The 144,179-nt window shown below is 45.6% G+C and overlaps 2 protein-coding genes across 2 annotated transcripts; one reads left to right on the top strand and one right to left on the bottom strand.

Annotated features, from left to right (window-relative positions):
• Positions 1-60,817: 60,817 nt before the first annotated feature.
• Positions 60,818-71,626, top strand: UPK1B (uroplakin 1B). Its single transcript, XM_065655271.1, has 9 exons — positions 60,818-60,837; positions 65,242-65,296; positions 66,300-66,387; positions 66,911-67,111; positions 68,605-68,679; positions 69,398-69,520; positions 69,808-69,987; positions 70,855-70,938; positions 71,576-71,626. Exons 3-9 carry the CDS (start codon positions 66,319-66,321, stop codon positions 71,624-71,626), a joined length of 783 nt encoding a protein of 260 aa, XP_065511343.1. The 5' UTR covers positions 60,818-60,837; positions 65,242-65,296; positions 66,300-66,318.
• A 6,467-nt stretch (positions 71,627-78,093) lies between these two features.
• Positions 78,094-142,999, bottom strand: ARHGAP31 (Rho GTPase activating protein 31). Its single transcript, XM_065638359.1, has 12 exons — positions 142,261-142,999; positions 106,305-106,407; positions 105,638-105,782; positions 97,592-97,674; positions 96,852-96,959; positions 94,976-95,121; positions 92,818-93,016; positions 90,932-91,056; positions 88,502-88,561; positions 87,210-87,833; positions 86,579-86,892; positions 78,094-85,667 (listed from the first exon to the last, which is right to left on the bottom strand). The coding sequence occupies exons 1-12, from the start codon at positions 142,358-142,360 to the stop codon at positions 83,220-83,222; spliced, it is 4,455 nt and encodes a 1,484-aa protein (XP_065494431.1). The 5' UTR covers positions 142,361-142,999; the 3' UTR covers positions 78,094-83,219.
• Positions 143,000-144,179: the final 1,180 nt, after the last annotated feature.

Raw genomic sequence — 144,179 nt, 5'->3', positions numbered from 1 at the left:
CAGACTGAGGCTATTCTGTCCCTCTGCCAAGTAGCCAAGGTCCTCTCAACCTCCCCAAGCCACTAGCTCCCAAAACACAGCCAGAAAGCCAAGCAGGCTCACAGCCTAGCAGCTCCACAACCAACATAGATGTTCAGACATCAGGCCCCATCAGACAGAGAAGCCCCAACACATGCTCAGTTATGGAAGCAGCCCAGAGGCCACACAAGCCCAGCAGCACCCTGCAGAAGCCCTCCAGCACCTCCTCTCACAGGTCTTCACTAAAACAGGGTCTGCCACACACTCCTCTCTCCTTCCGCAAGGGTCATGAGGGGCTTCAGGCCTCCCTTACTAGCTAGCACAAGTGGTGAGAGACAGAATCACAGAATAGTTTGGGTTGGAAGGGACCTTCAAAGGCCACCTAGTCCAACCCCCCTGCAATGAGCAGGGACATCTTCAGCTAGAGCAGGTTGCTCGGAGCCCCATCCAGCCTGGCCTTGAATGTCTCCAGGGGTGGGTCATCTACCACCTCTCTGGGCAACCTGTGCCAGTGTTTCACCGTCCTCACTGTAAAAAATTTCTTCCTCAGGTGTAGCCTGAATCCCCTCTCCTTTAATTTAAAACCATTACCCCTTGTCCTATCATGGATGCATAGGAGTCAGGGGCGACCCAGAGTATTCCCTGCAGGAGTACCCAGGGACCTTTTAACCAAGAAGCAGGACTGTATTTTCTGAGATATCACTTCAAAACCAAACATTTCATGGAGTGCAGCTGATGCTGATAGACCACACAGGAATACAAGTCAGAGCAGGTGGGTGTGAAACTGGAGCAAAAGGCTTCAAGGAACACTTGGGTTTTGATGCTGAGGCCTGCAGTGAACCATTCCCTGCAACATCATGTTATGATCATTTTATACAGTGCAGGAAAGGGATGCAATAGTCGTGTTAACTAAGAGTTAAAGTCTCCACATATCACATAGCCCATGGGCCCACAGCTGCAGAATTCATCACTGAGTAATGCCCTGTCTGGAAACCCAGTGTGGGCAAAAGGATAGAGACACCAAACTGCAAGATGAGTAATGCACAGACCCCATGTAGATAGCTGAGGCTGAAGAGGGAGAAATGATAACAAAAACCAAATCTCACTACAGCAACCTGGATTTACCAGTGGCCTCCTGATCAGGAAGGAGATATCTACTGCGCAGTGTGGAAGTAAAGGAACAAAAAAGTCAAAGAAAATGGCAAAAAATGGTGACTTCAGCAACCTCTGTGGGAATTAGCCAAGTGTCACAGCAGGCTACGATTTTGCAACATCTTAAAGAGCATAGGTAGGGCTTGGAACAGCCAGTCCCCAGGGTACTCAGAAGCTAAAAAACTGCAATTAATGCAAAGAGCAACCTGAGTCATAAAGTAACGGTGATTGCTACATACTCAAATTTAACATCACTGTGAGAAAAAACAGTACCAGAACTTTGCATCACACCTCTTAAACATTAAAAAAGATTATTACAAGAAAAATGGTCAAAACAGTCTAACTCCAAAAGCAGGAGAATTAAAGTTATTGCGCTCTCTATGGTGGTTCATTGAAGCAATCTCAGCATCCTCAATGAAAAGGTATTCGGTGTCCCTGAACAAAAAACCTGCTGAGAATCATGAAAACACATTGTAAGATCAAACAAAAAGAACAAGAAGTCATTCAGTCTCAGCAGCTGCTTCATAAGATGGTAGCTAGGAGGGCTGAGAACAAAATTGAAAGCCAAATTGCAAAAGTCAAAAACCAAACAATCATTTCAGTATATTCAAAGGACAAGTCCAGAACTGCTGAACAGTGGGAGAACGACATTTCTCAAGTGGCTGTGCTGCTAGCAAAGACATACAAGCTCTTGCTAAGTCAGGTGTTTCTTGAAGTTAGCAATGCTTTCCTTAAGCAAGGGCACAGGCTAACCTGGGAGCTGCAGCAGGGATTGGTTAAACCAAACTCTCTAAGCCACTAAAAGTACACATCAGGAGACAAAACAGCTTGATCTCTGCTCAAGGGAGCTTTTGCCACTTCAATCCACTCAAATTTTGGAAGGAAAAGGACAGGACTAAGTGACTAATTTTCAGTCACTTCAAAGCACGCCTGCTAAACTGTTCTCTGGGCAGGACACCAGTTCAGTGCCAGCCCCATCCCCTGTTTGCCTGGGATGGGAGATCCCCTTCCCCATGTCTCCCCCAATTGGGTTTCATGCCACATCCAGAACTACTACCCCACCATTCAGTGCCCAGACTCAGAGGCATGGGAGCCCCTTTCACCCTGCCCTTGCTCTGGCCCTGATTACAAGGGATTACCCCCAGGTTTCATACCAGCTCTAGGGTGGTTTAATCTATTCCTTAATATCTGGAAGAGAGACAGAGAGCTGGCAAAGTGATTTGGGCTGGCTGAGACAAAAGAAGATTGAGAGAGACTTCCAAGGGATCTGACAAAGCTCAGCAAGTGGGCAGCAAGCATAATGCAAGATGAAATTCCACGTTACCAAACAGTAATAAGAACTTGAGAGAATAATCTGAACTACTCATATACCATAGGGCTCTAATTCAAATGTAATCACTTGAAGAAAGTATCTTTGTATCACTGTGAACGGCTCAATGAAAACATCTGTTCAACATAAAACGATGGTCAAAAAAGCAAGCAAGCTGTTAGGATGTTTAAAGACGGAAGCTGAAAAGGATGCTGGAAGGATTAAAATGCCACGATGAACACCGACAGTGGCATCCTCAGCTGAAATTGCTGCGGTTACTTCTGGATGGCACACCTGAAAACACAGAAGGCATAGAAAGGTTTCATCATTCACTTGTCAATAACACTGGTCAAGCACAGCTAAAATTGGTATAATTTAATGTGGAGAAGAGCTAGATAGAAAGAAATTATCGAACGGGTATGAAGAAGTGAACCAGGTGCTCCTATGTACATTTTTTTAACAGAAAGACAAAAGGTTTTTGAGTACAACCGAAGAGCAGGAAATGTGACCAGACATAAGGCAACTACTGTGATTTTCCTTTCCTTTTCTATATTTACTTTTTCTTCTTATTCTAAACACAGCCTATAATTAACCATGAGGAATGATTAGTCCACATTATCGTAAAGTCAAGAGCTCAGCAGAAATCACAGAGGCCCATGCATTTTTAAGGATACTGGCAACATCCACAGATAGGTCAGGCAGAATGAAGAAAAAAAAAAAAAAAAAAAAAGAAAAGAAAAAACATAGCAGCACTATGCCCTCATGCTTCCGTGCATTAGCCAAAACTTCTAATTAACAGGGATTAGGAAGTAATCTCCCCAGTGGGCATGCAGAGAGGGTGAACAAACCCGCTTGCTCCTGATAGATGCTGCTTATACGCCAGGCAGGGGAAGAGCTGGGCCCTCCAGCCCAGCTGCAGCCCATGCTGTTTGGGAGGCTAAGGTCTGGGTCCCCAGTGGGACTCCACACCTGCCCTCCCTGATAACTGAAGAGGCTGCAAGAGGGGGCTTGGACACCTCAGCCCAACCTTGCTCCCGGCAAGCGGGGGGAAGTTTTGAGTCCATTGCTTTGCAAGCAGAGCAGCCTTCCCTGAGGAAAGTATTGGGGATGGACTATTTATTTGCTCTGCATTGGTAGGAGGAATACATAAGAGTTCATTTTATTGCGCAGACACGCCCTGAAATTAAAAGAAAATTGTCCTGAGTAGGCTTTGAAGTGCAGAGCAATACATACACTGACCTCCTCCTAGGGCAACCTGTAGCACTGGCATGGGACCAGCCTCGTCTTTGCTAAATGTTTGGTACCAATTGCTCACTGTGGGGTTTCAGCACCCCCGTTGAAGCATCCAGAGATGCCCACATCACCGCAGACCAGCAGTCTGACCTGACCTAGCGCTGCTTAGACAGGCGTCTGCAGAAATGCACCACGCATCATAAACAGTGTAGCGTGTCCGCCCAGAAATTATGTTCCCGGCTTTGCCATTTTTAGTAAAACCAAATCCCAGATGTAACCAAGTAGAGTTCATAATCTAGCTCATGTTCTCGTAGCTATGTTGACTTGTGAGGATGCAAGAAAAAAAAAATGCTCAAGTGTTTATCCTTAAGTAAGAGATCTGATTAACCTAATGTCAAAATAGCACTTGAAATTAACTTCATGCAGATATGCAAATGCACAAGTACTGCTGTGCTGCCAGGAGGAGAGATGTGGCTCTGCACATGCACAAGTAATAGGAGTCTGAGCTTGATCTGCTAGTCCTGTTCTGACTTCTCCAGTGACTGCTCCAGAAGGGTAAACAAAGATTAACAAGTGGGCTGTATTTCTTAAAAAGAAACTTGTCTTATTTCATATGCCATATTGTGTTTCTTTTGGTGTGAAGTGTTCTACAGCATGAACAACGAAAATACACAAGCAATGCCTTGTGCATGTACGTGGTGTTTGCATACTTGTGTCAAAGTGGTAAATATAATGCACAGAGACCGCACACAGATGTCACCAATTGCAGCAAGTTGGTTTTTATCAGTTGTTTTTAAACAACATAGAAATAAAAAACAGCAACCACTGAGGCCCACTAGACCAAACCTTGTCAAAAGTGGGATGTTTTGTAAAATCGTGTTTTAGAAGAAAAATGGGGGAAAATTGTCAGAAATACAGAAATATCCAACTTCAGCATCTTTAGGATGAAAAGTTTTTTTACTTTTGATATCAAAATATCTTTTTGTTTAGGGTAGTTTTTTGTATTATAATAATACAATTCCACAAAGGAACGCAATCTTGGTTGTCCTAAGAGGGAATTTCTCTCAAAAATTTCCTTTCAAAGTCATCAAAGCATTTAACTACTATTTCCATTCAGAATGAAGCCAAATTCCTCAGTTCTGATGAAAGAGATCATTTGTCCTTAGCCCAGCCCAAGCAATGAAAAAAAAGGCAGAAGCCCGAATGGACACAAGTGACCTCCAAAACCAAAGAGTTTAAAATGTATAAGGAAAACTAAACCCACAACAGTTCACTGTGCATAATTAATAGTAATGTGCTTTCTTCCCAATGCATAAGACATGAAACATTTGTGAGAAAAATGTGGGTTGGTATGTGACCAGAAGCCCTGTAATTGTGACTTCTCTAAAGAAGAGGCTGGGGACATGTCTAGCCTGACAGCAAGCAAATAATTCCATCCCTGTACACTTCAGTTTCCATGCTATAAATCAAAGGGACTGCCCTCACAAAGTAAGTTTGGAGACTCTCAATTAATGTTCCTAAATGACTGTGCAAACACAAGGTGGTATTAACCAGGGAACTGTCTTTGTTACGCTACTGTCTGTCAAACAACCAGGAGCTAAATTTCTCTCTGAACATTCACAAAAGGGAAGGCACCATTAATGCTCCACAAGGAGAAAACTACAAAGGACAGATTTTCAGTGCATGCACTTCTCCTTGAAATAAACTGTGTTAAAAGCACTTTACTTAAAAAGCACAATGATAGTAGCATCCTGCTAAATATAGATGACTCACCACAATTTAGTAGTGAACATCCCTAAAGAGTACCATTACAGTATTGCTTAACCTGCTGCATAAATTTAAGCATTTTCCTGTGGTTAGTTTGGAGCAAGACACTCAGGACCGCTATCAGCATCTACTGACCTTCAGTGGGTCACAAAGCCTCTCTGAGCGTCACTTTCTCCATCTGTACTCTTGGTATAATAATAAAAGCTCATCTCCCCAATAGGGACAGGAAAAATATTTTCTGAGTTCCTTAGTGAGTTGTTTGTACCATACTTTGTATATCCATATCACTACTGAGCAGCTAAAGATAGCTGTTCTGAAGGCACTTTGAGATCTTTTGGAGAAGGGAATCTTACAAAAGAAAATTGGGTTTTAGGCAAGATTGAAGAAACACAGATAAAGAATCAGTTTCCAAAATAAGGGAAGGATGCCCACTTCAGAGACACAAGCAGTTCATGCATCTGTGCCTACCACTGGGGACCAAGGTCAGGTCATGAGCAAAATGATTTATCTACATGTCACAAAACCACACAGCTTGACACAAATAGCAATCTGTTCCAAAACCAAATGCATAAGCATGGAAAAGCAAGGGACTGCCACAGTCCTCTCTTGCGAGGGCTGAGAACCTGGTATAGGGCTGGGAAGGAGGTGTGGGCTAGCACAAGGGTGCTGCAAGGCCAAAACATTCAGTTTCATCTGTGATAACATCAGACTGGCAGGAGGGTGAATTCAGGTGAGGACTATAAGACCGATCTGTGTTGGCTGGAAATTGCAGACCAGCTATTGCACTGATGCATTAATGCCAGGCACGCACACACATCACACACCCTCACCCCGATCTTGCAAGATCCAGCTGCAACAGACTGTAACATGCCAACATCTCACCTGTTGCTATACTCTGTCACAGGATTCAAACACCATGCAGTTAAAAAAAAAAAAAAAAAAGTTGGTTCTGCAGTTCAGCTGTACCCAATGTGCGATTTCTAACACATTTGACAATTTGCAGTATGCTATTTCTGCCTGGTAGCAGGACTGATTTGCAATCACAGGTTTGGTTTCAAAGCTCTAAACAGAATTCCCTCCTATCTTCCCCTAAAATTCTCTAGGGAGCCTGAAAAAATATTATTTCTGCAGAAGTTATTACTCTCATAATGCTTTAGAGGGAAAACGTAGATGCTGCCCCCTGCCCCAGGAGAATTAAACATGGGTATTATAGGCCCAAAGAAAGCAGTCAACTAGCTCTGGTTAAAAAGAATTATTGCTATCTTACAAATTGCAAAACAATGTAAGAATATGGGACTATAATACTTGATTGAAATTTCACTACAAAATCTGACTGTATTTTATACAGGCATGAACTGTGAGAATGACAAAATGACCTCCAGGATCCTTCTTTTTTCCCCATCACTTTTCATTTGTTTGGCATCAAGTATTTCTTCTGATTATATATTATTACAGTTTCTGATCCTCTAACTTTTAAATCTTTCACCTTTCATTTAGATATCACTTTGCACAGGACCCTGTCATTTTTCTTCTCTATCCTCTAAACCAACCTAAAGCCTCAAAAAGGAAAAACTCATTCTTCCTAACCAGACTTAACAACTCAGAGCAGAATTACTATTACTGATCTTTTGAAAACGTTGGTTAGAAAAAACCCTCCCAATTTTATTTCAGCTTTCGTGAGTATGTCTGTTCCTTATGCCTTATTAGGATTTTATTTTTGAATTCAAGAACCACCAGAAATATGACCATACTGTGTAACACAGAAGTAACTCTGTACCACAGTTATTTTCGTCTACCACCATCTCCTAAAGACTTTTCCTAAGACAAAAAAAAAAAAAAAAAAAAAAGTTTGAGACATAGGTGATTCATTCAGGTAAACTTTAAACTTAGAAGGAAAGTGTGAGAAAAAGCCTTACACTATTGCAGGTAAACATTTCATGGAAAGGTGTGTTTCTGTGCCTGGTTGTCTCCATTGTCATTGTCCCCACATGCCCTCAACCAAAAAAAGAAAATTAAATATTGAGTCAGTCTTTTTGCCTGAAGACATAATTAAACATCCCTTTAATTTTAACCTTAAATGTGGTTACTGATGGTTTTGCAGGGATATCACATCAACAGAAACGCTTTGTCACTTATATGCCTCTAACTGCAGTAGGCACAGTAACTTCCTAGACAGTTACACCTTTGCAATGTCTGCAGACAAAAAACTGTGGCATTGAGAACCTGAAAGTCATTGAACTCACTTTCCAAACAGGGAGAAGTACAAAAAGTAGACAAATAGTGTGATACTTGAAACAGATGAAGTTATTTCTTTCAAACAAATGCTAATGAACTCTATTTTTCCCCATAATTCATCTCTTTGAAGTCAGCAGGTGCAATTTCCAGTTAATGTATACAACTCAGACTCCCAAATGTTTCCTGAGGATGCAGCTCAGGGTGCTTTCGGGGCTAAGGCATTTGTGAAAAGTTCATCTTGTCCATCGTAAGACTTGTTTCTCAGAGGGCAGGGAAGACTGGCCTGCTGCACCTGGCAGGGCAGTGAGAGCCAGGCAGAGCTACTCAAGCAGCGGACTCCATCCAGACCCAGACTGCAAGGAAGTTTCCTCCAGACCTTGCTGAGATGTCTCTGGTATTCTTGTGGGAGAGTCCATCATTTCCTGCTGTCCTGCTCTCTCAGAGATCACTTGCAGCAGGTTTCCCAGATGCAAAGGTGATCAGCAGCAGCGCCCAGCTGGCTCAGCAGAGATATGCACTGCTCACTGTTGAGCAGACATCCACAAAACCACTCAGCGGACCTCTGCATAAACGAGCAGACTCTAAGAAAATTACCTTGCAGAGCTCAGTAAGACATAACTTAACAGGCCTGCTCTAAAGTTTGGCATTACTTGAAAGAAGGCATCATCACCTGATCAACAGATGAGTCTGAACATTTTGCACTTTGTAGTTTCTTCTGTTGCCCTTGTCACAGCATCTCCTGGTGCTCTCCAGCAACGCAATAAGTGATGTGAGTAGCATCTGTCACATACAACTCCTTTCCTCTCCACACAGAGGACTGGGGCACACACCTTATTTCGGAAGGGCTTCTGGGGGTGGAAGGTGATGGAGTCATTTATGTCTCTCCACATGCCCAGGGATAGGCACTTAGAGCTGAAGGAACCTGCCATGCATCTGGGAGGAGGAGGCCTGAGGAGGACCCCCGGGGGACACAGAGGACTCTGGGCAGCCTGTCACCATCTCTGCAGAAAGTTCCCTGCTACCTCAGGCCTGAAGGACAGACCAGAGTTTTCCACCCAGGTGAGCTCATCAATGGGCTAGGCCCAGACAACTAAGCATAACGTGAAGCCCAGTTTAACGCAAGTTTTACAGCACCGTAAGGAAAAAAATAATAAAAGAAAAGAAGGATGGTGCAGGGGAGGCAGCAAAAGGAGACGAGTGGAGCAGCGCTCCCTCTCCACGCCTGTCTGCAAAACCGCTCACCCGCCGCCGCATTTCCAAGCATCACCGGCGGGACCGCAACCAAAACTTCCGCACCGGCTCGGCGGACGGGGCATCGCCCTGGGGTCGGCGCCGGGGATGGGGCGGGCGGGGAACCCGCCCGCCCCATACCCGGCGCCGACCCCAGGGCGATGCCCCGTCCGTGGGTACCGCGTCCCGCTCCACCCGCGCAGCACTCACCTCGCAGGGCCAGGAGAACGGCCAGGGCTACCGGTACCCACCTCCCGCCGCCGCCGGGGCGCCGCCGCGTCATGCCGGGCCGGGCGAGGGGTGCAGAGCGGGCCACCGAGCCCTGCCTTTCCCCCGCAGCCGCAGGTGCCGCCGGTGTTGGTGCCGCCGCCGCCGTCCCGGGACCGCCCGCTCCCGGCGAGGCTCCGCCGTGCCCCAAGCCCCGGTAGCCCGGGGAGGGCGGCAGGCGCGGCGGCCGGCCCGAGAGCGCAGCCTGGCGGCCCCGAGCCGCCCCCGCAACCCGCCGGGCTGCGGTTGTCAGCCCCGCTCAGCCCCCCCACCGCACGGTACCGCGCGTCCCGTCCCAGCACACAGCGGCACATCCCACCACCTTCCTTCTCTGCGCGGGCCACCCACAAATTGGGGGTTCCCCGCCCCACTCCCTCCCGCCAACCCGGTGCCGCTGCATCCGTAGGGATGCTACACGGGCCAGGGTGAGGAGTCGCGGTCCGGCACAGGCTGCAGGTTGCACCCTCACAGCTTCTCGGTATCACCGCGGCAACGTGGGGGCTGCTTCTCTCCAGGACCTGCTTACAGTTACATGGAAGCAGAGGGTGGTAGCACACAGCAAATTATTTGGGACAGGCTGCGTAGGAGCAGGCACTCCTGCAGCACAGGGTATAAACATTTCTGGCTTGTTGTTCAAAGGTATGGGCCACCCTAACTAAGCTATTCAAGAAAGCGAGAGAAATGAGTGTGCAGTATCCCTAAAAATTAGACCAAGATACCTCAGAAGGGAGTAAGGCAGTTCTTGGAGTTGGGGCCCCACAACACTACATAACACAAAGATTCACCAAGAAGTTGTGTCATTTACGGTCATGACCTTAAGGAATTGCACTCCTTAAGGCTACACAGAAAAATCAATCAATCAAAATCCAGCACACTAGACATCAAATGTGCATGTAAATGGTGGGAATGGAGCAAAAGAGCCCTTTACAAACTGAGGGTGGTCATCCGGGGAAAGGATCAAAGCAGAGAGCTCACGCAAATCACTTCCTTCCACCTGCCCAGCTCCCTGCCCAAGTCTGACCACATTAGTTTTGCTTTGTGAAAATAAGTGGTTTGGTTAGGAAAAATCCTCTAACAATTCCGTAAAGTATACAATTTCTTCCTTGCCCTACCCAAAGTTCCCTCCCCACCAAAGCATAGCCATGCAACCTTGGCATTCTGCAGGAAGCCAATCCACTCTATGAAGCTTCTCCCTACCTTCTTCTCAGCCAGAGGCCCTGGGAGCATCCCCATGCCCAGCATCCATCAGGTTTCTGCCTCCTTGGTTGCCTCAAAAGCTGCATTGACCCTTTATGTGTCTGTACTCCACTGAAAAGAAGGGAGCAGCACCTGGGAGTGAGAAAGACAAGGAAAAGTGTCCAGGGTAGCAGAGCAGAAATGACTGAGCAACAGGAAAAAAGTTAAGTTGGTGCCTGTGGAAACAGTAAGTGGAAAACTGGCTACCATCTGACTAGTTTAGGTTAAGCTCTGTCTTGCCCAGCATCAAGCTTTGGCATCCTTCTAGCAAAGCACTAGGTAATAATGTCACCCCAGCAGTTCGGGTTTACTGATTTTCTTGGCTCTTGGGGAAAAAAAAAAAAAAAAGAAAAAAAAATTAAAAGAAAGAAAAAAAAGCAAGTACAACCACACACAACACTAACTCTATTTATGAGGAGCAATGGCTGACCTGAACTTATCAGGCAGCAAAACAGCAAAACTCCTGCTGACTCCCACGTGGGCTGGGATTTCATCCAGTGAGAGGCAGTACAATGGAGGGAAAGGCATCATGTGGGGATTCAGGGTTTGTAGCCCCAGTCTCTTTCCAGGCCTGTCAGGTGCCCGCCGCGTGTCCTTGGGCATCAAACCTGATACTGTGGACAGTCTCATAGGTCTGGTGCTCTTACAAAACACCCTTAACTGCAGTCCTGCCATGGGCAGGCAGACTAAGAGATAGTTCTGCTCCATTAAGGAGCCATCTCTTGGCAAAAGCTCAAGCAGCTGAAGCACGCCACTTCAGAAGAGCACTGAAGGGAGAGTCATAGCCCAGCTGTTTCCCTCATTCTCCAACAACGCGGGGACCAAAGTTTTCTCAGGCTCCCTCAGACTACTTCTCTTCAGCTGACCTGCTGTATTTTTCATCTGGACCAGGGTTGTCAAACTAATTTTTCGCTGGGGGCCACAGCAGCCTCGTGGTTGCCTTCCAAGGGCCGAATGTAATTTTAGGACTGTATGTTGAATTACATTCAGCCTTTTGAAGGCAACCATGAGGCTGATGTGGCTCCTGGCAAAAATGCATTTGACACCTCTGATCTAGGCAAAGGGTAGAGGAACATGATGTTCTTATTGATCAGCAGCAGCTCCAGGAGACCCTCATCCTTGTAGGTATATGTAGTAACCACCATGAGGAATAGAAGGGGTATGTCCATGCTCCTAACTATAATACAAAAAAAGCCCATGAATGTTTCTTGCAAAACATAACCTCCTTCACCAAAGTCAAGGGCAGACAGTAGAGACCACATTGGGCACAGTGGCCTCCCACTACCCTTACTCCTTCATATAACTTCCTGGGATTAAAAGATACAACGAAGAATCAAGTAAAAACAAGAAAAATTGCATATTCTCCCAAGGACTGCCGCACTGCTTTCCTGATCTGCCAAGACTTGGAAGCTCTCTTGACCTAATGGAAATGAGTGTGGTTTTTAGGATAAGGACATTTGGCAAATGCCATCCCAGCTCGCCTTGGACTGTTCCTTGCATCCTGCTGTGCATCAGCTGGCAGGTAAACAGCAAAGATCAGTTTGCCCTGTACAGTGGCTGAATTAATGTGCTTCCTAAAGAGTGCAGCGAGCATAAGGTGAATCAAGAGCCTGGTGGTCAGAGAAAGCATTTCTGCCCAGAATGACCCAAGCTGGTAGGGGCAGGGAGCATTTTAATCACCCTTAGGATCTGGTCACCACAGTGGATACTATGTCATATCTGCATAACACAGTGACACAGCAAGTGGCTTTAGCTGCTTCTTGCAGCAACTGCAAGAATAATCTGTGGCCCCGCTCCAGAAGGATGGAGCAGCCACAGGGAATAATAATCTTCAGATGTACCAGTCAGTCCTCTCACCCTGGCTCCCTCTCCACCTTACCACCACTTCCAAAAATAGCTTGCAGATTGTACAGAAAGGACATGGCCGAGGAGATATTGTTCCTGAAACTCTGAATTTCTACTTGAGTTGCCCTTGAGCCTTCTGCAAAATATTAGACTTTTGCCAACTTTTTCATTCAGTGAGTGCAACACACTCCAGCTGGTTGGATGCTAGAGCTATGAGCAGCCATATATTTGCTGTTCCAGTGGTCTGTTTTCCCACCAGCGAGTGTCTATACCCCTTCCTAGGCACTGATGGAATAGTGTGTCATGGACAGAGGAGATACGTTTGCAATATCCCAAGCATCAGATGCTGGCAGGTGACCACTGCAGGACTCAGTTGTGTTGCATTGCGCACAAGAACAGACATGGGATCCTTAAACTGAATGGCCAAGATATTTGCCAGGACTTTACATCCTAGGCTGGGCAAGGACAGAAAGAGAAAAATCAAACCACTCTCACCTGCTTTTTCTTTTGAAAGAATTATGATAAGTAATGCAATTCTCATGTCTCAGGGAAAAACATCTTTCTGAATCAAATTTGAAAAGGTGGCTTTTTTCCAGGATGCTTTTTTTTTTCCTTTTCCTTAACGTGGCTCTAAAAAAAGACAGTAGGGAGGTAGTTGGGTTCAAGACCTGCAATAAATGCCAAGTCTTACATCACCTTTGCTGTCTCCCAGCTTGTTACTGGGTTATCTATTGTCAGATAGGAATTTATTGAAGGTGACATTGCTTACAAATTGATCAAAATCAGCTTCAGTGAAGTGTCCTTCTAAAATATAAAGAGATGGATAAAATTTACTCAGTTGATCATTAGTAACTTCAGTCTGTGGAACTGGTTATCTCCTTTTGACAGAGGAAATAGGATGAAAACAGTTCAATCTGCAAACCCCATCTCAGAAGAAATATGACAGACCTTTGTAGATACATCCAATTAACTATCTCTGTACCTTTTCAATAAAAAACAAACAAACAAACAAAAAAACCCCTTAGATTTATTTTGCTGAACATCTGTGTATACAAAACAGATGTCACTAACCAGAAGAAGAAACAGCAATACTCCTGTCAACTCATCTATCCCAGATTTCTTTTTTCTCCTGGCCACAGGAATGGTTTTATGGGAATTCTGCCCCAAGTACGAAGGTTTGTGGTTTCAAAAGCCTGCGTACTGGAATTAGCAGAAGTCTCAGGTCTGGAAAAGGTGAGTATTTACTAGTTTACTCTCATCCGCCCTCTCTGTCTAGAGTCAGGTGCAATCCAACACAGGCACCATGACTCCAATGCACTGCCGACGTAGGCTTTCGGGCAAGCAGCCTGTTAAGGAATAGACTGCCTTAGCTTATTGAGAAACCTAGAGAAAATTCCCTAACATGCGCCCATGCACCAGCCAGACAACCTCATCCCTGCTACAGCAATGACCCATGCCTGCATGTCGGCCACACAGCGAGACCTCAGGAATATCTGAGCAAAACCAACCTTGAAACAACAGGCGAATTTCTGCACACCTTCAATGCCAGATGGCAGGAGCGGATGTGTCCATGGAACCCCGGGTGGATTAGGTGTACTTTCAAACTTCTCCGGGCTGAAGTAGGCCACAGTGCTGTTTCTTTCTCCAAGGTCACTTTGACTTACACCTTGAGCTGCCTCTCTCTGCCTGTCCCCGCTTCATGGGAAAGGAGCTGTGCAACCAAGCTGCACAAATGCCCGCATGCTGGGCCGTGACACTGCTTCGTCTAGACCTTTTGACCCTCGTGGACACGCTGGTTTGTCTGGTTTCTTCATCACAGACACCTACAACACAACAACTTTGCTTAGTGTAATGCAAGGTACTCTTTTCCTCAGTAGCATGGGGAATAAATGCATTTCTGTGCCCCCCATTCCTCCCATTTCTGACTGTCCAGGAGCATATCAGTGTCCTTTGAGCTAATCCACAATCTCATCAAGTCTTTCTATCTTTTTTAAGTCTTCTGAGTTTTCCCTGATGGCTCCCACAGTAAAAATAAACCTCCTCAGATACAAAAACCTCTCCTCTCTCCCTTCCTCCTGCCCAGAGACCCCCCTGTGTTTCAGTGTACATCTAAAAAATCAAAGGTTTTTAGCAAACATTTTGAAATCCTTCATCTCTTTCTCACTCCACTCCCCCAAACCCAGTCCACACAGAAATGTTTTTGAACAAATTTCCCCCCCAAGATTTCAACTAATTTTTTTCTTTGGACATGCTGTTCTTGCTGTGGTTAACAACTGTCCATTGTACTCTGTCAGACACATGCTGCAACCCCTGTTAGCAAACTGTGGATGCTGCATCCACATAAAAGCATTTCATAATACTGACATTTACATAATAACTTTCTAAATTGTACATCGACAGATTTCTCCAAATCATTACAGTAGGTGAATTAAATCTTCCACTAAACACCAGCAAATGGTGGTAATGACAAGTCTTCTAAGCAGCACACCCCATAAAGCTCAGAAAACGGAAATCAATCACTCTTCCATTTTTTTCCAGAACTGTTGAAAGAATATATTACACACAGCTGTGACAGAAAATAAATAGATGACAAAACCGAGAAGAAATACACTGAAGTTAGGACTCATGTGGACATACTACCACAGTTGTGATACAAAATGAGTCTTCAAGAATTGAGTTTAGTAGCGGTGTTGCTGTGGCTATGATGGTCTAAAGATATGTGAGGTGCAATAACTTCTACAGAGAAGCAATAACTTTTACTAGACCAGCTGATGCAAAATATCAACACACTTTTGGGCACATTGACCTGGAGAAGCACTTCCATGCCTGAAAACTAATCTATTTTTTCCTTATAACATCTGCTGGTCTAATAAGAGATATTGCAGCTTTCTGTATTTCTTAACTGTTTTATGTTCTTTGGCAACTAGTAACTACACATAATGTTTTTCAGACACTGACTTGCTTCTTCCTATTAGGAATAAAAACAAATAAAGAGGAAAACAAGAAGCTAAAATGCCTGTGCCAGTGGACATACAGCCACTTTTCTTAATCTTGGTATCGCTAATGGTGCCTGTGTCAGTAACTTACTGGATTAAAAGTTGTTTTTGCAAGTTATCTAGAAAGGCCAGAGATATCCCAGGTAATGACAAAAACCCCAGGGATACACAGGACAGTCTGGAGAGCACAGGGCAGAGACTTCCACGTTCAGCAAACACCAACTCTGCCAAGCCCACAGAACAATGCAGGTATCTCTGTAGCACCCTCATGGCTGCTCCCAATTCAGGAGGGTTGCTTGGCTCAGGAACTACAGTTGTCTACATTGTCTATATTACTCTGCAGCTGAGCAAAGCTTCTCTGTTGGACTAAGGCAGGAGAGAGCTCAGATCTTGGGTATCCACAGTGCAATGTATCATAGATGAGACAGGTGGCCCATGCAGTGATGGGGAGGGTTAAGTATTGCTGGCCTAAAGACCAATTTGGGCAAGGTTTCCCACCTATAAAGCATGATGCTACTTATTACCACCGCACCAAACTGACTGAATTTTAGAGACCATGCACCTCACCCATGTCTGTCACCGCTTTCATGGGACAAGTGCACAGCATCTTCTGGGTCTCACTTGATCATAGAATAGTTTGGGTTGGTAGGGACCTTCAGTGGTCATCTTGTCCAACCACCCTGCAATAAGCAGGGACATCTTCAACTAGGTCAGGTTGCTCAGAGCCCCATCCAGCCTGGCCTTGAGTGTGTCCAGGGATGTGGCATCTACCACCACCACCTGTTCCAGTATTTTACCACCCTCATTGTAAAAAATTTCTTCCTCATGTCTATCCTGGATCTCCCCTCCTTTAGTTTAAAACCATTACCCCTTGTCCTGTCACAGGGACAAGGGTGTTGAACCTCCAGTACAGGGAGCCAAGGGTGATTCCTCTAAAACCTAGGCAGCCATGTGGCAACAAATGAAGTCTTCTGTTTAGAAGCAACATAAGGATAAAATAATATAAGAAGAAAACATAAGCTTGCATTTTGGTGCAACCTGCTGGGTTAACATTTCTATGCCCATTATCTTCAGACTCAAACCACCTCTTGTAGCAGCATTTGTTGTGCTACTGGGAAGCTGCCCTGAGCCCATGCCAGCTGATCTTCCCTTCACCTGTTCTGGAAGGAGTCTAAACCTCCCTGTAAATCACTGTTGACAGGAATGCAAGTTTCTAAGCTATTATTGACAGTATTGCCTGCTGTTGCTTAGTGTCAGCCACAGGCCACATGGTATTTGCAAGAGCACATGGTGCCTGAGGAGTTAACAGTATCTTGGATGTGCACAAATTTAGCTCTGCTAAACATATTGCTTTGCCATAATATGCCATGGCTTTCAAGGCAAAGCAAGGTGTGCATAATTCACATTAGCCTGGGCCAGAAACAGTTTGCGTCACAGCAAAGAGAACAGAACTATTTTCTTTTTCTGGAGACCTTACCGTGCGCACTACATAACGAAACAGTCATCAGATGCATCCATCAGGGCCAGGATTTAAGCTAGAAGAAGTCATCAGGGCTGACATAGAGACAGCAGGAAGGATTAAACACTGCCCTCACCAGACTCCAGAGCCAGGAGGTTCCAAGAGCCTGAACCAGCAGCTACTGTGGTGGAAGAAAGCAATAGCTCCACATATAATACACGGCAGATTTGCATCTCCCACCACAGTCACACAGTGACAAAAGGTGTATTTTCAATACATTTTCTCAAATGGCATTTCAAATGCCTATTTAGGGAATTATAATTCCAGGATCCATGTCAATTAACAAACATGAGGCTTCTCTCCATTTTGCACTAGGATTTTTAAATAATTTGGCAAGTCAGATTTGTAAGCACCCTTTTGATACAGAGATAGCCCAGATACTAGTCCAAGCAAAGACAAAGATAACTGCCTAAGGTTTTGATGCCGAATCTACTCCCAACCAATTTTGGCTTCTCTTTATGTAAAAAGAAAATGTCTTTCTTCTCCCTCCATTGCACAAAAGTGCCATTATAGCTGGCAATTACTGCAGCAACACTAAAAACTCAACAGGCTCACAGAAGGTAGTGTCTTCTCAGTCCAAATCATGTTTTCTCCAGGTCACCACAGGAATGCAGCTATAGTCCCGCTATTTGCCTTTATCTATAAACATAAGACTTCGGTCTCCAGGGCAGAGTTGTCAGCCCTGTGCCTTCCCTCAGCCCTGCCTTCATTTAGTGCTGCTTAAAAAATTTATGCTTAAAAAGTAAAGTTGAGTTGTCTAAGTGCAAGGAAGGCCTCTTAATTAGCACTCAAATCAAAAGACGTGGGAAAATGAAGAAAAAGCGTAAAGTGATTTAACATTTTCAAGTTAGTTTCCTGGACCTTTCCCCTCTCTCTCCCTCCACTTCCCACCCTTTGGGCCAGTTGGACTGAAGAGCACTGTCTGTAAAGCACCACATTGGGACTGCCAGTTCATTTCACCCTGATGGCACTGATTTATACCAGTGCTTGGTCAAGGATTAAACCCTCCATCAAATTTTAACAGGCCCTTGTCCCTTTAACAGTCCGATTTCAAGCAGGAACCCTTCTTAGACCCTGAATGTCTCTATGGTAACACAACAAGATCGTTTTGTTCTCTCTCACAGCATTGTGTGCATATTGAAAAGCACAGTTAAGATATTTTGAAGTGGAGAGTCCAGATCAGCCAATTCTGAAGCCCTGCAAGAAAAATGATTATGCAAATTAAACTCCTAAAGGTGAATGGCAATGAATGCTTTGAACAACAATATGGTTACAGTATGAGAAATGAGAGCAGCAGTCTCAGCAAGGTGCCTTGCTCAGCAGTGCAAAACCCACCACACCAGTTGCCTTTTTGCTTATTTTAGCAAAATGGTCTGGGACAGAACAGGTCACATTGGCAAAAGCATTTCTGGGTTTTGTAGCTGTTGCTGCAGCACAGCCAAGAGCAAGCTTAGCCACTGCATGCAGAAGTCAGCTCTCCAGGAATCTTAACAGAGTCCCTCTAAGATTAAGAGAAAGGAAAAAGATGTAGCAAGTAGAGCCCTGCGTTCAGGACATGACTAGCAGAGGCAGTAATTTAAATGTCTCTTTCCCCAACCCTTAGAGGAAAACTGCATCTCACCCATTTCCCCAGTGCCATCGGACTTGCATTCGGCAGCAGCCTGTGCTCTCTCTCACTTGCTGGTTTGTTTCTCCAGAAAAGCTTGGTCTTGTGGAGTACCCCAGTTTGGGAGGGCAGGAGACCATCTCATGCCAGAGGGCACAAAGCTGAACCTGAGGAAGTTATTACCTCTTACGGTCATTGTTTCTTCATCTGTGGGGGGTGGTGGTTTTGGTTTTTTTTCCTCTCACTTGCTGAGAGCTGCTGTGGTACTCCAATTCTTGCTATAGACAATACAGAAACAGACCTTATATGCAAACCTAAGAATTTACTGTCAGTGTAACTGAAATCTTAACAGCCTAATCAAATAAACAGTATTTTCCTAGATTTAATTATTAGAGGAAAAAATACAGAAAGAATATTACGTGGAAAATGTCTGAGTGATAATAGAGTTGAAATTGTTTTTACACACTTCCCGGCAAACATCCCATCTTTCTCTTCACAGAGAGGAGCACAATGCTGATGTAGTCTTCCTCCTCCATCTAAGGTCCATATGGAGCGAAGTTTATTCATTTTCTGGGAACATCTTACTTCTCCTTCCTTGGTCTATAAGCCCACGCTGCTTCTAGATTTACTACATATGGAGAACTTTCACATATGTTGGATTTCGTTCCTCCCCCCCTTTAATACTAGTTTTGCCCAGCTCTCATATCCACACTTCTTTATCTGATCACAGGAGAGACGTTTGTAGACCCAGGATATACAGTGGTATCCTGCATCTCTTTTCTCATCATCCCATGCCCGTTCTCCTCTGCAGTGCATCCTCTGTTATCATACCGTGCCTGCTTTTCTCTGTACTGTATCAGGATGAGGAGCAGGGAGTTGTGTGACCTCCACTGAGGCTGTCCTTTTGAAAAAGAGGGGGCTCACAAAAAAGATATGAGGCAGTAGCAGCTGGGTGTTGGTCAGCCAGAGAGAGCATGTTCTGCTGGGGGAACATTTAGTCCTTTAAACCCAGCTGGAGAACTATGGAGGATCAGACTTTTAGGAAACCAACTGGAGCTTTCAGTTTGGTAGCATAGTTCCAACTCAATTTAGCTAAATTAAGCCTTTAATAATAAATTCACTTTTTTCTTCATCTGCATGTTCTTCAAAGGGATGTGCTAAACCAAGCTATGAGGGTGTTTCATTACCAGTGGGCTCTTGGGTGCAATTGGAATATGAAATAATTCTGAGAAGTGCTAGTTACCACCCTCAGTGTTATTCACTCTGTCTTGACACATCAAAAAGTGAGCATAGAACAGGTCCAAGTTTTTCAACTGAATTTTTATCAAAAGTGTTTTTCTTCACATTACATCTTTTTGTGGAGATATTCTGATCCTAGTGCTCCTCAAACACAGAAAGGGTTTGAAAGTTGTTTGGTTTGGTTTGGTTTTTTGTTAAAGCTTTAAATTAAAAATGTTGCATATGAGGCAAGTAAGTTGAGGGAAAAAATATTCAAACCCAAAAACTAGCAAATTAACAATTTCAGCAAGGTCAATATTTGATTCAGACTAGGTCGCTTGGGGCTTTGACCAGTCAATTCTTCAAAACCTTCAAGGACACAGACTCCACCACCTCTCTGAGCTACCTGTTCTGGTGATTAATTATCCTCAGTAAAGAGCCTGCCTCCATCTTCTTGATGACCTCCGTGTACATATTGGGAGACAGGTGTTTATTCCCCTGACCCCACTCTTCTCCAGGCTGAAGCAACCCAGCTCCCTCAACTTCTCCTTGTTTTCACATGTGGTAGTGAATCAAAGCCTCTACACCACCACAACAGTACTTAATCTCAATCCAGTTTGATCAGTAGAGAAATAATAGCAAGCTCATATTGATACAGGGCATGCTAACCAACTCAGTTTTTCTCAGAGTGGTATCACTCTGGTGTTACTCTGGTAACAATGTAAAATATACTTAGGACAGGTGAGGTCTACATGACTTCCCTGGACATACCACTATTTGAAAGATGATGCAGGTACCACAGAGTCTGGGACACCTTGCATGGACTCCTAATACTACCTTCAGCAGCTCAGAGTGGTTTTTTTCCTCAAGTTATCCTCCCCCACCCATTCAAGTCTCAGTTTGATATGGCACAGATTTCTTCTGAGTATCAAAATTTCAGCTCCAGTTACCAGGGATACTATGTTCTGTAATGGTTTCCAGGAGGTGTCATCTCCAAGGATGAATCCTTCTCTTGAAAGGGAAAAAAGCAGCTGGCTTTCTCTAGGTAGGCAAAGGCAAGCAGCTACAAACCAGATTTCTCAGACATGTCTCATAAAACGGATCTTGATATTGTGAAAAGACAAGAGCATGGTACTTATCTACACCAGAAGGAGCACAGATCTTGATCCTCCTCAGATGAACACTGGTGATTCTTTCGTCCTAGTCCCATTCCTCGTTACTCATATGTTGCTAGTAAGAAAACCAGAGGACTGTGCAATGATGCATTCATGTTGTTGGATTGAAAATTTAAAACCTTCCCTGTTGGATTGACTAAAAGCAGCATGTAACATGCAATCAAGGGCCAGAATATGCCTTGGCCTCCAGCCCAATAAATGAATCCTTAAGGAGCTGGCATCTCACTTCCACACAAATATAGCTATCTGCTCATTACCGATCCAGTCTGAAATACTGGGGAAGTCTACAGGAAAACAGACACATGGCAGAGATGCCAAGTTATTTCCCTGCATACTAATTTATGCAGCGACACTTCCTAAATCACTAGCAAGGGGAGCACAAGCTGTGCAAATAACAGTAGCCCCAAGGTGTGATGTGGAGGTGCACAGCAGAGCTCCTACAACAGCCTTGCAAGTCCTACAGGTAGTGGTGTAACAGCAAGGTCTTCAGTGCAGCAACAGCAAGGAGGGGTTTTGAACAACATCCACTTCACAATCATCTGGCAGGAGGTCCTTCCCCCAGTGTAAAGGGGCATTGGTTCAGTTTAAGCCTGCTTTCCCCAGGCTGCTTGATGTTCAGAGATGGGTCCACAGCAAGGGCAGCTAATGCCCTTACAGGAACCGGGAGCTCCAGCCTAGATAGCTTTCCTCATTGCCTCCTTGGTCATGCCCATAACGAGGCAGAGTGACCTGTTTCTGCCTGGGAGACACCACTTCTTTTAGGAGTAAACTCCCTTTCTTTACTATAGCCCTGTATTACAGTTTCAGCCCACCAGAAAGCAGGAACCCACACATCCCTCATGAGTAAAACTTCAACCTCTGGTGGCCCTGGCATCCAAAACCCACACCATCTACAGCATCACCAGACATCCACCTTTGCAATCCTTCTCCTGCCCCCTTAAATAGCCTTCCTCAGCTTATTTCTCCTTGGAACCAAACTTGACCTCCATGAGGGAGTACCTGCAAAGTCAGAAACTGGGACATATATGGAAATAATCAGTTCATTAAGCATGAAAGCTTCAATGGTCTCATACCTCACTAGTGAGCATCACTGTCTTCCAAAATAGTCTCAATATTTTTCAGGTGCACACGCTCTCTCTCACATTGTATCTTTATTTCTGTTTGTACAGCACCGAGCACACTACAGCTGACATTCTGGTATGGTATTCCTAGATTCTACAGCTGCAGAAATAAAGAATGTGATATGCCTAATTGGAGGTGTGATCCAGGCTATAAATTATACAGTCCTGTCAAAACTGAATTAATCACATACCTTTCACCAGCTCAGCTGTACTGTACCCATTAATCCATCTTCACCGAGATGTATTCTAGTGTTACAAATAGCTCAACAGTTTCAAAGGCATTTCTCCCCATACTATCCCCATTCAGGATAGACAAGATTCAGATTCGGCCTTCGGCAAGTGATGCTTTTCTAGGCATAAAAACCCTGTACAACAAAAACCCTCTCATCTTTAATGCCTAATGGTCATGAAGGGATAGAAATGAGAGCTTCATGCTATTAGGAAAGGGCAATTCCCAGCCACACAAAGAGGACACATGACCTGAAAAGAGTCAAGATTTTAATGCTATGACTTTTTGTGCATAGAAATGCACTTGAGTAATTTTTAAATGGTGGCACAGCTAATTCCCTTTGAGTTCTGCACAGTTGGATTCATTGAAGTGGAGGCAACTTTGTTCACAGTAGTAGTATTGTTGCAGTTGTGAAGGCTTTAGGCTGTAGCTGAGATGGTTTGTAGGGAAAGGATTTAATTTTTATTAGATCAGCCAAGAGATGGGGAAAAAAAATCAGACAAACTTTTAGGCACGCAAAGCCTTCAAGATTTGAAAAAAAAAGTCTCTGGATCTGAACACTAGGGAGTCAGGAGGAGAGAGTTCTTCCAATAAACATTTTAAACTCACTAAATTATTCCAGCGGGTTTTTTTGCAATAGCAGTTGGCATGCAAAGGGCTAAAAAGTTATCAGGGCTCCTTCAGGATGAGCTGTATAAAGGAGTTATACTTCAGGATACATGAAGAATAACTCCATCCCCAAATGATTCTGAAAGAGCTTATCTGGCACACAACTTGCTCTCATCCACACATCACACCAATGCAGGGACTTTCCCTCTCCAGCTGACAGCAGGCACCTGCAGGTCACTCTGAGCTGAGAAAACAAATGGTTATACCCAAAGAATACCTTTTCTGATGGACTCCAGTTAATTTGCTTGGTTGATTGGTTCTTGTTTGTTAGTGAAATGAAGGAATCATTACATACTGAATAAGTTCAAAAAGAAGCTCAAGTAGCAGAATGTCACAGCTTCGGCTGGGAGCAAGCCAGGATTTCCAGCCCTAACTGTTATAGCAGTCAGAAAGTACATAACATACACCATTTTATGTTTCTCTAAAACAGGGCAAGCTCAGCACTCTCTTAATTCTTTGCAAGAAGCAAAAAGGGTTGCTTCTTGGGGTCAGCAATGGCAGGAAGAGCAACACTTTTTTCAGAAATAATATGCCTTTAGGAGGAGAAGGCAAAAGCAGTTAACTTGGGAAGATCATGTATTAAATGTACCCACATATGACGTGAGCCAAAAGTTTTCTGGCCTCTTCCAAATGTAAGATTTTAGCAGTCTCTGCTAACTTTGCATCCCTTGGGCTCTATAGGCCTCTTACACCACAAAGAAGCGAGGAGAATCTCTCATTCAAGACCAGCTTTGAGCTGAATTAAACTCTAAGAGGCCTACTGGAGACAGACAAAGGTAGTGGCAAAAAGTCACCTCCCTCTGTGCTCCGGACACCACAAAACGTTTTCAGGCTGACTGGGAAAGCACAGCCCCAACTCAGGTCTCAGACAGGTTGGCAACAGGCTTGTTCAGACTGGTCACCAGTGAGTGTCAAATAGGTACAGTGAAATAAGGCAGAGCAGAGTCCCCACCAACTAATCCAAAGAAAAAAACACTTACCTACCCCTTCCAGAAGCAGGTGGTGCAATGAAGTTTATCAGAATAGAAAAACACCAAAACACCACCACAAGAGCCAAGCCTTTTTTGCTGCTATTTAAGCAGGTCCACTGACACCAGGGGATAGAATCATAGCATCATTTTGGATGGGATGACCCAACCCCCACAGTTGGGCCTGTTTATATAATAACAACCATCAGCAAGACTGCAAAGGAAGACTTTTGAGGCCCTGTTTCTTGCCTCTATTAACAGCACTTCCTCATTTAGCTCTCACAAGTTTCCTAGCAACATCCTTACATGCACATTAGCACATATTAGATCTTGCACAGGCACCTGTAGAACAGTCAGAGCTGAAAAACTTTGCTTTCATGTTGACTAAGAGGGGAAATCAATTTGCTTCAAGAAGCAAACCCCTTCAAGGCAGCAAAGGCTACCAACATGCTCACAACGCATTTGTGAAACCATGTAGCTCATAGTGAAGGGAAAACTGGCTGCATCCAATTTCATTATTGGCATTTTCCATGGAAGAAGGTAGTGGGTTACCCTCTCCCTGCAGCTTTCAAAGAAGGTAAACGTCAGTTCACAGAATAACACTCTGAATAACTCATAAAGAAGTTCAAGTAGCCAGACAGGCGGAGAGTGGACAAAGGGTCAAAAGGAGTAATAACTCACTTCTACACAACCTGTGTCCAACTCTCTGCGCCTCTAGTATCTGCCTGCTCTGGCAGCAGGATGCTACCTTTATTTCTCACTATCCGAGGCAGTGACTTTCTTGCCCAAAACAGCTACTGGGTGGGTTCACCTTCCCTAGTACCATCTCAGTGAATCTGTGATGGAGGAAGGACTTGTCCCAATCTGATAGGTGGGCTCAAACTTCACGCTTCATGCAGCAACAGTGTCTGCACACCAGGGAGACGAGGATTCACCAAGTGCCCAGAGCAAAATCTCAGTAACTAGCAACAATGAGAAACTCTTATTAGTTAAACCTCACTTGCTGCAGTGACACAGGGATAAATAACAGCCCAGGCTGGGCTGGAGCAGAAATTGCGCCAAGTTCCTCATACCATTAATGTGCACCATCACCTCCCCGGAGTAGCAGATCAGCAGCATTTACCTACCACTATTGCCATGTGAATAACATAGAGCTGCATAACTGGTTTGGGCCAAAATCACTTGGAGACTCTCAGAAAAAAAAGGAGCATTTGGGTCACCCTTCAAGGTGACTGAGACAATCTTGAGGGCCTGAAGGTCACAACATTCCCAGCCCTCCTCACCCTGTGCTCCATTTCCCTCCCCTGCAGGAGTAATTTGAACCGCAATTTTTCACTTGAGTGGAAAGTGATTCAGAGCATGCTTTGAAGCCCAGGCGTGCCCTGCATCTTGCCATGCTGAAGCTTCGTGCCGTAGAGATGTGTGTGGTGCAAGAAAATTGCCTTGAGCTGAAATGTACGCTTTAGGGAGAGTGCTTTGCTTTTGAGGCAAAGACAGCCTTGCCTTGTCTGTTGCCTAGAAAGGGGGGTCATGAGAAACATCCCCATTTGCTGCTGCCTTTCAAATGGGGTTTCCAGACCTGGGAAGGGCTAATGCTGGTGTTCAGAGCTCCTTCTGACTTTTTGGGAAGCCAGTGCCTTGCAGGGCTCTGCCCAGCGGCAGGGAACTGGAGCAAAGCCGCTGCTGGGAAGCATGCCTCTCTGATTAATGCACTCAGGCTGCCTGTTGACAAAAGCAGCAAGAGGATTTGTAATGCCTAAGCTTATCATCATCACGCTTCTAGAAAATCCCTCTCCAAGAAAGAGTGTAAATAAGTAAAGTTTTACAAGTTAGTGGACTCTCCCTAATCAGCTAACCCTTTTAAATTAATAACATTGAAGCAAATGTGCAAAGACTCTCCTGACTTTCTGGCATATGTCTAATATGTTTCAGGTTTACTAAAGTGCCCTGAGGAGCTGGTCCCCAAATATTATTGTAATTTGTTGAGACACTAATGATAGCTTACTTCTAGACGTTTGTTCAAGAGCATGGGTATAGGGACAGGAGAACCATCAGTAGGTCTTCCCTCCCTACCCAGTCAGGTGCTAGTCCTTCCATTCTTAGTACCTTGCAGTCCCATAGTGAACAAGGGGGTGGTTTCTCTCCTTCCTTTGAGGAGGTCCCGTGGTACAACAGCAAAAAAAAATCCTTGGAGTATCTTTCAGAGCCAATGTAGAAAGTCTCAGGGGTATCTCTGTGTGTTGCTGTTCCTGCCTGAGGGCTCCACATCCTCCCACCCTGGGCAAAGGCGTTTAATATTTTAGCACCAATAGGTGAAACATGGAAAAATGCTTGGGTTTTGTTGCCATTTTTGTTGCACCTTTTGCTTTGCCTTCCCCCGCTCCAGCCATTACCAGCTTGGTCTCCCCGAGGAGAAGCTGTGGTCGGGTGAATAATGCAAAGTGAATATACTTCTTTTTTCTTTGGATGAACTTTGTCTTTCTTTACTCATGGACAAAGTTCCTGCTATAGCATTCACTATTTGAATTTATTAGGCCCTCTGCACTGTATTTATTTTCACTTTAATGGCTGTGAATATCCTCATGCCTTCAGTCACGTTGCTCGGAGCCTGCCCACCCATAAAATTGTGCTGGTGTTGCATGCATTTAGTTGAAGGCTGTCTGCGTTCTTATTCTATAGGATTGGAAACAGCTTAAATCTATAAGGAAATTACGAATTAAAAAGCAGATGTAAGTCACTTTTATACTGACATGAGCGAGCTCAGGGAGGAAATTTTGCTGCTTTAACCAACCCAGGGCAGGGCCATGAGTGAGAAAGGCCTCAGGCGATGGACAGGTGCCTTCTCTCAGATTCAGCCATGCCAGTAAAAGAGCAGATAGTTCTCAGCTTTCTGTCGCTGCCTTTGCAAGGATAGAGAGCTTACATAGCACTGCTGGGAGACCAGTTCACAGGAGTCTTCCCAAATCTAAGTCATGGAAAAAACAAACAGATTAGTTGAATCCATCAAAATGATTGATGTGAACTAATCATGAGGAGTTTGCACAACCTGGATGAGGGAAAGAAACTCACACATCTTCCCGGCAAATTGGTCAGGGCTGGCAACTTCCAACAGGCAGCAGTGCCAGCAAGCTGGGGCAGATGCCTTTTCCATCCACCTCTGTTCACCATCCACCATCCATCCACCACTGTCTTTTCCAGCCACCTCCACTCACCTGTGGAAGCTTGGGGTAAATGCAATGGACATCACCCCCAGACCAAAACCTGTCTGGATGCCAACACAGCCCACACCACTTGTGGCAGTGACCTGCTGTGCCCAACCCAACAGCAGCAAAGGGAAGGAAGAGGGCTTCCATCAGGTGCAGCGCTCAGCTCTTGAGCCAAGTAGGGTAAAACAAGGGGTGCAAAGTATGGGACAATGACCCCACTGCCTGCTTCATCTAAGCCAAATCATTGAGCCAGGCTGGCTACTGCTGTGCTCAAGCAGGCAAAGGACTTGTAGGACATGGACTTGTGGACATGCAGGACAATCAGAAAAGGAATGCTTCCAATGGTCTTCCAATGGCAGCTCTTCCTGAAAGTCCTGGTCTAGCCTCATTCCTTCAGCCCTGAAACAGTCTATCTTGCTGACATGGCTGAGAAGCCCTGAGATAGGTCTGAGTGCACAGAAGGGCTCCAGAGCTCCCAGGATTTCTGCATCTCACTTGCCTGGATGGAAAATACTCTGACAAGTATACTCTCACAAGGCAGAGACCAATTCGAGAGTACCACAGGGCTCTGACTGCACTTGCATTAAAACATCTTAAACTAGCAGCTTTAGCACAGACCGTTTCTAAGTCACGGGCAGTTTTGGTCGGTGAAACACACCTGATTTGTGCAAAAAACCAGCAAAGCAGCCATGCTGAGTGGCAGCCCTAGTGCGTGCACCTCTCCCAGGTAAGGCAGCAGAAGGCAGTCCCAGCTCAGCTAGTGGCCTGATGTGTACAGAGAGACACCAGCAGAGTTGCATTCCCACCTTGGCACCACACAAACGCACGCACCCCTTCACACAGGACTATGCGACTGCTCCCCATAGTCACAGCTCTTGAAGCTCCCCCAGCAAGGAAATGAATGGAAGACAGGATCCAGGTAGCAGGGATGCCTATGAGGTCCAGGTCTCCTTCTATAAATTATTTGGAAGCTCGTCAGCCAGAGGACAGGCAGATCTGCTGTGATCACAGACAGCAAGTGTTTTGTGCAGCCAAATTACATTCAACTTAGTAGAGTAGCACCTCTGGAAGAGAGTAGAATTAAAGGGTAAATGAATGGATGTGGGATCAGGGACTGGTATCTCAGCCATGTTTCTCATGGCCCCCATATCCCATTCCCTTTGCTCTCTTACACCTTGGATGCATACAGTAAGGCTCAGATCAAGCCTGAACTGAGATAGGAGGGCTCGTCCCCACAAACTAGGTCTACAGCACAACAGAGCACCTCTCTTTTCCCTGACCACAAGACAGAAAAAATAAGCAATTCTGTGGTCTGTGGAGAAACATAGCCTGGGATGAGGATGAGCGACACAATGCACAAGACCATGGGAGTGCTCCAAGAGGGTGAGCTGAGCCTGAGGGATGAGGCTGACACAGAAACCATGGTGCACTGACTGCTGCAGATAAGAGGGGGCATCACCGGCCAGCAATAGCTCAGCATTCCTCTGCACTCATAAGCATAGTGGGCAAGAGACCGTGTATCTTTCTGCCTCCTATAACCTCCTGCCCTGGGTAACTGTGTGCCTAGACTGACTCCTGAGCAAGCCAGAGAGTCTGGAGCTGACTGGTGCAGTGCAAAGAGGCCTGGCATACAGAGCAGCTACTGCCATCACGGCTACCAAAACCAGTGTCTCTGCTGCAGACAGGCCTTTGTCCCCTGTGGACTGGCATGGCCCTCATAAAACCATCCTTTTTCCTTCTCTCTATGCTCCTCTCTGAGTGCCTGGTCTCTCCTCTGCTTCTTGGTACAAAACAGATCATGGTCCACTCCTTTGAGGCATCCTTGAGAAGGACTCCTGCACTGAGCCCAGCACAGACAGCAGGAGTGAGACCTCCAAGGCCTGCAGGAGAACATGCAGTCTGTGGGTTCAAAATGGAAGAAATATATTCCTTCTGCACTACTAGAAGGGAAACTTCTGAGCTTGGCAAGCCAGAGATACCATGCCACGGCAAGGTCTTGTTCTTAATATTTGAGTAACATCACTTTGGCAAGTAGGTGACTGACTGTGGCAGAACAAAGAGACTTTTTTGCCAATGCATCAAACAAACATGAAATTTTACTTGCTTGCATCCCCAAGACGCACAGCACAAAATACGCTCCTGAACTTTGGGCAATATTTAAGTGTCAAAGTCTGTTCTCCATAAGTGCAATTCTATTCCAAGCTTGTGGCATCTGCAGACTTACAAGCTACATGTCCCACAGGAGTGCACAGAGGAAGAGATGTTCATATAGGGGGAAATACGCATCTACAATGCATCTGCATTGTGCAGCTGCACTGTGTATTATTACACCATCTTCTCATTTTTTTAAATCAGATCACTGCAGAAAGGAAAGAGCTCAAATGCGACGGTCTAGTGGAACAAAAAAATATGAAGGTTGTTTGCTTTAAGAAAAATAAAGGCATGAAAACTACTGATAATTCCAGCAAAATTGATTAGTGTATGAAATCATCCAAGTCAATAGATAAAAAGGTGAAGGAAGTGGTGAGAAACAGCAGCTGAAGGTGCTCATAGACAGAATAAAAGAAAATAAAGAAGCAACTCAGCAGTGCTTCTCTCCTCCCCAAGGAGCTCAACTAAGTCGCAGAGCTCCTCACAGCCTTACGCTTCAGGGAACCGGGACTCGAAGCCAAGCTGAATCCCAGGGCTGTCCTGGCTCTCACGAAAGCCCAGCCACGCCAGTTGCTGCTGGCTAGATCTCCTGCTGGGCCTGTTTGGGGAAGTTCCTCACTGTTCCCTTGGTGGATCTCGGTGCAAGGGGACTGTGCCAAGAGCAGGTGACACAGGTCAGCTTCTTCTGCTCACAGCTGTCCAGTTCCCCGCTGTCTTCATCAGGAAAGCAAACCAAGCTTCTCCAGGAAAGTGAGGTACTGTGCAGTCCTGGCTTCCACGGTTTTCATGCTACCAGTTGGTCTAATTTCTCTTGACATTTCTTCCATAACAGCAACTGCAACATGTCAGGATTAATTAACCCAAACAGTGGGCAAGACTCAAAGAAGAATGCACATCTGCCATGATCTGCCCCCACCTAAAAGCCAAGGAACCTCTTCTGGCATGGGGAGGAGGAAAGGGAGATGGAAGCAGGAATGCTGAGGAATCTTCCAGTGGCAGGAACACAGTGAGCAGCCTTGAGCTGGCAGGGTTCAGATGAACACTAGCACGGCTACAGCACTCCAGTCTCACAGCAAGCACCTTGTGCCTTGTTATTTAGCCTTTCAGATAGACTACAGTAGTTTTTGCAAGGAGTGCATTAGATGTCTAGCAGGCAATTAAGGCCACTTTTCCCCAAATCTGAAAATGGGACAGAGTTCGTTGGAAAATTTGCCGTGAGAGGGTCAGAGACAGATGCATGTCTGTGCTCCAGAGACAGGGTTGACCCTTCATTCACAGCACAGTGTCTTAGTGCTGAGGAGCACAGCTATGCTCCCCAGTCTCCAGCTGGGAAGGAAAGAAGATCCCCAGTACAACTAAGAACTAATGCAGTTGGTGATGGCAACACAAGACATTAAGTGCATAGTAGCTGATTTTTGTGAAGTCACCTTTCCCCTTCCTGACTCTGGCCAGAAGAGGGGTTTGCACAAGAACATGTACAGCAGTAAATGATGCTCCTACCTCCTGATAACTGCAATAGCCAAACGGTGGCACAGTACCCAGCCATCTCCCTGGGGCCCCCTTCCCAACTAGAAGGTGAGACTTGGATCGCCCCCTCAGCTTAGCAGGTCTCAGTGGCACTCAGTGCAAAGGTACCTGCAGAAACGCAGGCTGAAACAGGAGAAAGGACAATCCGTGATCTCACAGTATTTGGTCACTAACACAAGAAGGTGACAATTAGAAATGCTTGGGATGTTCTCATTTCCCCTTCTTTTTAGTTGCTCCTCTCAATTCCAGCCCAGCAGCCAAAACTTTGACCCTTCCAGTAGTCAGACAAGAAGCCATGGCTAGTCTCATCTGTGCTTCCAGTTGAGCATTAATTCACACAAGCTGAGCCCTGTCACTTTCAGCAAATCACCATGTGGCTCAGTAATAAGAGAAATTCCCACAGTGGTCATAATGTTTAAAGGCAGGAAAGGTACATTTTAGTAATAAAAAGAAGCTGTTTTGGTAGGTGGTGATACATGTAGGATAGAAGTGCCATAGCATCCTGTACAGACATAATTACCTAAATAATAGTGTTGGTTGATTATCAAAAATCCTGATCCATGAATCAGCTTGACTCACTCTTTGTGATGTCGTTGTATGTCAGTATTTGGATAATCACGGAAATGCTAGGCTGTATGTCTTCTAATTTTAGCAAAAATTTACATTTGTCCAAAAGACTTCACCAACAGCACATTTATTATCACTCTCTTAAAATTAATTCTCTCATCAGAGATCAGAGAGATCACTGCATAACCAAGGAGGCCAACTGCAGACAGAAAAAATACCCAATGAATCCACTGCAAAATCTGCAACTTATTAGTCAAAACTGTTTATTAATAACTTTTGAGAAAATCTACTGAGAGAGAAACATGATTGAGACAATTCTTGTACAGACAAAAAGAGAGTTACATAAGCATTGAAAGATTGAGCCCATTTTACTAGGTAGTAATACCACAACAATAATTTCTAAGCTGCAGTGTACAGATGTTACAATGCAGGGTGTTAAAAGGTTTGACTTTCTTGGTCATACTATGCATTCTTCAAGTGCTATGGAAAATATGAGATACCCAGCCATATATCTGCTCTCTATCAAAATCAGAGTAGCTATTTGGTAGAAGGTACACCAACCAAACCAGCCTGCATATAGAAGAGAGTGCAGGTTGCTTACAGGTCTTTGTTTTTTTCTATACATGACATTCTTGCAAATACCCAGAGCTGTGGGTTTTCTCCCTGGCACAATCCTGATGTCTATTGGTCTATGTATTATGCATACAGATATTCTAATGGTGTACGCAACCGTTTACAGTAAATCTCTAGTGCTCAGACATCTCTAGATACACCTGGATCACAAAATTCAAGTCTGATTCCAAATCCAAGTCCTTCTTTGCCCCACCACTGATGAAGAGCTCCATGTCTGTCAGAGTCCATAATGAAGAGGCACTATCTCTCCAAAGACATGGCATACAATTCTCAAGGTCACTATATGTCCTTAGGCATACTCCATCTGCATCCACATCCCACAGCTTATTGCACTTTAAGCCTGTCCACATGGTAAGTGGTTTTCTAATACCAGACATAATTTTGCACCCACTTGGCATGTGGAAGGCTATATTAAGCCCAGACGATTAATGCTGTCTTTGCTGAGAAGCAAGAAAATAGTCTCTGCACTATTATACTCTGTCAGCTTTCCCAAACACTTCAGGCAACTAATTCTGAGGACTTTTTGACTGAATTGACATAAAATGCATCCTTCCCCTCTTGTTGCTTTTTAAGTGTTTTAGGTTATTTTTATACTGCAATCTCAGAGGTCATTGGCAAGACCAAGTTCTGCCTCCCACCAGGCACTCGAGGAAATTTATGAAGATAGTCAGGTCCCATTTGTTCTGGTCATCCTTGGTGGGTTTACATGTCAGTGTAATGTGAATGAGCATCAAATTGGTTTTTGTCATCAGAAGCCCCCTGGATCTGTTCATGGAGAGGTGTTTTGGAACCAATACAGTGGTTGCTGCTTTCAATAGGTAGAGGAAGAAAATGTGGTATCGGTAGATGTGAAACTGGAGAGCGGCCACCTGGAAAGGGTCAAGAGAGCTCTAGGAAATCCATCAGAGCAAAACCAGGAGAAGAAGTCATTTATAAGATAGGCAAGGTGGTTGAAAGGTTTGAAATACACATTTACATATTCTTGACTTCTGGGACTGAGTGTTTTGTGAACACACCATTCAGAAGACATTCCAGCTGAGGACTCCATTTCCAGATACTTTCTACATCCTCATGGCATGAAATGAAGTGAAAGGACTGGTCTTAAACACAAAGCTGATATTCCCCCAGAATCAGAGTTTATGCTTTGTTAACTACTTTTTACATGAGCTTGCTATTGTTATTGACTGACAATGCACACACCAAGGTGAGTTTTGCAGCTCAGGAGTGAGTTAAACTGGTGCACTTAGAGCCAGTGTGAGAGGTAGGTGTCTGGACTGTAGGTACCTACATGTGAACTAGGGGCCAAATGTCTGCTTACAGTCAACAAAAAATGAGTCAACGCAGGGTGCAGAGCCTGGAGAGCCATTCAGACGGTCAGCTGTGTCTACTTCAGCAAGAGCAGCTCTGCTGACTTCAACGTCATAGCCTTACACACACCCACATTTAAGCAATTGAGTTGGAGCTAAATCCTGCTGTCAGTAAGAAGTTTTGGAAATTCACTCACTGCCAGAGGCCAACATGAAACGTGCTTCAGCCACTGCATGTCCTGCTGGCCTTGCCTTACCATTGTGTCTTATTTTTCTTGTAGGTTGCTCTCACTAATATTAGGTATCTGACTTCAAAGTGTCAATTGAAAACACAATTGCATGCCCTATCAAATATGTAAGTTATACTTTTGCAGATTCAGGTTGCTTTATAACATCATAATCAGTCTTTAACTTATCTGGCTCATATCATCTAGGTAATGGGGCTTCAGCAATTTTGAACAAAAATCAGTCCGAGGGCAATCAATCAGACTACTGATTTGTATGCACAAAATGAGATGTTGCTCAACTGCAACATTTTAGCATCCACTAAACAGGAGATACAGTAGTACAGAAGTGAGAGCTGGATGCTTAAACTCCCCACTGTAGATAAATTGTCTCAGTAGCATTTATCCTGTCCACAGAGTTGTCATCTCTTAACCAATAAGCATATTCCATATGGATGCTGTATTTTGCCAGCTGTCTTCCCATGAGCTTTGTGAACAGGCAGTTCCAGTGGTGTGAGTTCCTCACTTGGAACAGAGAGGGTGTTGATGAAAGCTGCCTTCAAGTCAGTTCAGTCTCTCTTGGATCAAATGATGTTTGGGAGACAGAGAACCTCCTGTTGCAGCAGTTAGAAGAAAGTTACTTGTTTCATTGTGGTTTATGATGTCAGCCCAGTCAATGTGCAGAACACAGCTGACAAAAGGGCCTGTACCACTGCTGTTGTGCACCACCATTTCAGCAGGAACCCTGCAATCTGGGTTAGTTCCTTCGTGCCTGACCTTCAAAAATGCCAAATAATAGGAAGTTTAAATCTGATATCTCTGCATCTGTTCCTAAGATATTTTTTTCTCTTATTGAGAGTGCTAGCAGCATATTTTCTACAGCATCTAAGTAGCTAAATTTTCCAGTCTTGGACAACGCCATTTCTGATAAGGCTAAGTTGCCCATGCAGAAAACAAGAAAAGAGCAGTAAAGATACTATTCTGTTGACATCCAAGATGTCCTAATGTTGGAAGTAATCATGTACTCAGTCCTTTTCATTCCTGACAAATTCTGAATTGGCAAAGAAGTCTAGGGCCCTGTCTTGCACTCTTGCTGGATTGCAGGGCCACCTTGTCAGCTCAGGAGCTTATTGGTGGAAGATTCTGAGGGATCAGGTATTTTATGTCTGAAAACTATTGCCTTTACCTTTCTCTTAAATAACACAACAGAAACTTCAATATGATAGATTAAACCTTTTTTCCGGCAGAAAATCACACCCAGCCTCATGATTTATACAACTGCAGAGTAGCCATTTGCCTTGTAAGACAGATGAACATTATGGAGATCCTTTCTCTCATGTTTTTAGAAAGCTGAGCGGCAGTCTATTAGAAAATCAATACTAAGGCTTTGGCAAAGAGGGAGGAAATAATCTGTCCTCCATATTCAGGCTGGTTAGGACAATATACTGATAAAGTGGATAATGACAATGAAACACTGGAACAGTTGCTCAGTTTGAGGGGTGCAGAGCCTCTACTGCTTGGATGCTCAGAGCATGGGTTATACTGTTGGCAGGAAGAACACCAATGTAGCTGCTCCTGCCTTTTGGAGGGCGATTGATTAGGATAATGCCTCGAAGCCTGTTAAGCCTACAGTTCAGTAAGAACTACACGATCTGGTCAAGATCAAAGCCACGCAAGCAAGCATCGGTAACCTAGGCCAGACAGGATGATGGACACATTAGTATGAGACCTGCATCTTGTGCTACGCAGACTTCTGCATTCCAAAACTTCTGCTGGAGACAGCAGGAATTTGGATGTGCAGGAAAGCAGGACCAGACCTTGATATTCAAACAGCAAGAAGCTCCTACGATTTGGGCTGAAAAGAGCTCTCTGTCTCATGCAAAAAACATTGCAAAAGCCTTCACTTGAGTTACTTGATGCAAAATATGTCTGCTCATTGGTGCTGGAGCTGCTGAATTAAGTGTGTTACTTTCTATAAATCCTTCCTGTTGTCAGTGGGTTGCCTCTTACTTATGGCCATTGTCCCTTTTGTTGCTACCAAGGAAAGAAACATAGCAGAGAGCTTTTGTTTAATGAGCCATCACATTTAAACATCATTTGTCTCAGTTGTTTTCCTTTTCTCATCTACCTTTGCTCATTAAACTCCACCCTGCTTGGCTGTTAATAGCATAATCATGGAGAGCAATAGCATCACAAGATTCCTTGTACCAGCGTGGTGCTGCTACCCCTGCTGCTTTCGCCCTGTTCACCAGCTCTGATGGGTCTGTGCTTGCCTAGAATTAAAGCCAGGGTAGCAGCAGCTTCAGAGCCAGCTTACTCCGAAGGCCAAACAGCTGGAACTGCGCTTCCCCATATGGAGCTGAGTTTCAAGTGGATTTTCTTGGTGCTGCCTGTGACGTTCACCTTGTCCTTTTGCATGTCTGCCGCAGCCAGTTGCTCGCCCCTCACCTCCACAGGGGGTGTGGGGTGAGGTGAAGAGCTGTCAGCCTGTCCTGTACAGATGGCACATCAGCTGTGGCAACACTCAGTAGGGACAGGGGAGAAAACCAGAAGTGAGGTGTTTGAGCCTCTCTGCAGAGGTGCTGCAGGAGATGCCCCAGCATAAGGGTTCTTCTGGGCTTCCTTCCCTGGCCAGGAACTGCAGCAGTCCTAAACCAGGTAACTAGGGGAAGCAACAGCCTCCCTAACAGGACAAGGCTTTGGGATAAGGGAGCTGCTCGCTCCAGTCACTCTAAGTCTGCAGATGCTAGCCAGAGCTAGAGAGACTCAAAGGCAATTGTGATCTCCACAGTTCTCACCTTCATGTGCATGCTCAAATCCGAGTGAAAAAATTATCCTTGCATCCCTGAACCTCTTGCTGAGTTTTGGGGAGGAAGGGTACACCCATTGACTCTTACCATGACTCACTTTTAGCATGAAGAACTACAATCAAAATTCAGAGTCAGCGTCTGTTATCTACCTCCATGGCTTAGGCTTCCCATCCCTTCTCAGCTGTCCAGCATGGGGACATCCAGATCCTGATGGATGGCACTTTTCACCTGTGAGGGCAGTGCTAGGACCAGGGAGCTGCAGCAATACCCAGTAGAACCTCTTGCTTCCCATGTTGTCTGAGTGAAGGAACAAGTGGGATGTGTTTAGTCTGCAGTTCACAGCAGCTGAGTAAGTCAGGGCCCTAGTGGTGGGAGATGCCGACTGCGGATTTGTCACTTCTCTGGCTCATGGGCAAACAGCTGAGTCTGAGATAGCCATGAGTGGGCCAGTGACCCTGCAGTGCTAACAGGGGACCTTGTTAACCCTGCTAGAAAGGCAGGTCCTCAATGGAAGTGGCCATGTCCTCCCATCTGTACCACCGTTAGCTGGCTCTGTATGTTTCTTGCCTATACCAATCAGATTGAGTATTTGTGTGGCATCTCATCAGAGGATAAATCAAAGTCCCAAAGTTCAATAAAACAGGGAAGACTGGCCATGAGGAAGACATTTCTGAGAACACAACATAGCCTCAAATCCTTGTAGAAATGGTCAAATTTGAGGCTTCTTCACAGACCACTAGGAATACTCAGCAGACACCATCACCTCACACCAGTGAGGAGGTTAACATCAACTTCAAATAAAGTCCACCTGCCATTTCTCCAGTCATTAAACCTTCCTGGGAGCTGAAGGCAGCTAAGTCAGAAGATATGAACACCTTTGTCATGTGACTATACCCACTCTTTACCACTCCACTGTACAGCAACCCTGCCTCGACCCATGGGTAAGTCTGAGCATCTTTTCTTGGGCTTAATTTGCCATCACAACTGCAAGGCTCACAAGCAAAAGTATTCCTCTGGCAGAACGAGGAGCCAAGCAGCAGCACTTTTCTAACAGGTGGCAAGTGTGCTTCTTTGTGACTACCTATACCACCCCCCCCACACATGTGCACACAGCGCTGAGCCCATCTTCCCCAAGGCAGACAGGCTGTGGCTACTTATCTGCAGACAGCTCAGCCTCACAAGGTCAGAGCTGAACACCTACTTCTCCAAGGCTCTATGAGTGGAGCTCAACCCCTTCCACAGTGCAACCCTACTCCGGTCTTACAGAGGGGCAGAAGAGTTGCAGCTCGCCAATACTAACTTGATGTTCCTGATTTTCTTCTCATCTTTTTCCACACATCTAGGTTGCAAACTCTCTTCCAGCCTCGTTAATTATTCTGGGTACCTTTCCTTCCCAGGCAAAGAAGTACTTCCATAATATCATGTCCAACACTGGCACAGCAGAGCTGATTCCTCTTTTATGAAGAGCTTGATCCAGAGTTGGGGATGTCCCTCTTGCTCTTCTTTGTTTCTTGTTGTCCAGATTCAACTTGCTATTTTAAAGCCGCACTCTTTATTCAGCAATACCCTCTAAATTTTGTCTGTGTGGGGAAATTTTACCAGTGTAAAGTAGGTTATGAGACTGAAAACTAAATAGTTTTACTGGTGAAAATATATGGATAGAAATTCCTCTCCCTTTTTGTTTTAGTGATGTTTTGGAAGACGCTTAAATTAAACCAAAAAGTCATTTATTCTAAAAGAATCCCTGCAGGGGACATAAACCAATAGTGCCTTAATTATGCTTGTATGTTCATTTTGATTGCTTTAATGGTTCTAATTACAGTGGTAACACTTCTCCCTTTCAACAAGCCAGGAAGACAATTTGGCTCAACCAAGGAAGCTGGAGCATGGGTTATGGGAGATGTACATCACCTTCCAAAATGGCTTGTTCCTGCCAGCTTGGAAAGAAAGGATGCTCTCATTTGCATCCTGTTATTTCAGCCTGTTCTTCCTTTGGGGCACTGGTAGGGTAGCATTTCCAGTGACAATGCCGTGGCAATGAAAATGCTGCTGTTGCCACTTTTGGCCAGAAAACTTCGTGGGCATATGCAGAATCATAGAAAATAAAATTGCAAGAAACCACAAAGAATGATCTCTGCTTTCCTTCTGTGAGAAGACAAGATCATTTCAGCGCATTCATCCAAGCTCCTCTACAGGCAGAAGGCCCTGAGCCATTTGTTCCTGTGCTTTCCTTCTTTACCATTAGTAAAGGCCTCTTAATGTCTAACCAAATCTCCCTTCTATTTAAGCCAATTACATATTGTCCTATCCCCCAGGAGACACAGCACCGACTATTACTTCAAAGCATTTTAAGGCCAATACAAATCTAATAGTAAACACTGGACTGTGAGTGAGGTATCTAAAGACTGATACTTACGTACATCTGGACAGAAGCCACAGCCTGGAAAAATTTTAAGGGGTCTCCATAGACAGTTTAAAGAGCTAAAAAACTTCACTGTGAAAAATTTTAATCCAATTTGCTTGGAAGGAAGAGAATGCACATTTTTTTCTCTCTTACATCCAGAAGAATGTTAATTCAGATCCCTTAATAATACAGTCTGAACTATAATTTCATTGGTAAGCAATAGATTACATTTATCTTAGTAAATTTAATCCCAAGTATCTGACCCCATGTGAATGCAAGAAAGCTTTGAGTTCAGCGCTACCTAGCATCCTCCAGCGATATCCTGAGCAGCAGAATGACGTCTGTTGGTGTTCTTTTCCAGCACATCCGATGAAATGGCACCTCCAGTCTCCAAGGAAAAAGTCAGCGGGAAGAGGTTACTCCCAGCGGTAACAGCACACCAAGCTAAAATCTAATTCTAATTCAAGACTTGGGCTGGGGCTAACAAACTAGAGTGTACTACTATATGCCATTCACGGTGAAGCAGATGAGATCTTCCAAACAGTGACCCATTTCCAAAAGTCAGCCTCTGAAAAGACATCTCCCACAGCTGACAGTCCTATTTCTCCCTCTCTGTCCTCTATGCCACAGATACTGTTCCTGTGTATCTAAATTTGTGTATTTCATACATTCCACTCCCCCCCCCCCCACCACGCCACCCCATTCCTCCCCATTACAGTAATTCTACAGTGAGGACTGTAGAATTGTTCACATGTTTCAGGAACATGTATTTGGTGAAGAGTAGAATATGGCTGTACTTCCCTCCTATGCCCCCCAGCCTTCACCGATTTGTGAGAAACAGCTTGAACCAGAGCTAGCATCTTCATGTTTAAAAAGACCTCCATGAATTGTCTTCCAGGAATTGGATGTGGGAAGAGTCTCTAGTCTCTCAGCTCCAAGAGAGCAGTGTCCAAGATTTAGACACATGCCCATGGCCAGAGGAGGGTTTGGTCACCATGTCATTCACTGCTGAGCCACGACAGCCCATCTAAAACAGCAACAAGGGGAAGGGAAGGGAAGGGAAGGGAAGGGAAGGGAAGGGAAGGGAAGGGAAGGGAAGGGAAGGGAAGGGAAGGGAAGGGAAGGGAAGGGAAGGGAAGGGGAAAAAAAAAGACGACGGGAGTTAACTAGTGATGCTTCAGATAAGTGTATCACTCTCTTCGTAATCAGTTCAACCCCACTTTTAGTCTTAGACCCAGACTCTGTATGTGCTCAGATCCAAACACAGAAACTTCTTTATTTCCTTCTGAAAACACTGAGCACATGTCTTCAAAGGTCAGTGGGCATACTCCTCTGGAGTCAGTGCTTTCTGTAATGCTCTCTTTGATTATATCCTGCCCCCTTCCACCCACCATCTTAAAAGATGGGCCCTTCCTAGCCACCAGCTCACTCTGCTCCCAGAAAAGCACATCGGGTCTGATTTCTACAGCCACGAGACCTCTCCCGGTTCTGCAGAGAACAGCAGTTATTCAGAATCAGGTGGAACACATACTTGTCCAAGCCCTGCAGGTTCAGACATTCATGAAACTTAACATAAATTAACCAAATATGTGAAATTAATGCAAATTAATTAAAGCATATTAAGCCCTGCACGGACATTCGGGGATAAAACAACCTTGCTTTGCTTTTAATCATCACCATAGTGAACTAAGGCCATTTTCCTTCTGTATCAGAGCATTCACAAAGAGGTTTAATGCACTTCGACTTCTGTGCATTAACTCACACCTCACACTAATTTGTCTTAACTCCCCATGTAAACAAGCCCTCAGAGGACTGATTTTTTTCCTCTCTCATGTGACAGTTCACTTTATCACAAAGTGAAATGTGTTGGAGAAAACTATTTGCAGTGAATTTTCCCTCAGTTGTGCCTGCAGTGACATCTTTGTCGTGAATTGCTGCAGAACTTATCCCTCTGCCTAAGCTTCTCTGCTTTTTTCCCTCTTTAAAACAGCTTATAATTAGTAAAACAGCAATCTTCTACCAGACAGAAAGGGAACTGCTGGTCTGGTCTACAGGTGGGGTATGGAGGTGATCCAGGGAGATTAACTGCTGGGCTCTGGGTCACACGGAATATCTGCAGATGAGCACAGAAATTGTCTAAATCCAGGCCTCTCTGCCCCTGGAAATGTCTTTTCTCCTCCCCTCAGTGGATTTTTCCTCATTAGAAGTAGTTTATGAGCTTCTTTAAACCTCAGGATCATGCCAGTTGTGTGGGAAAGAAAAAGAGAAAAATTACTGCCATCTGCATGACTCCCATGCAGGGACAAACCTTTCCCTCGCCCCCTTTTCCTCCATCCCCCTTTTTACTTAAAAGCAGTAGGAGACCTTCACATTAAGATACTGAACCCATCACAGTTGGAACAGACAAAGCCAGAGTGAGGAGGGAGGTGATGGAGGCTGAGACAATGTATTTTTAGTCATTTCAATGAATTATGGAGACGTGAAGTTGATAATTTATTGAAGAAGAGAAACGGGGGACTCTATGTAAATGTTTTCAGATGAATAATTAATGTGGCTTTCTAGCATCAGGGGGTCTTTAATTAAAGCCTCTGTTAAACAAGGCAAGGCAGACGGGCCCGGCTCCATGCAGCAGCTAATTGCACCTTTCCCATGTACAGCTACGATTCAGAGATGAAGCATCATTTGCATCAATAACGAAGGACAAATCCTACATGGTAGGAGTGGTGGGAGGCTGTGGAGACCAGCTCATTGACCCCAGGGCTGAGGTGGTTTGCATCACATTTTAAATTAGTTTGGCACACGGGCCAAATGAGGGGGTGTGGGGAAGCGAGGACAGAGGGGTGCTCTGGCCACAAGGCTTTGAGGAAAGCAGAAAGCCACTCACCACTGCCCAGGGATTACTGCCTCTTCAAGAGGGACCTCCTGACAGGGTTACCCAGGGTCTTACTGTCACCGTGTGACACATTCGCCTTCCAAAAGCAATGTCCCATGCCATGCCTGCCTCCCCGTCCCACGGCAAGGGATGGGTCCATGGCAGAGAGGAGCGGAGCAATGAGGCAGTGTTCACAGGGTGGAGTGAAGAGGCAAACCTGTGCCTTCCCCTGAACCCAGCTACGACCCTCATCCCCAGTACCCTCCACAGGCACCGCACCCGCAGGTGAACATCACGCCTGGACTTTCCCTTCCTCCAGGGATTTCACAGCTGATGGGGAGAGGATGGGATGAAGGTTCACTGTGGATTTCAGCCAGAACAGAGCATTCCCTCCCTCTGCTGCCATGTGATGGTGAGACAAAATAGAAGCCTTCTCCCTTACAAGCGTTTGACCTCCCGGAAGGTCTATGATTACTTCCCAAGGGAAAGTATAAAACCATGATAGCTTCAGGAATTAGAGTGGGACAATTAAGGAATGATAGAAACTGCCCCAGTTAATATCACTGAGGGTCTTCCAGTATAATCCCAAATTTGCCTTCTTTAAACCTCTGAGGATGAGCAGGTAAGTTTCCAAATGGGGGATAAAACCTCATTTTCCTGGAGAATGTTCTCTAAATTAGACACAGATTAGTTTTGACACCTTGGCAAAGAAGCAGTGTCTCACACTTTCATTCATTTTTATCTCCAGTAACATTCATAATAACATTATAAAGCAGGCAGGGAACAAGAAAGAGACAGATAAAACTTTATTTTTAATAGAAAGGGTTAAATCTAAAGTAGGTTAAACAGGCTTCCAAAGCAAATGCAGAAGCTAATAACCTTTCTTTCCTGCACTGCCAAAGATGCACCTGAAGGAGACCTCAAGGGTTACCTAATCCACGCCAGTCATCTGTGAAAGAGGCTTGCTTAATCTGCTAGAGGTATCCCCCACTTTCTGAAGCCATACTCGAGGCACTACCTTCTAGCACTGAGCACAAAGACAACGTGGAGAGCATCCCTTCACGAAAGGTCTCTCCTTCTCCACGAACAATCTCTGTTTTCAGGAAAGCACTGAATGTTCGGGATTGCGAACACACGTTTTCTTTTTGCCCACACCAATGCTCTTGAGAAGTCTGACATGCGCCTGCGAGCCCAGTGAAGGTTTAGTGCTGTGTTTCGTGGAGGCAAGCGCTCCAAGAAGGTCTTGGAGGATGCACTCGGAGCCCCTGCGAGCAGCTACGAGTCTCTGCTGCTCTCTGCTGGGAAATGCGGGCAGAGTCCAGGCAAGAGGCTGTACTGGAGGGAAAGCTGGATTTGCCAGTATGCTCTGGCTTGGTCTCTACACTCCAAGAGCTGCCTGTAAAAAAGCAGAAACTTTGGTATAGGCTGAAAGCAGACACCTTGGTGCAGTCTGCTCCTCAGCGTCACTGTTGGAAGCAGACCTGCATCAAAGGCTGCTGGTGTAGGAGCTGTCTGGGTGCACATGTGCAGCCCCAGCCTGCCTCTCTTGCCCTTGCGTCCCAGCCCTCTCCACCTCATGCAGGAGCCGCCTTTCTCCACGTGGCTCTGTTGCACTTCCACCTGCTCTTCTCCCAGCCTGCAATGCTTTCTCAACAACCCTCTGGACGGACAGCAGCGCACTTACCCCACCATACAGGTAAGGAACCAAGGTGCGGAGCAACCACACGACCCACCCCGAGTCACAGGTCAACATGTGGATGCACAGAGGTCTCTCTCCAAGGACCCCAGCCACCTCCTCGCAGCCTGTTTTTGGGATTGTTGCTCCATGCCACAAAGCCGGTCTTTGCTTTCCAGACCTCAGGAGGGTTTTAACTGCATCTGGCTGCAACTGTGCAAAACCACAGGTCAGAGAACCTCAGAGACACAGCATATAGGGAACTGTGAGGCCACAGCCTTGGGTACCTGCTGGGCTGTGGCAGCCTTGTGAGCTCACTGCTCTGGCCAGCAACCTCGGTCTGGGAGAAAGCCCGAGCCCCACCAGCAGCTCTGGCACAAAGGAGGGGGACAAATTCCCCAGCCTGGTACTGACTGGGGCTCTCTGCCCCTTTAAGCAATGATGTTCAATTTTCCAATGTGTTTCATCTCATGCATCCCATTATTATTTTCAAGTACCGGATGAGGTGACAGGAGTTTCAGACGGGCATTTTTAGGATCTGTCTGTTTTATATATATATTTACAGCTCAATAAAGTAAAAAGAAATATTCAAAGTGAACAGACTGTGGAAAATTATTTCTTCCAATTCTTCACTGCAGACTTGCAAGAAACCAATCAAAGAGGCTCAGGAGTGGTTTGAGCGTAATTTATTAACCCAAGAGGGGCCGCATTGTTAACCAACATTATTTATAGTGAACAGTTCAACCATCTCTACTGAACAACTGTGTGATACTGCAGGGACAAATGCAATGAGTTACTACACAGATAGGACAAAACCAGCAGCAGATCTTTGTTACAGCTGTTAGAAAAAGTGTCCCCAGGAGACAGACACTGAATCTCTAATGGCTATCTTATTTCTCTGACAATTTATTTAAGTTTTAACTTAACAGCAGGAATGATAGCCACAGTTACACAGTGACTTCCAATAAAGGAGCGTATTTCTGATCTGCAGCTGGTGTTTTCTTATTTATTTCAAAATCTTCAAGTTCCAGACTTAGCATATGGTGCCATATAAATAATGATATAATAATATGTTTTTGCTTTCCATGTGCCTGGATAGAAAAAAAAAAAGCCATGTGATTTATGTTACATGAGCATTGTATTTAAGGCATTATTTTGCTCAGAATTTTTAATGCATTTAAAATGCATCTTCTGCTTTTTGTAATCTGTTCTTTTGAAAGAATAAACAGAGCAGTGATGTTTATTTAATAGAGTCATTCATCTTGCTTCCTTGTACAAAACCCTAGCTTTCCAGCCCCAGCAGCCAGATCCCTGCAGTAGGCAGTGGGGTTGGAAATGGAGAGATCTGCTGTTTACCGATGAGGCACAGATAAAAGGAATACATGGGGCTTGAGATTTACCCACAGCAGGATGCTATTTGAAGCCAGCAGGCAGCCGAGAACTGCTTAGTCCCGTCCAGTAAAGGATGGAGAGGAGAAACCCAGGGGAGATGTTCTGCAGGGACTCATGCTGTGGAGAAAACAGCCCTAGGATGGCTCAGCACACAACTACCCATACGCACACAACTGAATGCAGATGCCTACTTCAGTTAAAATGGTAACTGCAGTTACTAGAGCAAACACCATCACCCTGGAGTATGACAGGGATGTAACAGTTTACAGCTTTCCTTTCAGGCCCTCGATAAACTAGCTCTGTGAGCATTACAGCTGTGCAGAAATATCTAGCTGCAGGGCCGGGAAGATCTCCTAACTCACATGTCAACTGTTTCTGGATGTTGCTGTCTCGGTTTCCAGACTGACTGGCAGTAAGACCTCATCAAGCAAAAACTTCACAGCTACAAAGGTTGCAAATGTGAGTTTAAACATGTACAGATCACTGCAGAACAAACACAGTATTTCCAAGGGGTATACAAGACAAACCAGTGAATATTCTGCCTACAAACTTCAGCCTGCTCCACTGGTCCACAGCTCCTAGAGGAAATATGTCAAGGTCCACAAATCAAAGACTGACAATCCCAGGCACTAGGCAGTATAATGTACCCTCTCCCATCATGTGAGGATGGGTTAATCAGTGGAGTTTGAAGAATTCAGATCTTGAAATCTCCCTGAGAGTCCACCCAATCAACTGCCTAAGACACCTCGACAATTTTACAGATTTTACCCAGCATCTTTCGAGACCCCTCCAAGTCAATACAGACCAAAAAATCCCCACACTCAAAACCCCAGCAGTCCCATGCTGTCCAGAACCATCACAGTCACATGGGAAGGTGGGAGAGGCAAGATGGGTTCAGAGGAGTTGAGTAACAAGCTGGCATCCCATGACAGCAGTGCTCCAGTGCAAGATGATCTGAGTGGTCAGCATGGCTGAAGATACAGACAATGCTAACACGAGGCCAGTACCGGAGCAGTGGGGAAGCTGTTTCTCTTAAAAGGTCAACAACGTAATCTGAAAAACACACACAAACTGAGATGCTCTGAATGGAAGTAACATCTGTTAGTTTAGCACAAGTTTTGAAGTCCTGTATCTCCCCCCGTCTCACCCTCCATCAACCCCCATGGCAGCTTCAGCCACTCGTGTTTCAATCCCAGCTCCTGTCACACCGGAGCACGAACCAGAGTATTTCAGAAGATGGTTACTGTGGTAACCCAGCACAGCTTTTATCTTTATGCCTTTCATCTCCTCTTTGGGGGAAACTGGCAATCTGCTTATTTGCTTTTTCTGACAAAGTTCATCACGCAGCACACCGTCAGGATCTGTGTAAAACCAAGGAGAAACCACCTCTCACATGAACGTGCAATGATTTCTCTCAGCATTCTACTACCCTGCCTCTTCCTTCCCTGTTTCTTTTTACAAGCTATTTTACAGGCCCTTTTCCATCTGACCCTCCATGTACAGCTTGTCTCTGCCTTTCTCCTCCAGGCCTCCTCGCTACCCTGGTACATACTACCAGGGCCAGCAAGAGCAAACAGCTACCCTGGCTTTTCTTGCATTTCTTATAGGAGCACAGTGAGGACAAAAGGGACTGGAATTCAGTAAAATGACTCAGCTGCCTGCAAGACACAGGGCCGGTGGCAGGCTGGGCTACGGGCCACTCCCACACCCCTCCCTCTGCGGAGGGACCCCTCACTTCCCCCAGGCCACAGGCAGCCAGAGACCCCCGCAGGGAGCTCGCTGGCTGCTGACATGCACCTCCCTAACCGCCGCGGGGGGAAGAACAAAGCAGGCGAGGGGGCGGCCGCCCGGACCCGAACCAGGACCAGACCCAGCACCATGCACCACCGGAACCCTTCGCATCTCCTCATTCGGCACCCGGCACTTCCGCCCTAACCCATGATGGCCGCACGACACTCGCTGCCCACGTGACCCCGGCGGCACAGCCTACCCGGGACTCGGGGCGCGCGGTTTCCCCGGCAACCGCTCCGGCGTCTTCCGCCTCCTTTCCCGCCTACGGCGAGCGACGAGCGGCAGAAAAAGCCGGCGCCGGGGGAAGGCGAAGCGCAACCCGCTCCTGCCATGGAGAGCCGGGGGCTGGTGAGGGCGGGCGGTGGCGGCCCCCCCGGGTCCGGAGACCTCTTTCCCCGCGCACACCCAGCCCCGGGGGTCGCCCTCTCTGCGGCCACCTGCGCGCCCAGGCACCATAAGCCCCGCAGCCCCCAATGAAACGCCGCGCCCCTCACCCCCAGGTCCCCAGGCATAACACCCCTCTTCCTAATCACAGGGAAGGGCGGGGGTCATGCACCCCCTCCGGCCTCCCGCCCTGGCACTCTGTTTCAGGCGACACAGCTGCAGCCGGGAAGCTCAAAACCAGCGAGGGGCTGATGTGGCTCCTGCCTCCTGTGGCACGGGGAGCGCACAGTGTACGCTCACAGTCCCCCTAAGAAAACCAGTCAGTAAGCAAGGATCAGGCATGGGTGCACCCTCTGCATAGCTCAGACCAGGTCTGAAGGCTTGAGCCTAAGGGCAGCTCCCGGGCTCACAGTCAAGAGGGTGCGAGTGGGAACAGTCACAGAAATTAAAGCCTATTAGGGCTCTTTCTAAGAGGGGCTGCAACGTATTTGCAGAATGGTGAAGTAATGTGATGTACCTGGTCTGTGGGGCGTGTGTGGAACATGTTTTTTCTTTATTTGTTAAATATTTTAGCAAGATTCAGAATTTGAAGTGGAAGAATCTAGCATATCACCAGCTGCTGAATCCTCTCGGTACCAGACACCTATAGTTGAATTCCCACCATCACAGCATGACTTACCGGGGACTCAGTCATCAGCAGCTGTAGTCAAGCCAACAGAGACTATACGTGAAATATCGGAGCAGCCAATGGTGTACGAAGACCCCTTTGAAGTCTCTGTTAAGTACATGGAGAAACACAATATTCTGCAGATATTTCAGGTGAAGTTTCTCCTTCCCTTCTCCCTCCAGAGGCTTGCTTGAGAAGCCTGGCCTAAAGTTAGCTTGGACTAAATTAACCCCTCCCTGGGTCCCTCCTTGTCCTGTCCTTTCTTAAGTGTAAACTTAAGAAAAGCATTAGAAAAGGACCCTTAATCATCTTTGGGGATTGAAAGAAATGCTTGCTTTTTAAAATGCAGCTAGTGCTGGAGCAGGAAGTGCAGCCACCCGTCTGCCCAAGGATCAATACTTCTTTCCTTCTCTCTGTCTCAGGACATCACAGAAAAACTGGTGTACCAGAAGCCTGATGACCCCTTGCAGTTCATGTTGCTGCAGGTACAGTGTCTTGCTGGGGCTCAGCGGGGACAGTCTGCTAGGGCCACAGCAGAAAGCCAGCTTTGCCGAGCGCTCCAGAAACATGGTCAACCCATTTGCAATTTCTCTCACTGTGTGCCTGCTCACCTGGGAGGAGAAGCACAGGGCAGGAGCAGAGTGCCTGGGGTGGAAGGGACCACGAGTGCTCTAACAGGAGAGGGAACAGAGGTATGGGAAGGGTGGGTGTGTGGAAGAGCTGGGTGTGGGAGGAGAATGGGGTAGTTGTTCCCTGGAGGACAGTTATCTGAGAGGTGAGGGAAGCTTAGGGACAGAAATACGGCCTCTCTGTAACCTTGTGAGTCTTCTCCAGCTCCTTCTATTGCACACTGGGAGAAAACACTTTTCCTGCCCACACACTCCTGTTCAGGAGAGCTGTGTCTGCTGATCCTGCTGGGTATTAAAACACAGGAAATTCAGTGGCAGTGGAGTGAGGCAACAGTTTGGGATTGAAATTAGAAGTGTGGGGAGCTCCTTGGGGAAATGAGGAGGTTAGGGGAAAGAAAGCAGACAAAAGGAGAGAGTATTTTACTTCACTGTCCTCTGGTCAGCCAGGGGAAACACCACCTTTGTGCTTTGCTGCTGGCTTCTTGCCATACTGAATGCAGAGTCTGCAGAGGAATGGCAAGGTCGGTTCTGGGCACCAGTGGTAAGGAAACAGGCTACCAAATAACTCTTTTCTTTTTGCCCAGGTGCAGTCTATGATAAATGCCAGGCAGGCAGAAATGGAGGGAATGTTGGAGGAGAACGAAGATGAAGATGTGTTTCTGGAAGGGACCCTGAGCACTCCTTTTGTCCCCTAGTGACCTTGCTATTGTGGTATTGCATGGGGCTTTCACAGCATCATTCTTTTGTAGTCATTGACAGTAACATTGAACAGGTCTGTTTGTATCTCTGTTTCCTGATTTTCCTGTTTTGTATGCTTGTGCTTCCCCTTGGGTTTAAATCCTACAAACAAGTATTGGTTTGGATGCACAAACTCAAATCTTAAAGTGGGCATGGACCTGCATGCACATATAGCACATCTTCAAGGGGCAGGTCTGCTAAACTCCTATGTGGTCTGTGCATACAAATGCATAAATCCCACATTTAGGCCACCCCTAGACTCTGCTTTTCCATGAAAAGAAACCTCACAGCTCAGTCAATGCAAGCACAAAAGCAAGTAGCATTAAAAAGCTGCCCTGGATGACCCACAGTCTCTTTTTTCACGCTGCATTGATGGCTCACTGTCTGCAGCTATGCAGCAGCACCCATGCCCATCTAATACTTTGAGAGGCTGGGTCTGTGGGTTCTCCACTGCCCTCAGAGCTTCTCTGATGCAAGAAGCCATCTCTGCCTCCTCCACACACTGGGCGCAGCTGTCTCACTGTTAACCATCCTTGCTGGGTTCCGATCACTCTACTTTTTGGGGTTCTCCTGCTTGTATCATTGCAAGTACAGTGTATATTTTAATAAACAGAACAGGAAAGCAACAGTTGCATGCACCCTCTGTGGCTTCAGAAGACGTTGTCACTCAGGAATGTAGGAGGTGAATAAAACTAAACAAAGCAAAACCAAGCACTTGTAGCCCAGGAAATTCAGAGTCAAAGTACACTTTGAAAACACATCATTTGAACTGCTTTAGATTCTCAAAACACTTAAAATCCACATTTTCATACTATGCAAGTATCTGTTTCCACCCTGTAAAGAAACTTTATCTTTCTTTTACTTGTCTCTTGCCTGAAGATTATTGAAAATGTGCAACAGAGCATACTGTTATTTTTGCTTAATTTGATGTGTATGTGCAGTAGATGCCAGAAGGATTTTTGTCACTACAGACTTTTCTCTTTTTTAGGCAAGTGCTCTAATTTCGTGACAGATAGTAAAGTATTCCCAAGTGACTGTCTCTATGACTATGAAGAGAGCACCATAGAAACTTATCTTTCATCTATCTATTTTCAGCTAAATGTCTGATGATTAGGTTTAGTGATACTCCACAGCAGAGCTTGGGCCCCAAAAGTTTGGGAACAACAGAGGCAAGTATTTGTCATACAAATCCTGTGTCTCAGAAGAGTTGCCTTTCTATCTAAGGTTCTCAAAAAAGACCTGTTAACTCGTGTGTTTCCAGGTTAAAAGCAGGTAAGCACCCCTGTCATTCATAGAGCAGGAAGGTTTTTAAGTTTATTGTGAGCCTAAAGATGGCTCAAGATTCAGATAAAATCTTCATGGACTTCATAAGAGTTTTGATGTAGACTTGGGTATCTAGGTCCACTGAAGCAGTGAGATGCTGTTGAAAGACCTACTTATCTTCAGCAGCTAGAAGAATTGGACACTTATTGAAACAGAGAGACTGATTTTTTTCAGCCTGATATATTTTTCATCAAGAATTTATCAGCAGCCCTGTGCATATGTACTCTGTGAAAGTGAGAGAAGTTCTAATGCACCTCTGTGAAACAGGAAATGCATGGAAGCTGAAGATAGTGCCTGAAGCCTTTTCATCTGTGTAGTCACTCGTCAGCATGTTTTCCCAAGAGATGGAGAAGTTGGCATGCCTTTGAATTTTGTTGAAGAGGATTAGGATGCTTTTTGGTCCAGCCTTAGCTGGGAATCTCCTGCTTCTATCATTTGCACATTGCATTTTGTTGTTGTCTTGTGAAAAACTTGTGACTTGCAATATGTTCTTGGACTATAGGTATATGCCTTCAACTTCATATCGGAATTAAGGGAGTTATGCAAGGAAAGATCCTTAATTTCTCTTTCAGATACCTTGAAGTGAGCTGGAAAGTAGTCTTCTTACAGATGACAGAAGCTTTGCAAGAGAGGCTCTACTCAGTGTTCCTCAGGAAACTGGGGGCCGAAATTTTCCTTTGGTGGCCTGCCCACCTCATCTCATGCTAACAAAGTTGTGGCGTGGTAGCAAGAAGTCCTCCACAGTGCACGTAAGAGAGAACGGCTGTCTTTTCTGTTCCTCAGAACTGAGGTCTCTCTCCCTTGAGGAGCTGCAGTTGTATAGAAATGAATGAGGCTGTACTCGGCACAGCTGTGTGGGCCTGGAGTTGGCATGTGTAGATGGCAAGAGATGGTAGAAGGCAGAAGGCCAAGGACAACCCTTCAGCTTTCACAGACTTAGGTAGGAAGTTGACTAGGAGAAATGTCACTTCTTCTCCTCAAGCCTCTGAGATGATTGGATTGTATTTTGAACTGGATTTTTTCAAGAGAAAAAAGTCCAGGAACTTAGTTTTATGAAAACAAAAAAGCATAGTCCAGAAGGTGTGCGGATTATTGTGTTTATTCTATTGCCACATAGCTGTCCTTTTTTGATTTACTTCAGAGTTTTGCTGAAAAATACACCTTAGCTCCAGAAAAATTCTACTTCATATTATGGCACTAATGCACCATTGCTGTTTGTATGTATGAAGGTTCTTCTGTGGTGAAGAAAAGGAGAAAACTTAGATTTAAAATGGAAAGATTTATTGTAGTCTTAATTCCAGAGTGACTGTCCCTTTTCCATAATTTCTTTCCCAAACAATTGGATCCTTGTTTCTTCCTAAGTGGACATTTATCAACTTGACATTAAACTGTCATTAAATTTCTTGCTGTGGGTGCTCTGAACAAATTAACAGTTCATTGTTTGTAACCAAAACTATTCCATATAAGTCCTTATAGCACACTCGTCACAGTATATTTGAATGCCCTCCAGTAGCGTGCTAAGCAACGTGACTAACATCTGTTGTTTGTTCTTTCTCCTCTCCATGAGGGAGATGTCTGTGCACTGAAGTGCATTCTTTTTAAAAGGGTTTTTGTTTTTTTACCCACACCTGTATATTGCTATGTGCTTCAAATGGATAGGGATAGGTCGTAGAGTGGAAGGTGGGGAGGCTGGAGACAGCTTGTCGTTCCCAGGAGTGTTTCTTCTGTAGTTTGAGCTGGGCATTGAGAAAGTGCGGTATTTTCACAGACAAGATTTGCTGTTGATCCGTGGACTGGCACAGAAACATGACACCCAGTTCAACTGCCAAATAGCATAGTCTTACAGTGGGCAGACCATTTCTGTTGTGAACGTTGTAGTCCCCCAGAAGCAGGATGCAGATGGGCCAACCAGAAGGAGAGTGTTCTCACCATGAAATAGGTGTCTTGGATCAAAATACCAGATTCTTTTTCTGCCAAATCGGTACGGAACTTAAAATGACTCAGATGCCTCAAGCAATACTAAGGTTGCATGTCTGCTGCCTTTAGCCAATTTAAAAAGAAATAAATAATGTTGTAACTGCTGATTAAAGATCCTTTGAAAGGTTCACACAAACTCTGCCCTGCTTCTTAGCTAGGCACAAGCAGGATAGCTGTTCAACAGCCAGCCACTTATAGCATGAGACATTTCATTGTGACTCACTGGACGTGAATCACTGCTACATAACACCAATTTTAAGCTGCTTTAATGCCATTGATTTCAAAGTTTCACCATCATGTAAAACTCTAAGTAGGCAACAGCAACTATTCAGGGCTTGCATGTCTGAAATGGAAGAAATTAACCTCTGGGTAAAGCCCGACAAAGCTCTTAGCTCAAAAGGGAGCTCAAGCTAAAGATTGGGCAATGTAGGAGTGCTTTGAAAGGGAATAGGGAATATACTAGGAAATACACCAAGGAAAATTGATCAAACCCTGTCTGACATGCCTTCAAGGGAAAGCTTCTCTTTCAACCAGATGAAATGCAGAAGAAGAAACATTCCCTTAAGGTCAGGCATCAATATCCATGGCTGCATTCCTTTTTTGTGTCTGTCTTTATGGACAACATTGACGTAGCACCATCACCAAAAGTTCATGGCCATGCCTCAACACACACGAATGAAAAAGAGAAATTTGAATTGTTGACGTGATATGGGTTGGATGAACAGTCACTTACCGTCTTCTCCTGGAGGAAAGTGGTGAGCTGCAATGTCACTGCAGTACAACTGAAGTTAGGCAAAGCAATCCCAAGAGATTTCTGTACACATAATTCAAGACTGGAAACTGACTGCAGACACTTCAGTGCTAGGTCTGTATTAGAAATACCTGGTATGAATGAATGGAGTGGCTCTTCCTTTCTTCCTCAAGGCTATCATCTCAATTCCCTAGGCAACTCCTCTCTCATGTGGGAAGAGCTCACTCTTCTTTGTCACAGACCTCACTGTCTTCGGGCACTAGGAAGGCCATGTCCATAACATATTCATCCAGGAGCCTGGGGTAAACTTTCTATATTCTATTGCAGAAAACAGGAGAAACTGCTGGTGTCATTTCATAAGCTGCAGTGAAATAATACCAGGGAAGAAACAAACTATGAGATGGAGTTACTGCTTTTTTGTGATGCAACTCAGTTTGAGACCAAAATGGACTTCTTGTTCATTGTCACTCAATAAAGTGGCAAGAGATGGAGGAACATGGGGCTACATAGAGCCAGATTTATGAAGGTGCACAGCTATCTGGTACAGTTTGCAAAATAAAAAGGTAGGCAATGTAGCTCAGGGAGTGCAACACACAGCTTACCCTGGCTATGAAAACTTCACCATAAGCTTACAAGCCTTTAAGACAAATGTCTTACCTGGAATCACCTGGTCCAACACTTTAAAATTCTTCTTATCACCTAGGAGCGAGGATCCATATTAGGGTCAGGGAGTTCCTAAGAACAAGAGGTGATCTCTGTCCTCCCTCCTTCCTGTCCCTCAGCTTATCTGTTAGAATAAAACAGGAAACAGAGGTGAATAAAAACATGCAGAATAGCACAATTGTATCTTAATTGGAAAAATGCATGTCATACCAGCTCTTGAAGAAAAATAATGCCTACCTTGAGGAGCTGTTGGTATTTGGACAGATGAGTAGACATTAGGGAGAAGGCTATGTTAAAACCCAGGCAAGTGGTCAGAGACCCAGAGATTTTTAGCAGTGACTCCAAGTGCCATAAATACCATGAACATCACAGGTGTCCTTTTGAAGAGCAGAATGATGCTTGCTCTGTCCTACTATTGTTTAAGCATCCCCTTGTGTCTACCAGAATATCCTGCCTCTTTGCAAGGAGATTCAGGGAAGGGCAGTGTTGCCAGTTTGCTGAAACCTCACAGTACCAAAAGCAAGTGCTGCCCATTGGAGAACCCAGCCTTTGGCCCTGTTGTTTGAATCCTTGGTAGCGTAACAGAGCTATCTTGAGAAACCCCTTGACCGTAGTATGATGCCATGATGTTGATAGTATGTTTGGTATTATGGATGGGAGAGCATATGGGAGAAACTCAGCCTGTTCCCTGGAGCAACAGCTCACTACTTTTTGCCCCATTAAATTCCTAAATGTTTCCAAATGAAGAGCAAAGGTCTTTAGAAAGGTAAGAGCTGGGCGGAGTCCAGCACAACTATCGATAGGACATTTCATGGTTACCTTCCGTAGACCTCTTAGAAGTTGTTCATAAGCCTTCCTAGCTTTTCAGAAATCATGTGTTGAAAACTGGCGCTTGAGTAGTAGGTTAAAAAAAGCATTTTGAAGATAAAGGGTGAAACAACCTTTCCTCTGTGTGCCCATGAGAGGGCAGCACAGACCGGCTGAGCCTTCACTGAAGGCTATAAATAGGCAGGGAGACTAACTCAAAAGCTATGTCCAGCTGTGGAGTAGCTACAGCAGAGAAGAAAAGGTCCATGTTAAAGGGCTGGATAGCCCAAAGCCCAGCTCTGTCGTCCATCACCCACCTGAAACTAAAAGCCAGGTAGAGCTGGGTACAGGGTTGACTGAGTCAAACCTCAGGTGCATGACAGGGTCTGAGTCTCACAGACTTCTCAGGGAAGTTTCCAGTTAGTTACTGAAACCTTAAGAGAGTTTCAGAGGAAGAACATTGGACAGTGCCTGCAGTTCTGTCAAAGTAATCAGTCGGTATGAGACATCAACCACACCCTTGCCAAGGCAGAGGCTGTCATCCCAGGAGCACTATAAACTTGCCCGAGGCATGCATGCTATTTATTTCCATCCCAGTGCTCCTAAGCACCGCACCAGCCAACACCCCTCTGCTGTTGCCCTTTCCTCCTGCTGCCGAGACTCTTGCGATGAAGCTTTAACATGACGGTCCTTCCTCTTTCTCTTGGGTACTGCAGCCCTCTGGCAAGGTGGATGGTGGAGATGCTGAGATAAATCGAACATACGCTCGCAGCACTTGGCTTATAGTGTGTTGGAAACTGGACAGTGACAGGCAACCATATGTAGATGGCAGTGTTCCGCTGCCAGCCTCTTCCAGCCTCCCAGATCAGAAGCAGCTAATGCAGAGGACACAAGCTGGATGGATTTGGGAGACATGAGCTATCCCCTAACAGCCTTCAATAATGAGCTGGAACAATTCATGTGAACAAATTTGTTTGGCCCCTTGCAAACAAGCCATAAAGGTCCCCAAACAAGATCTCATCTTTCTACCGTGTTGTGGCTTGAGACTGACACACAGGATTTTGGAGAAGAGGGTTTTAAGGGCAATGCAGTAACTGGATCCAGACAGAACAGCTTGTTCCCAGTCTGTTACATGAAATTCAGCTGAACCACCAGCAACAAAGGACCACCACAGTGCCAAGGCCATTCAGGAGGTGGGACCACATCCTAATAGATATATTGACACTGTCATATACAGTCTTTCAGAGGCCAGAAAGCCCTCGAATTCACAACCAAGAGCAGTAAATATGGAGACACCTTCTAGCAGAACTTCTCTGGATATTGTCAGCCTTTTAAAGGAGCTGTCTAAAACACAAGCAGAAAATTTCCGTCTTCTCAAAAGTCTTTTCTGCTGCTGTGTATTTTGCAAGATCCCAGGCAATCCTTTGCTCAGGCACAGTGAGATTTGTAGCCTCTCTGCGGCCAGGCTCCTCTTCAAAGTGAGCTGGCCTGCCCCCATCTGAGGACGAGATTCAAGAGGAAGCCACATCCCCTTCATTGACCCTTTTACGCCATCAAGGGTGTTGGCTGGGGAGTGCCACTCTTGCAGGGCTTGGCTTCTCTTCCCCACCAGAGAAACTCTTGCTGTTGGGAGGGGAGACAGGGCAGGGCTTGACCTCAGGGCTCCCCCAGGCTCCGCCATACTTCTTTTATCTTCTGTTTTCTCCATGTACTAAATGTGACCTGTAGGTTGCTGAAAGACCTAGGTGAGATCAGCAGATCTAAGATGCAGATATTTTGTCCTGGGTATTCCATTGCAGAAATTAGCCTCAGGCCTGTAATGAGGCTCTCCTACGAGCTTTCTTTGTAGTCAGTAGAGTAAAAGAGAAATCCTCAGGGGGAGATTTATAGCCAAAATCTCTCTCAAGGTGTGCAAGAAGGCACCCTGAAGGGTCTTCTTTATGAACAATAGTGGCAGCCAAGGGAGATTAGCCTTTATAAACATCCATTATTTCTCTAAGCTTTTGGGTTGAGACCACTGAGGAAGGGAGCCACAGCAGATGGTCTAATTGTTAGCAGTAGGATACCAAGATTTAATTTGTTCCTGCCTTTAGCCACATGTGCAAATTTCACTATGAGCACTAGTCCAAAACTGCCTGGGGAAGGAGTTCTCAGCCTGAACCCAGTTCTTTCACCAGACAAAGCAGCTTCCTCCAAGTTGTTTGTCCTTTCTGCTTGCACATTTGTCAGAAAGAGAAGCAACAGTCTGTTCTGAAAGGCTGAAAGTACAGATTTTCATGCAATCACATGATTCTGGTAGCTTGAGCTATATGCAAACACCCAAAATCACAAGTATTAACATCACCAAAATAGTCATGACTATAAGCTCATGAACAAAATTAGAAAAATAAAGTGTATCCCCCTCCTTCCACAAAATATTAAGAAACTCCAAACCTTAAGAACATACTGTATACCACTCTTCTTTAGAATGAAGAGTGCAATGCCGTATTCATGAGTGGATTATGCATTGCCAAATGAAAAATACCAGGATTACTGGCATCACAAAGATGCCTGTATCTAGGTTTTCTGTAACGCTCTTCACCAAGGTATCTGAGGTTTAGAAAGAAGTTACTTACTACATTCCACAACATACTAAATATATACATACAGTTCTGCTTTTCAGTCTATATGTTTGCGGGCTTAGCTGGAGTGGCTAGCCCAGAGACCCAGTGGTTTATCCTAACCCACTATAATTAGCCCATGGTTGTTGCTAACGGTATGCCATTTGTCTCCTCACACTCAGCACTGTTTGGTAAACAATTTCAGGGGCAGACTTGCTCTCCCCTGATCTCCCTAGGTGGTGTTCACTTATTTGCTCTCCACACTCCACAGTTCTTCCTCTCCCTTAAGGTTGAGAGGTAAAGAAGTGGCCAAAAAGGGGCAAAAACATTACCGAAAGAGAGAGGCAGCTGTAGTAAAAGCCATGACCCGGCTGAGGAGGCAGGAGGCAAGGCTGGCATGAGGCCAGGCCAGCTGCAAACCAAAGGGGCACAGTGGACATCTGTCCCCTACAGCCCTCGTCCTTACCCCCCATGCGGATGAGAGAAGGCGGCCGTGAGGAATTCCGTTCTCCTCCGGGGAGGAGCTGGCTCCCGGCCACGGCAAATGGAGGGCTTGAGCATCAGGCGCAAGCCTCAACTCCAAATCTGGCTGAGGGAAGGAAGGTTGAACTGCGGACTGGGAAGCAGCTGTTCGCATCCCTCCCAGGAATGCAGGAGCAAAGCCGGGTGGCAGGGATGGAGGCTGAGGCCACTGGCAGCAGTGCCCTCAGAGAGATGTTGGTGACCCAGCCGGTGAGCTGGGGACTCTGCTGGGAAAGGAGCAGCCCCTCCATTCATGTGCAGAACCTTTGCAGCACGCTGCAGCAGGGATGCTCAGCATTGCTCCCAGCAGTGCTGCCGTGTGCTGGAGGGACAATGACCAAAAAAGCCCTCCTGGGGACAAATGGACAGTGTGTGTCAAGCTGAGTCTGTGCACAAGTGCACAGGCTTGGCCAACACTGCAGCCACGCTGCTAGGGATGTGGGATTTCCTGAGCTCTCTCCCTTTACCATGAGATCTGATCTTCCCATACAACATTTCAAATGCATTTAGGAGCCTTCTGCTCATGGATGGGAGTGGTTCCTTTGTGATTCTGGAATGAGGTGGTCACAGAAATGTCACTTGGGACCCTGCTGCTTTGGCCATAACGTCCTTTTCCTCCTTGTATGCTGTCTCCCTCTATTCCCTCCTCCCTCCCTAATTCCTTCCTCTCACACTCTCTGTCTTAAATCACTGTTTTCATGCTATGAAGAAAGGAAATTCAAAGAATGCAGAAATATGAAAGAGTGTTCTCAGAGGTTAGGAGCAAGGCCAGCCCACTGGAATTACCTACAGCATCTAATCAACCCTTTTCAGAATCTTTGTTCTCTCTTTGCGCATCCTCCAGAATTCCTCCTATGCCAATTTTGAAAAGGCATGGCACACTTAGTGACAGGCATGTTGTCACGTTGTCCTGTCACCTATAGAGCACATTGCCATAGTCAAGTGACAGATCTCCTGAGAAATTTCATTTTCCACCTCTATCTGAAAATGAGCCAGGCTGTGGCATCAGCATCTGACTGTCCCTCCAGATGAAACCCCAGATTTCAGTGTGTCTTCACTCCCAAGCCAGCACTTTGCCTTTAGCCCATACACAATGGAGGTATGCACGTATGTGGAGCTATGTCTACATACATGTGAGGAAAGTACATACCTGAGTGGATTTGCATATGTACATATACATGTGAGCATATGTGTGGCTCTATGAGGAGGTGTGTGCACTCATGAGACCGTATCATTCACAAGTGCAAGAGCTTGCACAAACACATGCATCTGGCTATAGAGAAGTGCTGGCACATTCTCATCTGAATATGCCAGTGCAGATACAGACCTAAAGCAGCTGTAGGCAACCCACTGGAAGTACCCATGGTGGCACCTGGGCTTCCTACTACGTGGTTTGTTAGCCCCACTGTACTTCATTGCTCAGGCAAGGCCACTCTCTGACCCTCTGCTCTGCACACAAATTCACGCAAACTCATAGTCTGCCATTAGTAACACACACACACACACACAAAAGTGCAAAACAAAAACCCCATCCCAATTTGTTCCTTCCCAATACCAAATTCCTCTCTGGATATCACTAAAAAATAGTCTTATCTACCAAATAACAAGCTGTTAGCAGCCAAATGGTGATGGCAGTTCAGGACTGAACACCACCTTCCCCAGCCTTATCCACTTGTCCAGCCCAAATGAGGACTCACCAACACCCTTGAGCAGCTTCCCGGGCAGGGCTATGGGGCAGCAAGGGCTCAGCTGCACCAGGGCTCTCTCCCAACAGCCACTCTCTGTGCTGGTGACTGGAAAGACCGTGGACTTCACTACCAGCTTCCCCTCCTCTCTCTCCTCTTTTCTTGTCTTCTTCCAAATTAGGATTTCTATGCTCGCTGCTGCTTCTCTCCTCCCGTCTGAGATGTGGCATAGCGTGCTACCATGGGCAGGGTTTGTGCCTAACCACAGACCCATGTCTTGTGAAGCTGTGACACTCAGAAGATGCCCTGCTTATCCTCCCGCTGGCTGATCTCAAGGTCTGGCAGTCATGCTGGGAACCTGCCTGCCTAGACCCCAGCACACCAGTCAGCATGAAACACACATTCCTCCCAGCACTGCCAAAAAATGGGGTGGTGACTGCACCCAGCCGGACTTCGTATGTTGTAGGGAGCACAAATAATGGGCAAGCAGGTCTGAGTTTAGTCTAGATAAATCTGCATCCCTGCCATTGAGCACTCAAGTGATAAATTCCTTATAGCTGTCTACTAGATCAGACTGGCTGCAAAGGCTGGGTCTCCTTTGGCTTATTGCTGTGATACCTCATGGAGATAGAAAATGCCAAAAGCATTGTCTTCTCCTCAGAGTGAGATCTCATGGGGATCTCATGGGAGAGCTGGATCTCTCTTCAGTTGTCTCCAAGTACCAAGGGGATCCATAAAACATTAAAGCCATAGCAGTTCTCACTAATTTCTGACAAGATATGTGCAAGGATGGCTACCAAGGAGCTATATATAAATATTCTTTTCATGTTTGCTTTTGCCTTGTGAAGGGCTCTAAAAACACGAAGCTCCCATCACCCTTCCCAAGCCCATTATTCATTTGACTGGTTTTTGCACCAGTAGATGAGGAACACCAAGCACAAGCACTTGTGCTTTGCCAGAGACTTGCTCAAGGCTCCAGTAATGGGAATCAAGACTTTTGGCAGACTTGTACAGGAATGAGTGAGGGAGAGAAAGGTGAGAGATGTTCCTTTTCTGCTGTGCCACTCAGCCTCAGCCCCTCTCAGTTCATCACAGGCCAATTAAGATATATGTCTGTGCTTGACTGTGCTCAGTCTTAATAAGACTGAATGTGTTAAAAATCCAGAGGGGCCAAGGAAATGCGATAGTCTTGCCACTTTTCATTTTATCCACAGTGTCTTACAGAGCAGCCAACACCTACGCTTCTGTTTCCAAAGAAAATCCCAAGCTAAATAAAATGAAAATGGATCCAACCCAAACCACTGGATTTTCCCCATGCAATATAATTAAATGAAAACATTAAAATTCATTTACTGTCTTTTTCTAGTCAGTACATTCTTCTTATACCCATGCTCAAACATCAGTCTAGCAAACCTAATATTTATAATTATATCCTTCCAACTCGCCCATCCTCTTTAAAGTTCAAGTATCTTGTATGAGTGAGTCATTTGTCCACCCTTTCGAGAGTATAATAATAGAAATTCTTTAAAGCTTTTTGTTTTCGTCACAACGGCATTCTGATACGATCTAAGAATCAGAGACACCCTCCGGTCCCACGAGGACTGGGGAACAGGTTTGGCTAGAAAAAAGTTTTCCTCATGTGATGGGCACCCTACCAATCACATAGCACTTTCCTCAAGCAACCTGGGCTCTTTAAAGCTCAGCGGAGGTGGGAGAAAGGAGCTTTTTCGGCTTTTCAGGTGGGTCGGAATTTCTGCTGGAAAGCATCACGAGAAGGGAGGGGTGAGTGCTTTGCTTTGGCCATCGTCTTCCTCTTAATGAGGCACGTGAGCGATAACTGTCTGTTAGGAGAAAATGAAGCTTTTATGTTTAATGGTTTATTTTAGTCCCTGGGCTGTGTTTAGTATGTGGGAGTCTGGTACCTGGATAAGGTTAACTGCAAAAGATTAAGTATTTCATTTTTCATACCTCAGGCTGTACCTTCTCTGTGGCTGTTTTAATTTGTTTCATAATTTTTCTTCTAAAGACTGGGGAGGAGGGAACAGGAAAATTAAATTTGTTGCAAATATATCTGAGGGTTAAAAAAAAAATTGTTGTAGAGAAAGATGAATCCTGTAATTTCCCCTCACTTGTGAAAATAGGAAAGGCCAAAAAAAAAAAAAATCTTCTTGTTTTGGTTGTGCTGAACTAATGAGGGAGAGAGGAAAAACTTACCTCCCAGCTCTATTTCCGAGGTAATTATGCCTGATGATGATTTACCAGCCACTCCACTGTTCACATAGGCTTCATTTCATAACAATCTCTTTCAAAAGGAAACTTAATTAGTCTCTGACCCTTGATGCTGAGTTTTGTTTTTGCTTTATTTTTCTCCCATGGTAGCACAAAATAACCGGCTGGCTCTTCCTTTTCTGAGCGTGGTTGACTCCTGGTGCACAAGCTGTTCTCTCTCAGATCCGGCTGCATTTCGGGTCAGGTGGAGGGATGGGGAAAGTCCAGCAGGGAGGGAGGAGTGTGTGGTTTTGTGTGTGCACTGGAGGCGTTTGCATTAAAATAAGTAAACAAAAGATGAATTGACACTTGCAAAGCTTTTGGCTTCTTATAGCAGAGTCCAAACAATTCATCAATAACATATTTAATTGCATCTTCTTAAAAACTCTATAACTCTGAAAGAGTCTCAAGAACTTGAAAAATACCTTTTTTTTTAAGGCCATGAGGGGCTAAATTTTCCACTAAAACAAATTAAAAAAAAAAAAAAGTAGGTTTATTGCTGTCTGGCCCATCAAGCCTTGATGCATCAGAACCTACAGCAGCTCAGAGTGTGGGCAGGTCTGTGGCTTTCAGAGGCTTCTCGTGGCACCAGCACTGGCACCGGTGCTGGCACAGCACCTCCAGCAGCTGTTCCACTCTGCTGGCTTCCCTCCGTCAGCACCCCAGCCCCAGCCCAGGCATCTCGCTCCTGCCTGTAGAGAGACGCTCTCAGTTTGGGGCCAGGTGAGGGCAAGGGGCGGGAGGTGTGGTGACCAGGCTTCTGCGCCAGAGGGGTGTACTGGCAAAATGCAGGTTTCTGCTCCGGAATGGCTGGGTTTGCTTAGTTGTGCTTGGGTGGCTTGGACACCATCAGCCAAGGCGTCTGAAGGCTGCAGAGACTGTGAGTAATAAAACAAATGAGTCCCTTGTCTTTGTCACCTTACACCAGGGGATGAGAATTCAACGCCCTGCGCAGGAACGCTGAAATAAAGCAGAATAGCAAGGGGTGAGGTGAAGCCCCTGCAAGTGCCACCACCATACTGAGAGACCTCCGGGAGCAGAGTGTAGAAACAAATGATGCTCACAGGAGTGTTTTTGGACAACCCTTGGTCACAGTGCCATGACCACACCATGACAACTGGCACAAAATGCAAGGCAATCAAAATATGACCCACTTCCACATGGGGCAATGCCAAACTAGTTCTTACCCATTGGATTTTTTGGCTAGGGATAGAGTAGGACTAGGCTAAGCAGGGGACTTTCATCTGTAAGGCTACTGAAATCTTGTCCCAAGGAGGGCGTGGAGGCTTCAGAAGATCAACCAGCCCAATGTGAGTGAGGGATGCACAATAGATACTGAATTCTGCTTGAATCCAGGAACTGCTGCAAGCAGGGCTTCTTTTGAAAGCCTGCATGGGGTTGTCACCTAAAATACAAGGGCAGAAGCCTTTCTCGTCTGCAGAAAGGAGCTTCTTTTTTGGCTCCCAGAGTCATGCTTCAGGTCTCACAGAGCTACTGTGAGTAGAGGAAGGGAGGAGAGGTCAAGAAAGCTACAAGGTCATGGAAACAATGGGTCTGTCTGCAACTTGTGGAGGAACAGGTAGAGGCAGGGCTACCACTGCCCCTGGGCTTTGACAGGCTCAGCTGTACGACCGTGAGTGTCAGGAGTGTTTTGGGAGTGTGAGGGGAGAGGTTGCAGTCTGGGTTGTGACCAGGGTGTAAGGAAGAGGAAGAAGGACACGCTGCAGGGGGATGTAGCTTTCTGTGGTACAATGTCTTTGTGGTACGAGGCAACAGATGCCTTTCCAAAGCTGCTTGGAGTGTGGAGCAAAGTCTGTGGTAGTAATAATTGAATTCCTAGATGGGTCATGGCTAAATTTCAAGGTGCCTGGCCACCTTGCTGAGGAACACCAGGTCCATGAAAGTTCAAGGCTGAAATCCCAGGACCTGGCCACCTTCTCGTATGGACATTTTGGAAAACCACAGCTGAAGCTCCAGTGTCCTAATGGGTTTCCCTGGAGTCCCAGGAAACTGTGGGTTGTAAAACTATTCTCAACCAGCCCCCGAAGAAGGCTCCTCTACCTCCAAACTGATTCATGTCTGCAGGCAGGAGCTGCTGGCACCTGTCTCTCTAGGAGCTGGGAGGAGGACCGCCTGCCAGTGTCACACCCCATGGGTGGCTGTGAGTCATACCTGCCTGTAGCTTGCCTCGGGCAAGCTGGCCAAGGTTTGCCTCATGCCTCTCTATTCATGCACCTGTGCCAACTGCTGTGCAAATTGCTCTTGCTTAACACAAATTACCTCTGAGGTGTGAGGAACAGGCAGCAGGTGGAGGGCCCCAGATCTCCCACAGCTTCTCCTCTGGGGCTTGTTGGAGGGTCAGCTCTCCAGCTGCCTAGATGTTTTCATGGCCTTGAAGCACCTCCTCAGTCTCTCATCCATGATGCCAATACTAGACCCTCCATGACAGAGAAGGAGCCAGACAAGGGGTTGCCATATGTGGCACAGGGAAACGAAGTAGACACTGAGAAATGGACTCCCTCAGTGCCAATCATTTGGAGGCAGAGGGAGAATTCATATAATATGGCAACATCATGACACTTCTTAATTTACAGGTCTATAGCAAAAGCTTTTTCTTCCCTTTTCCTCTTCCCAGTCTCTCCAATTCGCCCATTGGTCTTAGGTAAGGTACTGGAGAGTCTTAGGTAAGGTACTGGAGAGCCTTAGGTTCTCTAGAAGCTTGCCACTCTCCAGCTGATATCTGTGTGGTGGTGACTGTGTCCAGCTTTCTTACAGCTACAGTAGCCTAGGAGATGGGCTTGCCCCAGGAGAAGAGACTTGCATGCCTGCAGTAATACCTGTGCAAGTAAAGGCAAGACCAAGCCAGGCTCTGCCTCCCAGGGAGGAGAAGAAAGCCAGCTTGTGGGGAGGCAAGCACATGGGCTGGGTGGACAGCCTATGTACAAGGTGTGAGTTCTGTCATTTCACTGCAGGGGGGTCTGTAGGAGACAAAAAGAGGGAGGAAGAGATTCCTGCGATGTTAAGGAAAGGGTTGTGACTCCTTTAATCATGCTTGGTGTGACCCATCTTGCTAGCCACATGGCACACTCAGCCCTGCTATCTACATGACATCTGGAGCAGACCTGCTTTTCCATATAGTAGTCAGAGTTCACGTGCCTGCATTTGGGCAGGGGAGCTTTCCTTGCTTTTTGAACTGCTCCCTGACTTGTGATGTCTCTTAGCTGACAATAATGAAAGACTTTTCTAGAATCTCAGGAGTTTGCAGCATAAAGATCCATGAGCCAGGCAGTGGTCTCGACAACTTTCAGATGAGTAGAGGACCAGTGTCCATCTCAAGTTTGACAGACTCTGCAGTATTGAATTGCAGACCATATGTGGCCAAACATTGCTCAGACCCAGATCTGACCTGCGAGGCAGTTTTATGTGGCCCCTGGGCATGCTGGTTGGTCAACAAGTTTGGTAGGGACTGAGATTCACATTGACCTCATGAGCCTGCCATTTTCAAGTACAAAGCCATACAGCTTCAGGTGTACTGGGCTGGCCTCTGACCAAATGACTGAGAATAAAAATGTTTTCTTACCATGGAAATAATTGCCATCCGTACTCACACTAGCATGTATAAATGCTTAAGCACTCTGCTGCTGGTATAATAGTGAGACCACCAGATATCTCTCTCTGCCCAACCCTCACACCACTGCTGAAAGAGTAGTAAGAAATTCTGGTTTCCCCTCTGTCACTGTTGAAAGTCCTGCCTACCCTAAAAGGGCAGCTACTGAAGAGGCTGAAGGTGGCTTTTTTAGAGAGCTCACACAGTGATCTCTTCCTCAAGAAATTTCACTTCATTGACACCTATGTTTGTTCTTATTTTCCAACAGAATCTTTGAAGAATCCCAGAGTCAGTAACCCCAGAAAAAGAAGGCACTAGTGCAGGTACTCTGGCAGAAGAGGGATGTTCAAGCTGCTTTTCCTGTTGTCTGCTCAAACCGAGCCCACTTCAGCCTTTCTTTTGTGGCTTGTATTTCCTTAACCACCCAACAAATGCAGCTGTCCCGGGTTTGGGTATTTTTTCCCTCCCTCTCTCCATGCACACACGCACTCCATCCCTTTGAAAGAAGGAGCCCGTTGGTGCTGGCATCTGGACTTGTTCTCCAAGAGATCTCGCACCTCTGACTAGTGCCTTTATGCTGCTCCCTCTGGAAGGGGGTGAATTTGACACGGGGCACCTGGCCCCAGCCTGCAGGATATAGCGCTCTCAGGAATTTGGTGGGAATGCTACTTGGCCCGTCTCCCATGAGCCAGCTGCAGCCTGAGCTGCTCCCTCCCTCCCTTGCACCTGACTGGGAACGGGGGGCCCATCTCCAGTTCTCAGCATGGGTGGGAGATGGGACTCTCCTTAGCAAGGTGGTGCCAAGCCAGGCACCATAGGTATGTGTGTGGGATACAGCTAAAGCACCATAGTTACCAGTTTGGTCCCATGGTAGTGCTGGCCAAAATGAAACAGTCAGTGTGATGGATAACAGACCCTGGGGTGAAGCTGGCTCCTTTCGCAGAGGAACAAAGTGAGAGCACTGAACTTGTCCCCTGTCCATCTGGGTGTAGCTGGTGTTTCTAGCCAGGTGGGAATGCAACACCATGAGCTGAGGTTTGCATGGGTGCTGTTGTGATGATGGAAACCCCAGCCAAAAGGGAATCAAAGACACTGGCTGCCCCCAGAGTGCTCCCAATCTTCTGTAGTCCAAGCATCAGGAAGAGTTTGAGTTACAAGTTTCACACCTAAGGAAGTTTCTTCTCTGAAACTACTATGAAGCAAGGGGTGTGAGGTGTACAGACAGGCTGGCAGGTTCTGTCTGTCTGTCTCCTCAGCGATAATCTCTGTTTCTGAGTGAAGCCTACTGTAGTGATCTAACTGAAGACTGTCTTTGGTTTTTCCCAGGTTGCATGAAGAATTAAAGATGGCAAAAAGTGATGATGGCATACGTATCTTGCAGGGTCTATTAGTCTTTGGGAATGTGGTCATTGGGGTAAGTGAAGTGGGACAAGTGTGGATGGAGGCTTCCTTCCAGTATGACACTTCTTAAAACAGCAGGTCCCAGCCATGAAATCTCTCTTCATGTGTGAAGTCTACACATAAATAAAGTGTGAGAGGAGAGATAAAGGAGACCTGTGCTAGCTTGAGTGGGGAGAGGACAGCAAGGGCTGATCCACAAGACCAACACGAGTTCTAAAGGAACAGCCCTTGCTGCTGACCAATATATTGCCAGCTGCCTCCCTCCATATAGTGAAGGGAAAGGTTGTGTTAATTCTTCCTTAATATCGTCAGTTTCTAAGCCTGACTGAAATAGGTCTAGGCTGGGTGAGTTCTGCCTGCAATTTTGTGAAGATACAATACAAGAGATTGCAGAGCTGGGCAGAGGAGGAGTTGAGTAGTTCCTGTTTGGCAGTAAACTGAATTTAGTGAAATGAAAGCAATCTCCAACTTTTTCTGTCTCTGTTTTTTCTTTGTGGAATCTTGATCTAATGGGTTTCCCGAACTTGTCTTCTCAGATGTGCGGTATTGCCCTGACAGCAGAGTGCATCTTCTTTGTGTCTGATCCCCATGGTCTCTACCCTCTGCTGGAAGCCACAGAAAATGATGACATCTATGCTGCTGCCTGGATTGGCATCTTCGTTGGCTTTGCACTCTTTGCTCTGTCTATCCTTGGTATCGTTGGAGTCATTAAGTCCAATAGGACCTTGCTGCTGGTGGTAAGTGTAGCAAAGTCTGCCCACCTATTGCTGTCAAAATGAAAAAAAAAATGCTGCCTTAGCTTCCCTGCTCACCTTGACAGTCACCCCCTGAGCAAAGACAGCTTTTATTAGTGACAAGGAGCCAAAGGCTCTTCTTGATCATGGCTGTGGTGTCCCACAAGGTGAGAGAATTAATGGTGATAGCCACAATGGAGGTTTAAGCTGACTGGCTTGACTGTGACCTTGCCCTGAAGCAATGTAGAAGCACTTGTGCAATCAGATGTAACTGGGATGTGGTTTAGATCCGTGTTCCTCCCCATCCCTTACTGCCTTTCAGCTGTCATATACCATTCAGTTTAGGAGCTGATATGCAATGATTCCTGTACAAGGCATTAGCATATGTTAGTATACCAAATATGGGTGCAATCGAGAATATTAGACATCAGCAGGCAGGCAGAAATTACAGGGGTGGGGACAAAGAGCTTTGGATTAGCAAAGGACAATGTTAAGATGTGAACAAATCTCTGTACAATTTCTTACTCAGTCGTTTAGGTTGGCAGTGACAAAACTTAATTGGTGCTTGCATTAAAGAGGGTAGAGCTGAAAACTCTGGAATCGTCTCTCTCTTGGATTAATGTGGGAAGGCAGGGTATATTTTTAAACAAGAGACACTTAGAGGTCTGAGCTCTTGTGCCAGGGAATTTGCCAGCAAACAGATGAGGGAATAGAATTCCTTAACTCTGAATTTTGGTGTCTTGGCTGAGACCCAAGTCTGTAGTACAGGGGATAAGAGCGGGTATAAGGGGCAGAAGCTGGGGTAAGGAGGAAACAAGTGTCTTGAATCTGAGAAGAATATTACGAAATGTGGGAGGAGAAATAGAGACATGAGAACTCCGAAGGGAATATGGGAAAAGTTAAAGGGATTGTGCTGAGAAGGGAAGAGAAACAGTGAAATAGGCTATGAGAGGTGATCCTCAGGATCTCTTTTCATGAAGGATCTTTGCTTACAAAGTAGGAGTGCTGAGGAAATCTGATGATGCAAAATTCGGAGGATCTGAATGACATCCTAAATTGCACCTTCTGTTTCCCCAAAGTACAAGCTTTCCTGCTACGAATGAACAGTTTCTTGCTGAAATGCTCTTAGCTGGTAAATGGAAGAGGGAGACATGGCACAAGCGTAAGTTGCCAATGGGATGCAACAAAGAAAAGGACGGATGTTACTCTAGGACATACCAGGCAAAGTGTTTTCCATAGAGGCAGGGTGCTATCAATGCCATGAGGTTTTGATGAAGTCTTGTCTGTGAGAACAATTCCAGCCATATACCTTCAAGAAAGCAGATTGCAAACTGAAACAAGCACAGCAAAGGGCTACATGAATTTTCAGGGGCATGGAGAGCACTGAGGAGACTGGGATAGCCTGACCTCCTTTGGCTTAAGCGGGGTTTCAGGCTTAATCTTGAAAAAAACTGCCTGTTTCTCCAAGAGCTAACTCTGCTGTCTGTCACCCACAGTATATTATTCTGATGCTGATCACTTATGCATTTGAAATGGCTTCTTGCATCACAGCAGCAACTCACCGGGACTTTGTGAGTATTTCTTTCCTTGTGTATTCGTGCAACAGCGCTAGGAAACATTGCAGTTCTAGGGCACACGGCGGTCCTGTTCAGTGTAGTAAGTGGCCTGTGGGGTGGTACAGTATAAACTCAGACAAGTACTGCTGAGTTAGAATAAAACCCCACATGTTTTTTTTAACATAGTTTTTCTATTTTTAACATTTTAAAATGTTTACAGTCTTGTAGTCAAGCAAATAATAGAGTAGGTTAGCTGAGTCACCAATATAGTGCTTAGTCTTTCAGCTATAGACTGATTAATCTATCATGGATGTAGAAGACAAATCTTCAGCATTGCCCCAGGCAGTGTTACTAGTGAGGGAAAGATTACATGAGTTATTGGAGATATTGGTAGGATGGGAAATGACTTGTGGTGCCTTAGTTCCAAGCAGCATATCAAACATAACCCATAGCTTCTGCACACCTCCTGTGATCTGACATCTGGTAGATCCTGCTTAAGAGTCAGGCTCAAAATTTATATATTTTTTCTCCTGCTCCTCAAATCCTGCTCTTTATTCTCCTGTGTGTAAAACTGAGGGAGAGGCAGCATTCCTGTTCTCCTGCAGGACACTGAAACAAGCAAACAAACCCATACCAAGTAACCTTTTATTTGTTTTACATGGACGCTTATTCACATAGTTCCTGCATTCTTCTCTGGTTGTTGGGTTTTTTTGTTTTTTTTTTTTTTCTGTAGATCACTCCAAATCTCTTCCTAAAGCAAATGTTGGAGAGATATCAGAAGACAGAGACAGACAATAACAATGACATACGGATGACTGAAAGGGTTACAGACACATGGGATAAACTCATGCTTCAGGTAATAGTAACGCTGAAAACTCTCACTAATTACTAAATGCTCTGCAGCCCTGGAATTTCAAGTCCTCCTTGGTAATAAAGAGGAGAGCATCTGCCTTGAACCTTAGAGAAAGTCCTGCCACACTCCCCGTTTTGCTCATTTATCAGATGGCAGACTGTCAAAGGCAGGCACTTCAAAAATCTCTCCCATAAATCTGTGGTTAATGCCTAACCAGCCATGTGCAGGGTCCAGACGTGTAGGGCCATGACCTGCGCCCATAAAGACCGTTCCCTTCTCTCACCCCGCAGAACCAGTGCTGTGGGGTGCGGGGCCCCTCCGACTGGCAGGAGTACACGTCCGCCTTCCGCAGCACGCACAGCGACGCCGACTTCCCTTGGCCGCGCAATTGCTGTGTCCTGGATGCCCGAGGGTCTCCCGTCAACCTCGATGGCTGCAAGCTGGGAGTCCAAGGCTACTATAACAGCAATGTAAGATCCTCTCTGTTTTTTCTAGTTAACATATGTTGGTCAAAAGCACCTTGCTGGAAGGGAAGAAAACAGTGAATAGCCTTCATCCTCTGCTGTAAGCTACAGGTATTCAAAAACTTTCTGGAGGAGATGCGATCTCTGCAGAGTCCTGGTCATGTTGATGAACACAGGATAGGTTGTGATAAAGGTTTTCCTAACGGAGAGACCCCTGTTAAGAAAACTCTCCCAATGACACTAATAAGAAGTGGCATCTCCAACATGTAGATGGACAGAAGCTAAATCAAACTTAGCTCAAAGATGAGTGCATATAATATGAGTAAGCAAGTTGACAGTTTCCCTCCTCAAGGTAGAGTGCTTTGCAGGAGACCATTTTGTCCTATTCAAACAGATTTCTGGGTCGTGAGTATCAGCTGCCTCACTAGCAAGCATTTCTAGAAGGTGTTCAATCTTCCAAATTTGCCTGCAGCTTCTTGCTTCTGGAAGTCAACTCTGTGTTGGCTGTGTTTGGTTATATATATACACTTGGCAAGTGGATGGCATAGGAACTTGTCCTTGAAGTGTCTTAGATGGGTCCACTTTGTATTTGGAGCTAGAAACAGAAATATTTGGCAAGTAGATGGCACAAGAAATTATCCTTGAAGTGTCAGAAGTGGGTCTACTTTGTATTTGGAGCTAGAAACAGGTAGGCTATCTGCAAGTTGTCAATAAGCCGTGTAGCTCTGGCTTGTCTTCTTGAGACCCTCTGAAGTACCTAAACTGCAATAGGAGAGGATCATGCCACCTCAGCCTCTCTCCGAGATAGTTAAGCTTGTAGCCTAGGGGTAGAAGCTCAAAGCTAGTGTTGATTCACTCACGGTTGTCTTACAGGGTTGTTATGATGCTATTTCTGGGCCAATGAACACACATGCCTGGGGTGTTGCCTGGTTTGGTTTTGCCATCCTCTGCTGGACTGTGAGTACTTAATGTTTGCCTTTATTTCCTCTTCTCTTTTTTTGCCACTCCACACCCAGCTGGGTGGAGGTGGATGACAGGACTGACGCATTTCATTTAAAATGTCTGTACATTGTAGTTATTCATTCATCACCAATCTGCCTGTAGCCTGTTCCACTAACAGAACTGCATTTACAAGCTCACTTCCATTCTGGCCTCCACAGGTGAGGAGCTGGATGGCCTTCCAGCCTTCCATGGCCTGCTGCCATCTCAGCAACACAACACAGCAAACGCAGCTTGCAGATGGTTGTTTGTGAAGGGTGTTGGATCAAGTAAGCAGTAATCATGACATATAGCTCAGTTTCTAGTTTGAAGAATTTGTATGAGTGTTTTAAGTACTCAGGGTTCAGCAGCTTCATGACAGATAATCCCCAGCGAGCTGAGTGATCCAGTCAAATAGTTATGGCTGCACACATTTTCTTTATTCACTGTGAAGTTTCTATGCATATAAAAAGCTTTAAGCTTCCTCCGCCTGAATGGACTTCAATTATCACCAATTTTTGTTGCTCTTTCCTACCAGTAGGGCTAAATAGTGCTGGGGAAGAGGTGCAGAGGAGGAAATAGGGAGCAGAGAAACCTAATAGTCTTGTTGTTTCAGTTCTGCGTCCTCCTTGGTACCATGTTCTACTGGAGCAGAATTGAATACTGATGGCCCAGTGTCCTCAGCGCTGTCGTGAAGCACCATGTGAAGCTGCATTTGTTCATCTCCTGCTCCATTCTCCTTGTGCCATGGAGGATTTCAAGTTTTCCCACTACCTCTCCCATATATACTTTTGCCCCTCCAAAGACTTGAACACACAGCTGATGACCACAGGAAAGAATCTTCTTGACCCTTCTTTGCTCCTCGTTCTGAAGCCTTCATGCCTCCTGAGGCACAATCCTTCTATCGCTGTGCAAGAAATCCTTGGAGCATAAGATAAGAAGTGATCTGATTTGTTCTGTGATGACATCAGAAAGGAAAACGCCCATATATGTTTGCTTCAGAAAAATTTCTCTCTAAAACTAGGTTGAATGAAAATCCTAACACTAAAGGCTCTAGCAAGGGCTCTGTGAGCAAAACTGTAACCTCCTGTGACCCGAAAGACAGATGATGGAAGGGAGAAGACTACAGACCTCTCTAATATATGTTATTGTTCAATTCTGTTCCTGGTGTCTCTCATGCCTTAGAATAAGGCAGATTCTCTAAGAGTTTAAGTGTGTCAGCAGTAAAGATATGTCACAGATAAAAAGCCTTTTGCTAGTCAAGCCCAATAAAAGGCTAGCTCACTCCTGAGCAATATGCTACCTATATTCAAGCCTACCTCCTGTCGCTGATGAAATACTGCATTTGCTCCTACCTTCAGAAGTGCCAGTCCAGAAAAAACTCCTCTTGCTAACAAGCGACTCCTTCAAAAAGCTGTTACGTACTTCACACAAGATTTCACACATCTACGGGCTAGAATTTGTGCAGAATACGAGGGGTCCTATGCTGTAGTTGGCTTTGCAATAGTGGCTGCCCCACACCCCTAGATTACCATGCTTCTTGCTTCTGCTACCTGCATGTATATGGTCACGTCCCCTGTGTACTCCCCTTCTCAGTCACCACATCAGGTGGGTCGTGCAGCAAATAATGGCAACGAGTAACTCTTGCGAAAAATGCAAGCAAGGAGCTAACTGAACCAAATCCAGACCTTGCATCAGCAGTTACAGTACTTACTCAGTTCAATAGAGGCTATTTACTTTGGCCTAGACTGATCTGGTGTCTTTCCTAGTCAACGCTTCAGCAATTTCATGTGTCATGTGAAATATGCTCCTGTATAGAGTGTTTTAAGGCAAAGCCTCCCTCCTAAGGCATACTGGTTCAGGTCCCAACACTTGCCAGTTGCCCTGATTCTTTGTTTTTGTATATTCACCAAAATACTAATTAAAAAGAAGTGGAAGTGATTTTTTTTTGTGTGTGTGTGTGTGTGTTCAAATTGTGTATTTGGGAAGGGGAATTGATAAAGGTTTGTAGCTGGGCCATCTGTGTCAGTTCAAAGGCAGGCTTTAAAGCCCTGTAACCCTGTCCTGAAGATCAGAGTGCAAAGCACCGTGATGCACGGTGCTACAGAAAATCTGTAGCTGAATAGTGCCTTGCCAGGATGCTGGAGGACAGAAAGAGGCAGCTATGAGGGTGAATAGCTTGAGGAAGAAATGGGTCCCTGCAACACAGAAGGGCTTTTCTGCATGAGTGTGTCTTCAGAAAGGAAAATCCCCATAGATCAGCCACTCCTTTGGTTCAGTGGGATGGTGACTGTCTCGGAGACCCTGGACTCTCAGCAATTTTCATAACTAAATTAGTCTTCAGAATTTTTTTGTGAAACTCAAGGCATGGATAGACTATGCAGACCGTGTATGTCAGTGGTCTTGATTTGTTTTTGAAATGGAGGAGGGGGAGTTTGGTGGTAGGGGTTTTGTGTGTGTGTATGTTGCTCAAAGCTACAGTAATACCTGAATCTAAAGAAATCTAAAGAGAAACAGTGTCTGCCTAAGTTAGGCAGCAATAGCAAAGACTGGGTTCTCTGCTGCTTGCCATGGACTGCAAACCCCTGCCAACATTAACAGCAGACAGAAGAGAAATGGGGGAGGAAAGACAGTGCAGGCACACAGCCTCTGTCCTTGCCTGGCCAAACCCCTCCAAAAACTCCCCTGTCATGGCAGCCTTCATGGATAGCTGCACTCCTTCAGAAAGGTCTCTTGCTCGAGTCATTTCTGAAACAACTGGCTATGGGACTTTCCAGAGACTAGCAAGGCCTTCTGTATATGGATGTGGCTGGAGTTGTGGCCTGGAGAAAACTTTAGGACCACAGAAGTAAGTAATTTCAAATATTATTTTCTTCCTCTGGTCTTTTGCTTCAGACCCAGAGGTCTCTTCCTTCCTGCTGCATCTAAATGTGGTGTGATTGTAGCACTGTGCTCAATATAGGGAAAATGTTGCAGAATTTTGTGGGAGTAGAGGAACTGAGACTGCTTTGAAGAGACTATTGCAGTATTAACTGCTCCAACCAGTTGTAAATTATAACATTGACCTATTGTATAAATGGCAACTGAAACCAATTAAGCTTGGGTTTTTCAAATTTTCTTTCAGCTTCTTAAGCCTGTCCCTCACGTTGCAGTTTATGTTTTATGTTTTAAAAAAATAAAAGCTGTAATGAACGAGTGATCCAGGCAATGGTGGATCTATGCAGAAGTCCCAGGCATGTCACAATGCAACCAGAAAAGCCCAGCTTTATCCACCTGAACTAAAGAGAAAGAAGACTGGACTGAGGGCAGAATGATGTTGAGCAGGCTCATTAAAAATCCTGCACAGTTTTTTCTGGTTTTTCAGCTTCCGAAGGTTGATTCCAATCTCTGCAATTTCCCTACCTGGGATTCCAGAGGAGGGTGAGGAAGCGATGGAGTCCATGACAGGAATGGTGGTGAATGGGTTTATGTGTTGGATGAGGCTTTTAAAGAAATCCTGATCATTCTCAGCTGTTTGGATTGCTGGCTGAAAGGTATGGATGTATGTGGCATTCAGAGCAGGGTATATGCACAGATGCATGAAAACTGCTGGACTAAGAGGGGATGAAGAAAAAAATTATCCAGGTAGAAACTGTGTCGTTTGTTTGCAGATTTACTCTGTGTATTTCTTCTCTGGAGGTGTGAATATTCACAGCTCTCTCCTGGCAAAAAAATAATGTTTCAATTCTCCCACAGAGTTACCAACTACATTTTTAGATTATTAATTTATTTCAAAATTTCCAGCTCTGAGAAATCAGAGTCTTGCTGAGAAACATCCTCTGCTCATACTTGACAGAGCAGCATAGTCTCCAAGCCAACAAGAATCCCAAACCCTCAGCTGCTCCTCTCCCATATACACACAAACATAACCTGATGTCTTTCACATCATTGAATGTTTGTGGCTGACAGTACGGAAGATCTCTGTTCCTTCAGGCAATGGGGCAATGTGGGGCTGCGTTTGTGTATTTTGTGCCTTGCTCCCATTTTTCCAACAGACCTTCCTACCCCTTCCTCCTTTCCCCTCATTTGTTGTTGTTCTTCTTCATGAGATCTCTTTGCACAGACTCTCTCAGTCCCTATTTCTCCTTACCTTGCTGGTTCATCTACCACATACAATGCCCACTATGTGCCATGCTTGCATCTGACTACCCACCTCATTCTGAAAACCAGCACCAGGCTGTCGGTGGTGTTTGCTGTCCTCTGACTCAGAAGATTTATTCCCCATCTTGTTCACTGCCCTGGCATCTTAAGTTTTTCACATTCCTTACAATAGGGACTCGTGCCAATAAAATGTTCATTGAGACCAAGTATGACCTAAAACTAGCTCATAAATGAAGCCTCCTTTTTCCACCCTTTGGCAGCCCTGCCCTCTGTGGCAACTGGAGAAAGCCTCCGCAACGTGTGGTATGCTGGGAACCTCCTGCGAGGACTCTCCCTGTCATCTCAGGCATCTATCTTTAGGAGATCTGGCTGCGTGAGGAGTTGAGGATGACTGCTGAGGGTTTATCCTCAACATGAAAAAAAGGTGAGGGTGTTTCTGACTGTGTTAGCTTGCATGCAAGGTGAAATTCCAGCATAGGCAAGGTCATCTGCAGTTCTTGCACGTTCACTAATTCAGATAAACTGTGCAAGTGAGCCAAGTGATGAGCAGTGAGCTGCTCTGGATACCCAGGGCTGTTACTGACTGTGAGTCAATACAGGACTGAAAACCTTCACTGTCTCTATTTTTTCTCAAAGCAACGCTCACCTTTAGCAGGGTACTGTGGCTGGCACAGGGCTGGAGAAGTTAAAGCCGAGACACTTCAAATAATCCCTGCGAATAACCAGCTTAGTCTTTTTACATCTCTCTTCCGCCTCCACTGTCTGATTCTTGGTGTTTAAAGCAAACTAAAAGCAAATTATCTTACAATACAAAAAAAAACCCCAGTAAAATAGTTTGTGAGCACCTGTTTTTTTCTGATCTTTTTCTTGACTCTTATGAAGAAGGAGGGAAATAAGTTACTTGATATTTTTCAGATTGGTTATTATGGCTGGGTTTTGTTGTGTTTTGCTTGGTTTGGTGTTTGGTTTGGGGTTTTTTGTTTGTTTTTATTTGGTTTGGGGTTTTGTTTTGTTTTCATTTCTATTTTGTCTTTTTCCTTTTCAGGTTTTACTTACCTGGAAACTTTTCGTGTTTAATAATCATCATGTGTGTTATTCTCCTTTCTCGAGTGCTGGTTGTTCCCATGTTCTTGTTTCTTGTGGTTCATTCTTAAGCAGCTACTAAGTTTTCTTTGAAGTCATTTCCTCTCACTGAATTCAAATATTTCCTGGTCGTTTCAGATAAGGGATTTAAATGACAGATATGTGCTCCCTGTAGCAGGTGTGCTACAGAAGAAAACAAGTCCAGTTTTAAGATTGATCTGGACCCAAAGTGCATGACGTAATTCCTATGAATTTTCTGTTTGCAGTTCATCTCACACTGCAGTTTGCAAACAAGACATGAGAAAATAGCTACCTTTTTTATTATGGAGTGAACCAAATGGTCTTGTTTTAACACTCACGCTCTAGCTAACAGGGGCACCAGGACTTGGCCGGGTCTGAGCTTCGCAGCTCCACGTCGTTTCTAAACCTTAACTCTGAAACTGTTCGTCCTTTAGCCTTGCAGTAAGACATGTTCTTTGAAAAGTTTATTCTGCTCAGATGGAAAATGAACTCTGAGGTCTTACTGCCTTTCTCCATCTTGGCCATTATGATCCTGTTCTTTTTGCTCTTGTCAATGCCTTGTGCCAGTTTGGACTAAATATCCCCCACTGGGCTAAATTTCCTTCCATGCACTGCATGCCTTCCCTTTGCTGCCAATTGACCTTTAGCTCCATCCAGTGGGACACCAACTAGATGTGTCCTGTGTCCCACAGCTGCTGGACTTCTGTGTTACAAGGAGGATGCATGAGATACTGGTATCAACTGCTCTTTGGCGCTGGATTGAATGATTTCCTGGTTAACAGCTAGTTTGGGAACTTGCTTAATCCAGGTTTTGGCTTAGCCGAAAGTATCCAAGATGTCATAGCTGGTGCTTCCAATACAGCCTACACAGATCCATGTCCTCAGTCAGACTTTCAAACTCATGGTGATGGGAAAAGCAGGCAAAAGGAATTGGCTGAACTTGTCTTCAAGCACTTCCAAGTGTTTAGGCACCCTGATCTAGATCACAGTGCTGAGTGGAGCACAACCAGGTTTGCAGTGTGCCTTTTGCTTGATTTTCACAACCATGGGAATGCTGGGGGACTGTTTGAGATTTTCCTTTTGTCTTATGGCCAACTCATTGCCACACTCTGTGGCACAAGGAATACAAAAATACTTTTCTCATACTGCACTAATAATTGGCGATGACTAACAACAATTACAGAGGTCAACAGACACGGTTTTCTCTCCTACTTTGTGTGCCGGTTGCCATGGTTGTGCAGGAAGCACAACGCAGGCATTTTCCTAAAGGGAAATTGAAGTCATGAAGGAGGTAGGAAAGGGAGTAAAGCCCTGAATTCAGCTGCTGAGTAGGAAAAAAAAATCTGTTTCATTTAACCTAATGATTCATCTGTTTTTTAGGGAGAACAAAGAGCAGGCTGAACTGCAGGTATGCCCACTGAGGCTACAACCACAAGAACCCCCTCTCTTTTTTTCCCCCCAGTGTGGAATAACGAACAGATGCTAATAATATTCACTTCCACACTACAGCTCAGAGACTGGATCAGTGAGGGCACTGCAAGAATCTAGAGAACCAGGAAACTTAATTAATAATTTTTTAAGTTCTTACTTGTCCTTTACAAATCAACAGATGTGCATGCACAAAGCACCAAAGGCTTCATAATAAATTCTCTTGTTCCAGCTTGTCTTCCCCTCTACAAGCATTTGGATCCCAAAGTATTTCTGTACTCTGCTCTGCATTGCTCTACATCGACACAGGCAAGGCAGAGTTCTGCAGGAGACATGCTAAATGGGAGGATGTGGTCGTGCGTCACTGAAACTTCAGCCTGGAAGAATTAGAAATTGTAAGAAAAAAGAAGAACTTTACCCTTGGAAATTTTAAAGTATTTCAGATAATGGTAATTCTACAGAAGTCTTCAAGCCTCACTTTATTTTCAGAGCTGCAGAGTAGCTGCAGCCCTCAAAACCCGCAATCAGAAAAGTGTGTGATCGGGCCCTGAACTTCATCCCGATAGTCAAACCCCAGACAAACATTGCGTGGTGCCCTGTCTACCTACACAACAAAAGAAAGGCTCAAACTCCATGTCAGATGAACACAAATGCATTTTCAACATATTCATAAACCAAATCCAGGAAAAATAAAATGCTTTAAAACATCACTAGGGCACAGGTCTGTTTTTATAAAAACTCCAGTTTAATCTCATGGCTGAGACCTGGCAAAACTTTTTTTTTTTTTTTTTTTGGTGGCTGTTGGTTTTTTTGTTTGGTTTGGTTTGGTTTTCTTTTTTTCTTTTTTTTTTTTTTTAAGCAATAAGGCACAAAAGCAGGCAAGTCCACACAGAGAACAAAGCTTAACAAAAATACAATCCATCAGAGCTAGAGGGAGAAGTAATCACAAACCAGGGCCAGTGGGATGGGGACAGTCCTTTTCACAGTCTCTGACTTCCAGCCTTTCCCTTGACCTGGCAGCAAAAAGTATTTCAAAGGGGATCAGTGCCTGCAAGAACAAGATCTAAGGTCTGGGTTGCTGCATGGAGCCCTCAGGAAGCACTTGCCCCCTGCCATCCTTCCTTTCCTGGGCTGTTAATGTCCTGCTCCATCTCCAGTTGAACTCAGTGGCAAGCTTTCCATTCCTTGCTTGGAGCAGAATTAGTTATCACCAAGCCTTTACATTGATCAGGAGCAAGCAAAAGCTGAAACAAATTGGAATCAGCTACAGCTTCTCCCGCATTTCCTAGAGATTTAATTTTTTTCTAGAGATGGAGAGAATTAAAAGGGACAACAGCAAAACCTGGGCATGCCTGAAAGGTAATATATGTTCCAGTAGATTGTTTGCATTTTCAAAGATTTCAAAGGGGAGAAGCTTGTGGTGGAAAGCTAAATCAGTCCTTGCACTCTGGTCTCCCAGTGGACGTGTCCTCTCCCAGGACATGATCTGCCTCAGGAAGGCAGATTCAGGCCTTCTGGCCACCACAGATTAGCCAGAATTCAGTAGCTTCTCCTATGTGGGCAAAAAGCCAGTTGATCTCACATCCTTGGTGCTACAAACATTGCAGCAGAAAACAGTTCCATGCATCAGCCCAAGTTTCACAGACGTGCAGGATTCTATTTAGGCAATTCCTTCATTTTAATTACATTTCCTTTTTAATATATTTATATAGAAAGTTCTTATATATATATATATATAAAAATTTAACACATATTCACCACTACAGGCATTTCAGAATTCATAAAGAAAGAAAAAAGACTTTGATTGCACCATTTGGACTCTGGATGAGGGAAAAAGTTGCAGAGCTTAATCAATGCTCTCTAATACAGACCTAAGTTCCTCTGAAGTTCCAAAGGTTAAAAAAAGAAGTGCTTCAATCTTTCTGAAGTGATAGCATGGGATGGGCAGCCCAGAGGAATGTGGTTTATTAGGTAAAATACAATCCTAATTTCTGTTTACTTTCCCATCAATAAAGCAGCTCCCACATGAGCTAACATTATCTGTGTCCCTCCTTTCTGTCAGAGGATTCCCATCTTTGCCAGCCCAACCATTTCACTCTCAGCTACACTTAACAGAAGCTGCACAAACATCCTGACTACATGGGAAGCATAAGTGAAATTTAGTCACTTGTTTCCCATTTTTAAAAGTCCACAAGGAACACATGCTGGTGATACCACATCATGGTGGAGACTGGGGCAATCTGCAAACTTGGCAATGGCCTTTACAGTCTTCACAGTCTCAGGAGAACGGAAACGTAGTGCAGGGTCCCTGAGATGATCCTTGCAGAGCTGCAAATGATGTGACAGTCTATTTAGAAAGGTCTTTTCCATAATGCCAAGAACAACTGACTTATCTCTGCTGTACACGAAACTTCAAATTCTGGGCCAGACCGATCTCCCATTAATCTGATTTACTCCTCTCCATAACACATCACAGAAAAAAATCTGCTACTGCAGGGTGGCAGAGGACAACCTAATGGCTCTGAAGCAAAGATGACATCGGGTCTGACGCTGAAGCTCATCTCAGGAATGGCTTAGTAAAGTTGGATCTCATGAAGTTCCAACCACATAGCCAGCACCACTCGATGGGAGATGGCTTCTGTCTTCTGGCTCTGACCAACTATCAAGCTCTGGTCCTTGAGGAGGCTGCAACTGTCAGTATCAACATGGATCCATCATCAAGCATTACAGCTCTGCAGAAGTCTGAGTCTAGAGTTAGGAACGGTGACACCTGTGCAGTGGTGCACCGTGAAACTAAACAAGTACTCTCAACTCTGCAGAATCTGAGGCTTTGTGTCAGTGCTCTTCATCCAAGCCCACTTGTGACCATAGAGCTACAGTGATGTGACTGCATTAAGCCCACTTGGCGAGACTCTCAGAAGATGCTTCAGCTGAAGGCTGGAGATTAAATTGCAGATAGAGATGGGATTGAGCTGTGAAAGAGAGATGTCATTACAGAATCTCTGCTTAATTAAAATTCAGGACCTGGATCTGAATTCAAATTCTGAAACACCCTTGAAACGTACAGTCTGGATACAGATTTTAGTTGAGGCTGTTCTTTAATATTAAGTAAAGACTTCTAATAATTTTCTCTTGCAGGAGTTTCACCACTTATGCCAAAAGCGCTATTACTTACAGGACAGCTGTTAAAAGCTGAGACAGTGTATTATATACAAATTGCCAGACCTCATTTCTTGTTCATAGATCAGCTTATATGAGAATAAGGAGAGGGGAAAATGTAGTTTCAAGGTGCCCAGGTTTCATCACATTTTCTTTTTCTTCTGATACATTACTTCGTGAGCTTCGCTGGCTCCATTTCAGATGCTTTGGCAGTTTTAACTTCTAGGAACTGAGAGAATATAAATCCCTGTCCAAAATAAACTATTTTGTTGACACCAAAAAGGCCTGGGCATCATTTCCACAACTTTTACTTTCTCTAAAGCCTTACCATAATACCTCATATCGCACCTTCCCAAGTCATTCATCATTAACCAAGCCATGGTGGTTAAAAGCTTTCCCATGAGGCAGTAAAAAAAGCATTTGGGTGCCATGTAAATGCAGCACAGAGCTGCACTAACCATGAGGAGAATGGAGGACTGGCAACTCCCTTGTTTTAATGGGAGGCTGCACAGGCATCTCATGGTCTGGGAGGAGGATAATATAATTTTTATGAAGCTGAGTATTCTGGATCTGCCGTCCACGGCTTGCACAAGTAAAGCGTAGGCCAGCATCTGGGAGAGAACATGGACCCAAACAAGAATTCCAGACTCTCGTCTGGTTTAATATGACACTAATTAAGGGACACAGTCAGTACAGACTGGAAGCTCATGTGTTGAGTTTGCTAACAATTTGAAAATGCCAGTACTTCAGAAAAAAAAAGCCCTAAACATACATCAGTTGGGAAATTCTGATTGACCCTCATTGTGGTGGCTAGAGCACTTCCTACCAGATATGCAGTTACTGCCCATAATGGCCATTCGACGGTCTACAGACTCAGACATGTCCATGAATGATGGCCCCTGCAAGCACTATCACAGGGACAATCTCCGTTCTGGCAGCAACACCTGTGTTCCTGTCTCCTCCATAGTCACTAGTGACACAAATTGCAGAGACAGCATGGGCTCTACCTGACTTTGCGATTGCCCACGTTCAGATATCAGGCAATAGATGAGCCTGTGGTGAACACGGGGTTAGAGGCTTTATAAAGGAAGCTTTAATTCTATTCCTGTGGCAGCTGTTGCTTATATGAATGTGTATTTGCCTGTAACAACCACAGCCCTTCAGGAGAGAGCTGAATTCACTTCAAGTCCCCCTCTCAGGATACCATTCATGATCTCTTCTTCAGTCCCACAAATCATCCTCTTTACCATACTCTCAATCAACCTGAAAGCACTGAGGGCCAGAGAGGTGACAACCAGCCGTGCTCTCAAAGAAACAGTGTAAAATCACAAGGAGAGCGAGTTTAAACGAAGAGGAAGCACCTGGGGACATGCCACACAGTGGCAATGAAAGACCAAGGGTCAAAGATAAGTCAGTCAGGGTGCAAGGGGCAATAGCCCAAGGACATGCAGATCAGAAGCTCCTCTTGGTTTTCTTTGCTGTTGGCAGTGTGGAGGACAGCTGGAGATAGTTACAGAGGTGTCATCTGGCTTTAAGCAACAATGAAAATGGTTGATACCGGCCTTTGTTATGACCATATGTTTGCTTTCATTGGTACCAGCCTGAGAAGTCTCTACTGCTGGACACCCAGCTGCATACTCATCCCCCAGCCACACGGATCTTGTCTGCTCAAGGAAGGTGTGGCTGAGAGCAACAAAACTCATGAGCAGGACTTGGAAGATTGAAAGAACAACTGGGCGTTTCCTGTCCAGCTGCTTTCAGTCCAGCCCTTGCACATGCTGGAAAGAGCACATCTTCAATGCAAGGACAGAGCTGGAGGCAGCACCTTCAGGTTGTGTGTTTGTCACTGGAACATCCTCAGGTGTCTCACACCCTGTGTGATTTGCTCATGCCAGCTTCACATTTCTTTTGAGTTTTCACCAGCCTTTTGCACTGTTTATTTACACTGTCTAAACCAGATAACCATGGTCTTTCACTGGTGGCTGAGAAACAATGGAAGGAGGTCCCAAACATCTGGACTCCTCCTCAGCAGATGTTGTGCCCATGCACCCTGGGCTGCAACACTTTGGAACAGTGTTTCCTCCCAGCCCTGTTTTCTAATTATACTGAGAATTATTTTTGCTTTTTTTTCATAGGGAAGATGAGACTTTCACAGGGCTTGTTAGACAATAAGTATGAGGAAATGTAAGTTACCTGGGACTGACTTACCAAAAAAAGCAGACAGTGAGGGACTAGGCAGGGGTGAGAAGGGGAAGGAAAAGCAAAACAAAAAGACTATGACCCTCCATAGCAAAATGCTTTGCATGAAACCATGAAGGATTCAGGTCCACCTTGGACAAAATAGTTATAACAACAGCAAAATGGCAACAGAGTTGGTCTTGGACACTCCCATCCTATCCACCATGGAAAAGGAATACGAGAAGCAGGTGCTAGTCAATCTGTCTCCCACTTCGTCCATCCAGAATCACAGAGCGCCTCTGGGGCTGGTAAAAGCAGCTGGTAGAGGTCTCCAGTCTCTGGCCATTCTTGGGGATGGTCATTTTGTTCCGCAGCGTCACCCCCTCAGGCGTTGTCCGCGAAGTCTCAGACAGATCACCACAAATGGGGCTCAAAGGGGTGGTCTGAGTGGGGCTCCTAATGGGTGATAACAACACCCTGGAGTCTGCTGAAGAGGAGGGGTGGTCCATAATGGGGAAAGGGGGACTGAAGAGAATCAGACTCTGGGGCCTCCCAGGCCTAGATCTATAGGAAGGCTTGGAGAACCCTGATGGCCTCTCCATCTTTGAGGACTGTGGGTTATCTCCAGCTGTCTCCCCCTCAGAGGTGCGCTTTCGGCGCAGAACAGGGGCGTCCAGAGCAGGGTAATGACTGGACTGAGGTTGCTCCAGTGGAGAGCCAAGGCCGCTGTGCCAAGGACAGGCTGAGTCCTTTTGAGCTGGGTCACTGTTTTCTTTCTCTGCTTTGGCTTTTTTCTCTGTCAGCGGGCTCTTGGGGGCCTCCAGGTGACTCCATGCCCCCCTTTGAGTCTGCCTGATGGCCTGCTTAGCTTCTGCTTCCTTCTTCTCAGCTGGTGGAGCCGCATTCTGAGCCTGCAGGGGCTGGGGGATCTGGGTGTACTGAATCTTGGGTGGTATCACGGGCACTGCTCTTGCCTGGCACATCTTAATCATGAAGGAGGTCCTGACCGCTGACACACTGACAGGGGCAGAATTACGGCGGCCAGTGGTGGCATGGGCCACTGCCAGGTAATCCAAGTCTAGATCCACATGGGCATTGAAACGAGACCCCCAGGGGATGCCTTTACTGGCAGCAGGGCAAGCAGTTGGCAGGGATGGGACAGAATCGCTGCTTTTTACTTCCTTCTGCCCACACAGGAGGTTCCCAGGGGCAGAGGGTATGGACAGGCTCTCGAATGTGAAGAAATCTGGGGCTGGAAGGAGTGAATCCAAGTTGAGGGATGAAGGCCTAGTCTTCACTTTGCGAGGTGTTTCTTCACTTTTATTACTCAGTTGTGCCTCAGTGGCAGAGCGTGATGCTTTGGTAACAGTCTCTCCTCCCAGGGCAGTGTCCTGAGACATGGATAACTCCTCTTTTGTGTTCTTCACCTTTGAAGAGCTGCCTGGGCTATTTTGGTACAGTAAAGACAGCTCAAGCTTTGAGCTCCAAGGGTTTTCTTTGCTCACATCCACTTTCTTTTCCTCTGGAAAAGGGATTCTAGAGGGTCCTTCTTTTTCAGCAGGTGCTTCGTCCCTGCTGAGGGGGTACCTCAGCTCCTCAAGTTTTGAAGGTTCTTCTCGAGGATTTATGCCGTTATCATCTTGCTTAGCTTTGCCCAAACTAGAGGGGGAGATGGGTTGTGTTTTGGGCAGCTCACAAGTCACTGGCAGAATGTCATTGCATGGTTGCTGGTGGTCAGTGGCATCTATGAAAGGGAATGGGATAGTCCACAGGCTCATCACTTTGTCTTTACTGTCCAGGGACAGGCTGCGACTGAATCGTGGTCTAAGAGAAAGGCCTGTCTCTGCTCTCTGGTTCTGTGGCTGAAACTCCTGTATCATCTTCTCCTGTACGTCCTTAAAAGTAGGGGAGTGGAGTGGGCTTGTAACCCACTGGTGATCCTCCCATGGCTCCACAAGTTCTAAGCTCTGCACATTATCTGTCCAGGTATCCTCATCTTCCTGGTCACCAGCATCATGGGTTCTGCTAACAGCATTGCCCTCCTTTAGCTCCTGGATTCCAGCTCCACTCAGCACCTTGGAGGAGAATGTGTCCCTTTCATCAGCAGTCATTACCTCAGGCTTCCCCTTCTGAGTCTGGACTCTAGTGAGACCATCCTTTTCCTTCTGTGGCTGGAAAGTGCTATCTTTTTCTCTCCCTAACTCTGGACATGCTCCTTTGGAACATGAAAATTCATCACTTGGGGCAACCTCATTAAATTCTGATTGACTATGAAGCTTCCAGTTCAAGGGAGGAGTGAGACATTCACTCCTGCTGTCGACCACAGGGTGGTGGTTCTTCGGAGTGGCTGTGCCAGTCGGAAGAGTACCCAGTTTGGGTAGGGCTGAAGTACAGCTCTGCTGTGCAACCACATCAGACTGGCAACTGTGGAGGCTGTCTTGTTGTTCCATGCCAGTGGCACAAAATAAAGGCACCTGGGTTGTCATTTGTGGTGTTCTGCTTGTGGATTTCTGCTCAGACAGTGTTGGACTCTGCCCTCTGTCAGAGGAAGAACTATCTGTTTGTAGTGAAGAAGAGGATTCAGAAATTAGGCCCCTCTTGGGGAGCAAGAACTCCTCTTCAGGTTCGATAATTTTCAGTTCCTGCTGTATCTCTGGCCACAGCGGTTCTAGAAGGGTATTTGTAGGGTCCTCTTGAGTCTGAAAAACATAAGAAATGCCATGATCTGGCAGCTCACAACTTACCAGTAAATATCCCTCCATTTTCCTCAAATAGCCGTCTGAGAATAGACAGGCTCCTGGATGAGCACGCTCATGAGTACAGAAACACAGACACTGCTACAAGTTCAAGGAAGGAAATAACTCTATAAACAAGTGGGTTTATGGAGGAGAAGATCCAAGGTGCAGACAAAATGAGTCCTGGACAGATGTACTGAAAGAGTGAAGCGAATGAGTAGCTGGAATGTCTCAGCCTGTTTCTCAGCTCTTCCCATTCAGACTCACTTGGCCTTGCCAGAGGATCTGCATTCCCTAATTGCACACGAACTGGAATGAATAATCTACTCAATGAGCTATGCCAACAGATCTTTAAATAGCTGTCCAGAGATGAGCATCGCTGTAAGAAACTTGGTGAAAAAGCTCTGCTAGAGATACAGAGGATATAAAACTAATAATTAAAAAAAAAAAAAAAAAAGAAAAAGAAAAAAGAAAACAAGTGTGTAGAAAATGGAAGAAAAAAAGGACTGCTCAGGCTGTCCAGGACAAATTGGACAGCAAAAATAGAAGGGGAATTCAGAGGCCATGGGTCAAAATGCTCAGACATCCGGACAGTCTCACATCTGGGGAGTCTCAGAGCAGACAGATTGCACTGACTGCAATCGTATAGTTACAGGAAAAGAAGACCAGAAGGGGACGGTAGGTAGTCATGTAAAGATAAATCACCACATGTTGATGTGGACAGAAATTAAATTAGTCTATGGTCAATTCTTGACCCTGCTTAGCCTAGGTCATAGACTGAGTTTTTGTGACTATGGACACACAATGAAATTTTAAACAACCAGTCACCACCATTACATTGTCTCCCATCTTTTTTCTCATGCCTTCTTCCTTACCACATCTCTTAAGCGTGACCCTTCTTCTCTCCTAGTTGTCTTGATCTCCTGCTGGCCACAGCTGCTTTCTGAGGAGATATCCTTCATCTTGAGCTGTACTTTCTCTGCCTTGTCTGTAAGGATTGGTCCTGTATGAACCTCTGAGGCTGGTCTTTGTTCCAAGATGGGACTCTGCTCTGAGGACTGCCAGGGTCTACTGGTGCTGCTTGTGCAGCTACTTTGCCTGCATAACGCCTCCTGATTTTCCACTGCTGGTTGTGGAGTTTCTAAGGACTCAGATTTCCTGGCTGCCACCAGCTCCTCAGGGTGAGAGCCTGGATGAGAAACACAAATGAACGATGTAACTACTTATGACTGAAAATATGGTGCTGTTTCAATCCAATGCCAACTAACAAAGCTAAAGAGCTCCCTCCGGGCACAACAGGATGTTCCCAGGAGGCCACCCACCTCCCCAACCTCATTACTGAAATGAGCACCAACCTGACCTGCTACTGTCAACACCCACCCTGCTACAGCTTGGTCTCTTTCCTGCCACATGAACAGACTGGAACAACCTCCATGCCAACGAGCTGCAGGGCACCTCCATTAGCCTGACAGAGGCTCCATGTCCCCCTCCTTAACACAGTTTTACCTCTGGATGCTGCCGCTGGTGGGGTGGGCCCCGGCTGTTTCTCCTTCCTCTCTGGCGCCTGCTCTGTCCTTGTGTGGGTCCCGGCTTCCAGGGAAGAGGGGCTTGTGCTCTCAGACACCAGGGAAGAGAGCTCCTCGAGGCTGGAGAGGGAAAGCTTCTCCTTGGCGGGCACACGGCAGGGAGTGCTGTTGGTGCTGATGACTGCGGATACCCGCAGTGGGACAGAGACAGCGAAAGGCTCTGAGATGTTCAGGGCCTTCCTCTGGTGACGAGGGGAGGCCTCCAAGGGAAAGAGGCTGCTCGGAAAGCCTGACTTGGCTGTTTCGGAGGTGTAGAACATGCGGCCACCTTTGGAGGAAGTCTGCTCGTTTTCAGCATCCTCTCCTGGCCGGAAGACCTTCAGCTGCTCAGGGGGTGACTTTGCCTGTGGTGTCCTGGGAGGACCTTTCTCTCCACCCGGCTCTGAGCTTCCTTTGGACCCCGTGGCAGATCCTTCTCGCTCCCACTCGTTCTCCTTGCTGAGGTCGTATGAGCTGCCTGTGCCTCCTGTCCGTAGCTTCATCACCGGAACAAAAAATCCTCCAGTAGTCACTGCCCGTTTGAATCTGCTCTTCTCATCCTCCCCTAGAGATGGGAAGGTAGAAAGAAGTTAGTGAGAAGCAAAGAAGTAGCAAACAACCTTCCTCTGTGAAGAGCCTGTATCAATCCCTCCAGGGATGAGTCCTGCCCTGGTGAACACCCACTTTTCCCCAGAGAGATGGGGACAGCAGGCACTGAAGACCTTCCAGGCTCCAGCCCTGGTGCCTCCATCAAGCTGGGCAGGTAGGGCTGGATAGGATTCCTTCCAGTGGAAATTACCTAAGACTTTTATTAGAGACCCCTCTCAATCAGATGCAGCCAAGTCTGGGGCTAGAGTGCATTGCCAACAAAGATCGCAGCTCTGGGCTTTGCCAGCTTATTGCAAGGACTTTTCACTTATGAATGGGAATTTTGTACCCAGAATAACCAAAAATGAAATCAAAGCAATCCCACTGCTAATAAAGGTGCAGCTAGGCACAGTGGCAATTCTCAGGTGCATGCACCAACATAAAAGACACAGAAAAGGGTTAAAAAAGCATGTGCACAAAGGTAGGGGGGCACATGGCAGCAGCCAGGGCATAAGCATATAAAGAAACACAACACAGTGAGATAGGCAAAGAAACAGATCACTGCATCCATACAAACGCAGGGGAAAGCTGAGGATCCAGCGGTGCAGTCCTTCACTCTTACAGTATAGGCTACTGATGTCTCACCTTCTACTGGCAGGGAACACAGCGAGTCCATGCTCTTCGCAGGCCGAATAGTTGCTTTTTCTGTGGAAATGGAGGTTTCAGACCCTGTGGCTTTGCAGGTTTCAGCCCACAAACACCAAATGCTACATATAGATGGGTGTGCCAGGCAGACATCAAAGTTATTTTCTATTTCCAAGCATTCCCCCTCTGTAACCACACCACAGGACTTATTACCCACAACACTTGTCCACACAGCTGGGCATCTGCAAGTGCTAACAACAGCTTTGCACCTGCCAGACATGTGGAGAGCTATACTTAACCCAGCCAGTCAACATCATCTCTACTGTGAAGCAGTTAACCATCCCCAAAGCTATTATGTGCCACTGCCCTCCCCAGTCAAGTCACTCTATTGGTTGTGGGGACTTTTTAACTAAACTGACATAAATGCCTTCTCACCTCTCATTCCTGACAGCAAATGTTAGGTTATTTTCACATTGCACTCCCAGGCTCTCTTACCGGCATAAGCACCCCCTGACTCCAGCAAGTACGCCGGGAAATTTGTGAGGGCAATAGCAACCTATTTTCCTGGTCATCTTCTCTGGATTTGCTTGTCCAGAAACAAGCTGCCATTTGTCACCAGACACTCTACAGGTCTGTTCCTGAGAGGTTTTGGAAGCATGTAGCTGTTACAGCTCTGAAAAGGGGAGATGGGGGAATGTATCTGGCAAGGAAGACGAGTTAGTCTCTGGCAGCCCAAAAAGAGCCAGTGCAGCTCTGGAAAATGTCTGGGAGCAAAGTTTGCTGTTTACAACATTGCGCAAAGTAGGTAAGGCGGAAAGTGAGCAGGCTTGTTGAACTTCATTTGTTTTCATAATTAAGGCTTCTGGGACCGACTTTCACATGAGCATAGGAGAAACTCCAGCTACTTTTTTGCATTTATATGGAGTCTTGGCTACCTTTTACATTCATATGGCATGATGTCTTGACCACTGCCTCCTCTTTCCCAGAGGAACAGAATTCAAGCTGTGGAGCTCGCCTTTTATGTGACTTGCAGACTTGTGTGCATGGACACAAACTGTGTTAAAGCATGTGCTGAATTTCAACAGCAAGTTCATCTGTTTCCTCACATCAGGCTGTAATCAGATAGCACACAAAAATATAACATGGCAGCTTCTCAAAAGCACTACTTCAGTGCCTAAACCTCTGCACACAGCTGTGCATTTGTATGCTCTGCTGGTGAAAATGTCACTCAATGTTGTGCTTGGAACAAGGCTCGGCCCCCACAATCACCAGGCTCCAGCCATTCCTAGGCATCCTTGGACAAGCACTATTTTGGGACATAATATTCCTTGTCAAAGTGAGAAGGTGATCCCATGATCAAAATAGGATGGAGAGTTATTCTGTGGTCTGCCGTGGGCACCCTATGCAAGGCCCTCTGTACATGCAAAACATGGGGGAAGGCAGGAGTCCAAAAAGAGCTGGATCCAGCATTTGGCTTCACACTCACTTCTGATCCAAATATAGCCTCTCTTATATGTGGTGGTAGGTAATATTGCCAACATTAACTATTTTATTTTAAGTCTTGCAATGTTTGGTAGTGGTCCTCCAAACACCAGATCTTGGAGTCATGAGATTATCTAAAAAAAAATCTCACCTTCATAATCTTTTTAAAAAGTAAATTTATTGTCTTGGAGATGCTAAAAAAATCTAGGACATATGAAACCAAAACACTTCTTTATGAACTCAGGTAAAGAAAAAAAAGGATATGCTTTCTTTTGAAAATTGTAGTTACTTTAAAGTCAACTTCATGATTTTTAGAATTTGAGTCATCATTTCTGAACACCAGGAATTGGCACTGCCATGTGATTTTCTAAGAAGCAGAGTGTTTAGGAAATTGAAGCTCAGGAGGGGCTAGAACTTGGGATTACAGCCAGAAGAAAAGACAACTTCTCCCTTGTAAATTCTGCAGAAGTAATAGCTTCCCTTAGAGTGCTGAGAGCCAGGAGCCATAGGAACTCCTGGTGCCTTGTTTTTCACAAAGACATTGAACACAGTTGGTTCTTTAACACCCTTTAGTGGAAGAACAGCCATTCACCCAGTGCCGGACATTAGGAGCCAGAGGATGGCTGGGCTGGAAGAGTAGACTAATCCAAACCTACACAGCATTTCCTAGTCCCCAAGCTTGACAGCTGAGCAATGGGATGTTTGATATGTTTATGATGTACCAAAATGAAATATTTACTGTAGCTGTCTGGCATATCCTCCCAAACAGGTGCTTCTCGCCATCACGTGAAAATAAGATGTCCATAAAACCAGGCAACAAACATGACTCCATTAGACTTTCTCGAGTCTGAGGGTACTAGTGTCATGTGGACACAGGTTGCCCCATGCTATCAATATCACAGAAGAAAGCTGCAGAGAGAAATACCTAACTGAAAAATGTGTTCTTACCAGAAAGCTTCTGTGCCCTTACGAAGACACTCCCGTTTCTACTCAGTTTAGACTTCGATTCTGAGCCAGAACGGCCCAAGTTGAATATCGACTTCCATTTCTTGGACTTGGTAGATAATTTTCTCCTGGAAGGAAAAAAGGCTCAGGATGTTACAAATCCCTGAAGACTTTTGCCTTTTTAATATCCCACAAAAGCCTCTGAGCTTTCTCTCCTCAACACTGTCCTTCTTTTCTTTCTCCTGTTTAAATTAATTCTAAGGCATGCAAGGCATAGTTGCACAACCAGCTCTTGCTTTTCTGTAAGTGATGTATCTATATGGCTGACTTAACCATGTCATAGATGGAAGGACACCTAAGCTGACTCTTTAGACAGTTGGCTCTGGCATCATGCTACAGCAACTGTGATTGACTGAGCTATCAATCACACTTGTCTCCAGAAAGGAGAGGTTTCTGAGGCTAGAACTATCTTGCAATACAGTAAATAAAAATTGTCTTTTTAACAGGTTTTAATGACAGATAAATTCCAGAGAACCGATAGAACTGGTACTATCACTTGGTGCAAAAAGCTATCCTTTAAAGTCCACGTCTTATAGTTTTTATGAATTTGTGAAAATAAGAGGATCCCTTAAGACAAACTAGCTATTAATACTTCTCAGGCTAACAATTTAATCATAGGTGTTTCATGATCATATGCAAATATAGTGTATTATCCAAAAAGGAGGAGGCTTAAGGGAATTAAATCAGTTTCTTGTAACTGTCAGAGGGAGGGGGACACTAATTCTCTGTGTCTCTTTGGAAATCTCAGCTTTAAACAGAGAGAAGCTACTACTCCCAAAGCCAGTTTTTCGTATGTGTATTACTGCAAGAAGCTCTGTTTCGGTTCATTCACATACTCATTCTGACTCTTCCTTAAATCTCTCCTCTTCCGGAGTAAGAACCCTGTTATTTCCCTGTCTTACTCTCCATAATGGGCTTTATACCCCCGTAGTTCTGCTTTTCTTCCAGATCAGTATTCAGAAGAGCACAAATCAGTCCTACGAAGAGGATTCATATCTTGAGGATAGGACTGTTCTCTTCAAGTGAGAAAGGAAAAGGCACTCTAGAGGAGCAATACACCCTTTTGCCTTAAGATAGTTATCTTCTTGGCAGTATTCTGTTAGATGGCTCCTTTTTGCTTCAAGTGCAAAGAAATATATTTCCTCTGCTGCCTTATGGGTCAACAGATAAATTAGCTGCCTACTGCAGAGGCTATAATCTCTCAAACCAGGCAGTAGAGTAGCCATATATTAACAGATAGATAGACTAATAGATAAATACATATGTTGGGCAGCAGTGCCAACAACTGCAGCAACTCAGCTGAAATCAGACTCTTCTTTTGGCATAGGCATAAGTGGCACAAGTGCCACTATGTAAATATCTCTTCATGCTAGGAGTGAAAAATTGCCTTACTGTGTGGTTATCAGTGCAGAGGAACTTGAAGAACAATGAAGGTGAGCAGGTCAATGCCACCAGGTGTGCTGTGGACCAACCACCAGCAGGTGGAACTCACAGGAGACCTGTGTCCAGACATGCTCCACATTCAGCCCATGCTTAGCCAAATCCTTGGCTGACACAAGGATGTAAAGACAATTCCTCCTGCAGGAGGTCTGTGAGGTTCTGCCACGATGGAGGGATGAGGACAAATGAGAGCTATGAACCCAGGAACTGCAATGCTTCTCAGAAGCAGCTGTGCCTCTGTTGAGAAAGGCACAGAATTTTTTCTCGACGGTGCCTGTAGATTCACGCATGCAGGTGTAGGGGTATCATGCTAACGGAAGTCTCATTCCCAATCATACTGGGGAACCTGCACTTTTTTGTTTGCACTTTACATTCCTCTTGGCACTTACTTGCTGTCAGGGAGGTCAACAACCGTGTGGAAGAGGGACCCAGTAACAGGGACAATTTCAGGCAAGCTGTTCTCTCTCCTCTCCTTCCGAGCAGGGTGGGAGGCAGACAGACTCCGTGCCTGCGCTTCTTCCAGGCTTACCAGTTTCATTGGCAGGGAGGCCGAGGGGAGGGTCAGGCTTTTCAGAACCGATGCACTCTCTGAAAAGCAAGAAAATACATTCCAGCCTGGGGTGAGGAGAGATGAGAGCAAGAGCTTCATGTCTTTATTTGACTGGAACACCTCCTGCGGGGGGTGGAAAGGAGCGGCACGTGCAGGGAGAGAGACTTTTTGTCAGATATGTCTTCCATCTCCCCAGCAACCTCATCCCTCTGAGTGCACTCCCAGCAGGGGCCATGCTCATCAGCCAAAGGCTGTGTTGCACAGACTTGCTGCCTCTGCCATAGATGCTTTGGTGTGAAAGAGGAGTCTCTGAAAAACACCAGGATTCACACATTCTCCTTTCTCCTCTCTCCTTCCCTCTCTCCCCAGATTTTGGAGCAGTTCAGTCCCTGATCCAAACCTGGTACCTAATTCTTTCTCTCACTTCCACATCTCTCCCTTTGTCGTGTTCCAGGAAGGGGACCGTTATAAAAAACAGCATTTCTTTACTTCCCTAATTTATTTCAGGGCTATGGAAAGCAGTGTGACCAGTAGCCCCAGGAACACAAGGTCCCTGTTTACAAGAGCAGCGGCAAAGCCAGCTTCCCACATGTCACCCCAATAACAACCCTGTCCTAAACAGACCACCTCAAGGTGCATGAAGGAAGCACAGGCTCTGGACTCCCCTCAGTGCTTAGCCCTACTGCTGAAGCAGGGTGCAAGCTACTGCCTGTGCAGAGAGGCTGGGTGAAGGGGCACTTTCCCACCAAGAAATTGACTGAGACCATCGGTATGTTCCTCTCTTGACTCCATAAGGCTGTTAAAAGCCAGTGGTCTTCAACACTTACCGAAGTTGGACCAATTTGGGGCCAGTGACCTGCAGTACAACCAGAAGCCTTGGGATTTACTAACCAGTGTTTCACTACAATGCTTAAAGCAGTAGGGGAGCAGTTCCCCACTCCATGTCTTCCTCCATGCCCAGGGAAGTGGTTGAGTCCTGATCCCTGGGGGTGTTTTAAAGACGTATGGATGAGGTTCTTAGGGACATGGTTTAGAGTTGAACTTGACAGAGCTAGGTTAACAGTTGGACTCAATCTTAAAGGTCTTTTGCAACCAAAATGATTCTATGATTCTGCCAGGCAATAAATAAGGGCATAAGCATGGAACCTGCACCAGCAGAGCAAGGGTGTTACAGCTAGAGCAGGGCACCACACTGGAAATGTGGGTTCCAAGGACAGACTAACAGAGAATCCCACATGTTAAGGGAAAGGTAGACAGGATGAGCTGGCACAGGGCTGAAAAGCAGAAAGGTGGTTACTCTCTCACTTCTGAAGGTATTACTAGTCTTCTCAGTGTGTAAAAAAGAAAGAGGATTATTTCTGAAATTATGTGAGGTCACTATGGATCCAAGCCCTCTTACTTCCCAGGCTTAAAAGTGTTTTGACAACAAACCCATCACTAAATAACAAAACCAGCATCCCTGAAAACTGTTGAAATCCCACCAAAAAAAAAAAATCTCCTTTATAAAATGTCCCTAGGCATAAGACATAAGTTTTTGGAACACAAGCTTAAGTTTTATCTTCAGAGTGTAGCCTCTGACTTGGGTGGATATGGTGGCTGCAGAGCAGGTATCATCAGCATGAGGAATTATCTCTGGAGGATCCTGAGAGAAGAATTGAGACTGTGGCTAATGGTCTTAGAGAGAAAGCTTAGGCCAGGATTGAGAAGCAATCGGGTGGTCTTCCTTTTGTGGAAAGGGTTAAGCCAGGTGGGATCATGCAAAAGATGAGCCATAGGGCACTCTGGGAGCATGCAGAAGGACGCTAGTATTCAAGAAGAAAATGTTGGAGATAGGGATGAAGAGAAGAAGAATAATGAGGGATTAGGCTCAAGGTGTTTTTGAAGGAGTCTATGAGGATGGTAAGGGCTGATGTCCTTGAAATATTAGTTGAAGGGGATACAGTTAGAGCTGGAGTACATGACAAGTGACAAATGGAGTGATTTGGGGAGGTTGTTACCAATGTTCTCTGCAGAGCTGGCTTTTCTGTTGTTGTTGAAGATCTGATCCACGTGATTCAGGATGAACTCAATCACCAGCTGCTGCACTCGCACCTCCAGGAAAGCTGCATCGCCATTGCAGCCAACTGCCTCAATCTCCTTTGACCTGGATCAGGGAAGAAATAGACTAGTAGCCAGTATTGCCACACACAGCCCCCGGGAAGGAAAGATGAGCTTTCTTCCTGCAAGCCTTGGAATAGGGATGGTTTCCCAACTCTTGCTGCACCTCTTGCCTTCTTTCCCTCACAAGCCCTCATTCTCTCTCTGCCTTTTCAGTCTTTCTAAAATTATTTTCCCTGTTTTCTCTGCCACCTCTGTTATTTTCTTTCTTGCCTATGTTATTTTCCCTACTTAGCTTTTACATTCTTCAGCAGTACATAAAACTGTGACTCTCAAACTTCTCCCTATTTGCTGCTCTTTTAGCTATTTCAAAGTTTGGCCTGAAAGACAACATGGGAGCCTTCAAACATTGCTTCCAGATCCTTACTCAATCCTTCAGTCATCTGTCAGTGAAATCCCTTAGAACCCTGCACAGGTCTTCCTTGAGCCAATTTTTTCAATGCTTTGCCGTGTGCCCCAGTAGTATCTTCTCTACCCCGCTACACTCCCACATTCTCACTCTTGCTCTCAGCAAAGAAACATTCCTTATCTTGACATGCCAAAGTGTTGCTGAAGAAATTATCTCTGGGCAATGGATCCTTTGTAAAGTTAAAGACTGGTGTGTTAGATAATAGCTTGGGGCATTGCCAAGAGGATAACCCTGTAAGGAGAGTGCAGTTGAATTGCTTGCTCCATTATCTTCCTCCCTGGGTCTTGCACTTACAAAAGATTGCAAAAGGAAACAGACTTCAGGTTTTTTTGACAAGGACAGATGCTAGAATGAAAATGTCTCAGTAGTAAAGGTCCACTTTGTGATATTCAATAGAAGCGACATTTGGTTCACTCTCAGAACCTGCTCTGCCTATTTTGTGGTTTAAAAGGGTAAGATTACTCTTTAGAGTATGTTTTTCAGGCCTGTACCACTCTGGCCAATGTCCCTCCCTCCTGTCCTCTGCCAGCCCACTGTTCCCCCCACCATATCTGCAATCACTCCTCTCCTGCCCAGCTGCAGTCCTGGACTCTCACTACATAGTTCATTCTTCTCAGTACGTTGGTATGGAATGGACAGGGAAGGGAATTTCAACAAGATGTAAAATAGTTCATTTTTTTTTCACATAATATTTTTACTTGTTCTGCTTAGCTCTACAATGCATCAGCCAAACCTCTGCTTGCATTTTATCCAGGCCTCTTCCCAGCAGAGTGCCAGGCACAATAAACAAACCAAACTAACTGGTGGTCTTGCAATCTCTCACTATCTGCCATCCTAAACCCACCAAGCTCATCTCACTTTTACTCAAGCAGATCTGGGCACAGACTTGCAGTATTATTGCCTTGTTGCCCTCCCATCCAAGCCTTGCTGTCTCTCACCATCCCACTGCAGAAGCACTGGCACTGTCAGAAATGTCATTTCCGTACCACAGTGATGAGCTAACTCCTCATTTTTAAATCAGTGTGCTCAAATTGCAAATAACAGCTTGTTCTGTTTTGTTTTTTTAATAAGAAACACACAAAACCACAAGCTTCCTTGGATGCTGGTGATAAAACCTCAGATTATTCAACCTTGAAGAATTTTTTTCTCCTTTTAAAAGCTATTTGCTCTCCTCCACTGTTCTGTTTCATTGTTCTGCTTTTCCCTGTCTTTGCATTTCCCTCAGGCAATGGGTCTCCAGGCTCAGGTGCTGGCACTTCCCTTGGAGCTCAGCATGGTGCTCTGGATGAGAGAATTCTGTACTGTACCTGAGGAGATTGGGAGCCCACACCAAGGCCAGGTTTCTGGTGTGCATGTTGGTCATGTTGCTGAAGGAGGCCAGATGAGTCAAGTGCTTGATCAGGTATTCCAGCGTTCTGCAGTGGTTTCACATGAAGAAAGAAAAATGTGTCAATTGATTGATGCCTGCCCACTGGGACAGTAAGGCTCAGACCTAGCTGTGGCCTCTGAGTTGTCCCTCCTCAAGGAAGGCAATGTTTGCAATGGCACAACAGGCCCCATAGGACAGAGGATTTACAGCACCAGCATTTATACAGGATGGCAGTGAACACCTGAACGACTCTGCTCTGGGGTGGCCAAGGATGGGGCATGAACCAAACAATGCTTAACGTGATGGGTGTGAGGAAGATGGCAGATGGATGGGAGAGGAGTGGGATGCTGTGAAGACTGAGGGCTTAGCTCTTGCTCAAGCACCTCCAGCAGATCATCTTCCTCTCACCACAGGCAGGACACTGGCCAAGGGTGCCACAGGGTACATACCCAGGGAAGAAGGATGATAGATGGTGACAGGGAGAGCCTGTTCAATCTCTAACAAGAATTTGTTCAGTGATATTTAAATGCCAGATCAATTGTTGTCAGATTGGGAAATGGTGAGTCAGCTTTTGGGTACTGACTTCCAGAAATGAACTCCGGCACTGTTTCAGGCAGTATTCCCTGATAGTGAGGGTCACCAAACTGTTCCTCAGCACCTTGGTGGGCATGGTCTCACCTGTAATGTGATGGTGGGAGCTCCTGGATGACATTTTGAATTCGTGCCAGCTGCTCGTCCTCGGGGAAGCGTGATACTGCTTCCTGTGAAGATACAAGGAAACAGTGTGCCCTGGCAATGGGCTCAGGGGAAAAGGAAGAAGGATAAGGAGGGTCACAGGAGACAGCCTGTCTCAGAGGGAATGCTCTCTTGTTACCTTACACAGCTATTGGTAGAAGAAGTTGCTTTGTGTTCCCAGCACAGCAGAGATTTGCTGCGCTGTAATTTCGTGTCTCAGTACATCCTTCCTACATGCTGAGACATGGTGGTCACTGTTTTGGGGGCAGGGGCATTTAAGGACTGAGACCTTCAATTAGGAGCTATGTTTCTTTTCTTTTTTTTTTCCTGTTATTTTTCCCTTTTTTAACTTGGGCAATGATGGGTGGAATAGAAAGAGAGGGAAAGAGAGAAGTGAAAATAATGGAAAAATGAAAAATAGCAACACCCCCCACACCCCCTCCCCCCAAAAAAAAAAAGATTGTTAAAAATAAAGCAGGTCTTTCAAACCATGTGTTATGAAAATAGCTTGGATATACATGTTACACATTCTTCAAAATAAGCAATATGTGGGCTGTCATATGAAGATAGCTATAGAATCACAGAATCACAGAATGTTAGGGATTGGAAGGGACCTCAAAAGATCATCTAGTCCAATATCCCTGCCAGAGCAGGAACACCTAGATGAGGTTACACAGGAAGGCATCCAGGCGGGTTTTGAATCTCTCCAGAGAAGGAGACTCCACAACCTCCCTGGGCAGCCTGTTCCAGTGTTCCGTCACCCTCATTGAGAAGAAGTTTCTTCTCAAATTTAAGTGGAACCTCTTGTGTTCCAGCTTGAACCCATTACCCCTTGTCTTACTGCTGGTTGTCACCGAGAAGAGCCTGGCTCCATCCTCGTGACACTCACTCTTTACGTATTTATAAACATTAATGAGGTCACCCCTCAGTCTCCTCTTCTCCAAGCTAAAGAGACCCAGCTTCCTCAGCCTTTCCTCATAAGGAAGATGCTCCACTCCCTTAATCATCTTCGTGGCCCTGCGCTGGACTCTCTCCAGCAGTTCCCTGTCCTTCTTGAACTGAGGGGCCCAGAACTGGACACAATATTCCAGATGAGGTCTCACCAGGGCAGAGTAGAGGGGAAGGAGAACCTCTCTGGACCTACTAACCACCCCCCTTCTAATACACCCCAGGATGCCATTGGCCTTCTTGGCCACAAGGGCACAGTGCTGGCTCATGGTCATCCTGCTGTCCACCAGGACCCCCAGGTCCCTTTCCCCTACACTGCTCTCTAATAGGTCATTCCCCAACCTATACTGGAACCTGGGGTTGTTCCTGCCCAGATGCAAGACTCTACATTTTCCCTTGTTATATTTCATTAAATTTTTCCCCGCCCAACTCTCTAGCCTGTCCAGATCTCGCTGGATGGCAGCACAGCCCTCTGGCTTGTCAGCCACTCCTCCCAGCTTGGTGTCATCAGGAAACTTGCTGATAGTACACTCAATTCCCTCATCCAAGTCATTGATGAATATATTGAATAATACTGGTCCCAGAACTGACCTTTGAGGCACTCCACTAGATACAGACCTCCAACCAGACTCTGCCTCATTGACCATGACTCTCTGGCTTCTTTCCTTCAGCCAGTTTGCAGTCCACCTCACTAGCCAATCGTCCAGTCCACACTTCCTCAGTTTAGCCGTGAGGATGCTGTGGGAGACCGTGTCAAATGCTTTGCTGAAGTCAAGGTAGACCACATCCACTGCTCTGCCATCGTCAATCCACCTTGTTACGTCTTCATAAAAGGCTATGAGGTTGGTCAAACGCGACTTCCCCTTGGTGAAGCCATGTTGACTGTCCCTGATGACTCTCTTATCCTTGATATGTCTTAAGATGGCACCAAGGATAAGGTGTTCCATCACTTTCCCAGGGATGGAGGTGAGGCTGACCAGTCTATAGTTGCCTGGGTCCTGCTTCTTGCCCTTTTTGAAGACCGGAGTGACATTTGCTTTCCTCCAGTCCTCAGGCACCTCTCCCATTTCCCAAAACTTGGCAAAGATGATGGAGAGTGGTCCAGCAATGACTTCAGCCAGCTCCCTCAGCACCCGCGGGTGCATCCCATCTGGACCCATGGATTTATGGATGTCCAGATTGCTTAACTGGTCCCTAACCCAGTCCTCATCAACTGAGGCAGACTCCTCCATTGCCCTGCCTTCCTCTGGGGCCTCAGGGGTACGGGGCTCCTCAGGACAGCCTCCGGCAGAGTAGACAGAGACAAAGAAGGCATTCAGTAATTCTGCCTTCTCTGTATCTTCTGTCACCAGGGCACCCACCCCATTCATCAGTGGGCCTACATTGCCTCTGGTGTTAGTTTTATCTGCCATGTATTTGAAGAAGCTCTTTCTGTTGTCCTTGACCCCTCTCGCCAGGTTTAATTCTAAGGAGGCCTTAGCTTTCCTAGTTGCCTCTCTACATCCTCTGACAACAGCCTTATATTCTTCCCAAGTGGCCAGCCCCTCCTTCCATGATTTGTAAACCCTCCTCTTCCACTTGAGTTTGCCCAGCAGTTCCCTGTTTAACCACGCAGGTCTCCTGGCTCCCTTCCTTGACTTCCTGCACGTCGGGATGCACTGATCTTGAGCTTGGTAGAAGCAGTCCCTGAATGTTAACCAACTATCTTGGGCCCCTTTACCTTCAAGCAGCCTTGCCCACGGGATTTCCCCCAGCAGTTGTTTGAAAAGGCCAAAGTCGGCCCTGCTGAAGTCCAGGGTTGCAATTCTGCTTGGTATTCTGCTCCCGCCACACGAGATCCTGAACTCCACCATTTCATGGTCGCTGCAACCAAGGCAGCCCTCCACCTTTACTGCTTCAACCAGACCCTCCTTGTTAGCGAGGACGAGATCCAGCAGCGCTCCTCTCCTAGTCGGCTCCTCCACCATTTGCATCAGAAAGTTGTCATCAATGCACTGGAGGAACCTCCTGGACTGAGGCTGGCTGGCTGAGTAGTCCTTCCAGCAAACATCAGGGTAGTTAAAATCCCCCATAACAACCAGAGCCTGTGACTGTGAGGCCACGCTCAGCTGCCCGTAGAAGGCCTCATCAACTTCCTCACTCTGATCTGGTGGCCTGTAATAGACTCCCACAACAGTGTCACCCCTGCCAGCTGCCCCTTAATTCTCACCCACAGACTCTCCACTTGCTCCTCAACCGCACCTGGACAGTACTCTATACATTGTAGTTGCTCTCTCACGTAAAGAGCAACTCTACCACCACGTTTGGCTGGCCTGTCTTTCCTGAAAAGGACACAGACATCCATGACCACATTCCAGCCATGTGAGCTGTCCCACCAGGTCTCTGTAATTGCCACCAGATCGTAATATCCTGACTGAACGCAGGTTTCCAACTCCTCCTGCTTATTCCCCATGCTGCGCGCATTGGTGTACAGGCACTTCAGGGAGCGAGCCGAGTACACCGATTTCACCCTAGGGGCCTGGGGGGCCTCCTGGTCTTTATGGATTCTAGAGTGCTGCCCCACCAGTGCAAGCCCAGCTGCAACCCCATCCCCCTTTGAATCTAGTTTAAAGCCCTGCAAATGAGCCCTGCTAATTCCTGTCCCAGCATCTTTTTACCCCTGTGGGATAGACATTTCCCACGTATCACTGTCCGGACTGGTGTCTTATAAAACCAGCCATTATCAAAGAACCTAAAGCCCTGCCTGTAGCGCCAGTCTTGAAGCCAATCATTTACGGAGTTAATTTTTCTATTCCATCCCACATCATCACCCAAAAATGGAAAGAGGGAAGAGGAGATGACGTGAGCCCCAGACTCTTTCACCATTCATCCCAAGGCCCTGAAATCTCTCTTCATTTCCCTCAGACTACGGGATGCAGCTTCCTCCCCGTCTGTCTGGAAGATCAGTAGGGGGTAGGGATTGTTTGTGTGAGTTTGCATCTTTGATGATGGGAGAAGCTTTAGCAAAACCACTGTCCAGATAGTTTAATATATTCTTATACTCAGGGTTAGACTAGGTTAGACAGAATCAAGGCTATACATCTTGGTCTTGAACAAGTCTCTATGGACCAAGAGCTTAGACAACTACCATAAGTTTTGTCTGCATTCCTAGGAGCTTACTGCATTGGTATTCATCTGTTCAGCTATTCCTTTTCAATATTTGTGTTGAGAGAGGACAAACCACCAGCAAGTTCAAACAATGCATGACTGTCTGGGAACCTCCTGTCTACCCTGCTGCCACTGGAGTTTGGAGTGAGTTCAAAGAAAGATGCTGGGAACCACGCTGCCAGCAGAAGCTTTGCCTACAGACAGACGTCAGCACTGCTAGGAAAGGAAAGGAAAGGAAGGAAATAACCCATCCCAAACCACCCATCACTTAAGCATTATGAACCCAAAATTACCAGCCACAACTAGAGAAGCATCTTCTTGTAGCAGTCACTACAACATCCACACTGATGACACTGCCATCTCTTTTCTGGTCACTGTCCTTTTCCCAGCAGACCACTTTTCATGTACAACCACCAGCAAACCAAATATTGCCAGTTTCAGGGCCAGAGATGTATATGAATCATGTTTTATTCCCTAACACTGGGAACTGAGATCTATGCCCTCTGGTTTCAACTTCTTACTGGCGTGAGGGCAAAGAAAAACAAGTGAGCTTACTAGTTTGGTGTACATGAGATGTGGATGCACTTGTTTTGCCCAAATTTAAGCCTACTACCATCAGCCCAGAATCCTAAGTATAAGAACTCTTGTGATCTTTACATGAAGTTTCCGGTTGAATGACCTTGTCCAAGGATGGAGATGGAGAGAAACATAAACTTTAACTGGTGCATCTAAAACATTGGATTTCAACTAGATTGTACAAGGTATTTTCTCCCCCAGTGCTGATTTTCATTCCCATATTTAACTTCTAGTTCTCAAAGACCCAATGCTTAGACAGCAAGTGAATATCAGCTTTTCTGAGGTCATGACCCATTCAGACCTCTGAGCCACACTTCTGACCCATACATGTTGTGCTTTTGAAATCTAAGGGCCCCTCCAAAACCTAGGATTACAGCAGCAGAATACAGAAATCAAGGAAGAACTAATAACTCAATTTATTACATGTCTGTTAATCTTGTTATGAATTTATGTCATTTAGGATTTTTTTACTCCACTGGTGATTCTGTGAGTGAACAATCCATAAGCACCAGTTAACAAGTGGAACAGAGTCCAGAGAAGGTAGGCTTGGCCTCCTACAGCTCATGTGCTCTGAGGGCGTGTTCGGTCCCTCTGTGCCCAGTCTAGAACAAGCCAAGCAGTGTCAATTTATCTGTCCTGTGAAACAAGCATCTGTCATTAGAATACAAAATGGCAAGGTGGAGAGCGTGAGAGGGCATCATTTGTCAAAAGCTGATAGCCAGTGAGGTCATGACTGGGATGTTACATCTGTGAACTTGACATAATGATGACCAAAAGGCCAACCCCTCCCTAGTCATTAAGAATTTGACTTTCCTTAGCCGCAAATGTCTGAATCACTCTGGTGACTCAAAGTGGAGCCTATCCCATCTCAGAGACAGCTCCGACTGAGTCAGGCTGGGATTAGCATGCATCCTTTACTCCTACCAGCGCTCTTCTGCTGAGGCACAGCTGCCACCATTCCCTGTTCCGACGCCCCACGCATACACACGCTCCTAATGGGTTTTCTGCTCCTTGGGGAACTGGTCTTTTTTCTTTCTTTCCTCTTGGTATCTGACTGTGCTTCCTGTCAGCTGGGTTACCCATTATATATCCCTACTGAGTAGACTTAGGTGAATAATAGATTTTGTGGCTGAGGACAAACTAAAAAGCCGGAGATTAAAACAAATCCTTTTTAGGTCAATCCAAAGTGATAACATTTTGGGGAGCTGGCACAAGATTTTAAAAAACAATTGTTGAAGGCTGACCAAAGCATCATACTGGACCATAAGTGAAAGAAATTATCATTTGAATTTGGAGCCGTTTAACCCTTTTCCGAAAGGCATTTTATTTAAGAGTTAGATATGTTGATTTAATGTTGAAACGTTTCCTTTAGGAAGTATTTGTAAAAGAAACATTTAGACAGCTACAGAAATGTTTTCCCTTTTGTTTTTGAATAAAACTATTTATTGAATATATCTACCGAAAATCTGCAAGTCATCATTCCAAAAGTGCACTTTTCAGCAAACATTGTTTCCTAAAAAGAGTTTCCATCTTAATCTTCATGTTTCCTTCAGAGCATTTTTCTTTCATAAATCAGTGGTGATAGCCAAAAAGACACCAGCCAAATATCTTCAACAAGAATGAGACTCATCAGTTACTGTGAATGGTTGAATAACACCCTGTATTTTCAAGATCCTATTCATCCTGACTGTCTCTATTTTAGAGATCTTATCCTATATCCTCAGGATCCCCATATCCTGCAGATACAGGCCAGTTTTTCAAATCTGCTCAGAATTTTGACTGAAGTTTTGACTATACATCACCTGGAAACACACACCAATCTTACTTAAAATTTGGCATCACAACAGCAAGTCATCTAACACTGTTGCATGTTGTGTCATTCAGCACAGCAAGCCAATGCTCCCCGGCTCAGCTGTAGCCCCTCCCAGCTACCAGACTTCCTCTACCAGGTTGCTGCTTGGCTGGTCCCATCTGGCTTTGCCCTACAGCAAGCCCTCCTGCACAGATGTGCCTGTCTCCTCCCTCAGCAGGCAACAGGGACTTTTCTTCTTGTGTGCACCCCGTGGGTCTCCCTCAGTGCCTCCTGTGCCATAGCAACACAACTTGGAAGTGCTCGATTCAGAATAAAGGCAATGCAGACGGCAATACCTGCAGCTAAGGTTGCTTGTCGCTTCCCGTTTCATTCAGACATGATTTTGCAAAACTTCTCTGCAACATCTGGCATTTTTGGCGATGTCTGTCCCCTCCACCTCCCAGCAAATGGGAAAGAGTAGGATGACAGAAATTCTTAACAAAGGACGGATGTTTCTAGCACTGAGAAAATGTTTCCCGTCTCCCCATCCCAGTTGGTTTAAGAAGCTGATGAATTCTTTTAGCTGAAAATTCACATCTCTGGCACATAAGATTTCAGCCTGAATGACTGAATTTAAATTTGTTGGTGTCATAAACAACTGGAAGTGGATTTAGAGCTGTAAGATGCAGGCAACCTCAACAGCAAGTGTAGCTTGCTGTGCCGCCTTTTAATAAAATAGTATCTGTCATCGAAATTAGCCAACTCTCTTAAAAATTTAGGCTTTGTGGTCTTATTTTTCTGGTCTCCCACAGTCTGCTCCTAGGCTCCAGCTGTATCCATGTATAATCTATGGTTGTTTTGCAGAATCAAGCAACTACTCTTTGAATTATAATCTCTTTAAACAAAGTTAGAGATTTCTGCTTGGCCAGCTGCCACCTACCTCTGCCATTTTTATTGATGGCATGAGGATGATGGATCTGATATGCCATAGCTGGCATAACCTGTGTCATCATTTGCACTCTTACAAACTGTATGAAAAATGCTATAGATGCAGAAAAGTTGGTGCTTTACACATGGGCTGAGCAATCAGTTTGTGCAGGTGTCAGGGACTGCTGGAGAGACAGGGAGGAGGAAACTGCAGCCTTGTGATTATGATCACAAGCCCCAGGTGATCCAGAAGGCTCTCAGTGATGGACAGTAATGAGGAAAAGAAAGAGAATTAGTAATTCTGGGAGGAGGTACACAGTGGGGAGAAAGAGTAACAGCAAGGAAGCAATGTGTTGAAAAAATGAGCAAGATGAAGGGGAGGAAACAGCAGACAAACTGCGAAAAAAAGTTAAATGGGGGAAAGAAACAAGGACAGGGAGAGCCAGTGCAAGATGAGAAGGGAAGAGCACTGAGAAGTGTTTATACAGAGGGATGCACCAGAAGCCAGCATATTGGACCGAATCCCAAACAGCTGTCATGGAGGATCCTGCAGCACATCCACAGTGCTGGAGAGGAACGAGCAAAGCAAAGCGTCTCACCGTGAATTTCTTGTAGAGCTCATAAGTGAGGAGAGGGTTGGGCAGCTCCCTGAAGTACAGCTTGCAGAGCGACCCCACACAGTGGATGTCCTGGAGGTAAACTTCCCTCGTCAGATCCGGGCATTGGTCAGAAACAAACTCTTGTCTGGAACAATATGGAAAGATAACAATATAGGCGAATAAGAGCTGTGACAACCCAGTACTCCACTCTTTTTCCTTTTTTTTTTTTTTTTTTTCCATGTAGAAGAAAAGACAAACTGGAAAGCAGAGATGTCTCTGCAGCCTGGCTCAGACTGTCTTCTGGGAACAGGCCTCCAGGTTTCAACTAGTCCCTGGTTTTCCTAACATAGTCCCATGATTGGACCCCAAACTGATATAAAGAGATTACTTTGTCTTGAAGTGAGATAACTCAGCATCTGTGCTGAGACCCTCCAGGCCTTTGCCATTAATAAATGCAGAGGGAGATTATTTTTTTCTTTGTCGTGGACTAACCCTTGAAATGTTGTATTTCCCTGTTACCAGCTTCAGAGACAGTTTATCTTCTGCACCAGCGTAGAGCTCTGTTGGCCCCACTCTATGCCTGAGGGACTAACAACGAAACATAACAGCAAAAAGGTAGCAAGAAATGTGACCAAATCCCTCTGGCACTCAGACAGATTGCCCTTACCTCAGTTTTTGTATGTTGGATGTCACTCCTGAGAGACGGTAGATCCCATCCACAATGCCATGAGTCTCAATGAACTCTGCACAGCTCTTCAGCACGTAGGGGACTAGGAGAGGAAAGCAAGGCAAGATGCCCAATGAATATACACCAAGAACTTCCACAAATCACCACAGAGGAGCCAGTTTCATGAAACAACAGCAGAGGCTCTCTGCAGATGCAGGCAAGGGTACAGCAATGAGAGAAATACAGGGCAAATCAAAAATAAACCCCATAATGTGGCTGTAGCCAACTTGCAAAGTGCGGATATGCTGTGGCTGTACCATGCCATGCTCATTGACATATGACAATGACTGATCCTGAAGTCACAGAAACATTGTGGGAAGAAAGGTGGAGTTTTTTCTCTCCCTTTCTCTTTTCTTTTCAGAAAAAAAAAAATCCATTTCATTCTAATGGAAAGCATGAGGTATAGCATGATGTACTGGGAACCTCCCCCCTCCCCAGGATAGAGTTCTAGCCCCACTGAATCATGTCAAAAGGCCTAATTGGCTTGGATAAAAATCAGAGGAGCGTTCACACTTCCATATAAGCCTACATACCCACAGTTTAGTGCTCATAAATTCCCACAAAGAGGATTTGAAGTTCATATATTGACTAGATCTGCACACTGACAAAATCTGACATTGGCATCAAAAGGACTCCATCAACATAACCAGCCAAAGGCTCAACCAGCCTTAAAGCTGAGAGGAGCCTGAGGCACAACATTTACATCCAGACCTGGACCCAAAGTATATATTTATTTTTTCCCCATTATATAGATATAGGAAACCCTCATCCTCTTGGCCAGACTAAGACTCCCTGTGCCCAGAACTATAACAACCCTAGCTATAACAATAACAGTAAGAGAGTCCTTCCTTATTAGGTGCTAGAAACTACCGTGTATTTAACGCAATGCTTCACACAGCCATATGCACAAAAGTCAGTAAATGCAGAAGTTAAAGTTCCCTGCTGTAATGCTGATTCTGCTGCAATGTGCATTCAAAAAGCTGTATGAAAGAAAACAGACTAAGCCATACATTCAACTGGAAAACCAGGCATAGGAATTACTACATCTTTGCAACACCACACAGATAATGCCTCTGGCTGGACCTTCCCTGGGTTCTTCTGCCTGAAGTTCAGGACCGCAATGATATATTAACATGTTCTTCATCAGGCAGCATCCAAAGACAGCACTCCAAGGACAGCCTGAACAAAAACCAGCTGGTACCTTATTGTATTTCTCATGGGTGTCACTGAGGCCAGAGCCAGATCATGGGTGGTGGACTTGCCCCTATAAAGCGGCCCAGGGCACAGGCTGTGGTGAGGAGGGCTTCCAAGCTGGTACCCTCCTCAGTGACACACTATTAGTGAGCCCAGTTGGTCAGAGAAGTGCTAACGTTTTGCTTCCCAGCTATTATCAAGGGAGGTAAAGAGGTCCTTCTTGTGCGTCCCTTCTTTTCTCTTCTGGCCAACTCAAATGCGGGAATATACAAAGTGCCAGTGATTACTTGGAAGCCTGAATTATCCAAACAAACTAATTCTCCTCAGATAAAGGAGACTCTCCAAAACAACAGGGAAAATCTGACTTTATGGGGTTTTTTGAGCAGGGACTCATAATGCAGATACGTTAGTCATGCTGTGTCACACTCAAAGCCCTTGGGATGATTTTTACGACCTCTCCATGCGACCTGGAAAAAGAAGAATTAATCAAACAGAAAACCTATTTGATCAGGACAGACACATGACAAGGTTTGTTTAAAAATCAAACAGTCTCTCTTATAGACAAACCTCACATGATGGTGCCTAACTGCCACAAAAACAGGGTCCATGCCCACAGCGCTCTTTATTAGATACTTTTTAAAACCTTGGTGTTAAGAATAGGCTCACCAACTAAAAATGCATATACTGATGCTTGCTGTGGCTAATTTGACCTCTTGAAAGTAAAACCCATTAAATCACACTTTTTTTTTTGCTGAGTTTTAAGTTTCCTTGGGATAAATTAGGTCAAAAGGCCTCAGGCAGGAAAGTAAACCTCTTATACATAAACCAGAGAAAGGTAGATCCATCTGTTGAGGACTGGTAAGCAAAAAGAGGGGCCTCAGGGCAGTAAGCTGTAGCAAACGTATAAAATTCAACCCATTTTCAAGAGCGGGTGAAGACTCCACAGTAGGAGCAACCTACAGACTGCAGACAGACAATGTGAACCAAGCTCTGCAGCATCTCTTGCTCCAGCCCTGCAGTCTTCCCTGATTTTCCAGCCCTGGGCTTCTCACATATCTCTGACAGTGTCCTTCACTCATCATGTACATCTTTTCCTTCCATACCACATCTTTGGCTCTTATGAAGAGAAACAGTCAGTTATGCCCACATGTCTGGTGGTTTTGTGATGTCAAAAAAAAAAATCCCATATAGGACATATTTCACTTGCAAGCAAAAATTACAGACTTTGACCTCAGATCCCTGGAGATGAAGGGACATCAGCTTTCTGCAAATCAAGCCCCTAAACACAGCACTTTTATGAAGCTGGAGCACAATAAATGTTTTCTTTGAGTGGAACCTGCAGCTCTGAAATTCCTAAGCAGCTCTGATTTCCTATAAAGCTGAGTCTTTCAGGCACTTGGGAGACGTGAGGTTAGAGAGGCCGGGAGTAGCTCCCTCCCACTTCCAGGCGTTTCTGAGGTGGTTTGTTTATTTCAGATGTGGCTCCTGATGAGCCAAAATAAAGGCTCTGATCAACCCTGAATGCGAGGAGGTACAGACCCTAGCCTGTGCTTTACAACAGGACTCTACCGGTGTTACAGGGCACACGTATATCACAGAACTGGATCTCTCTTGGAGGAAGATGGGACGTGGATTGGGATTTGTAGAAGGGGCTGTGTGTATGCGTGCAGGCAAAAAAGGCGGGCGAGGGGTGTCCAATCCTGACACTTCTATAATTAAAACTATGCTGGAGGCTTAGAAGTTGGAAGAGGCAGCTGGTGTCACACAGACCCTGCTTGTTCTGCCAGACAGCCAAACTGTCCTCATTTAAAACTACAATAGAAACCAGATGGAGGAGGAGAAGAGAGCATGGAGCAAGGGCATCAGTCAGAAGGGAAATTGAGTTATAAACACACTGCATATAAAAAACAATACTTCTCTTCCCCTAGACAAAAGTAAACCAGAAGGGCAGTCACAGTAACTTGTTCCACTCTCACTGGGTATCACCTCTGAGCTCGGTGTACGCAGACATTCACCTTCACCAGGGTCTTTTCCATGACCGTAGCTCGTGCCACCTCCCTTACACGTGTGTGCTACTCCTGGCAGCTCAGGTATCACACCTCCCTCCCCTTCCAATCCCTCTGGCGGAAGCCAGCGATGGGTGCAGAGCATCTCATCTCCCACCCTTGCTGTGATGGGAGGGGTCTCTCTCTTCTTCTGTCCCTTCCCAGCGATGGTGCTACCACCCACCAAACCTCCCCATCCAGCGAGCAAGGTGCTCACTCTTTGCCTGCCTGACAAAAACTTCATCTGGCACAAGGCTGAGCATTTTGGACCGAAGCTAGGGAGACATTTAAGCATGTGCCTAACTAAATCACCAAACAGCCCGAGAAGGAGGGGACACTAGGAAGAGAGAGAGTCACCCCATCTAACAACTGGTGGGAGGATGTCTTCCTGGCTTCCCACCAAAGCCAGCAATGAGTGAGAAAGACCCTGGCCCAGCAGGAGATGCAAGCAATGCCCTGTGGCCTTCAGTGCCACCTTCTAGAAGAAGCTCTTAGTCTCCATGGGCTCCAGGAGGACTCTAGGGAGGAGGTTGCTAAGTCAGCCACCCTAACCAGTCATGGTGAATAATGTCCAGTAAGACTGTGCTTAAATTTAGCTAACCCGGATTGGGTCATGTGTTCACAGTACACTGTACTGAACTGGACTGAGTAGCAGCAGGCTTCATTTTTATCTTTATCCTACTGTTATTCTCTCAGAGGCCTCCTTGCAAGGATAAAAATTAGTGGCAGAGCTACTCGGGTCCTCCTTAGTGGCTGGTTTATGCCACATGGAGGAGGTTTCACGTCCTCTCTAATTTTATTTTAATTTTAGTTCAAGTAATGGGACGATAAATGCAGACTTTTCATTTCACCTGAAACACCAACTTTTTGATGTTTGACTTGTAAGAAATAGTTCGGTGTGGTTTTATTGTTGGTTTTTTTGGTTTTTTTTTAATTTCCCCTAGAAATGAATCCTGCACCATAAAAAAAAGTTGTAGCCATTTCTATTTCACCACTTTGGTTTTGTTGCATATTAGTATTTTTTTAATTGTCTTCCATTGCCCTCAATAGCAGTGCATGCTTCCTTTCATGCTATGTCAATAGCATGACAATAAAGGTCAAAATAGTCTCTTGTTTCAATTTAAATGACTAAATTAGGAAATATTTTCTCCTAGAAAATAAATGTTTCAGTCCATACTAAGCAAGAGTTGTTATTTTGTACAAAAATAACAAAACAGTACACATTCTAGAACATACTAATATATTAACTTGGCCTCCTAATCAGAGGAAAGGAGCAGCATTGCATAAATAGCAACATACTTGAGAGTCAGTATTTTTGGTGTGACATTTTTCTGCATTTCCTGATGCTTCCTACTTTAAATCACAAGTTTTAATGCTGATTCACCAGATTTTTTTTTTTTTTTTTTTGCTGATCATTTCTGATTTTTACTAGGCTTAAGGCTGGCTGAGAAACAAATTCCAGAGGAGATCAAACTGTTCTCTCCTCCCTGAAGCTCATGCGAGCCCTGGTCCAGCACAGCAGTCACAATTCCAGTTTGTCTCCCAACATATAACCCTGACCCATAGTAGATGAGGATGAATCCTGTCTTGCCCCCCGGTATCATCTCCTTTGCATTCACGGTCTCCTTTTCAGCAGCAGCCAGTGATGGAAGGGACCACAGGATCTGAAATCACTGGAAAGGATCTCTCCTGCTCTGAGATGAACTTGGAAGAGGTGGGGATGGAGAAGGTTTTCCCTGCCTGGTTGAAACTGCTGCAAGGACAAACAGAGGGCTCCAGTCTCCAGGATGTCTATGCATACTTTTCACCAGCACTAATTTAACTTTACAGAAGAAGAAAAAATAAACTGTCTCACCATCAGATTCCAGTGTTTAGTTTGGTTGTTAGAGCTGAGCTACCACAACGCCCCCATGCACACACGCACCTGTGTTTGAACAGCGTGAGATAGCTAAACAACACCAAATGAGCTTAAAAACAAATCACCTTATTAGAATCCTCCTCGCCTCTTCCCCCTTAGCTGCCATAAACACAGTTAAAAAAAGATGAATAGCTGGCGCCGAGGTGATCCTCTCTGCATGGACAGCACAACTGAATCATCATATAAGTCACACGCTTCATTTTTTTTCCCCTCTACTTCTGCAGGAAATGTCTCTGCAGTGTCGCAGAGGTTAGCACAACTGTGCTGTTCCCTGCGATAAACGCACCATCCTGAATGCAGTTGTGATTTGGGTGGGCAAAGATTTGGGAAAAACAGATCTTAAATCTAACAGATGATGCGAGCCATCACCCTCCATGGCCTGAGTGGGAAGTCAAGACACTGAGCACTGTTTGGCATGCTGATTTCAAGCAAATGCACTTCAGCACAGCCTGCAGGCCCCGTCTGAGTTTGAATGAAGTCAATGGCACCAGTATCAAGGGGGTTTTTTCTCATTGATATTATACCCAGTTTACATCTCGTATATCTAAATAAGATGTGTAGGAACATCTGATTTTCCAAAGCAGATATGATAATTGTGATGCTCCAGGCAGAAGTGAAAGAGCCTGTGGCAGACCTGGCCAGGTCATCAACAACACACATCAAAGAAAGACAAAGAGAAGGCACTGCACAAGCAGGATTGAATGCTGACTCTCAACAATCCCAGCGGTCACCATGCCCCCCTGAAACGTGACTAGTACCTTAACATAGCTGGCAAATTCTGTCATGCAGGCACTTTTGAAAAGAGGTTGTACTAAATACTAGAATAGTTTTGTTAGGAAAACATCCTGCTGTGAGTTTCCGGACAAAAAAAAACATCAAACCCAGGCCAGATAACTGAACAGGATATCTCCACTCCTAACTTTTATGACTCTGTGGTAAAGCCACCTCTAAAAACAGCATCTTAGGTTCTGCAGGGCACGTCAATGGCCTGTGCATACCCTCAGCAGATGAGGGTGGGTGTTGTACAGCATTTTGTTCATCACAGCACAAATAATCGGGGTAATTAATTCTGGAGGTAGGAGTAATGGGAGAATTTATGCTGTCTCAGAAAAGGGACTTGGGTATAAATATAGAAAAGATCAGAATAGTTTTGAAGCTGCATATAACAAATTGACCTCCATCTTAGTAAATACCTAGATACTACGAGGATAAGCAGGCTGTGAGACAGGAATTCTGCCATTAACCTTGTTTTTGAGAACACATACTAAAAGCATTACCAAACCCAAAGGCTGTGTCAGCGCTGATGGAGCGCAGGAGTGAGTGGGGCAATGATGACGCTGCAGCTCAAGGAAGCCATGAGAACCAACCTGCAAAGGAAGAGTGCAGGTAAGTGTTGAGCATGGGGATGGACAGCTGGTGAGGTAGGCTCCATTCAAAGTGTCTTGACTGCCAGCTGTCCTTCATCCAGATCAGTAAAGAAGCTTATGGACTGCGGGTGTCACAATGTGTGACGTTCTCCTTCCTTTCTCCGCTCCCCTGTTGAGCATGGACACCAATGTAAGCCATGCTAACCTACTTAGTTGCTGGCAACAAAGCAAGGAAAATATGTGGACTTCATTCATAAGTTGTTTCCTTCTCTCAGCAGATTTTGACCTATATGTTTTCACTTACAAGGGCTTCAGAAACAAGTTAGAAAACAAACAATGCACAGTCTCCATCTTTTACCTGAGCCTGCTAGCTGATGCAGACTTGCTCAGTTTCTTACAGTCCCAAAATTACTCTAGAAGTGACTTGTAAGATATTATACCCATTTCTTGACTGTAAAAAGAGTGTAGAAACTAACATCTCTCTTGACATGTGATTCTTAGGATCCCAGAATCTGGAGAAGGGTAATTCAAGGGGATCAACTCATACTCCCTACCTGGCTGTTAGTGTTAGTTTGTGCCTTATTCCTTTTTGATTTGGACTTTTGTGTGCCAGAAAATAGGAATTCTGGGTTTTTCTTTATAAGTCCTTGGGGCTGTTAGAAATTCTGATTGTTTAGATTTTGATGTGGACCTGAAAAATACCAGCTACTGGTTGAACAGTTTTGAAGTCCTTTGTGTTGTGCCTTTCACAAACACCACCTCCATACACTGAAATCTGTAGCAATCTCTATAGGATACAGAATTTGTCTGTAGCTTCTGTGCTGTTCTGTCATGCTCTCTCACTTACAGATCCTTAGTCCACTTTCATAGCGATGGCATGCTGGTGACAAAGCAACTAATTGCCAAATAGATACTCTCAGGAGGCTTCTGGAAAATGATGCTGTTGTTATCCTGCTAGTGAAGAGATAAAGTGAAGCAAGGAGACGGACCATTGTCTCATGAACTCTAATGCTGCAGCAAGATGAGCTTTTCTGCAGTTCCTTCTGTTTTTTTCCCAGGAAATTATTGTTGTCCTTTTGAATGTGCAAGGGTAGACTGAAGGTCTGTCAGCACTCATGAGTCTCCTTCCACACTCACTACATAGCAAGTCATTTACCAGCATTTATGACAGCCATTCCCCAGCTTTAATACACACATCCGACTATGCCAGCTAATGCAGAATGGCAGTGCCAATGAGCTCAGGTGTGTGAAAGGGGGGCAGCAGGGGCAAGTCACCCCATTGAGAGCCCAGGTTAATGCTTGGGAGCAAGGTACAAAGCAGCTGAGAAGCTAGTCCAGACCAAGCTGTCGTATGGATGAAAAACTCCATTGCTGAATCTCCCGGCACGTATTTGTATATTTTCATTCTGCCCTCTGTCAGACTGATGGACTGATGCAGACTGACACTAGATTATGCAGCAATGTTCTTTCACTCAGGCTTCTCACTGATCTTGCCTCTAGGGCTCTCCCAGTGAAGAGTGGATACAGCAATTCCCAGAGGTTATTCCAAACGGGCTGTTTCATGGATAGTCAACAACTTCAGGCAAACAGTGGAGAAAATTGCTGAGAATCATTATGTATCACAGACAGACAGATGAGGAGCCTAAATACAAACCCATAAAGCCTGCAAATGAGAAGCAAAAGGCAAATGAAAACAGACTTTTGAGAAAAAGTAAATAAGGCTTTATGATGTCAATCTGATTGAAAACAAACATGCAAAGGCACTAGCAATAATCAGTCATTATAGTTTGAAGCCAAGCAGCACAAAATCCATTCCATCTTTGCTCAGTTGCTGAGCATATATTTAGACTGTTTTCACTGCAAGGCTGTCTGGGCCTGGCCCAAAGAACTGCAGTCATACAAAAAAATCCCATTGAATTCAGCAATATTTTCCACAAGAAAAAAAAATCTGTTTGTTCTACTCTCTCTTACCTCTTACCATGGCATGCAAATACTAGCAAATGAGGTGTAGGAATGATAGAAGCATTTTCACCAGCTTTACAGGAGGATAAAATGGTGGTGTGAGGTTCAACACAGAGTGGAGAATTAAGACTGCTGTTGGCAGTGGAAGGTCACCTAGAAATGTTCCTCCCAGCCCTGCTCAGAGGAGGCTGAAAACAAGTCAGTCTTTATTTGAAGAGGATTAAGCTACGGGTGACTTGGATTGCTGATATTTGTCTGGTGAAACGAGGTGCTGTTCTACCCATCCTAAGTAATGTCCAGGGCATACGATTGCCACAGCCCATGGACTCACTTTCTGTGTCCAAGCAGCATGGAGAAAATTCTGACATAAGCAGCACCTGGTCAGACACATATACCTCTATACATAAATAAATGTATTTCTATGTATCAACATATATATGTATGTGCATACATATACATATATGCATGTATTTTTATATACATGTATTTTTATATTCATGTATGTATATATGGGTCTGAGAGAGGTTTCCAGTGCATTAAAAGGAAATTCTTCTTAGACAAACATCTTTTTTTTTAAGAAGGTGTCAATCAAAGCCTGATGCCTAAAGGTGGTATTTACAACAGTCAAAAACTGCAAAAGTCTTGCTAGGCTGATGTAATAGGTCTGGGGGACACATGACTACATGCTGGTGCGCTTGCTCAGCCAGCTGGAGAATACAGAATCACAGAATGGTTGAGGTTAGAAGGGACCTCTGGAGATCAACTAATCCAATCCACCTGCTAAAGCAGGTTCACCTAGAGTAGATTGCACAGGAATGGGTCCAGATGGGTCTTGAATGTCTCCAGAGAAGGAGACTCCACAACCTCTCTGGGCAGCCTGTTCCAGGGCTCTGGCACCCTCAAAGTAAAGAAGTTTCATGTTTAGATGGAACCTCCTGTGCTTCAGTCTGTGCCTGTTGCCCCTCACTCTGTTATTGGGCACCACTGAAAGGAGTCTGGTCCCATCCTCTTGACACTCACTCTTGAGATATTTATAAGCACTGATGAGATCCCCTCTCAGCCTTCTCTTCTCCAGGCTGAACAGACCCAACTCACTCAGTCTCTCCTCATAAGAAAGGTGCTCTAGACCCCTGATCATCTTCATAGCCCGCCACTGGACTCCCTCCAGTAATTCCTTGTCCTTCTTAAACTGGGGAGCCCAGAACTGGACACAGTACTGCAGATGCAGCCTCACCGGGGCAGAGTAGAGGGGGCTGTTGTCAAAGACATTTTCCATGCTCTCCTGTCTTAGGCAAAGTGCATATTGGTCGTGCATTGCTCTGCATGTTGCTACTGTGCTGAAGACCTTTCTGGTTGAAGTTCTTGCTCTCAGCTAAGGAAAGGTGTTGTTTTGGGGATGGATTCCTCAAGCATGTATGGATTTCTACATCAGCAAGTCCAGAACCAGTCTCAATGAATTGTTTTCACTCAGTAGCTTAGCCCATGGGATATGGGTCACTTGGCTACAACTTTTAATCTCCAGGAGCTGCAGTCCTCTAAAGCGTACCTTACAGCCTTAATCATAGGGATCATATGTTTCTTTCTGTACACCAGAGAGGGTAAAGAGCTCTAAAAGGAGCTGCTAAGCAGCCTGGCTTCAACATCTGGATGTGGCACTGCACCTTCAGGGCTTCTTTCAAAAACAGCAGGGAACAGAGCACTGCTCCATCTGCCAGCCTTGTGGCAGATCAGCACTTCCCATATGTTGCAAGTGGGCAGCTTCCTCCTTCTGCAAAGCCTGTGAGAATCATCAAGGACAGCAGAGGAGGCAGAACATCATTTGCAGATGGTGTCACACCGCCCTCCGGCCTTCTGGAGGCTGGGATTGTTTAGAAGAAAATATTTCCTGCCACGCTTTTTGTGTCTACCTCCACCCCACAATGTCGGCATATAACTATTGAGATGAGCCCAAAGTGTACAGCCTGGTTTCTCCAGGGCTGACCTGCAAGGACTGTACCTCTGCAGCTGCCCGGCAGAGGGGCAAGGGTACCAGAAACAGCAATTTGTGCTGTCAGGTCAGTAAAGAAAGGAGGCATGATATGGCTTTTACAGACCCCAATAAAAGGGGAAAAGAAACAGAGCTGAATAAAATATAACAGCATAATGCCATCTTCTTCTTCCTCAAAAAGGCTTCTACACCCTATGCTCTCACCTAGTAGGCACAAGTCAGGAGAGATATCTATCTATACGCTGCTCTTCTTGGTAGTCCCAAGGCTCTTTTGACCCAAGCAGGAGCAGTTGTCCCCATGACTTTTTCCCACACAGAAAATCCCCCCCAGTTCCACATGGGACACAAGCCTCCCCCTCCCTTCATCTCTCAATAAATATGTATGCTAGTGGTTATCAAGCTGAGGGTCATTCTCAGTGCTAACAATGGAAAAAAAAAGCAATATCCAGCTGTTACTAAAGTAGTAAATCTCATCACTTCGCAACTGTGCTCCTCAGTTTCCAAGCCCCCCAACAGATTCCTGATACATTCCATATTTTACTCTTTATTTTGTTTTCCATTTAGCAAAGGACAGGCTCCAAACCAGTGTGAAGAAAAACAACCTCTTTTTTTTTCCCATCCTTTTTTTTTTTTTTCACCATGCTATCTGTGCTCCAAGTCAGGCCAGGTAGCCCTTATCATTTCCTCTGCACTGCAAACACCAGCATGCCTGTGTTTCCTGCTGGCCGGTCCTAAACCTCCAGCCGACATTGTTTTCAAGGCCCCCCTCGCTCAGAGGCAGGAGCAGCTCCACCGCACAGCGCTTCCTGTTGATGTCAGGCCCCTTTTCCTCCCAAAGCAAATGGGCTTCCTGCCGGAATCCGTGTCCTTTTCCATGAGGACTAGCAGGAGCCATTTTCCTACACAGCAGCCAGAGGGAATAAAAAAAAAAAAAAGGTAGCGGAGACAGGGATATAATGGGGAGGAGCAGGCACGGATGAGCTTTTTCTTGGTAGTATTGAAGAACATCTGGGGCCTCTCTCAATGAGAGAAGAGATAAGAGGTCAAAACAATCGAGTTGTGTCTCAGGGATTATGGTATTTGCAAGTACCAGAGAAAACACTTATTAGCAGAGAACATCAGAGACTAATTACAGCTGCTGATTTCCCACTGCTAAGGAATGTAAGCTCACAAAAGAAAAGCTACAGCCACGGCCCACATGCTCCAGTGGCGTTGTCATAAGCTGTGGGAGATGCCAAGACCTTTACACTAGACCATTGCCTTCGTTTTTATTCCTTCAAACGGAGGAATCTCTACTGCTGCCAGCACTGTTTCTGCAACAGTGCAGAAACTGGATGACAATTTCAGAACATGGCTTACACCAAGCTGAAGCCCTTCAGCTCTGCAGACTGCCATTGCCTGAGCCACTGCCCCAGCAGAGCAGGGGAAACCCAACCAGATGCCATTCTGGACCTCCCCACAGCCCATGGCATTTGAGGTTTGCTTTTGTCCCATTAGAGAAGCTGATGAGCTTGTCCCAGCTCCCACCAGGAGGTTATCGGTGTGCTGTACAGCGTAAGGAACAGCCCGCGAACATGCAATTATGGTCTCCATTGCAGTGGGGACACACAACAGGAAAGAGCGTGAGCACAGCCAGCCATGGCAGCAACGTTGCCTGCCCTCCATAGCGCTTCAGCCACATGCCCCCCGTGTCCTCCTGTGCTGGCTGAGGAGCTGCCTTGTGTTAGGACTTGCTCCCTGCAAGCAGAGCTTTCCCCTGCTCAGGGAATGGCTGAGGAAATAGAGTCCCCCAGCATCTTTTATAGCATGCCTACAGCCAAAATGGGTGGAGTGGGGAAGGGCTTTACGAAGGGGCCTCTAGCAATAACCAAACAGGTTATTAGGTCACCTAGCAATAACCAGAACAGGACTTGTCCATTTGAGTCTCAACTACTGCTCCTAATGGTCCTCTGGGGATGAGTTTCACATGTATTTCAATGCTGTTACAATGTGATTTTCTCCTTCTTTTCCTATTTATTTCCTGGCCACCTTCCTGAGTCACTGTAGGAACTAAGCAAAGGGTTACACTTCCAAATTCGGGGTGAACATTGCCACAGAGGCCGACAAAATTACTCCAGCTTTATGCAACCATAGCCAGCAGCAGATATGGCCCCAAGCCTGGCAGAGCCAGCAGACTTGCATGACAGTGAACTGGGGCTTAGTTTTTCCCCACAAGCAGAAATTCTTACTCAAGGTGCAATTGCAAAATCTTGATGGCTGGTGAGGGTGTTAAGATGCAAAGGAAAAAATCCCACCCATGTTCACATGGCAGAACTTGGCCAGGGCCGCTGAAATTCACAGCGCTGACATTTAGGCAAGCATTCCTGACCATAGAAGACGCGCCCCGCGTGGCTAAACTCAGCTGGGGCTGCACCACTGCTGGCACACAGGAGTGGGATGGGGGACCAGGAAAGCAGATTTCCCTGCTTTTTTTAGGGAACTCCAGCCTACACGGTGCCAGCAGCTTTTCTGGAAGGTGCCTAGCAGCCGGTAGCGCCATCTAAAACCTGTGAGCGCTTTGCAGGATGTGACCCCATTTCTAAAGCTGCTCTCAGAGCAACGCCGCACTTTTTGACGGGATATGCAAGAGAGACAGGCTCCACGGAGCTCACATTTCCCCATCATGCTCTCACTCTCTTTTAGTATGGCTTGCTGTTCGTGAATGAATTACCTCAATCCCTCTTAAGCAACATCTTGACCAGGAAAAGGGTGTGGGGATTATTAATGGAAAAATCCTTGAATCTTTTAGCCCTGCAGCATGGCTACAGTTACAAGGAAAACAGGATACCATGCTGCATGTGGGGAGAAGGAAGAGAAAAGGAGCAGAAACTCTAATGATCTACAGGGATAGACTTGCAAGGAAGAACAAAGCGGGGGTAGTAAATAAGCACAGCTGGCCCACATTACCAGGAGAGAAACCAACGCGCACAATAGTGGTCTGCACGGGCTGCAAATACCACCAAGGGAAAGGGCTTGTTCTGGATGATCAAGGGATTGTAACGAGGACTGACTGAATGAAATGATGAGGGGAAGTTTAAGTTGAATGGTAGGAAAAAACCTCCTAAGAGTGAGACATAGCATCATGTTGTAGAATTGCCTTCTCAAGGGAGGGGATGGAAGCCACACTGCCTGGATGTTTAAAATTAGACAGGGGATTACTCTGAAGGGAATGGTCCTGCACAGGCCACTGTGACAAAGACAAAACAACTTTGCCAGCCTTCCTATTTTGTCATCAGGTGATGCCTTTTAAGCCACAGTGAGACCCCCTGGAAGAGTATTGCTGCATTAATTATAAAGAAGGGCATATAATTCTAGCACTCACTACAACAAGGGAGAACTGCAACCAGCAGCTGGAGTCTAAAGTGGATACTAAAGCATGCGGGAAGAAAGGCTACTTGAAAATCTTCCAGCCAAATCATTTTCCAGTGGGAAAGTGTGCATTTCACAGAATCAAAACATTTCACTGGAATGCAGGGATTCAGATGGATATTTCAGCCAAATAAGCAATCAAATATATTGTGTCTAGAGGGTGAAATATGTTCACTTCCATATCGTTATTTTGAATATAATATAACCTTTCGGAGAATTTTTATTTAGGGGAAGTTTCTACTTTTTTATTCTGATTCCAGATGAAAGGAAGCCTTGCAGTAGGGAAAGATAGAGCACAGTGCAAAACAGGAACCCGCTCTGATGGATATCAAGTGATATCATCAATGACTGGCTAGTGTTTGCTGCTCTCTATACACTTCTGAGGACAGCAGCACCATTCCTTGCAAGCTGAAGCCCAGGATGTTGTGTTTCTTGTCAATGAATGAGAGAAAAATGAGGCAAGTGTTCTAGGGTTGCTTTTCAACCCTCATGATACAAAAAACCCTCACTTGAAATCTTGCTTGTATCTCACGTCCCCCCTTATGAGGATGAAACCCCAGCTCAGTCTCACAGAATGTGCTTTGCTGCCATCAGCAAAAATCTAACCCCTTGGCAAGGAGTCGTGAATTAACAGGGAATAAGTATCGTTCTCATCCCAAAGGTGCAAAAAATGAGAAACAGAAATGAGTTGACAGCCCGAGGTCATGCAATGAGTTAGTGGAAGAGCTAAGGTTAGAGCCCACAGCTTTGATTCCCGTTCTGTAACTAAACTACACAGTTTTCTTGTATCTGAACTCCTGGTAAATAGAAACTAACCTTCAAAAGTTCGGAAGTTGTTAAGGCAGGCAGAGATTGCAACTGGCTTATCAGAATCACTGACCCAAGTTGAAAATCTCACACAGATGTGTTTTTCTGGGAGAGACTCAATTCTTCCCAGGCATCTACCAAAGCAGAAAGACCCTCCCTACCCAAACTTCTAACCAAAATCTGGACACACAGAGTAAAACCTCAGGAGGAAATTTACGTCAGAGAGCACTGATCAGACTCTTGGAGCAACCTTTTGGGTTGGTTGTCACAAAAGTCAGCCTGGTACTAAAATAATGGACTTCGGTACTCCTGTGCCTGGGAATGTCTGGAATTGGATCCATGCTTTGTGGCATCACTTCTAATTATTGTCTTTTTTTTCCTCTTGAATGGTTCTCTCATAACTAAATACCACAATAATGGCAAGAAGCTACCCAGAGGCCATCTGGGGAGAAACTGCATTATTTCTGATCATTTCAGGGAAGAGAGGTTGCTGGGGGATGGGAGAGAAGGCCTGAATTCACTGGAAAAGATGTCCTGTCTGTTCACAAATCAGTTATGCCAAACTTCTTGCCTTTCCTGTCTTCTGACTTCTTCCATCTCCTCAACTCTCCATTGGTTCCTTTCTTTACAGTTCATTTTCATTTCACAGGGCACTTGGTTTTCAGCATAACTTTCTTCCCGTGGAGAGCAAATTCAAGCCTCACCTTTGAGACTGGGACCAAGCTTTAAAATCCCTCTCCAGAAAAAAAGGTGCTTGGATCTGGCATTTACTATTCAGGCCCATATCTTCCAACTGCAGCTCTAAACTGGATCAAAGACTTTTGTCCCCAGCTTTTGTTCCCTTCTCTGTTCTCTTGAAATGTCAGCAAACATGATGGCTTTGTTGATGCCGTCAGGGTGGTCTGACCACTTCTCACGCTGGGCATGCAGATTGGGTAGCTGTGGAGCAGTCAGCAGTTCACTGGGTGTCTCCTCTAGGATGTTGTTGTTCTTCACACCAAGGCGGTGGCCTGAAGCAGCAACACTGCCATGAAATCAACAGAAAACAAATCCACCTCCAGCTGCCCTGGCTCGTACAGGGACACCCAGACTGTTTGTTCCAAACCAGCAGCTGCCGATGCTGCCAGGAGGACAGGAAACCACGCTGGGAACTCAGAGTTCTCCTTGGATATTAGGATGGATATCCACCCCTTCAGACATTGCCCACTTCGTATGGAGGAAGGCTCGAAATATACAAGTTACTGCTGCCTCCAGAGCTGACAGACTGCAGGGGTGTCAGAGCCCCTCACAGCGGTTCTAGTTCTCTGCTGTCTTCCAAGTGGAAATGGTTTCTCTCAAGCCCAAGCCCGGGGGACACAGGCACGTCCTTCCCCAGGCCCCTCCTGTCATCTCCCTAGACACACCTAGGGCTGCTCTCAGGTGGCCTGGGACCTCCCTGGCTACTGTTCCTTGCTCAGCGCTGGCTGCACTGCAGAGTGGGGGCAGACAGCACTGCTGGCCATCCTGACCCATGTTGTTCCCTGCAAGGTTATAGGAGAGCCTGTGCAGAGCCCACCAGGGGAGTACCCACAAAATGTGTCTGCCAGCTGTCACAGTGTCATAGGGCGGTTCACAGGAGGGATGGGGTAAAAGATAGGCTAGGAGTCAACTTCCAACGATAGGCCATATTTCTCTGCCCCGTCACAGGAACCACTTTCAGCCTGCACTGGCTGGTAAGTGTTGCCTTACATCACTCCTCCGCCCACCTGAACTGTTTGTACCAAGGGGAATCCTCAGGGTTTCTAGGATGTTTGTCCTGCTCTCTCTCTGCTTTGCCTGCCAGTACACTACAACATATCTGCCATGGCTTCTCAGCTGTTCTGAAATAACACATTTGGCTTCAGTCTGAAGAGCCCGAGTAGTGCTGGTCTACAGCACTTCCCTGATAGCCATCATGTTAAGGATGTGATCATATTTAGGAATGAGCTGAGGCTCTTTCTGCTCTCTGCTCTGCACCTCTCAGGTTCAGTCAACCTTTTCCTGCCACAATGCTTTCTTCCACTGTTTATTACTAATTCATTTTCTCCAATTACAGCAGCAAAGGGCCCTGGCCAAAGAGGAATTTTGCAGCATGTCTCAAAAAAGATCGTATTTGTCTGCAGCTTGCCTTCATTTAAGGAAGGTCATTCTGTGGTCAAGCATTCTCAAAACAGACAATGCCTTGTCTCCAGGTCTCCAGAACCTCCCATCTGGGCACTGTCCTTAAAGCTTTCAACTTGAGTGCTCCTCTGATACCTATCCAACCTCACCAATACTTTCTCAGCAGTCTGTCCTTCAAGACCAACACAATCTACTTCTGTTGGAGTTGATGCTACCACCATCTTCAATACCAACAGCAGTAAGTTACGACAAAGCTACTTGTTGACAAATCCACCTAAAATTTGGTTATTTTTTTCACTCTTGACACCAGTTGTGTCCTGGTGCATTCTTTGGACTATCCTGGAGCTAATTCATGGCTCACTCTGGTGGTAACACGGAAAGTGTGGATGTCGTGGAAGCACTGAGTCACAGGCGAGATACGCAAGTACCCACGTCATGTAGACGTTGCTTTTGTTCTGCTGTTCCACCAACCTAAATCATAAGGCCCTTCTACAGCTGGGAACACTCACGGTGTATGCAGATTTGAAGTACTTCCACACCAGTTGGCTGCAGTGTCCCAGATTTATACTAGTGTCACTGAGGTCAGAAGCTGGCCCGATGCCGTGCAGCCTGTGCTTCTGGAGGAGATCAGTGGTAAAAGGCAGTATGCTGAAATGGAGGCAAGGTGTCAAGAGGGCTGCAAGGTGCTGGAAAAACTTTTCAGAGCCACAGTAATAAAATGAAGATGCCCTTTCTCTGTCAGCACGTGAGTCCCTTTTACTTCTTGTGTCTTGCCATTAGAGATCCTCTGTGCTGGAGCCCTTGAAAGGACACATGGGGTGCCCAGAGCCACATCCTACGGAATCTCTTGGCTTGTACAGCCCTGGTCCATCCAACTTTGCCACACAGCCGTGTATGTTCCCTTCTATTCCACAGCTTCATACACCAGAGGACAGCTGGGTAGCGGACATTCAGTCAGGCCAGCTGTCCCTCTGGCCCACCTGAGAAGAGCAGGAAAGGGACTGCAGGGAGACACATCACTAGAAATGCATGAAGTGCAGAAGCAGCTGTCATGGAGCACAGACCAATGGCCTGCTCCCATGGGCACAGGTGGTCCCATGAGAGTTAAAGCCTGGTTTCACATGCAGCGTTTGGGCCGTCCTAGGTTTTAGGATGGCTCTGGGTAGAGATGGGAGTTCGTTATATGAATCCTGCACATAATGCACTAGCCTTGATCTGAACTAATGGGCATAACAGCATGGTTTAGCAGCATGGCCTGGTTCATAACCCCCTTGGTTTTGTGTTATGCAAGCAGACATTTGGGCGGACGATGTCTTGTTGGACTCAGGCTGGAAGGGGAGATGGCAAAGTGGGTGGGAGTCAGAGTCAGTTGTATGCCAGCAAGCTTGTCCTGCTCAGAAGAAACAAAGGAAACATTGCAAAAGATAGTGGCATTCCCAAGGAATCCACTCCTGACTCTGGCTTGCCTGGCTGCAACCTGAGACTCCTTTATAAATCGCATCAGGAAGGCAGCATTGGCCAACAGAACACAACAGCTAATCATGAAATCCAAAGAATATCCATTATGTGCTCAGCTAGTGACATTTTAAAGCCTATAATTTTTTGCATCTGTAGTCTCCTGGCCTGTAATATTTACTCTCCCTTCCCTCAGAGCCAAGCTGGAGACAGACTCAGATAAAAACCCTGCAGCTGAACAGCCTGGATTTCAGGGAAACTGGACTCAGGCATTTACACTGACCAGAGCAATCTGAGAAGAACCAGTTCAAAATGAGCTGGGCTCCAGATAGGCATGTCCATCTACCACTTTGGGCAGGAGACAGCAGAGGCCAGTGCCAGACCTCCAGAGCGTAACCCAAACAGACTTTTGAGATATGTAAAACTCAGGTGCAACTCAAGTCAGCTTTGTAGACAGCTTTGTAGACCTGTAGACCTTTGTAGACAACAGGCACAGGGTCTTTTTCTTCTGATTTCTGGTTTTGTTGGGGAAATTTCTTAACTTGGATTTGGTAGCACTTGGGTAACCTCAGTTGTCTTTTACACAACAGCCTGGGAACTCCAGACAGGAGTCTTTACAGAGGGTTCAAAAGAGAGAATTGGAAAAATAAGAATTCAGGAAACAGGTATGTTAGAACCTTGCTAGCAAAAAGGCAAAACCATTGTGTGCACACAAATTTAGAAGCACCAACAGCAATATCCTTTGAAGGAAAACAGCAGTGATTTTTATTATTGCCTTATATGAGTTCAGAATTTTGCAAAGTTAAACAAAGCAATTATAAAGCTGGATATTTAAAAATACTTAATATTTCACAGTCTCCTTTGAGATGAATCAGGTATTCAAACATCTGGGGACTGCAAAATCCATCAGGAAACACAGACAGATGAGACACATCAAGACAGGAAGGTTCAGGGCTGCCATCGGAGAGACAAGGAACAGCAGGAGATTCCCACAGCTTCTTTTGGGTAAGAACTGTTAGTACTACATGGATGTGTACACTAAACAAAAAGAGGAAGAAAAAGAGAGGGCTAAAAAAGGTTTTTGCAAGTCTCCTGCTGTTCTGTGTCTTTCTCACTTTGCTCTGATCTCTCTGTACATGTCACTGGCTGGCAGGATGACCGCTTCCTGATTTCATATTTAATTCTTTCTATATAAAAGGAATTTAAAGGAAATTATTACAAATGGTTTGGCCACACCGCATCAAGTCATTGGAAACTATTCCATTACCCCTGATTGGTTTTTTCCTCCTTTTTTTTTTTTTTTTTTTGGTCCTTTAACAGAAAAGTTAGACATTTTCCTAAATGCTTTCCAGACTTGAGCTATTCAAAGATCGCATGTGGAAGGCAAACACAGCCCAGGCCTGAAAGAAAGAGGCTCTCATACTGGACATCCCAGTAGCCTGGGGCATTGCAAGCAGCGTCCTCGGCAACGTTTCCTTTCAGAGAGCTGTTGCTGCATGAAACTGCTTTGGGTGTAGCAATCCTGTGCTCATCCCACAGGCACTTCATGAAAGAGGCAACTGTTCCATGTTGGGAACGCAGAGAAACCTCTGGGCAGCAGTGGCTGCTGGAGGCGCCCGGATTAAAGCCCCATTGTTTTGCCCACTCCAGCAGTCCTGCGAAACCGGTCCCTGATGAAGCCCCTGTCTGTCCAGTGGTTTAGCAAGAGGCAAAAAAAGGAAATACAGTCGTTCCTGGGAATAACAAAGATATGGGGAAGCAAAGAAAGAGGAAGCAAAAAAAAAAAATCCTTTAACACACTACGCTTCTTCAAATTCAAATGCCAAGGAGTTGGGTTTCTGGACTGTGGTTTTTTTGTTTTTCTGACTCCTAGATTTCACTGTCCTAAGGGCTTTGAGACACTAACAAACACATTGCAAACACACGAAGGGGTGTTGCAGGAAAAGGGCGTTGAGATCATACTTAATCAAACTTCCTCACATTTTGATAGCTGCAGTACTGCTGTATAAGTCAATCATTTCTTTGCCTTTGCAGTTCTCTGTAGCCAACACAGCTGAGCCACACACTTCAGGCCAAGACCTGTATCCTGATGTTAGTACATGGCTGATGGGTTTCAGAGGATAAAAAAACCCACCAGGCTAAGTTAATCTCCTTGCACAGGTCTGTCTCAAAGGGGGATGAACTGTACAATCTAAAAGCAGGAACTTGTTGGACACTGTAAAATCAGATAAGTTTTGATTCATAGCACAGGCTTCCAAAGCAAAGCAAGCTGAGGCATGGCATGCCCTCAGTGGGCAATGATGCTGAGCACATTTAAATGCTAAGTATTGCAAGCTTATCTAAGCGAGGCAAAGCTGCTCTTGCTCACGCCCATGGACTCTGGAACTGATCAGTGACCGAAGCTCATTCTAAAATCAGTTAGGCACCAAAGAGGGAATGAAAAAATGTAGTTAATTGATGAAAAAATGCGTCACTTGCAATGCAGTAACTCAACAGCATCTCTTTGCACTTTCCAAAACCAAGCTTGTTTCAAGGGCCAAAAGGAGCCAGAAATAATTCCCTCACCTCTTTCTCTGGCTCAGTTTTAGGTAAGAATCTGGAAAAGGAGTTTTGAATAACAAGAGTTGTTGTCACTGTGAGCATCTCCCTTTACTCTCCGTTGTTTCTGGTGTACACTATTCCTGTCTATCCTCTATCTCTCTGTACCCAAAAAAGCATCTCTTCGTCTGCTCTGTCCCTACTACCAAATCTGTCAGGATTTTGAATTTTCCTCCCACTTATAGCCCTCTCTCTTCTAACATTCATTGGCAGTCTCCAGTTGTTTTGATCTTAGACTAGTTTTTCCAACCTCTCCCTCCTCTATTTCAAACATATTGGGATTTACGCACATGCTTTCTCCACTCCACCTCTGCCCTTATTCCCCTGCCGTTATTCCCTTTCCCCATTCGTTCCCTCCGGTCTCCTTTTTCATTTCTCTGCCACACTTCTTCCCTTTCAGCTGTTTCTTTGGATGCATTATCATTAGCTTCTATCAATAACCTAAGGCTGGGCCTGCTCCCAAAACCAGAATCAATTGAAATTGCTGCCAGTGACTTGTAAGGGGCAGTCCTTTCCATGAGCCAGCAATGAACCATGCCACATGGTGTGCAAAGAGAAAGCTGTGCTATTGCATATTCTCCCTTCTAAATCAGAGACTACAAAATGAAGACTGCAGTCTTGCAGAAAGTCTTTGTAGCACTTTTTTTATTTTCTTCTTATAGTTCTTTTTTTTTTTTTTTTTTTTTGCAAGATTAGCAGAACTTAAAACAGCATCCTGGACAAATTCCAGTTTAGGGTAGTCTCTTCTGCTATTTCAGATAGATGCTGCATTGTTTTTCCATTTCCTAGACCCAAAGGTTAGGTGGTAAATGGCTGTCACATTCTCGTCAAAGCTAAAACATCAGGTATCAGGGCAGAGGCCTCACTAATTCAGAAGAAAGCACTAGCAACCTTCCTCTCGAGGTACACAATGCCACCCTGGTGTTCCTCACACCTCCCTCTCAGGCTCTTGGTATGCCTGAGGAAGACAAGCTGGGTGAGCACCATTCTTTTCTGCCCTGTCACCCAATGTGGCACTCCCCACAGCTCAAAGAGCCCACTTTTCAGTACTGGGTGATGAAAACAGCTGAGACCCTTCACATTTAATAATAATAATAAAAACAATAATCATACTGAAAACTTCATACCAAAAAGAAGATGATACCAGTGTCATTTAACCACTGAGGGGAGCAGGATGTAGAAAAAGGAGTGGTCAAAGGTATCTCACTGAGTCAAGCAGTGGCAGGAGTAGAGCTTGCCATAGCCTGTGGCATGCCACCAGTGTGACTCCTACCACCTCCTTTGCTCTACACAATTCAAACTCCAATCTGAGCAACTCAGTCTTCATTCACATACAAACACTGGAACATAAAGAGAAAAGCAAAAGGTGTGCTCCTAAGCTGCTCATATCGGAACAGGCTCCCCAGGGAGGTGTCACGGCCCCAAGCCTGGCGGTGTTCAAGAAGAGACTGGACAACGTCCTCAGACACATGGTGTGAACTTCGGGGCTGTCATATGGAGGGACAGGAGTTGGACTCGATGATCCTTGCGGGTCCTTTCCAACTCAGGACATTCTATGATTTTGTGATTCTGAGATCTCTGCCAGGTCACCAAACCGGATACAGGATAAAGGAAGCCAAGCTGAGGGTGCAAAAATCTCATTTCACACATGAACATCCATGCTCCATTTTAGCCACCAGTACTGCCTCGGCATGGAGCATGGAGTGGATGGCGCTGCCCGGGGTATGCATGGAGCTCTTCCCAGTATTTCAGACAACTGTGCTGCTGGTAGCTTGCAAAAGCAACTCATCTGAAACTGCTGACACGTGTCAAATCCCCCAAGCAGCGTTACTGGCCCAGACAAGTGAGTCTGAGGAGCCATTTGGCCAGGAGCACAGAGCCCACGTGCTGGGGGCCAGCCTCTTGCTCCCGGGGCTGGGATAATTGGACATTGTTCGGCCGCTGAATTGATGCTCTGTTGGGCTGCAGGCTTGTCTTGTAGGGACAAGCTAATTAACATGCAAACTGCCAAGGGAAGGAGAGAGTCAGCTATGGCCCTCACCCCTTCCTCTCCTCCACCATAAACAGGAGGTTTGTGTGCAACCACAACATCCCAACGCAAGGAGGGGAGAAGGGGTGAGGAAGGGAGATGCTCCTTGAATACTTCGCATTCAAACTTGAATATGGGAGCCCCTGTCAGACATGGGAGAGGATTTTCCTGCCATACCCAGGTTTTTGTTTGCAGTCTGTTCCCTGTGAACTTGCAAGCAACACCCAAAGCTGCCTGGAGATCTCAGCAGCAGGCACTGCCACGCTTGCTGCCTTCTTTCCCTTATCCCGCATCAGGCGAGTTCCCTCTTTTCACCACCACAGCCCAAACAAAGAGCTGAAAGCTCCTGCAGAGACAGGACAGCACTAAATGTCCCAACGTCCACATTGGTGTCACCATGAGGCAAAGCAAGTAGCACTATTGCTATCAGCCTCTTTTCAAGGAGGCAGAAGTGTGGGAATTGATAGAAATACGGCACTTTAAAAGCTAAAATATCTTTCCTTAAGTGCAAGAATTGATGTCAGGCGCACCTATACTGTCCCCTGAATCACAGCTATACAAAATCTTTTCATAGGCTGCAAACATTCTCTGACAAGAGGCAGGAACACATTTTTCTGATTTTTCCCTCTCTCCCAAAGAAAACGCACGTCTCTTTCTCCTTTTTCTACCAATGCCCACTTAAATTTGCTTCATAGGTATATAATATTGCAAAGAAAAGCCTTGCTGTCACCTTTTGTCTATCTTCTAAATCCTTCCACCATCCTGCAGTGAGTTCAAAACTAGTAAGAGATGCATGAAAAATCCCATGTAGGGAACCATTATTAGAGCAGGGATAAGCCTCCAAAGCCCTTAGGATCCAGAGCTGCACTTCACGTCTGTCTTTAATGCCCAAGAGCTAACATCAATAATTTAATGAGTGCTTTACATCCTGAAATATTTCACAAACCACAAAAACAAGACTCACTTCACCCAGCTCTAGGCTGGGAGGGGACAGCTGTTGAGATGGGCAGAGCAACGCTACGTGACAGTTTCGGACACTGAGTGAAAAAACAAATCACAGCTCCAGCTGAAATTGCTTCTGGAAAGGCAAAGACACAGCATAGTGTATACATGTGTTAAAAAAAAAAAAAAAAAAAAAAAGTCCCTATCCCGTAGATACAAATGATAAAGCAGAACTTTTTTAAAAGGATTTGGGCCCTTGTTTTCCACTGTGCCCAAATGGCAGCATTTCCCTAAATGGTGACAAGTCAACAACTTGACTGAACTGATACTACGCCCGACATCTTCTGAATCACTCTTCCTGCAGCAGATTTTCTTGGGCAACTCCTGTGCAAATGCTAACCAGACATAAACCTGCTTAGGGTGTAATTGCTGCAAGCACAGCTTAAGGCTGAACAGCAGCATGCTTATTGAGCTGCCATGTTTTGGAGCCTAAGTAGTATCCAGTTAATCTTCTCAAATCTTGTTATTGCAGCAGAGTGACAGATGGGTATTCTAGCAGGCTAGAAATGAGGACTAATTAGGACTCCTAGCCCTTCTTTCTACTTATCACATTAGTTCCTTCTCTGCCTCTGAAGCCAGTGTACAAGCAGTGCCCAGGGGCTGCCCCCACCACTAGGCTCTGCCTGGCACCCTGAGAATGGGTCACCTGTGCCTGGCTGTTACAAGGACAGGGATCCTCTGCAGGACAATGTCTAGAGGGGGACCCCAAATTGAAGCTATTAGGATCTGGAACTGAATTTCCTGACTCAGACCCCGTTTGTGGCTTTACACAGCAAACCTTGGGCAGCAGTGTGTGATTGGCGCTCGCTATCAAGCCGGGAAGGAAGAATAATGGACTCAATAGATCAAAACCAGCTCTTCCCATTTACCACTCTTAAGCCTGCCTTAGGTGCTGATGCTTGATATATTGACTTTGGCAACGTGCATGAGCCATGCTGGAAGTAAAGTTATTGAAATGGAGTGGGGGAGAAATACGGAAAAAAAACCCACAACTAAGTAAGGGGAACTGAAAACCCTTGACAGAAGGGAAAATCCCCCCACGTCCCCTCTGTAATCCTGAGCTGTCACCTCAGGCCACACCCCATGCTCCTTTTAGAGGCTCCAGGACATTTGTTTTAACATTTTTTGCTGCATTCCTCTACCTCGTTGTACTTCTGGTTTCCAGCTGGGACTGGAAAGGAGAGAACAGGATTACAGAAGGAAGCCTCTTGCTCTATTTTTCTGTCTTGATTAGAAGCAGAAGATGCAATAAATCTCACAAGAGAGTTTGTTCTCATTTTGCCTCTCATGTATCTGAAACTACCTGACCAGAGCAAGGGTAAGGAAAATGCCCACTGGGAAAATAAAAAGAGAAATATCCAAATGGTGTAGCAGTTCCCCTCTCCAATCTTGCAAAAGCAAAGCAAGCAATTCAGTCCTGCTGACAGCTTATTTATTTCACACAAGTTGCAGCACAGATGCCAGGGGGCCAGGAGGAGACTCACCCTGCCTGATCACACCTCTGAACCTCCTGAGGCGTGACTGCCATCGCTACCAGCAGCACCATAACGAGAGATGAATAGAAAAACAAGCACTAGCTGCACATGGAGCAAAGGGTTTTCCATAGGCTGGTTGGCCCTGTTGTACTGCCAAACTGCCTGTCTGCAACAGGACTGACAGTCACATTCACTGCTAGAGGTGCCAAATACAGAATACTTACTAGTATCAAAAATATCCCAACTGAAATATTCAGATCCAGATAAACAAACCCCTTTCCTGTTCTCTCAGTGTTCCAGGTTTGCTATATCAGCATTTTTTGGTGAGCCAGTGAATGCAGACAGTGAGGTCAGGCACAGAGCTATCCTGGATCCTCAGCCCTGCATCCCACACGTAGAGAAAGCTCGTGAGCACGTCAGCACGTTGTAGGAAAAAAAAAAAAAAAGGCAGTAGCAATGCTGCTGTGTTTGGCGAAAACTACAGAGGTATCCTTTAAATGAAACTTGTGCTGGAGAACCTGACCTGGTCTCCCATCTGATATTTTGTGGGAAACAAGTTACACAACTTAGTTACAGAAGGAGTGTCTCCTGGCCTTTTGGATGCTCAATCCCTATTTTAGAGATGCAGGTATGCCTCCTCTAGCCATTTCACAATGTGACAGTATTTAATCGCATTATAAAACCAAATGTACACGCGTTCCCAGATGGGAGAAAGCAAAGGACATGAGATGTAAAACTGGTTTTGCATTTGGTTTGGGGTTTAGTTTTTTTCTTTCTTTAACTGTTCTGTGCTTTACAGAACTAAGCAAAGCCCCCTGTTCCAGATGATAAATCTTCAAGCTGCTCCTGGCCCCAGAGAGCACAAGAGATAATAGCATTTCCAAAGGCATTTAGGTAGCTAAGCCTTGAGTGTAGAACAGGGCAGAGAGAGGAGCTGGAGATAAATGGCTATGAACCCAGCTCAGCTGCTCAGGTCATATTTCTGAGAGCAGCAGCCACAGCTGAGAATCCTGTACAGGGTGCGCATTTCCCCTCCCCTTGCCCAGTCCCTGTGCTAGAGAAGGGCATGTAACACAGCCACCACAAGAGAGACAAATCGGGCCACAAGCCCCTGGTTCTCTGCATGGTGCCTTTGGGGGGCTGTACAACCCTGACTTGAGAAAGGTGTGCTGCTTCACAACATTATTTGTAGGATTTCCATTAAACCAAGGCTATGCGCAGCTTTCATACAATGCAGTATATCAGGGTATTTAAAGCATACATTAACTTGTTTGAGCTGGCCAGCAGCAAGACTGTAGAAACCATTTAAAGAACAGAGGCTCTTTATGAGAAGACAATTCATTTTCAGCATTAACCTGAGCAGAAAGGATCCTTAGTGCTGTCCCAATTGCATGTTAGTTATTGAGTGGAACTGTGAGCCTAGGCTGGGAGGCCAAGGCCAATTTCTGATGGAAACTGTATAAATTACTAGGAATGTTAGAAGAATTAGGAAGCAGGTTGCCAGCAAGTGGAGGGAGGTGATCCTTCTCCTCTGCTCAGCACTGGTGAGGCCACACCTGGAGTCCTGTGTCCAGCTCTTGGCTCCCCAGTACAAGAAAGGCTTACTGGACCAAGCCCAGCTCAGGGCCACAAAGATGATTAAGGGACTGGAGCATCTCTCATATGAAGAGAGGCTGAGAGAGCTGTGACTGTTGAGCCTGGATAACAGAAAAATCAGGAGGGATCTTAGTGATGTGAACAAATACCTGATGAGATGGAATGAAGAAAAGGGAGCCAGGATCTTCTCAGTGGTGCCTGCTGATAGGACAAGAGGCACAAATTGAAAACAACCAAAAAAAATCCACCTGAACATAATACTTTTTTACTATGACGGTACTCAAAGGCTGGATTGGGTTGCCCACAGAGGTTGTGGAGTCTCCATCTGTAGAGATATTCAAAACTCAGCTGGATATAGTCCTGGAGAAATGTCTCAAGGTGACCCTGCCTGAGCAGAGGGTTTGGTCTAGATAATCGGAAGAGGTCCCTGCCCATCTCAATGATTCTGTGATTCTGTAACATTTTCTGCTGCTGTTAAGGTAACTTTACCCATACGGACACTAAATTACCTAAATCGAAGCGGCCATCCAGCCAACGCAGCGTTGTTTGGAACTGGAGCTGTCACACATGGCTGTGGGCACCAGGATGGAGGTGGACTGGTCTGAGCCTTGTCGAGGCTGCTGCTCCCAAATGGGAGGACAGCAACTGAGGCAGAGGAACTGAAGGCAAGTGCAAACAGCATGGGTTTTACTTTATCCCTTTTAGTGCACTGTTAAGATCAAAAGTGCCTCCACCGGGCTGAAAAAAGGGGAATCTAATCCAGCTGCAGGGTCGTGTTCAAGGCAGGAGGGTGAGACAGAAGAGGACTGGGACTTCCCTGTCTGCTTAAGTGGGCTGTGCCAAAAGACTTGTAGCATTAGGGACTAAATTCCTTGCTCTCACACACAATAACAGCATTGATTTAGCACTTGAATGAGGGTGAGGTTTAGTATTGGCGTCTATAACTTTATTACATGCAAGGGCCTAGACATTTGACAACAAGCTAGGTCTCAAGCCCATGGTAAATCCTTTCATATCTGCAATCACACTGGTGCAGAAGACCAGAAAGTCTGCTTGTGGTTTCAGATAAATATAGAAAACAGAGGATTACATTATTGAATTAAGCACTAAAGTTAATAATAATACTACAGTTGCCTCATGTTATTTAATTTAACACTGAATTCAATTTATGTTATACTGTTCTCTGTGTTCATTGTAAACAAGGTGCAGATTTTTCTTTTGTTGACAATGCAAAACACATTCACTAAAGTTATCAGCAGAGAAGCTGAAGGCTCTGGCATATGAACAAAGGACAACTGGGGCTTGGAGCTCTGGGAATGAACAGAAAGTAGACACTAGTAGGCAACTAGCAACACAAGTTGCCCTTAAAACAACCAGCAGTGGAGCCAATTAGCAGCCTTTATATTGTAATAAGGTATCTGTAGGTTTCCATATCAAAGCCCTAAGTGCATCTGGCACCCTGTTGGTGGTTTGGGACTGGAGGCAGACACTGGTAACTCTCCATCCTTTAATCACCGTCCCCTTGTATTTCACACTTAGGAAAACTGTACCCAGTGCAGCTCAGAGATCCAGTCAAAGCCATGACGTGGGCAGTCAGTCTGACAGCCACCCCACCCCATGCCCTTCAGGGCAGGGCTGGGTATACCATTACTGACAAGCTGTTTTCATCTCCCCTATTACTGTTCAAGTAGAAACACAAGAACATAAATTTTTGGCACAACCCTGACTGCCAGCAAATGTTGCTGCTGTAGAACTGCATCACATATGCAAAGCCCAAGTTACAGATGCAAGCTTTCTAGCACTTTGTTTGTGTCACGAGCTCTCCAAACTAGAAAAAGGCCTACACCAAAGCTTTGGATCCAAGCACTGCAGACAACTGGGGATCTCCCAGACTACTTGTTCACCATGTCTACATCAGCCTGTGTCACACATCCACCCTGTGCAGTGCCAGCATTTCATCCACAGCAGTCATTTCTTTGAGCCTTTGAGAGCAGCGGTATCGTGAGCACTGAAGTCCCTACTTCTTGATTTCCCAAGTCCAGATGAAATCAGCCGTTACCAACAAAGAGAAAACATTTACTGAATCAAAATGCCTTCTCTAATCTCTAATCTGCAGGTAAGACATGTAATTCATGCTGTTCTCAGGGAGTGAGGAGTAGGCAGGATCAAAATGGGGCTTAGTGCATGCAGACGACACGTGTGCCTCCTGCAGTGCTTGGCAAGGGAAATGTAAAGCGGGAGGCAGCATGGAAGGGCTCTTTACTCATCACACAGCCCTTGCAATGGAAAGTCAATACAGAACAAGAAGCTGAGCTCGCAACATGGCTGTTTAACTGCAGTAACACTATGCCACAGAGACACAAAAATCCAGCTCCCAGGAACCAGAAATAGACGGAGGAAGTAACACAAACATCTTCCAAAACAAGGAGGAACACTGGAGTAACAGAAGCAGACAGATGGCTTCTGCTCCTGTTGTTCCCAGTGTCTTTTTGCTCTCATTTTGTTGCCACAGAGGCTGATATCTGGGACTTATAATGCAATGCTCCGCCTGTTGAAGTAGGTGGAGAAAAAGCGACTTTTACATTATTAATAATTTCCCCATACACACATTGGCAGCAGAGTTCCTCACTCCTCTGTCCCCTGGACATGCCTTGGCAAACTCTGAAAAGGCCAAGAAGCTATTTTGCCCCCAACTCCAGCCCAGCTCTTCTACCTGCCAACTCATGTACTCAGTGTTCTGCCACAGCTCTCCTCTGCTGTACAATAATACAGTCCCACTTCTTTTACCCCCAAACTTCAGAGCCCAACAGTCCCTTTTGCTCCCATCACAAAGCTGAGAGGATGCAGCCTTAATTATCCACACAGTCTGCATGACTACAGCCAGGGACAGACTCCCATAGAGCACAGGTCATGTGGCTTCTTAGTATGTCAGCAGTGTGAAAATGTAGAGCAGATTGCAGCAGCACATCAGATTAAAAATTAAAAAAAAAAAAAAAAAAAAAAAAAAAAAGACTAATGCATTTCAAGCCAGGCCAAGAATCAGTTCTTGTCCCCTTCTTCTCCAAGCTCCTGCTGCTTCCTTCCGTACAGGAAGACAAGTGTTTGCATAGCCTCAGAGTGAGGTAGGTCAGGGAAGAGATCTGGATTGAAAGCAACCTGGCCACAAAGACAGAAAAAGGTGTCTTTTCAGCTCGATCAGTTCTTGAGACAGAAATCCCCAGTGCCACAGTTTCTAATTTTGAGAGTGGGATGAATGCAGCTCTTCATTCTTCTGCAGCAGATTAAATGGACCTGTGGCATTTTCATTTTTCCAAGGGGACTTCAGAAAAAAAATGGCCTTGTCTTTTTCCTCCATATTGCCATTAATGATCCTTCGGCAGTTTTCCCAGGACTTCCTGCATGCATCACTAACCAAAAACATCTACCCGAAAGCACGGGTATGCATTGGCTTCAAAACATCAACACAGGAAAAACAGCTTAAAAAATGTACTAAGTGGACACAAATGCATCTTTGTGTGGCACACACATACACTATGGGCTTGCATGCACCCTCACGCACGTCCCCACACACTCTTACAAACACATGCAGCTGCACATGTGAGTGTGAGAAAATGAAGCCACATGATCCAGAGAAGCTGCTTCATATCTGAGTAGGAGGTTTAACAGTTGGCTCCAAAGGGAGACTGCTCTCGAAGCAAACCACTTTCTTCCTGAGTGACAGGCCTCCTCATCCACCTGGGCACAGATGAGGCAGCTTCACAATGAAACACACAGCATCAAAATCAGGCAGCAGGTAGCATGCAAAGGGACTGTTACCAAAACAGCCAAAGAGTATCCAAGGCCAGCTTTCCTTTGTACAAAGCGTATCACCCCTGAATTACTGTTACTGTTTTCCCTCAGAAATACTTCCCTAACTTACAGTAAGGTCTTGACCTACTGCAGCTCTCAAAAGTGGTTAAGATCCTGCTTGGGGAGCCAGTGCAAGCCAGAACTACCATATTTATACGAGACCACTAGCACTAAATGAAAACTTTCTTTACTCTTTCATTCAAATGTAGTAGTGACAAGGCAGAAACCAGTCATTGCACAGCCATATTGCATTGAAGAACATCATATGGGCTACCCATACTGTTGTCTCCTCCCCCATATTACAATCCAGGGGCATGTAAGGGTTTCCTCACCCGTCCTCCTGTGCTACATTTGCAGACAACAGCTCCCTTTCCCCCTCCAGCCTCGGGGAGTGCTGCTGGCAAGGAGCCTCAAGCAGAGAGCATGAGCAGGTTCGTGGCTCCAAAGCTCCTCAAGTGAAGCAACTCTATTTCTACAGCAAATGACGAACAAAGCCAGTAACCAGCACTAGATAAACAGACAGAAAGTGGTTTGGGTATCACAGGCTGAGGATGAGAGGCATTGAGGGAGCAGTGGGGAGAGTGGTGGGGGTTAAGGGGAAAAGCTGAGCTCATTGCATCCCAACCAGGCAACACCAGGCAGGAAACAGATGTGCAAGAAACCACAGCAGGGTACAGCAACAGCAGCATTAACTCTCCAGCAATAGGGGAAGCTGGGACACACAGAGCTGACCTGCATCCTGAGAACAAGGCATCTTATCTGAGATTTGACTTTTTGTAGTCCTGTTAATACCTCCTATCCCAACATCTAGACACCATCATACTAAATATGAGGGAAACGATTCAACCTTTCTCCAAGTCCTATCTGTCTCTAAGCAAATGAAGCAAAGGTAGGTCTGAATCAGCAGCAGTTCCTATGCAAAAGACTGGATTATCTTTTAGCAGCACAATCAAATTTTTACAGATGCTTTCCATTTTTAAAAAAGGAAAGAGTACACACCTGGTTACGTACCTGAAATGCCAGCTTGAATCTCCCACAGTTAGAAGTACTGAGAATATTAGACTCTATTTTTACTTAGTCCCTCTCACTTTAACAGCTTTGACTTTTTCAGCCCTCTCTTAGAACACTTCTGTGACATAACCAGAAGCAAGACTACTCTTTGTGACTTTTTGTAGGCAGTTCAGACTGTCCTGCCCAAACTAAGGTTTGTGCACAACCTTGAGTCTTGTTTTCTCTGTTGGCCCATTTGTCACTAGAAAATAATACTGGTGTTATTACAGAACCTGAGGGCCTGACATGCAGCTCCCACTGCCTTCAGTAGAGGCACTATGGGTTTTTCTCTTCTGGAAACCAGGCTGGTTCTCGAGAGGCCAAAACATGGCCCTAATGTTAATCCTCAGGGCTAATATCTGTTAACTTTGTTGCACCTGTACAACACTTGAATAAAGTTTGACACAGAAAAATGTTTTAGTAGAGGAAATAAGCAATAGCCTCCTCCTACATGGGTGCCTATCCATGCCCGAAGCCTGGCACTGCCTTCTAGTGAAGCTCTGACACTCCAAAAGATCATTAACCTCCGTGTGCGGATTCAGTGCTGACAGCAGCAGAACAGGCACTATGTGAAATCAGATGACTTCTACTCATTGCTATTGCCAGTCACCATTCTTTTATGTCTTATGTGAGCTTTTCCTCAAATCCATTGCTACTAAAGTCATTGCTTGAGAATTTCAGTGGGAAGGAAGAAAAACTGATTCTTCCCTAAGTTTCTAGCCCTCTTGCCCATAGAAAGACTTGAAAACATAACTCAGATGCAAACTGAAGTTTCAGAAAACAGAATTTATCTCATGATTTTTGTGGCCTGAGTCATGATTTTAAATGCTTAGGAGTGCTGATAGCAGTCTGCCCCCATAAGGATCATGACCAGTCTCTGTGTAGAGACTGCCAGCAGGAAAAGGCCAAGTAGGGTCAAATGTGGTACTGACAGGGACTGACTTGAATAACAATAAATTCAACACATCTGAGCTTCAAACCAGCCACCAGACAGCAACATCTGTCAATCACCACTGACCTGGGTCAGATCTGAAGAATCAAATTAGGGCTAAAGGATTTTGTATCACATTTTTGTCTACCGAGCTACCCCACTGTACTTGATAAAGTCTTTCCATCTACACCTCTCTTAAATACTTTGTAGCTCTGCCACAGCTTTTATTGTATTAACATAAGGCTCTTTATAATAGAGCCTTAGGTACATCTGTCTGATAAGGGAGACAGCAGGATCTTTTCACCCTTCACTGAAATGCAGCCATCTCTGAAGCAGACCTTGGCATGTTATTAAACGGTTAAATTACAAGAGAGGAAATGCTGATACCTTAAGCAGAATATCTTTCTCTCCACTGGAATTTGGCAAGGACACAGGGACTAAGGTCCCTGCTGAAAGCACAAGCTACTCTTCAACAACCACAAGCATGTAGAGACTCAAGTTGTGCATCTCCTTCACAAGGCATCACACAAGCAGTACAGCACCCCCTAACTGTAACGGCCATGTACTAATCCCGAGGGAAAAAGCCAAACTGAATTGCCTACACTCGCCTTGGCCATGCTCTGTGCTCCCTTTGCCATCCCCAGCACCAGCAAAGCAGGTCTCTGCTCCTCGTCACCTGTGCAAGTGTGCAGGACCAGTCACACAAAGCAGCAGCACAGGACAGGGTAAAGCAGACCTGAGCATGAAAGCACAACTATCTGACTTGCGTCTTGACTCTCCTACAGCCTCTTCTTCTTTCCCAGTTAACCCTTCTAGGTGCATTTTAAAACCCGCTTTCACAAAGGCCCACAGCAAAACATTTTCTGGATAGCAGCCAAAGTGTTCTCACCCTCCTCATCATTCCCAGATACCACAGTCTTACATCTTCATGGTTTCCAAGTAGGGAACAACCAAAGCCTGCATCCCACCAGTTAAACACATAGTACTACCTAAAGCAGAAAGTAAGTTATTGCTTTATGTCTATACCAAAGCCCCTGCTTGCAGGAGTACTGGCTTCACTGGAAATAATTCTTAGTGTGACAACACAACTGTCCCAAAATCAACCATATCTCATACCCTAAATGCTCTTCTAATTTTGTTTCATAGTTACAGGTTGCAAGTTTGTGGTGTCCTGGTGACATCCAAACATTCATTTCCTTCCAAGATGTCACTTTGGCATACCTGGTCATATTCTTGTTGATCCTGAGAGGCCTACTAGCAACAAAATTCATATCTCTAATAGTCTCACTTCTTCTCCCCCTGTCCCAATGAATTGGATTGTACCAATCTAACTTATACCCTTCCCAATAAACCTATAACAATTGAGTCTTTCAGTTCTGGATCCCACGATGTGCCATTCAGCAAATAGCATTACTGCATGAAGGGAAAGGAACTTCATATTCTCCCCCACTGCTCCTCAGCATGGAGGGATAAGTAGGTTGAAACTGTGAACCATCCCACAAATGAGACTTGAGACAATGTCCTCCTTTCTGGAGCTCAAAAAACTATTAAAAAAAATTATGGGATTTCTGCTAATAAATTTTGCTGTTCTGGCCTAATTTCAGCTGCAGTAACTATCTTTCTTCCTTTAAAATCCGCCTTGCTGCTTCAATTGAATATACTGCCTGTGCCTGTTTTCCCTGTGTTGTTTTTCAGTGTTCCTGTAAAGAGCTGTAAATTTTTCCTCCACCACAGCAGCTCATATTAGCACTGAATGGAATTTATCTATCTGTACCTCATGCTCGCAAAGTGGTATCAGTCATTAAGTCTGCTATTTTGCTATTTCAATTCAATTGCCATTAAGGGCTATGTAAGTTAAAAGATACAGCAATTGTTAGGGACGACTCACCATGAAAGTGAATGTCTGGTTTTCCCCCATACCTAAATAAATCCACGTATATAACATTTTTATCTTAATGATATATGTACTGCCCTCTTCACTGTGCAACGGAAAGTTCGACTGTTATGTAGTCCATCCGCCTGCCAGTGCAGTTCCACACTGTACTTCATCAGCCAAGCTCATCAGCAAATGGAACGGATTGCACAGCCCTCCCCATATAAAGCTGACATTGCCTCTAGAAGCTTTTTTTGCTCAGAGTAGCCTGACATTGCTAAAAGATAGTTAATTCAAACTGGAACATAATGCTAAACCTGGAACATAATTCTCACATCAGGGGTGGTAACAGGCATAAATTTATTTTTCCTCTTGCTAAACTGCAGGTCTTTCTGTATGCTAAACTCTCAACTGCTTCTCTCGTCATCCAAGCCTCTTTAAGAAAAACCATTCTGCTCCTTCTCTCATCTAGAACCAACCATTTCAAGGTCAGGACCCTTTGATCTTATTGCAGTTACCTCTTCTCTGAGCTACCATGTTCTCATCTGATATCTGGGGGCATGAAGGTCAGGGGGAGGAGGAGAGGAAAGAAAGATAACAGGTAAGGTAGTGAAAATATTAGCTCAGCTGCCCCCTACACTGCACACTCATCTCTACTCCATACCACGCCCCAGTCTCTGTCCTTCCTCAATCCAGCAGCAAAAGGACAATATAGGAACTGTACTGGAGTCCAGGAGGGGCAGATGGAACACTCCCCGTTCCTCCTTACAGCCCTGTAGAACTCTAGTCTTGTGGACTTTGGAAGGATTTCCAGGTCCGGGAGGAGGCAAACACCAAGTTCAGTTCTAATTTCCGAACCTAGCTCCCTAAAAGCCTACCCCCTTCCACAGCCAGGTAGATAGGAGAGGGCACCATGATGTACAGCTGGCCACCTCCATCCACACTTAGGCAGCCTGAGAGCCCTAGCCCAGTCTTTTCCCCACATGCAGCTCTACTCATGCAAGGGTCATGCAAGCACGTCAACAAAGCAATCTTCTGATCATTCATTCATTGTGAGTAACCAGGCAGTGACTCCACTTCCCGGGGATAAACCAGCTCCAGGCTGTCTAGCCCTCAGCCTTGGGAAGGTCTGGTTTGCAGTCCTACCAGTAAAAAAAAGGGAGACGTGCTCTGCTCCTTCGCTACCAGAGTGAGAATAAAGAGGCATTTACCATCCTGCCCAGAGCTCTCCAGATACTCGGTCAGGTCGCAGCCGAATGCGCTCGCAGCTCCCTTCCTCTTGAGTTTCTGCTTGGCTCCCTTGTTCTTCATGAGGTTAGTCCCAAAAGAGGTTTGCTCCCCTCCTGCCTTGCCCCCCTCCCCCCAGCCTCACGCCAGGCAACAAAAAATCTTGCTCTTCTCAGACCACCGCCTGCATCCCACTCCCAGGGGGTGACATCGGGGGTCCTGTACAGCGTCCAGCTGGAGAAGTAAACATTAATCCCCACCAGATGTTGGGCTGCTCCTGTGGCAGAAGAAGGTCAGGTTGAGAGGAGGCTCCCCAGCTGGCAGCAGCAGCGATCATAGCCCGAGCCCGGCAGGGTTCTCATCAGAGGGAAGTGGGTGGTGGACGGGTGCCCACATCGGAGCTGGCAAGTTGGGGGGCAAGCGATGGTGGGGAGGAACGTCTTTCCCTCAGCACGGTCCTGGGACCCTCCACAGCCACCTTCTGGGTTTTGTCAGCCACACTGTCGCCACTTCCAGCAGAAACTGTCCCAGTCTGGTCTTCCTTCTCTCAGCTTTCGGAGGAGACTGGAAGTTCAAACGGACTAATGAAAAGGGACCGGGGAAGAGTCTGCACAAGGCTCCTCTTTGGCTCCCCCTCTTCCCCTCCTCCTGCCTTCGGACAGTTAGAGGAATGAGAAACCAGCTTCCTGTCCTGACTCCCGCTCGCTCGCTCTCTCCTTTCCCCCGTTCTACAAATCCTAGGATTATCCAGCTCAAAAAAAATGCTGAAAGGAAGTTAGCTGAGGAGGGAGGCGGAGGACGGTTTTTGGCAGTAAAGTGCGTGTGTGTGTGTGCATGTGTGTGTGCGCGCGCGTGTGTGTGCAAGAGGCTGAGGGAAGGCAGGGAGAGGAGTTGGGGAATGGGGCTGGGGCCGAGGGGAGGAAGAGGGCAAGCCTGTCCTGACAGTCGACAGATAACGGACTGCCTGAGAGGAAATCACTGCCAGCCCAGCCGAGCCCAGCCGCAGCCCGTGGCGCGGTCAGACGCTTCCTGCGTTACCAACGCTTGGCTCTGAAAAGGCCTGAGGAGGGGCCGGTGAGGAGGAGAGAGACCAGGAGCTGCTCCAGTGAATCTCAGCCTCTCTTCGTTGAGTCCTTCATCACAAGGCACCTTCCTGCCCTCGAACATGACTCCATCATTTCAGGATTTGCCTTCCTCCACAGAGGCGCAGGCTGGAGTTAGCAAAGTGCAAGAAGGGGGCAGAAAGTTGGGAAACTAAAGAGAGGGGGGAGGAGGGAGACCTTCAGCTACCTCCTCCCCAGCTCCCTGGCAAGCAGAAATAGATGCCATCTGGGCATGTATGTTCACGTACTTTTGAGTCAGCTACCAAAAAAAGGCTCCCCTTGACCAGCCAAGGGGTTTAGAGATAAGGAACAGAAATCACTCAGTGGCAGCAAGAAGGGAAATGGGACAGGTCTACACTCAGGCCCTGAGTCTTGCTCCCCCCACCCAACATTTTTCTAGTCTAACCTTCAGTACATGCATATCTCTGCTCATAAGAGCAGGCACTTGCACTTTCCCCACATTTTTTATCCCAGAAGTCCAGACCTCCTTACAGGGGTGGGCTGCATGCTTCACCTAGGGAGGCAAACTTAACTCTGCCAAGGCTTCACTGCCCCCTCTTGCTCCCTGCCAAATATAACTACATGGATCTGGGTCACAAGGATGGAGCCAGGCTCTTCTCGGTGACAACCGATGATAGGACAAGGGGCAATGGGTACAAACTGGAACACAGGAGGTTCCACTTAAATATGAGAAGAAACTTCTTCTCAGTGAGGGTGACGGAACACTGGAACAGGCTGCCCAGGGAGGTTGTGGATTCTCCTTCTCTGGAGACATTCAAAACCCACCTGGACACCTTCCT

This window comes from Caloenas nicobarica, chromosome 1 (genome assembly GCF_036013445.1).
Source record: "Caloenas nicobarica isolate bCalNic1 chromosome 1, bCalNic1.hap1, whole genome shotgun sequence".
NCBI lineage: Eukaryota > Metazoa > Chordata > Aves > Columbiformes > Columbidae > Caloenas > Caloenas nicobarica.
Note: the sequence above shows the minus strand (reverse complement) of the source record. Positions and strands in the feature narration are given on the sequence as shown.

Bases quoted from the DNA above. Each gene is read 5' to 3' on its own strand.
- UPK1B (XM_065655271.1), top strand. From the start codon at position 66,319: ATGGCAAAAAGTGATGATGGCATACGTATCTTGCAGGGTCTATTAGTC. The intron at 66,388-66,910 runs GTAAGTGAAGTG...TTGTCTTCTCAG, and splicing joins TTGGGAATGTGGTCATTGGG to ATGTGCGGTATTGCCCTGAC. The intron at 70,939-71,575 runs GTGAGTACTTAA...TTGTTGTTTCAG, and splicing joins TTGCCATCCTCTGCTGGACT to TTCTGCGTCCTCCTTGGTAC.
- ARHGAP31 (XM_065638359.1), bottom strand. From the start codon at position 142,360: ATGAAGAACAAGGGAGCCAAGCAGAAACTCAAGAGGAAGGGAGCTGCG. The intron at 106,408-142,260 runs GTAAATGCCTCT...TTCCTCTCCTAG, and splicing joins GGAGAGCTCTGGGCAGGATG to TCCCCTACGTGCTGAAGAGC. The intron at 91,057-92,817 runs GTAAGTGCCAAG...TTTTCCTTCCAG, and splicing joins GTTGACCTCCCTGACAGCAA to GAGAAAATTATCTACCAAGT.